General features: G+C 45.4%; 1 protein-coding gene across 2 annotated transcripts; it reads left to right on the top strand.

Annotated features, from left to right (window-relative positions):
* Nucleotides 1-43,015: 43,015 nt before the first annotated feature.
* l3mbtl4 (L3MBTL histone methyl-lysine binding protein 4) lies at nt 43,016-118,403 on the top strand. Of its 2 annotated transcripts, none has more exons than XM_084326500.1 (18): nt 43,016-43,045; nt 46,495-46,673; nt 46,786-46,853; nt 48,457-48,561; nt 53,491-53,626; nt 62,612-62,703; nt 71,555-71,709; nt 74,366-74,442; nt 74,967-75,052; nt 75,555-75,665; nt 90,655-90,769; nt 92,004-92,103; nt 99,498-99,710; nt 110,526-110,684; nt 111,389-111,462; nt 113,260-113,417; nt 117,241-117,303; nt 118,115-118,403. In XM_084326500.1, exons 2-18 carry the CDS (start codon nt 46,643-46,645, stop codon nt 118,271-118,273), a joined length of 1,902 nt encoding a protein of 633 aa, XP_084182626.1. In that variant the 5' UTR covers nt 43,016-43,045; nt 46,495-46,642; the 3' UTR covers nt 118,274-118,403. The 2 variants fall into 2 exon arrangements, with proteins under 2 accessions (XP_084182626.1, XP_084182627.1); XM_084326501.1 differs by lacking the exon at nt 43,016-43,045 and adding an exon at nt 43,065-43,153.
* Nucleotides 118,404-144,179: the final 25,776 nt, after the last annotated feature.

Raw genomic sequence — 144,179 nt, 5'->3', positions numbered from 1 at the left:
CAACTCAAGGTGCAATGCTTAGCCTCTCCTTATAAAGAACTGGTGTACGAGAATGCACTTCCAGTTTAAGAATGACTACTTCATTCAGTGGAGAACATTTGCCTTTTACGAAGACAAGTTTCACACATCTGGAGGAGGATTCTTGTGAATGAAAGATAGTTAAGTACACGAGGTCCATTGACATGTCATCGCTTTGTATCGACTATTTGAATAAACCCAGCAGAAAATACCAAGGTTTCGAATAATTCCATCATCCATCTGTACATATGAAGGAGAAACTGTAAAAATCTGTAGATATTCTGGTTAACATATAGGCCCCAATCATTATTGGTGTGTAGATTAGTAGAAAATAGTTCCTACATGAAACTGCTCACAAAGTCTGGTTTATCCTGAGTGAGTCATGATTTCCAGAATGAGACATTGCTTTCGAGTTTTCCTAAACCGTGATGCCACAAACCAAGTGCCCTTCAGCTCCCTTGGATCGAGTGACGAGCTCTACAGACATCTTGAAAACTAAGCAAATCACAGCAAAACTATCTGGATGGATAGATACTCTGTAAGAAGAAACATTTGGGGTAAACCTCCCCTTTAAGGCATGTCGTTTGTGTGTGCTAGCAGGGTAGCGAGTTTGTAGTTGATCAGAAGGACTTATCCAAAAGAGCATCTGCTGTAATGGTGAAGAACACTGGATGTTGCACCACGTTCTAGTGAATTAATTATGAAACAGTATTTTACTGGACACATCAGGAACTCCCCCTCAAGGACCCCAGACCCCACTGGTCTAGTCCCGCTTTATGAGGCTCAAGTGTCCTGCCTAAAGTGCTGCACCAGAGCCCAGGAACAAATCTAGATGGTCAGCATAATTTCTACTAAATGATCCAGATACATAAATGAGGTACCACACCAATGAGTACCATTACAAAAATATTTTATTTTCAAATACAGTCGATACAAGATTGTAGAGTGGAGACTTCTTCAAAGTTGAAGTTTCTGAAAAAGAGTAAAACTGGGTTTTAAATACTGCCATTTTAGAGCTAGACTTATTAGAAGTGATTCAGGTAAAACTACAGACAGATCAGAAGTGATGTTTAAGGGAAAAAATAAATTTACATTTTATTTTTCTATTAATCCATCCTGGATTAATAGGGCCAGCCTGGTTCCAACGCTCCTCATTCAGACCTGTGGAGTCAGAAGGAATAGTCAGACCCAGTTTCTCCTCGACAGTACGTCATAATGAAAGATTAGATTCAGTGTTTGACAGGAATCCCGTCTGCCCCACATTGAACATTTGACAAACTACACATTTAGAGCCAATATACAAACATTACAGGAACAGCCAACTATGGTTCCTAGGGTTGCTGCTGTAACTAATCACCTGGAGCTGCTGGTTGGTCTGGTAGCAGTGCTGCAGGCTGCTTGTAGCTTGGCTGCTTCTGGTAGCTTAGCCGTTGTGCAGGTTGCTGCTGTTGGTAACTAGGCTGCTGCTTGTAGCTCGGCTGCTGTGCAGGTTGTTGCTGTTGGTAGCTAGGCTGCTTGTGAGAGCTAAGCTGCTGTGCAGGTTGCTGCTGTTGGTAGCTAGGCTGCTTGTGAGAGCTAAGCTGCTGTGCAGGTTGCTGCTGTTGGTAGCTAGGCTGCTGTGCAGGTTGCTGCCGTTGGTAGCTAGGCTGCTTGTTGTAGCTAGGCTGTGCAGGTTGCTGCTGTTGGTAGCTAGGCTGCTGTGCAGGTTGCTGCCGTTGGTAGCTAGGCTGCTGTGCAGGTTGCTGCTGTTGGGAGCTAGGTTGCTTGTTGTAGCTAGGCCGCTGTGCAGGTTGTTGCCGTTGGTTGCTAGGCTGCTTTTGAGAGCTAAGCTGCTGTGCAGGTTGCTGCTGTTGGTAGCTAGGCTGCTTGTGGGAGCTAAGCTGCTGTGCAGGTTGCTGCTGTTGGTAGCTAGGCTGTGAAGGTTGCTGCTGTTGGGAGCTAGGCTGCTTGTTGTAGCTAGGCTGCTGTGCAGGTTGTTGCCGTTGGTAGCTAGGCTGCTTGTTGTAGCTAGGCTGCTTGTGGGAGCTAAGTTGCTGCGCAGGTTGCTGCTGGTGGGAGCTAGGCTGCTTGTTGTAGCTAGGCTGCTGTGCAGGTTGTTGCTGTTGGTTGCTAGGCTGCTTTTGGGAGCTAAGCTGCCGTGCAGGTTGCTGCTGTTGGGAGCTAAACTGCTGTGCAGGTTGCTGCTGTTGAGAGCTAGGCTGCTCTGCAGGTTGCTGCTGTTGGTCGCTAAGCTGCTTGTTGTAGCTAGGCTGTGCAGGTTGCTGCCGTTGGTAGCTAGGCTGCTTGTGGGAGCTAAGTTGCTGTGCAGGTTGCTGCTGTTGGGAGCTAGGCTGTTGTTGCTGTTGGTAGCTAGGCTGCTTGTTGTAGCTAAGCTGCTGTGCAGGTTGCTGCTGTTGGGAGCTAGGCTGCCGTTGGTAGCTAGGCTGTGCAGGTTGCTGCTGTTGGGAGCTAGGCTGCTTGTGGTAGCTAAGCTGCTGTGCAGGTTGCTGCTGTTGGGAGCTAGGCTGCTGTTGGTAGCTAGGCTGTGCAGGTTGCTGCTGTTGGGAGCTAGGATGTGCAGGTTGCTGCTGTTGGGAGCTAGGCTGCTTGTTGTAGCTAGGCTGCTGTGCAGGTTGCTGCTGTTGGGAGCTAGGATGTGCAGGTTGCTGCTGTTGGGAGCTAGGCTGCTTGTTGTAGCTAGGCTGCTGTGCAGGTTGTTGCTGTTGGTAGCTAGGCTGCTTATGGGAGCTAGGCTGCTGTACAGGTTGTTTCTGGTGGGAGCTAAGCTGCTGTGCAGATAGCTGCTGTTGGGAGCTAGGCAGCCTGTTGTAGCTAGGCTGCTGTGCAGGTTGCTGCTGTTGGGAGCTAGGCTGCTGTTGGTAGCTAGGCTGTGCAGGTTGCTGCTGTTGGGAGCTAGGCTGCTTGTTGTAGCTAGGCTGCTGTGCAGTCTGCTGCTGTTGGTAGCTAGGCTGTGCAGGTTGCTGCTGTTGGGAGCTAGGCTGCTGTTGGTAGCTAGGATGTGCAGGTTGCTGCTGTTGGGAGCTAGGCTGCTTGTTGTAGCTAGGCTGCTGTGCAGGTTGTTGCCGTTGGTAGCTAGGCTGCTTGTTGTAGCTAGGCTGCTGTGCAGGTTGTTGCTGTTGGTAGCTAGGCTGCTTTTGGGAGCTAGGCTGCTGTGCAGGTTGCTGCTGTTGGGAGCTAGGCTGCTTGTTGTAGCTAGGCTGCTGCCGTTGGTAGCTAGGCTGCTTGTGGGAGCTAGGCTGTGCAGATTGCTGCTGTTGGTCGCTAGGCTGCTTGTGGTCGCTAAGCTGCTGTGCAGGTTGCTGCTGTTGGGAGCTAGGTTGCCGTTGGTAGCTAGGCTGTGCAGGTTGCTGCTGTTGGGAGCTAGGCTGCTTGTTGTAGCTAGGCTGCTGTGCAGGTTGCTGCTGTTGGGAGCTAGGCTGCTGTTGGGAGCTAGGCTGTGCAGGTTGCTGCTGTTGGGAGCTAGGCTGCTTGTTGTAGCTAGGCTGCTGTGCAGGTTGCTGCCGTTGAGAGCTAGGCTGCCGTTGGTAGCTAGGCTGCTTGTGGGAGCTAGGCTGTGCAGGTTGCTGCTGTTGGTCGCTAGGCTGCTTGTGGTAGCTAAGCTGCTGTGCAGGTTGCTGCTGTTGGGAGCTAGGCTGCTGTTGGTAGCTAGGCTGTGCAGGTTGCTGCTGTTGGGAGCTAGGCTGCTTGTTGTAGCTAGGCTGCTGTGCAGGTTGCTGCTGTTGGGAGCTAGGCTGCTTGTTGTATCTAGGTTTCTGCTGTCGAGAGCTAGGCTGCTTTTGGTAGCTAAGCTGTTGTGCAGGTTGCTGCTGTTGGTCGCTAGGCTGCTTGTGGTAGCTAAGCTGCTGTGCAGGTTGCTGCTGTTGGGAGCTAGGCTGCTGTTGGTAGCTAGGCTGTGCAGGTTGCTGCCGTTGGTCGCTAGGCTGCTTGTGGTAGCTAAGCTGCTGTGCAGGTTGCTGCTGTTGGGAGCTAGGCTGCTGTTGGTAGCTAGGCTGTGCAGGTTGCTGCTGTTGGGAGCTAGGCTGCTTGTTGTAGCTAGGCTGCTGTGCAGGTTGCTGCTGTTGGGAGCTAGGATGTGCAGGTTGCTGCTGTTGGGAGCTAGGCTGCTGTGCAGGTTGTTGTCGTTGGTAGCTAGGCTGCTTGTTGTAGCTAGCCTGCTGTGCAGGTTGTTGCTGTTGGTAGCTAGGCTGCTTTTGGGAGCTAGGCTGCTGTACAGGTTGTTGCTGGTGGGAGCTAAGCTGTTGTGCAGATTGCTGGTGTTGGGAGCTAGGCTGCTTGTTGTAGCTAGGCTGCTGCTGTTGAGAGCTAGGCTGCTGTTGGTAGCTAGGCTGCTGTTGGTAGCTAGGCTGTGCAGGTTGCTGCTGTTGGTCGCTAGGCTGCTTGTGGGAGCTAAGCTGCTTGTTGTAGCTAGGCTGTGCAGGTTGCTGCTGTTGGTCGCTCGGCTGCTTCTGGTAGCTAAGCTGCTGTGCAGGTTGCTGCTGTTGGGAGCTAGGCTGCTTGTTGTAGCTAGGCTGCTGTGCAGGTTGCTGCTGTTGGGAGCTAGGCTGCTGTTGGGAGCTAGGCTGTGCAGGTTGCTGCTGTTGGTAGCTAGGCTGCTTGTTGTAGCTAGGTTTCTGCTGTCGAGAGCTAGGCTGCTTTTGGTAGCTAAGCTGCTGTGCAGGTTGCCGCTGTTGGGAGCTAGGCTGCTTGTTGTAGCTAGGCTGTGCAGGTTGCTGCTGTTGGGAGCTAGGCTGCTTTCTGTAGCTAAGGTGCTGTGCAGGTTGCTGCTTTTGGGAGCTAGGCTGCTTGTTGTAGCTAGGCTGTGCAGGTTGCTGACGTTGGGAGCTAGGCTGTGCAGGTTGACGCTGTTGGGAGCTAGGCTGCTTGTTGTAGCTAGGCTGTGCAGGTTGCTGCTGTTGGGAGCCAACCTGTTGGGAGCTATGCTGCTGCGCAGGTTGCTGCCGTTGGTAGCTATGTTGTGTTTTATAGCTAGACTGCTTGCGGGAGCTAAGCTGCTGTGCAGGTTGATGCTGTTGGGAGCTAGGCTGCTTGTTGTAGCTAGGTTGTGCAGGTTGCTGCCGTTGGTAGCTAGGTTGTGTTTTATAGCTAGGCTGCTTTCTGTAGCTAAGCTGCTGTGCAGGTTGCTGCTTTTGGGAGCTAGGCTGTGCAGGTTGCTGCTGTTGGGAGCTAGGCTGCTGTGCAGGTTGCTGCTTTTGGTAGCTAGGCTGCTTGTTGTAGCTAGGCTGCTGGTCACTAGGCTGCTGTTGGGAGCTAGGCTGCTGCTGGTATCCATGTCGAGGCCTCTGGTAACTAGGTGGACTGTTGCTACTTTCTTGACTAGCAAATGAACCCGACTGGGAAGAATATCCAGTGCTAGTTAGAGTGTCACTGTAGTCATGTGAGCCAAGACCAGAACTAACAAGCGATTTACTGGGATCATAACTGTTGAGGGAACCTGAGCTTGGACCATAACTACCAACAAGCGATTCATCACGAACATTAGAGCTACTGTAGGCAGGCTGGTAGCTCAATTCTGGCCCTGTAGCATCTCCAAGAATTTTAGCCTTGGTTACAGATGCAGACCTGTAAGCTGTTGATAGAAACAATATCACATCAAGTTAATTCACAAGCCTGACAATCAGGTAGTTCTTGAAAGGGGTTAACTCACCGCTTGCATGATGTCTTCCAGTCAGCGAAGACAACAGCACCACTCTAAACAAAAAGAAGTTTATTTAGATTAAACATAACTTATATCAGAATCACAACATTCCAACACAATGGATCAAAACTTTACCTTAGAACAAGTCCTACAGCTTTAGCCATAGTATGCATCTATTCCAAAAGCTACAGAAATCCTGGCCCCTTTGTCAACTTTCAGCAAACCCACACTGAGCTGTCTTATCTCACAGGTTCAGGTGCTGTGCAGATTTGACAGCCAATCATCTTTCTCTTTGTCTAATTAGTTGATTGGAAACAGGTGGATGTCGTGGTAAAGGTGTATGTGTTAATTGACTCTGGTGTTGGATTGATATCAATTGTTTTTTAACTCAGTCCATTTACATCATTGACAGGCATTTTCAATTTATTTTAATGTATTAATGTGAGTCAGGAGGCTACATGATTTCTTCAGGGCTCAATGAAGAGCAGCATACAGACACCCTGTACTGGATTGATAGCTAACGAGAGTTACAAGCAGCTGGGATGATTAGGTTCAGAGGAGGTCCATGAAGACCCTAGAGTAAACAACACTATCTACTACAACACTATACTAGTCAAACTATCCCCAAGACAGTATAGGGTTGTCACGATACCACATTTTTTGTTTTGATACTATACCAATATGAATTTAGATACTTTTCGATACTTTTCCTCAAAATCAGGGAAACACTCTCAGATGTCATTATTGTTCTTTATTTTAAAACACAACAATGAACAATGACAAGAATAAATAAATTAAATAAAATTAAAGCAATGGCATTCAAAATGCTGGATAACTTTTTTTGCACTCAAAACAGTTGCTGTACAAGGTTTCTGAACCCAGCTTTCTCAACTGTATATATATTGGAACTTGGTCCACACAGATGAACTCTGAGACTGCCCTGTTGAGCCTTTTATCATCTTTGGACTAATTTGTGTACTTAATATGCTGCTCAACAAAAGCTGGGAGGTTAGGTTGCTTCTGAGTGGGGGGAGTCACTCTGTGAGCCAAATGCAACAGACTTCTGTAGTTAAAAATAATTCAATGGCTGGGGTAGAAAAAGTATGGTTGTATTATTATTATACATTTGTCATAGCAGAGGGCCTAATTAGTTTGAGATACCATAACCTAGAAAACATTTTGATGAGTGAGACTGATTATATATAGCCTATCATAATCTAGAACTAGGTTATGTCATATTGTAGGCTGTTTAACAAAAATAAAATAGATTTCCGTTGTCTTTATACAGTATGTATGAACCATTAAATGGGCAATTGTCAAATGTCTCTGCATAAATCACGTTTGTGACTAAGCTATAGAGATGCACATGTGCATCAATTCATTTCTGTTGTGGTTAGGCAACAGGGGATGCTGTGTTTACTAGCTTTCAGCACGGCAGTTTAGGCTATGTATAGCTTATTATTGGGCTTTTCAATTGATTTTCTATTTTTGCGAATAGCATTGTGGACATTTTCTAATGCTCGTATAAGGAACTGTATAGTCACAAGAGCTAGCATAGCTCATCCAACGAATGTTGGCATCAATGGCATGACTACAGTACTGATAGGAGCTACTGTAGCATTAACGTAACGTTAGTTATCATACCATACCATCGGCAATTGCAGTGAGGATCTTTATTAACGTTAGCTAGCTAGCACATTTTGCATAGAATAAACTCGGCTAACGTTAGCTTATAGGGCTAGCAAACTATAATTCTAGTTAAAGCTAGCTAGCTAACGTTAATCAATAAAGATCCTCACTACGATTGCTGATGGTTATGATTGATAACTAACGTTACGTTAATGCTAGCTCTCGTAACGACAGTTCCTTATACGAGCATTAGAAAATGTCTACAATGCTATTCGCAAGAATAGAAATCTCAATCTCTCTCCATCAGAGCTCTCTCTTCCGGTAAACTAGCGCAACGTCATCACTGACAGCAGCGCTGTGCTCCAATAGGAAGGCATTTGCATGCATAAATGAATAAATTAAAGGGGGAAAAAATACAGTTTTTTTCCAAACGCAGTATAGTATAATTTCGAACACTCTAGTACCGCGGTACTATACTAATACCGGTATACCGTGCAACCCTAAGACAGTAGCTGATTTAATATATTGAAATTCTTTATTTGGAATTACCCCTTGAGATTAACCATCTCGTTTTCAAGGGTGTCCACAGCTTACGAAATACATAAATTACATATCTGTAATAAACATAACAAAACAAAAAGAAACAAACAAAAACCAAACACAAAACAAGATAAAATTAATAATAAACAGGTTCAAACAACATCAAACAAGAGACAAATAAGACAAATAAGACAATAAGACAAACAAACAACAAAACATAGAGCACATATTCAAGTGATTGCTTCAAAGATCTGTTATACTATTATTGGTGGTAACATGAACAAGTAATCTCAAGGTGAGAGGACAGCGCAGTTTTAAACAGTTGGGAGGATGTTATAGATCGAATATGAACTGGAAGATTATTCCAGTCAGATGGACCTTTGAACATGAATGATTTTTTTGCCAACTGAGGTGGTTACATTTGTTGGAACTTAAAAAAATAGCTGTGCACAGTGTCTCAGTTGATGTCTAGAGGTGAAAGGGTCCATATACTGTTTGAGATATTGCGGATAATTGAAGTGAATACATTTTAAAATGAACTGTAACCAGTGCTGCTGTCATCTTACTGTGGGAGATGGCAAATTAAGGTTTTCATACATGGTGCAGTGGTGTGTCAAATATGGGCAGCCAAGAGCAAATCTGCATAGACGGTTGAATAATGTGTTTAGTGGAAGAAGATTGGTTTTAGATGCAGTTTGGTAATTAATGTACACAAACATCAAACACAATTGAATAGAAAAACACACTCACACACAGGGGTGTAGCTCCAGATTCTGGGCCCCATGAAAGAATGTATTTGTAGGCCCCCAGTGAATGCGCGCGAAAATTTGTTGGCCATTTTTTTATTGATGAAAACGCATAATATGGTTTTTACCTATACATTCGGATCAGCAGTTCAGCACCTGCACTGTTGGTGGGTGAGCCTAGTAAAGGATGTCGCATTGCGTTCATCTTCAATGAATGGACCAATGCAATAGTCTACCAAAGCCCCCCCTCTCTCTCTATATATCTCACACACACACACACACACACACACACACACACACACACACACACTTCAGAAACAAACATAGTATCAATGAGAGCATCAATAATACACCTGAGTGATGTCTAAAAAAAATAAAAAAATAAAAATTTGGGGCCCCCTTCCAGTGCTGGGCCCTTGGAATAATCCTAAACTACCCCCCCCCCCCCAGCTACGCCCCTGCTCACACACACATATATATTATTTGTTTCATCTTTCTACTATTACCCTGCCCATACCTGGCTGTACCTCCCCTCCCCCATGCTGTTATGGTGGCCAAATGTCCCCAAGGGGATCAATAAAGGAATATCTCATCTTATTCCTGTAGAATTTTTTTTACTAGGGAAATGTTACTAATCTACTGTAGAAACAGTGGACCTCATGATCGATTACGGGAAAGTTACAAACTAATTTCTTCATAATTAGATTTACGAACTTCTCGGGCCGATTTTGGCATGATCGAACAGTTTCTTTTCCGAGATTTGTTCATAGCTATGAACAGGATTTACGAACAGGCAGTCGTAAGTCAGACAGACTGGTATGTGCCTATTCTTAACAGCTTCATTTGGTAGAAATCATTGGTGACTGCGTTCACTTCAATTCTACAGACATCCTCAGATTGCTCAAGGGCACTTCAGTGGTTGGTGTTAAGGGTATGGGAGAGAGTTATTAAGTCACTTCCCCAGCCCAGACCTTTCCTGCCAGTTCGGGGGATCAAACCGGCGACCTTCCGGTCACAAACTTGCTTCTCTAACCTTTAGGCCACCGCTGCCCCTGACCACTGACCATAAAGGGTTTGGAATCCCCAACATAGTTTCACAAAATAGGGGCCCCAAACAACATTTAGTATAGGGCCCCCAAATAGCTAGACACGGCCCTGGTGCTACCTGTTGAATATTCCCCCCATAGGGGTCAGCACAACTCAAGGTGCAATGCTTAGCCTCTCCTTATAAAGAACTGGTGTACGAGAATGCACTTCCAGTTTAAGAATGACTACTTCATTCAGTGGAGAACATTTGCCTTTTACGAAGACAAGTTTCACACATCTGGAGGAGGATTCTTGTGAATGAAAGATAGTTAAGTACACGAGGTCCATTGACATGTCATCGCTTTGTATCGACTATTTGAATAAACCCAGCAGAAAATACCAAGGTTTCGAATAATTCCATCATCCATCTGTACATATGAAGGAGAAACTGTAAAAATCTGTAGATATTCTGGTTAACATATAGGCCCCAATCATTATTGGTGTGTAGATTAGTAGAAAATAGTTCCTACATGAAACTGCTCACAAAGTCTGGTTTATCCTGAGTGAGTCATGATTTCCAGAATGAGACATTGCTTTCGAGTTTTCCTAAACCGTGATGCCACAAACCAAGTGCCCTTCAGCTCCCTTGGATCGAGTGACGAGCTCTACAGACATCTTGAAAACTAAGCAAATCACAGCAAAACTATCTGGATGGATAGATACTCTGTAAGAAGAAACATTTGGGGTAAACCTCCCCTTTAAGGCATGTCGTTTGTGTGTGCTAGCAGGGTAGCGAGTTTGTAGTTGATCAGAAGGACTTATCCAAAAGAGCATCTGCTGTAATGGTGAAGAACACTGGATGTTGCACCACGTTCTAGTGAATTAATTATGAAACAGTATTTTACTGGACACATCAGGAACTCCCCCTCAAGGACCCCAGACCCCACTGGTCTAGTCCCGCTTTATGAGGCTCAAGTGTCCTGCCTAAAGTGCTGCACCAGAGCCCAGGAACAAATCTAGATGGTCAGCATAATTTCTACTAAATGATCCAGATACATAAATGAGGTACCACACCAATGAGTACCATTACAAAAATATTTTATTTTCAAATACAGTCGATACAAGATTGTAGAGTGGAGACTTCTTCAAAGTTGAAGTTTCTGAAAAAGAGTAAAACTGGGTTTTAAATACTGCCATTTTAGAGCTAGACTTATTAGAAGTGATTCAGGTAAAACTACAGACAGATCAGAAGTGATGTTTAAGGGAAAAAATAAATTTACATTTTATTTTTCTATTAATCCATCCTGGATTAATAGGGCCAGCCTGGTTCCAACGCTCCTCATTCAGACCTGTGGAGTCAGAAGGAATAGTCAGACCCAGTTTCTCCTCGACAGTACGTCATAATGAAAGATTAGATTCAGTGTTTGACAGGAATCCCGTCTGCCCCACATTGAACATTTGACAAACTACACATTTAGAGCCAATATACAAACATTACAGGAACAGCCAACTATGGTTCCTAGGGTTGCTGCTGTAACTAATCACCTGGAGCTGCTGGTTGGTCTGGTAGCAGTGCTGCAGGCTGCTTGTAGCTTGGCTGCTTCTGGTAGCTTAGCCGTTGTGCAGGTTGCTGCTGTTGGTAACTAGGCTGCTGCTTGTAGCTCGGCTGCTGTGCAGGTTGTTGCTGTTGGTAGCTAGGCTGCTTGTGAGAGCTAAGCTGCTGTGCAGGTTGCTGCTGTTGGTAGCTAGGCTGCTTGTGAGAGCTAAGCTGCTGTGCAGGTTGCTGCTGTTGGTAGCTAGGCTGCTGTGCAGGTTGCTGCCGTTGGTAGCTAGGCTGCTTGTTGTAGCTAGGCTGTGCAGGTTGCTGCTGTTGGTAGCTAGGCTGCTGTGCAGGTTGCTGCCGTTGGTAGCTAGGCTGCTGTGCAGGTTGCTGCTGTTGGGAGCTAGGTTGCTTGTTGTAGCTAGGCCGCTGTGCAGGTTGTTGCCGTTGGTTGCTAGGCTGCTTTTGAGAGCTAAGCTGCTGTGCAGGTTGCTGCTGTTGGTAGCTAGGCTGCTTGTGGGAGCTAAGCTGCTGTGCAGGTTGCTGCTGTTGGTAGCTAGGCTGTGAAGGTTGCTGCTGTTGGGAGCTAGGCTGCTTGTTGTAGCTAGGCTGCTGTGCAGGTTGTTGCCGTTGGTAGCTAGGCTGCTTGTTGTAGCTAGGCTGCTTGTGGGAGCTAAGTTGCTGCGCAGGTTGCTGCTGGTGGGAGCTAGGCTGCTTGTTGTAGCTAGGCTGCTGTGCAGGTTGTTGCTGTTGGTTGCTAGGCTGCTTTTGGGAGCTAAGCTGCCGTGCAGGTTGCTGCTGTTGGGAGCTAAACTGCTGTGCAGGTTGCTGCTGTTGAGAGCTAGGCTGCTCTGCAGGTTGCTGCTGTTGGTCGCTAAGCTGCTTGTTGTAGCTAGGCTGTGCAGGTTGCTGCCGTTGGTAGCTAGGCTGCTTGTGGGAGCTAAGTTGCTGTGCAGGTTGCTGCTGTTGGGAGCTAGGCTGTTGTTGCTGTTGGTAGCTAGGCTGCTTGTTGTAGCTAAGCTGCTGTGCAGGTTGCTGCTGTTGGGAGCTAGGCTGCCGTTGGTAGCTAGGCTGTGCAGGTTGCTGCTGTTGGGAGCTAGGCTGCTTGTGGTAGCTAAGCTGCTGTGCAGGTTGCTGCTGTTGGGAGCTAGGCTGCTGTTGGTAGCTAGGCTGTGCAGGTTGCTGCTGTTGGGAGCTAGGATGTGCAGGTTGCTGCTGTTGGGAGCTAGGCTGCTTGTTGTAGCTAGGCTGCTGTGCAGGTTGCTGCTGTTGGGAGCTAGGATGTGCAGGTTGCTGCTGTTGGGAGCTAGGCTGCTTGTTGTAGCTAGGCTGCTGTGCAGGTTGTTGCTGTTGGTAGCTAGGCTGCTTATGGGAGCTAGGCTGCTGTACAGGTTGTTTCTGGTGGGAGCTAAGCTGCTGTGCAGATAGCTGCTGTTGGGAGCTAGGCAGCCTGTTGTAGCTAGGCTGCTGTGCAGGTTGCTGCTGTTGGGAGCTAGGCTGCTTGTGGTAGCTAAGCTGCTGTGCAGGTTGCTGCTGTTGGGAGCTAGGCTGCTGTTGGTAGCTAGGCTGTGCAGGTTGCTGCTGTTGGGAGCTAGGCTGCTTGTTGTAGCTAGGCTGCTGTGCAGTCTGCTGCTGTTGGTAGCTAGGCTGTGCAGGTTGCTGCTGTTGGGAGCTAGGCTGCTGTTGGTAGCTAGGATGTGCAGGTTGCTGCTGTTGGGAGCTAGGCTGCTTGTTGTAGCTAGGCTGCTGTGCAGGTTGTTGCCGTTGGTAGCTAGGCTGCTTGTTGTAGCTAGGCTGCTGTGCAGGTTGTTGCTGTTGGTAGCTAGGCTGCTTTTGGGAGCTAGGCTGCTGTGCAGGTTGCTGCTGTTGGGAGCTAGGCTGCTTGTTGTAGCTAGGCTGCTGCCGTTGGTAGCTAGGCTGTGCAGATTGCTGCTGTTGGTCGCTAGGCTGCTTGTGGTCGCTAAGCTGCTGTGCAGGTTGCTGCTGTTGGGAGCTAGGTTGCTGTTGGTAGCTAGGCTGTGCAGGTTGCTGCTGTTGGGAGCTAGGCTGCTTGTTGTAGCTAGGCTGCTGTGCAGGTTGCTGCTGTTGGGAGCTAGGCTGCTGTTGGGAGCTAGGCTGTGCAGGTTGCTGCTGTTGGGAGCTAGGCTGCTTGTTGTAGCTAGGCTGCTGTGCAGGTTGCTGCTGTTGGGAGCTAGGCTGCTGTTGGTAGCTAGGCTGTGCAGGTTGCTGCTGTTGGGAGCTAGGCTGCTTGTTGTAGCTAGGCTGCTGTGCAGTCTGCTGCTGTTGGTAGCTAGGCTGTGCAGGTTGCTGCTGTTGGGAGCTAGGCTGCTGTTGGTAGCTAGGATGTGCAGGTTGCTGCTGTTGGGAGCTAGGCTGCTTGTTGTAGCTAGGCTGCTGTGCAGGTTGTTGCCGTTGGTAGCTAGGCTGCTTGTTGTAGCTAGGCTGCTGTGCAGGTTGTTGCTGTTGGTAGCTAGGCTGCTTTTGGGAGCTAGGCTGCTGTGCAGGTTGCTGCTGTTGGGAGCTAGGCTGCTTGTTGTAGCTAGGCTGCTGCCGTTGGTAGCTAGGCTGCTTGTGGGAGCTAGGCTGTGCAGATTGCTGCTGTTGGTCGCTAGGCTGCTTGTGGTCGCTAAGCTGCTGTGCAGGTTGCTGCTGTTGGGAGCTAGGTTGCTGTTGGTAGCTAGGCTGTGCAGGTTGCTGCTGTTGGGAGCTAGGCTGCTTGTTGTAGCTAGGCTGCTGTGCAGGTTGCTGCTGTTGGGAGCTAGGCTGCTGTTGGGAGCTAGGCTGTGCAGGTTGCTGCTGTTGGGAGCTAGGCTGCTTGTTGTAGCTAGGCTGCTGTGCAGGTTGCTGCCGTTGAGAGCTAGGCTGCCGTTGGTAGCTAGGCTGCTTGTGGGAGCTAGGCTGTGCAGGTTGCTGCTGTTGGTCGCTAGGCTGCTTGTGGTAGCTAAGCTGCTGTGCAGGTTGCTGCTGTTGGGAGCTAGGCTGCTGTTGGTAGCTAGGCTGTGCAGGTTGCTGCTGTTGGGAGCTAGGCTGCTTGTTGTAGTTAGGCTGCTGTGCAGGTTGCTGCTGTTGGGAGCTAGGCTGCTTGTTGTATCTAGGTTTCTGCTGTCGAGAGCTAGGCTGCTTTTGGTAGCTAAGCTGTTGTGCAGGTTGCTGCTGTTGGTCGCTAGGCTGCTTGTGGTAGCTAAGCTGCTGTGCAGGTTGCTGCTGTTGGGAGCTAGGCTGCTGTTGGTAGCTAGGCTGTGCAGGTTGCTGCCGTTGGTCGCTAGGCTGCTTGTGGTAGCTAAGCTGCTGTGCAGGTTGCTGCTGTTGGGAGCTAGGCTGCTGTTGGTAGCTAGGCTGTGCAGGTTGCTGCTGTTGGGAGCTAGGCTGCTTGTTGTAGCTAGGCTGCTGTGCAGGTTGCTGCTGTTGGGAGCTAGGATGTGCAGGTTGCTGCTGTTGGGAGCTAGGCTGCTGTGCAGGTTGTTGTCGTTGGTAGCTAGGCTGCTTGTTGTAGCTAGCCTGCTGTGCAGGTTGTTGCTGTTGGTAGCTAGGCTGCTTTTGGGAGCTAGGCTGCTGTACAGGTTGTTGCTGGTGGGAGCTAAGCTGTTGTGCAGATTGCTGGTGTTGGGAGCTAGGCTGCTTGTTGTAGCTAGGCTGCTGCTGTTGAGAGCTAGGCTGCTGTTGGTAGCTAGGCTGCTGTTGGTAGCTAGGCTGTGCAGGTTGCTGCTGTTGGTCGCTAGGCTGCTTGTGGGAGCTAAGCTGCTTGTTGTAGCTAGGCTGTGCAGGTTGCTGCTGTTGGTCGCTCGGCTGCTTCTGGTAGCTAAGCTGCTGTGCAGGTTGCTGCTGTTGGGAGCTAGGCTGCTTGTTGTAGCTAGGCTGCTGTGCAGGTTGCTGCTGTTGGGAGCTAGGCTGCTGTTGGGAGCTAGGCTGTGCAGGTTGCTGCTGTTGGTAGCTAGGCTGCTTGTTGTAGCTAGGTTTCTGCTGTCGAGAGCTAGGCTGCTTTTGGTAGCTAAGCTGCTGTGCAGGTTGCCGCTGTTGGGAGCTAGGCTGCTTGTTGTAGCTAGGCTGTGCAGGTTGCTGCTGTTGGGAGCTAGGCTGCTTTCTGTAGCTAAGGTGCTGTGCAGGTTGCTGCTTTTGGGAGCTAGGCTGCTTGTTGTAGCTAGGCTGTGCAGGTTGCTGACGTTGGGAGCTAGGCTGTGCAGGTTGACGCTGTTGGGAGCTAGGCTGCTTGTTGTAGCTAGGCTGTGCAGGTTGCTGCTGTTGGGAGCCAACCTGTTGGGAGCTATGCTGCTGCGCAGGTTGCTGCCGTTGGTAGCTATGTTGTGTTTTATAGCTAGACTGCTTGCGGGAGCTAAGCTGCTGTGCAGGTTGATGCTGTTGGGAGCTAGGCTGCTTGTTGTAGCTAGGTTGTGCAGGTTGCTGCCGTTGGTAGCTAGGTTGTGTTTTATAGCTAGGCTGCTTTCTGTAGCTAAGCTGCTGTGCAGGTTGCTGCTTTTGGGAGCTAGGCTGTGCAGGTTGCTGCTGTTGGGAGCTAGGCTGCTGTGCAGGTTGCTGCTTTTGGTAGCTAGGCTGCTTGTTGTAGCTAGGCTGCTGGTCACTAGGCTGCTGTTGGGAGCTAGGCTGCTGCTGGTATCCATGTCGAGGCCTCTGGTAACTAGGTGGACTGTTGCTACTTTCTTGACTAGCAAATGAACCCGACTGGGAAGAATATCCAGTGCTAGTTAGAGTGTCACTGTAGTCATGTGAGCCAAGACCAGAACTAACAAGCGATTTACTGGGATCATAACTGTTGAGGGAACCTGAGCTTGGACCATAACTACCAACAAGCGATTCATCACGAACATTAGAGCTACTGTAGGCAGGCTGGTAGCTCAATTCTGGCCCTGTAGCATCTCCAAGAATTTTAGCCTTGGTTACAGATGCAGACCTGTAAGCTGTTGATAGAAACAATATCACATCAAGTTAATTCACAAGCCTGACAATCAGGTAGTTCTTGAATGTGTAATAATCAGGTTGTTCTTGAAAGGGGTTAACTCACCGCTTGCATGATGTCTTCCAGTCAGCGAAGACAACAGCACCACTCTAAACAAAAAGAAGTTTATTTAGATTAAACATAACTTATATCAGAATCACAACATTCCAACACAATGGATCAAAACTTTACCTTAGAACAAGTCCTACAGCTTTAGCCATAGTATGCATCTATTCCAAAAGCTACAGAAATCCTGGCCCCTTTGTCCACTTTCAGCAAACCCACACTGAGCTGTCTTATCTCACAGGTTCAGGTGCTGTGCAGATTTGACAGCCAATCATCTTTCTCTTTGTCTAATTAGTTGATTGGAAACAGGTGGATGTCGTGGTAAAGGTGTATGTGTTAATTGACTCTGGTGTTGGATTGATATCAATTGTTTTTTAACTCAGTCCATTTACATCATTGACAGGCATTTTCAATTTATTTTAATGTATTAATGTGAGTCAGGAGGCTACATGATTTCTTCAGGGTTCAATGAAGAGCAGCATACAGACACCCTGTACTGGATTGATAGCTAACGAGAGTTACAAGCAGCTGGGATGATTAGGTTCAGAGGAGGTCCATGAAGACCCTAGAGTAAACAACACTATCTACTACAACACTATACTAGTCAAACTATCCCCAAGACAGTATAGGGTTGTCACGATACCACATTTTTTGTTTTGATACTATACCAATATGAATTTAGATACTTTTCGATACTTTTCCTCAAAATCAGGGAAACACTCTCAGATGTCATTATTGTTCTTTATTTTAAAACACAACAATGAACAATGACAAGAATAAATAAATTAAATAAAAATTAAAGCAATGGCATTCAAAATGCTGGATAACTTTTTTTGCACTCAAAACAGTTGCTGTACAAGGTTTCTGAACCCAGCTTTCTCAACTGTATATATATTGGAACTTGGTCCACACAGATGAACTCTGAGACTGCCCTGTTGAGCCTTTTATCATCTTTGGACTAATTTGTGTACTTAATATGCTGCTCAACAAAAGCTGGGAGGTTAGGTTGCTTCTGAGTGGGGGGAGTCACTCTGTGAGCCAAATGCAACAGACTTCTGTAGTTAAAAATAATTCAATGGCTGGGGTAGAAAAAGTATGGTTGTATTATTATTATACATTTGTCATAGCAGAGGGCCTAATTAGTTTGAGATACCATAACCTAGAAAACATTTTGATGAGTGAGACTGATTATATATAGCCTATCATAATCTAGAACTAGGTTATGTCATATTGTAGGCTGTTTAACAAAAATAAAATAGATTTCCGTTGTCTTTATACAGTATGTATGAACCATTAAATGGGCAATTGTCAAATGTCTCTGCATAAATCACGTTTGTGACTAAGCTATAGAGATGCACATGTGCATCAATTCATTTCTGTTGTGGTTAGGCAACAGGGGATGCTGTGTTTACTAGCTTTCAGCACGGCAGTTTAGGCTATGTATAGCTTATTATTGGGCTTTTCAATTTATTTTCTATTCTTGCGAATAGCATTGTGGACATTTTCTAATGCTCGTATAAGGAACTGTATAGTCACGAGAGCTAGCATAGCTCATCCAACGAATGTTGGCATCAATGGCATGACTACAGTACTGATAGGAGCTACTGTAGCATTAACGTAACGTTAGTTATCATACCATACCATCGGCAATTGCAGTGAGGATCTTTATTAACGTTAGCTAGCTAGCACATTTTGCATAGAATAAACTCGGCTAACGTTAGCTTATAGGGCTAGCAAACTATAATTCTAGTTAAAGCTAGCTAGCTAACGTTAATCAATAAAGATCCTCACTACGATTGCTGATGGTTATGATTGATAACTAACGTTACGTTAATGCTAGCTCTCGTAACTACAGTTCCTTATACGAGCATTAGAAAATGTCTACAATGCTATTCGCAAGAATAGAAATCTCAATCTCTCTCCATCAGAGCTCTCTCTTCCGGTAAACTAGCGCAACGTCATCACTGACAGCAGCGCTGTGCTCCAATAGGAAGGCATTTGCATGCATAAATGAATAAATTAAAGGGGGAAAAAATACAGTTTTTTTCCAAACGCAGTATAGTATAATTTCGAACACTCTAGTACCGCGGTACTATACTAATACCGGTATACCGTGCAACCCTAAGACAGTAGCTGATTTAATATATTGAAATTCTTTATTTGGAATTACCCCTTGAGATTAACCATCTCGTTTTCAAGGGTGTCCACAGCTTACGAAATACATAAATTACATATCTGTAATAAACATAACAAAACAAAAAGAAACAAACAAAAACCAAACACAAAACAAGATAAAATTAATAATAAACAGGTTCAAACAACATCAAACAAGAGACAAATAAGACAAATAAGACAATAAGACAAACAAACAACAAAACATAGAGCACATATTCAAGTGATTGCTTCAAAGATCTGTTATACTATTATTGGTGGTAACATGAACAAGTAATCTCAAGGTGAGAGGACAGCGCAGTTTTAAACAGTTGGGAGGATGTTATAGATCGAATATGAACTGGAAGATTATTCCAGTCAGATGGACCTTTGAACATGAATGATTTTTTTGCCAACTGAGGTGGTTACATTTGTTGGAACTTTAAAAAATAGCTGTGCACAGTGTCTCAGTTGATGTCTAGAGGTGAAAGGGTCCATATACTGTTTGAGATATTGCGGATAATTGAAGTGAATACATTTTAAAATGAACTGTAACCAGTGCTGCTGTCATCTTACTGTGGGAGATGGCAAATTAAGGTTTTCATACATGGTGCAGTGGTGTGTCAAATATGGGCAGCCAAGAGCAAATCTGCATAGACGGTTGAATAATGTGTTTAGTGGAAGAAGATTGGTTTTAGATGCAGTTTGGTAATTAATGTACACAAACATCAAACACAATTGAATAGAAAAACACACTCACACACAGGGGTGTAGCTCCAGATTCTGGGCCCCATGAAAGAATGTATTTGTAGGCCCCCAGTGAATGCGCGCGAAAATTTGTTGGCCATTTTTTTATTGATGAAAACGCATAATATGGTTTTTACCTATACATTCGGATCACTAGTTCAGCACCTGCACTGTTGGTGGGTGAGCCTAGTAAAGGATGTCGCATTGCGTTCATCTTCAATGAATGGACCAATGCAATAGTCTACCAAAGCCCCCCCTCTCTCTCTATATATCTCACACACACACACACACACACACACACACACACACACACACACACACACACACACACACACACACTTCAGAAACAAACATAGTATCAATGAGAGCATCAATAATACACCTGAGTGATGTCTAAAAAAAAAAAAAAAAAAAAAAAATTTGGGGCCCCCTTCCAGTGCTGGGCCCTTGGAATAATCCTAAACTACCCCCCCCCCCCAGCTACGCCCCTGCTCACACACACATATATATTATTTGTTTCATCTTTCTACTATTACCCTGCCCATACCTGGCTGTACCTCCCCTCCCCCATGCTGTTATGGTGGCCAAATGTCCCCAAGGGGATCAATAAAGGAATATCTCATCTTATTCCTGTAGAATTTTTTTTACTAGGGAAATGTTACTAATCTACTGTAGAAACAGTGGACCTCATGATCGATTACGGGAAAGTTACAAACTAATTTCTTCATAATTAGATTTACGAACTTCTCGGGCCGATTTTGGCATGATCGAACAGTTTCTTTTCCGAGATTTGTTCGTAGCTATGAACAGGATTTACGAACAGGCAGTCGTAAGTCAGACAGACTGGTATGTGCCTATTCTTAACAGCTTCATTTGGTAGAAATCATTGGTGACTGCGTTCACTTCAATTCTACAGACATCCTCAGATTGCTCAAGGGCACTTCAGTGGTTGGTGTTAAGGGTATGGGAGAGAGTTATTAAGTCACTTCCCCAGCCCAGACCTTTCCTGCCAGTTCGGGGGATCAAACCGGCGACCTTCCGGTCACAAACTTGCTTCTCTAACCTTTAGGCCACCGCTGCCCCTGACCACTGACCATAAAGGGTTTGGAATCCCCAACATAGTTTCACAAAATAGGGGCCCCAAACAACATTTAGTATAGGGCCCCCAAATAGCTAGACACGGCCCTGGTGCTACCTGTTGAATATTCCCCCCATAGGGGTCAGCACAACTCAAGGTGCAATGCTTAGCCTCTCCTTATAAAGAACTGGTGTACGAGAATGCACTTCCAGTTTAAGAATGACTACTTCATTCAGTGGAGAACATTTGCCTTTTACGAAGACAAGTTTCACACATCTGGAGGAGGATTCTTGTGAATGAAAGATAGTTAAGTACACGAGGTCCATTGACATGTCATCGCTTTGTATCGACTATTTGAATAAACCCAGCAGAAAATACCAAGGTTTCGAATAATTCCATCATCCATCTGTACGTATGAAGGAGAAACTGTAAAAATCTGTAGATATTCTGGTTAACATATAGGCCCCAATCATTATTGGTGTGTAGATTAGTAGAAAATAGTTCCTACATGAAACTGCTCACAAAGTCTGGTTTATCCTGAGTGAGTCATGATTTCCAGAATGAGACATTGCTTTAGAGTTTTCCTAAACCGTGATGCCACAAACCAAGTGCCCTTCAGCTCCCTTGGATCGAGTGACGAGCTCTACAGACATCTTGAAAACTAAGCAAATCACAGCAAAACTATCTGGATGGATAGATACTCTGTAAGAAGAAACATTTGGGGTAAACCTCCCCTTTAAGGCATGTCGTTTGTGTGTGCTAGCAGGGTAGCGAGTTTGTAGTTGATCAGAAGGACTTATCCAAAAGAGCATCTGCTGTAATGGTGAAGAACACTGGATGTTGCACCACGTTCTAGTGAATTAATTATGAAACAGTATTTTACTGGACACATCAGGAACTCCCCCTCAAGGACCCCAGACCCCACTGGTCTAGTCCCGCTTTATGAGGCTCAAGTGTCCTGCCTAAAGTGCTGCACCAGAGCCCAGGAACAAATCTAGATGGTCAGCATAATTTCTACTAAATGATCCAGATACATAAATGAGGTACCACACCAATGAGTACCATTACAAAAATATTTTATTTTCAAATACAGTCGATACAAGATTGTAGAGTGGAGACTTCTTCAAAGTTGAAGTTTCTGAAAAAGAGTAAAACTGGGTTTTAAATACTGCCATTTTAGAGCTAGACTTATTAGAAGTGATTCAGGTAAAACTACAGACAGATCAGAAGTGATGTTTAAGGGAAAAAATTAATTTACATTTTATTTTTCTATTAATCCATCCTGGATTAATAGAGCCAGCCTGGTTCCAACGCTCCTCATTCAGACCTGTGGAGTCAGAAGGAATAGTCAGACCCAGTTTCTCCTCGACAGTACGTCATAATGAAAGATTAGATTCAGTGTTTGACAGGAATCCCGTCTGCCCCACATTGAACATTTGACAAACTACACATTTAGAGCCAATATACAAACATTACAGGAACAGCCAACTATGGTTCCTAGGGTTGCTGCTGTAACTAATCACCTGGAGCTGCTGGTTGGTCTGGTAGCAGTGCTGCAGATGGCTTGTAGCTTGGCTGCTTCTGGTAGCTTAGCCGTTGTGCAGGTTGCTGCTGTTGGTAACTAGGCTGCTGCTTGTAGCTCGGCTGCTGTGCAGGTTGTTGCTGTTGGTAGCTAGGCTGCTTGTGAGAGCTAAGCTGCTGTGCAGGTTGCTGCTGTTGGTAGCTAGGCTGCTTGTGAGAGCTAAGCTGCTGTGCAGGTTGCTGCTGTTGGTAGCTAGGCTGCTGTGCAGGTTGCTGCCGTTGGTAGCTAGGCTGCTTGTTGTAGCTAGGCTGTGCAGGTTGCTGCTGTTGGTAGCTAGGCTGCTGTGCAGGTTGCTGCCGTTGGTAGCTAGGCTGCTGTGCAGGTTGCTGCTGTTGGGAGCTAGGTTGCTTGTTGTAGCTAGGCCACTGTGCAGGTTGTTGCCGTTGGTTGCTAGGCTGCTTTTGAGAGCTAAGCTGCTGTGCAGGTTGCTGCTGTTGGTAGCTAGGCTGCTTGTGGGAGCTAAGCTGCTGTGCAGGTTGCTGCTGTTGGTAGCTAGGCTGTGAAGGTTGCTGCTGTTGGGAGCTAGGCTGCTTGTTGTAGCTAGGCTGCTGTGCAGGTTGTTGCCGTTGGTAGCTAGGCTGCTTGTTGTAGCTAGGCTGCTTGTGGGAGCTAAGTTGCTGCGCAGGTTGCTGCTGGTGGGAGCTAGGCTGCTTGTTGTAGCTAGGCTGCTGTGCAGGTTGTTGCTGTTGGTTGCTAGGCTGCTTTTGGGAGCTAAGCTGCCGTGCAGGTTGCTGCTGTTGGGAGCTAAACTGCTGTGCAGGTTGCTGCTGTTGAGAGCTAGGCTGCTCTGCAGGTTGCTGCTGTTGAGAGCTAGGCTGCTCTGCAGGTTGCTGCTGTTGGTCGCTAAGCTGCTTGTTGTAGCTAGGCTGTGCAGGTTGCTGCCGTTGGTAGCTAGGCTGCTTGTGGGAGCTAAGTTGCTGTGCAGGTTGCTGCTGTTGGGAGCTAGGCTGTTGTTGCTGTTGGTAGCTAGGCTGCTTGTTGTAGCTAAGCTGCTGTGCAGGTTGCTGCTGTTGGGAGCTAGGCTGCCGTTGGTAGCTAGGCTGTGCAGGTTGCTGCTGTTGGGAGCTAGGCTGCTTGTGGTAGCTAAGCTGCTGTGCAGGTTGCTGCTGTTGGGAGCTAGGCTGCTGTTGGTAGCTAGGCTGTGCAGGTTGCTGCTGTTGGGAGCTAGGATGTGCAGGTTGCTGCTGTTGGGAGCTAGGCTGCTTGTTGTAGCTAGGCTGCTGTGCAGGTTGCTGCTGTTGGGAGCTAGGATGTGCAGGTTGCTGCTGTTGGGAGCTAGGCTGCTTGTTGTAGCTAGGCTGCTGTGCAGGTTGTTGCTGTTGGTAGCTAGGCTGCTTATGGGAGCTAGGCTGCTGTACAGGTTGTTTCTGGTGGGAGCTAAGCTGCTGTGCAGATAGCTGCTGTTGAGAGCTAGGCAGCCTGTTGTAGCTAGGCTGCTGTGCAGGTTGCTGCTGTTGGGAGCTAGGCTGCTGTTGGTAGCTAGGCTGTGCAGGTTGCTGCTGTTGGGAGCTAGGCTGCTTGTTGTAGCTAGGCTGCTGTGCAGTCTGCTGCTGTTGGTAGCTAGGCTGTGCAGGTTGCTGCTGTTGGGAGCTAGGCTGCTGTTGGTAGCTAGGATGTGCAGGTTGCTGCTGTTGGGAGCTAGGCTGCTTGTTGTAGCTAGGCTGCTGTGCAGGTTGTTGCCGTTGGTAGCTAGGCTGCTTGTTGTAGCTAGGCTGCTGTGCAGGTTGTTGCTGTTGGTAGCTAGGCTGCTTTTGGGAGCTAGGCTGCTGTGCAGGTTGCTGCTGTTGGGAGCTAGGCTGCTTGTTGTAGCTAGGCTGCTGCCGTTGGTAGCTAGGCTGCTTGTGGGAGCTAGGCTGTGCAGATTGCTGCTGTTGGTCGCTAGGCTGCTTGTGGTCGCTAAGCTGCTGTGCAGGTTGCTGCTGTTGGGAGCTAGGTTGCTGTTGGTAGCTAGGCTGCTTGTTGTAGCTAGGCTGCTGTGCAGGTTGCTGCTGTTGGGAGCTAGGCTGCTGTTGGGAGCTAGGCTGTGCAGGTTGCTGCTGTTGGGAGCTAGGCTGCTTGTTGTAGCTAGGCTGCTGTGCAGGTTGCTGCCGTTGAGAGCTAGGCTGCCGTTGGTAGCTAGGCTGCTTGTGGGAGCTAGGCTGTGCAGGTTGCTGCTGTTGGTCGCTAGGCTGCTTGTGGTAGCTAAGCTGCTGTGCAGGTTGCTGCTGTTGGGAGCTAGGCTGCCGTTGGTAGCTAGGCTGTGCAGGTTGCTGCTGTTGGGAGCTAGGCTGCTTGTTGTAGCTAGGCTGCTGTGCAGGTTGCTGCTGTTGGGAGCTAGGCTGCTTGTTGTATCTAGGTTTCTGCTGTCGAGAGCTAGGCTGCTTTTTGTAGCTAAGCTGTTGTGCAGGTTGCTGCTGTTGGTCGCTAGGCTGCTTGTGGTAGCTAAGCTGCTGTGCAGGTTGCTGCTGTTGGGAGCTAGGCTGCTGTTGGTAGCTAGGCTGTGCAGGTTGCTGCCGTTGGTCGCTAGGCTGCTTGTGGTAGCTAAGCTGCTGTGCAGGTTGCTGCTGTTGGGAGCTAGGCTGCTGTTGGTAGCTAGGCTGTGCAGGTTGCTGCTGTTGGGAGCTAGGCTGCTTGTTGTAGCTAGGCTGCTGTGCAGGTTGCTGCTGTTGGGAGCTAGGATGTGCAGGTTGCTGCTGTTGGGAGCTAGGCTGCTGTGCAGGTTGTTGTCGTTGGTAGCTAGGCTGCTTGTTGTAGCTAGCCTGCTGTGCAGGTTGTTGCTGTTGGTAGCTAGGCTGCTTTTGGGAGCTAGGCTGCTGTACAGGTTGTTGCTGGTGGGAGCTGAGCTGTTGTGCAGATTGCTGGTGTTGGGAGCTAGGCTGCTTGTTGTAGCTAGGCTGCTGCTGTTGAGAGCTAGGCTGCTGTTGGTAGCTAGGCTGCTGTTGGTAGCTAGGCTGTGCAGGTTGCTGCTGTTGGTCGCTAGGCTGCTTGTGGGAGCTAAGCTGCTTGTTGTAGCTAGGCTGTGCAGGTTGCTGCTGTTGGTCGCTCGGCTGCTTCTGGTAGCTAAGCTGCTGTGCAGGTTGCTGCTGTTGGGAGCTAGGCTGCTTGTTGTAGCTAGGCTGCTGTGCAGGTTGCTGCTGTTGGGAGCTAGGCTGCTGTTGGGAGCTAGGCTGTGCAGGTTGCTGCTGTTGGTAGCTAGGCTGCTTGTTGTAGCTAGGTTTCTGCTGTCGAGAGCTAGGCTGCTTTTGGTAGCTAAGCTGCTGTGCAGGTTGCCGCTGTTGGGAGCTAGGCTGCTTGTTGTAGCTAGGCTGTGCAGGTTGCTGCTGTTGGGAGCTAGGCTGCTTTCTGTAGCTAAGGTGCTGTGCAGGTTGCTGCTTTTGGGAGCTAGGCTGCTTGTTGTAGCTAGGCTGTGCAGGTTGCTGACGTTGGGAGCTAGGCTGTGCAGGTTGACGCTGTTGGGAGCTAGGCTGCTTGTTGTAGCTAGGCTGTGCAGGTTGCTGCTGTTGGGAGCCAACCTGTTGGGAGCTATGCTGCTGCGCAGGTTGCTGCCGTTGGTAGCTATGTTGTGTTTTATAGCTAGACTGCTTGCGGGAGCTAAGCTGCTGTGCAGGTTGATGCTGTTGGGAGCTAGGCTGCTTGTTGTAGCTAGGTTGTGCAGGTTGCTGCCGTTGGTAGCTAGGTTGTGTTTTATAGCTAGGCTGCTTTCTGTAGCTAAGCTGCTGTGCAGGTTGCTGCTTTTGGGAGCTAGGCTGTGCAGGTTGCTGCTGTTGGGAGCTAGGCTGCTGTGCAGGTTGCTGCTTTTGGTAGCTAGGCTGCTTGTTGTAGCTAGGCTGCTGGTCACTAGGCTGCTGGTGGGAGCTAGGCTGCTGCTGGTATCCATGTCGAGGCCTCTGGTAACTAGGTGGACTGTTGCTACTTTCTTGACTAGCAAATGAACCCGACTGGGAAGAATATCCAGTGCTAGTTAGAGTGTCACTGTAGTCATGTGAGCCAAGACCAGAACTAACAAGCGATTTACTGGGATCATAACTGTTGAGGGAACCTGAGCTTGGACCATAACTACCAACAAGCGATTCATCACGAACATTAGAGCTACTGTAGGCAGGCTGGTAGCTCAATTCTGGCCCTGTAGCATCTCCAAGAATTTTAGCCTTGGTTACAGATGCAGACCTGTAAGCTGTTGATAGAAACAATATCACATCAAGTTAATTCACAAGCCTGACAATCAAGTAGTTCTTGAATGGGTAATAATCAGGTTGTTCTTGAAAGGGGTTAACTCACCGCTTGCATGATGTCTTCCAGTCAGCGAAGACAACAGCACCACTCTAAACAAAAAGAAGTTTATTTAGATTAAACATAACTTATATCAGAATCACAACATTCCAACACAATGGATCAAAACTTTACCTTAGAACAAGTCCTACAGCTTTAGCCATAGTATGCATCTATTCCAAAAGCTACAGAAATCCTGGCCCCTTTGTCCACTTTCAGCAAACCCACACTGAGCTGTCTTATCTCACAGGTTCAGGTGCTGTGCAGATTTGACAGCCAATCATCTTTCTCTTTGTCTAATTAGTTGATTGGAAACAGGTGGATGTCGTGGTAAAGGTGTATGTCTTAATTGACTCTGGTGTTGGATTGATATCAATTGTTTTTTAACTCAGTCCATTTACATCATTGACAGGCATTTTCAATTTATTTTAATGTATTAATGTGAGTCAGGAGGCTACATGATTTCTTCAGGGCTCAATGAAGAGCAGCATACAGACACCCTGTACTGGATTGATAGCTAACGAGAGTTACAAGCAGCTGGGATGATTAGGTTCAGAGGAGGTCCATGAAGACCCTAGAGTAAACAACACTATCTACTACAACACTATACTAGTCAAACTATCCCCAAGACAGTATAGGGTTGTCACGATACCACATTTTTTGTTTTGATACTATACCAATATGAATTTCGATACTTTTCGATACTTTTCCTCAAAATCAGGGAAACACTCTCAGATGTCATTATTGTTCTTTATTTTAAAACACAACAATGAACAATGACAAGAATAAATAAATTAAATTAAATTAAAGCAATGGCATTCAAAATGCTGGATAACTTTTTTTGCACTCAAAACAGTTGCTGTACAAGGTTTCTGAACCCAGCTTTCTCAACTGTATATATATTGGAACTTGGTCCACACAGATGAACTCTGAGACTGCCCTGTTGAGCCTTTTATCATCTTTGGACTAATTTGTGTACTTAATATGCTGCTCAACAAAAGCTGGGAGGTTAGGTTGCTTCTGAGTGGGGGGAGTCACTCTGTGAGCCAAATGCAACAGACTTCTGTAGTTAAAAATAATTCAAGGGCTGGGGTAGAAAAAGTATGGTTGTATTATTATTATTGTTCTGAAGGATCAGATTAAACCGAATATATATATTTATTTATATATATATATTTAATTGTATTTGTATATCCCCTGATATCCCTTGTATATTCCTTGTACAATATGCATTGAATATCCCTTCTAGTCTACTGAACATCCCATAATAGTCTCCATTCTACCATTGGACGAGACCTTGGTGCCAGGTCACCATACCCCTCAGACCAGGTTCAATCGTACCGCTCAACATGTATGGACAAGTCCTAGTTCCGCGTAGGAATATGTCTACCGCACCACTAATGGTACTATTTGTTCATAGTGCGTATATATACTGCGCTATTAAAGTAGAATTTTCTTTTAGTCCAGTTCCTTACCCTCCAACAGAGTGACAGACGCAAAAGCCTCCCCGCGAACCACGTGTGGGCAGTAAGGCCAATTCGGCCCAGTATCGGCATTGAGACATCGTGTATATTAATATTTGAATAGTCATATTTGGCACTATATCGTCGAGTTGGACGTATTCTATTAAGCTAATAATAGTCTATTCATATGTAGTGCCTCGTGCGGTAAGAGTTCTATAGTAATCAGCACCCCCATCGTTTCGGGCATCAGCTGGACGCTTATCCAGGGTGGTTGACCCCACGTGAAGCTGCACCCGAGGAGCTCCAGGCCAAAGAGCGAGTGGACCTGTATATTGGATTATTCTACCGACGACGGCTAGCCTTCCCCGGCTTGGATTATGCTTTGAGTACTTTGATTATTCTATGGATAAAGGCCAACACTGCGGTGTGTTGGAAATACCCCCCCCCGGAGAGGACGACAGGTGAGAAGACGCTCTACACGACGAGGTCGCCTCACGTCTCTCCATCGTGGACCGGAGGACGCCGGCCACAGAGAGTCCAACTGCTTTCATCTGTGGATCGAGGATCGCTGGGCACCGGGTCGCACGACTGTGGGCTCTCCCAGGATACCCTCGGCCAGACGGGATACAGCCAGACTCTACCCCCCCCCTCCAGCTGTCCTACAAGCAGTCGGAACCTTCCCCTAGTGTATCCAGCTATATAATCATTCAAGTATCATTGCTATTGTTCCCTAAATATTCCAGGTTGTATATTTGCTTCCTGCGCAATCAGAGATTGGACATTCGATATTGATCTACCTACGAATACTCATTTGCCATAAAAGTGCATACTATTTCAAATCATAAATGTAATTAAGTGATCGTTGTACATACCTTTTGCTATGTATTATTATTAAACGCAGACTTTCGACTTGGTACATTTGTGTTGGATCCGTTTCATCAGGTGGGAGTGTTTATCATAATTATTTATACCTAGTACTGGGTGGCCAGAGTCTAAAGTACAAGAGGTAGTGGTAGTAAGTATCATATCTAACAATACAGTCAGGGAATTGTACCCCTCAGTTACAATTGGTCCTTCGAGCCGGATGGTAATCAGTGTAATATTAATATAGTGTTATTAATATTAAAACGGCCTATGATGAACACTCCACGAAACGATCCTCCTAACCAACAACGCCCGCGGCGCAAACGACAGCTCCCTCAGTACCTAGAGGCTTACGCTGTCAGTCAACAACCTAGTCTTCTACCAACAGTAAACGCGGTAAAACTAGAAAGTAAAATTATGTCTAACCCTAACGACCAGGCTACCCCGACCATAGAGGCCCCTATGGGTTCTAACGTAACTGACCCAGCTCACGGTGGGGACCAGGGGGAACCAGACATGACTTTACACCCCGCCAATACCGAAGAAGTAGTCCCCGACGAGTCCCGGGAGGAAGACAACACTACCGAGAGAGAACTCGGCACGGAAGAAGATGAGGAGAGCACCGTGGAGATAGAGCTCCAAGACTCCGCACGGAGTACCCCAAGGGACGGCTCCCCTATACAACCGTCTTCTCCCAGCGAGGCAGAGAGGACACTACAGCAGGCATTCCTCGTCAGCCTGAAAGCCTCTACTGAACGCGATAGACTCCAGGGTGAACGCGATCGATTGCAGATACAGCAACGGAGCGAAGAAGAGCACATACGCCTGGAAATAAGACGCATTCAGATGGAAGAGAATATGGCAAGAGACCGGGCCGACGCCCAGCGCGCCGCCACCGGTGCCCAGAGAGAATCGGATCTCACCAAGCGCGAAGCCGAGCGCGACAGAGCACAAGCGCAACTAATAGAACAGCTGATCAGAAGGACAACACCCCCTCCCTCCACCAGAGGCTCCAGGAACTCGTCTAGACATCACTCCAGGGCGGCATCCCCTAGCCGAGTAAGCGACCCTGAACTTGACCAACAGACGAGGTTTATACCCCCCGCAGACCCCCTTCCCCAACCGGTCCAAGCGAGACCCAGCCACCGGGAAGGAGCAGCATACACTGCGGAGAGGCTAAATCAGAGACTACAAGCCCTGGATGACCTAACGGAAGATGAAGAGGAGGAGGAGGAGAACCACGCCCGACGACAGCACAGTACTCTACCGGACCAGGAGGTCCAGTACAGCCCAGGCTATACCCCCGCGGAGCTGCGCTACAGACCCCCGACGCTATTCACGGGTGAGCACGACGCACGACCCGCACCGAGGAACAGCACCTGGACCAGCGGGCCATGGTACACAGCCGGTACCAGCCCACGCCAAGGAGCAGGAGGAGACTCGCCTAGGAGGCCTCTCCCCCAACGCTCGCCGATGTATCAACAATCCGCGTCATACATTGGCACACCTATGGTACCAGACTTCACCCAGGAGAACCGGGCCCAGTATACGGAGCTCCGCATGTGTCTGGAGACAATGTTGGTGGATGTCATTGATGAACGCCATAAATACGCGATACTACTGAAGCATTTAAAGGTACCCCGCGCGCACAACATAGCGCTCGCCTACGCCACTTCCACGACCCCATACACCGCAGCGCTGGTAGCGTTGGACCAGAGATATGGACGTATATGGGATTACGTGATCCAGGAGATCAGGCACATCGACCGCCTACCCCCAGCAACAGACAATCGAGCACTGGACGACCTGTCCATCAGAGTGCAGTCCCTGGTAGGGATGCTGGGAGCGCAGAGGGAAAAGGGTAGGCATGAACTATACGCCAACTCAAATGTAGAGAGGATCTTGGAGAAGCTACCGCCCGCCCGACAGGAGCGCTTTAGGCGGCAGAGAGACCACGAGACCCTAATGGCCCCGAACCGAACCTCCTCGATCTAGCCGACTTCCTGGCGAGAGAAGTCAGCAGCTTACGGCTAGATACATTCGGACGGAGCACCCCTGGCTCCAGAGAAGGAACCAGGAGACTAAATGATGGAAGAAGATCGGTGACTGTCATGCACCAATCGGAGTCAGTGCCAAGCAGTAGGAGCCACAGTACCCCCTCAAGAAAGGAGAAGTGGAAGATAGTGTGCCCCTACTGTGAGAAAGAACACTGGCTGTCACAATGTGACTCATTCCCCAAGATGAATGCGGAGGAAGCGAGTCAATGGATAAAGTCCAACAGACGCTGTTTTCGCTGTGCGCGATCACACATGGCAGCCGAATGCCGCTTAAAGAAAAAGTGCAGTCGGTGCGATGGAGCCCATCTGGACATACTCCACGACAGTAACAGACGGCGGCCTCCACCCGCACCATCAAGCAGCAAAGCAAGCGTCATGTACATCGACCCCGCCAGCAGCAGCGGAGCCAGAGTGCTCTTAAAGGTAGTCCGTGTGACATTGAGCTACCAGAATAAAGTCATGGACACTTACGCCGTCCTTGATGACGGGTCAGAGAAGACCCTTCTGCTCGCGTCCGCTGCGGCCCAGCTAGGGCTGCGGGGGAGCGAAAACCAAATGACAATTCGGACAATAAGAAGAGATTTGAAAACGATAAAGGGCGAGAATGTCTCATTCTCTATCGCAGCAAGCGGCCAGCCCGAGCGACGGTACAGGATTACAGACGCTTTCACCAGCCAAGAAATAGGACTCTCGCGGTACACATACCCCGTAGCCAAGCTGATGGAGAAATATGTACATCTACGCAAGCTACCGATCCCACTCATAGACGGTGCTACCCCGACACTGTTGATAGGCTCCGACCATGCAGACCTCATTGTCCCGATAGACCGGGTTCATACCGGACCCAGAGGCTGTCCTGCAGCAGTCGAGACCCGCCTAGGATGGACTCTCCAAGGCCCACTCGCCAAATCTCTCAACCGAACCACAGCCACTAGCTGTCTCCACTCCCGAGTCACAGAGGGAGACACCGCACTCCTGCAGCATGTAGAGAGGCTATGGACCTTAGAACAAATGCCCTTTAAGAACGAAAAGAAAGACATTCGCTCTAAAGACGACATCTACGCCATTAACCTCCTCGAGACGGGAACAAAGAGAGTCCCAGTCAGCGGCGTGTTGAGATACGCCACGCCACTCCTGCGGCGGGAAGGGATGCCTACCTTTCACGCAAAGAAAGACGCCACAGAGCGGTACCTACTAAACACAGAGCGGCGCTTAGCCAAGGACCCCGCCCAAGAAAGTGTATACCGCGCTGAGATTGAGAAGCTCATCACAGCGGGACACGTCACAAAGATTGACATTAAAGAGGCTGACCAGACGACTGAATCGTGGTACGTGCCCCACCACAAGGTTCATCACAACGGCAAAGACCGCATCGTGTTTAACTGCAGCTACCAGATCGGATCCCAAAATCTGAATAAAGAACTATTGCCCGGTCCTACACTCGGCCCCTCCCTACTAGGCGTACTACTCCGCTTCCGCCAGGACAAGGTGGCTATCAGCGGGGATATCAAAGGGATGTTCCTGCAGGTGAGATTAGTAGAGGAGGACAAGCCCCTGTTACGGTTCCTATGGAGAGAGAGGCCAGGAGATGAGCACCCAGCCATCTACCAATGGGAAGTCCTCCCTTTCGGAACTACATGCAGCCCATGCTGTGCTACATTTGCACTACAGAGACATGTCGCAGAGGACCCAGCAGCGGACGAAGAGGTCCGACACAGTGTGAAGAACAGCTTCTACGTAGATAACTGTCTACAAAGCGTTTCGACCCAGGAAGAAGCCGAGGCTCTCCTACTTAAACTCCGCGCCTCTCTGATCAAAGGCGGCTTTGATCTCAGGCAGTGGGCCAGCAGCGATCCGCACGTACTGCGCAGCCTCTCCTCCGAGGACAAGGCAGCGAGCAGCGAGACCTGGATGGCCACAATCCCAGGAGAAGCCCAAGAGATGACACTAGGACTAGTGTGGCGCTTCAAAACAGATTCGCTCCACTATAGACACAAACCCCTGACCACGGAGCAGGGAAGGTCGACGGCAATACCGACCACCAGACGGAGTGTGTACAGAACACTCGCCCGACAATATGACCCGTTAGGATGTATACTACCGTACACCACCAGGGCAAAGATGATTGTACGAGCATTGTGGGACAAGGACCAGGGCTGGGACGACCCCATTCCCGCACACCTTGCATCCACCTGGAGAGAGTGGGAGATGGAACTCCACTCACTCCCAGGCGTTAATATACGCCGAAGCTAATTCCCACCCACGGTGAGGCCAGAGACATGTAAAATGGATCTACACGTCTTCAGTGACGCCTCCGAGGTCGCCTACGGATCAGTAGCCTACTTGCGGGCCCAAGAAGAGGGGGGAGAGATCTACACAGCATTCATCCTCGCCCGCTCGAGAATAGCCCCACGCAAGCAACAGTCTATCCCACGTCTAGAGCTCTGCGCAGCCCTCGCAGGAGCGCATCTAGCCACGCTCATCCAACGTGAGCTCACCATTCCGGTGCATAGAACAATCCTGTGGTCAGATTCCACGACAGTACTCGCCTGGATCAAATCGGATTCATGCAAATACAAAGTCTTCGTGGGAGTCAGAGTCACTGAGATTCAAGAGTTAACCGGAGAGTTAACCGGAGAAGCAAACTGGCGCTATGTTGATACAAAACACAACCCAGCTGACGTCATCACCCGGGGAATGTCCCTAGATGACTTAACCCGTCATAACATCTACAGTGACGGACCAGCATTCCTCAAGCTCCCGGAAGGAGATTGGCCCACGCCCACCCCGAAGGAAGCAAGTGACCAGGAGGCTGAGAATAAGAAACCCATGTTCTGTGGATTGAGCACTGTTGTCTCCGCAGACCCCAACATAGACGATTGCATTACCATAGAGAGTGCGCAGCAACGGACATTCCTGCGGCACCACCCAGAGATTAAGTCCCCCGCTGATATGTCAGCAGCTGACTACGAGGAAGCAGAACTGCTTCTACTGCAACGAGCCCAGAGAGACTCGTTCCCCGATGAACTAGACTGTCTACAGGGAGGAAAGCCCGTCCCATCAGACAGCAGATTGATTCATCTGGCCCCCGAGAGTGACACACATACCCTCATCAGAGTGGGTGGTCGCCTGCGGAGAGCCCCCAATTTACCGGATGACATTAAGTACCCGATCGTATTGAACAGCCGACACAAGGTCACAGAGCTGATTATAAAGAAATACGACGAGGATGTACACCACGCAGGAGCAGAGAGAGTCTTCGCGGAAATCAGACGTCGTTACTGGATACTTCAAGGAAGAGAGGCGGTGCGACGCTTCCAGCGAACCTGTCTAGACTGCCGAAAGTGGCGCGCGCAGCCCAGCATACCACGGATGGCTGACCTACCTCCATGTCGCCTCCGACTCGGCGACAAGCCATTCCACTCAACAGGCATGGACTGTTTTGGCCCGCTGCACATAAAGAAAGGAAGAGGCACCGAGAAGCGGTGGGGTATTGTATTCAAATGCATGACCACCAGAGCGATACATATCGAGCTCCTTCCGACCATGAGCGCAGACTCATTCCTTATGGCCTTCCGAAGATTCACATCACGGAAAGGAAAACCGTCTACATTATTGCCCGATCACGGGACAAACTTCAAAGGCAGAGAAAGAGAGCTGAGGGAGAGCTTCCAAGCTATGGGCCCAGAACTTAAGACCCACCTCGCTCCAGCCCAGATTGACTTCCAATTCAACCCCCCAAACGCACCCCACTTCGGTGGAACTTGGGAACGAGAAGTACGTTCTATAAAGACAGCCCTGTACGCAGTACTTGGGGCCCAGACTGTGGCGGAAGAAGTCCTAATGACAGTCCTCACGGAGATTGAGGGAGTATTGAACTCAAAGCCCCTCGGTTACGTCTCCAGTGATGTAGCAGATGTCGACCCAGTCACCCCCAACACCCTCCTGATGGGGCGGCTAGATCCCGCGTTACCCCAGACAATGTACCGGCCTGAAGAAGCGAACGGCCGACGAATGTGGAGGTACAGCCAAGTATTAGCCGACAAGTTTTGGAGCAGTTTCCTACTGCACTACCTACCGTCTCTACAGACCCGCCAGAAGTGGGTAAAAGAGAGAGACAATTTGACGGAAGGAACAGTCGTCATGATTATTGACCAGTCACTACCCAGAGCTATGTGGCCGGCTGGCCGCGTAAGCAAAGTGATCACCGGTGCCGATGGCAAGGTCCGAGCAGCTGAAGTACTCGTCCAGGGGCGCATTTACACCCGTCCTGTGGCGAGGCTCATAGAACTGCCCCGACTCCCAGACACAATCGATGATGACCATGACCCTATGACTTTGTGAGTTGACTGACCCTTACAGCGAACCCTTGAGTGGTAGACAGTGCGGTTAATCTGTCTCTGCTTAACTAATTGGGTTGGGACCAATTAGGGGGCGGCTGTTCTGAAGGATCAGATTAAACCGAATATATATATTTATTTATATATATATATTTAATTGTATTTGTATATCCCCTGATATCCCTTGTATATTCCTTGTACAATATGCATTGAATATCCCTTCTAGTCTACTGAACATCCCATAATAGTCTCCATTCTACCATTGGACGAGACCTTGGTGCCAGGTCGCCATACCCCTCAGACCAGGTTCAATCGTACCGCTCAACATGTATGGACAAGTCCTAGTTCCGCGTAGGAATATGTCTACCGCACCACTAATGGTACGGTAGACAAAGGAGATGATTGTGGACTTCAGGAGGTCGGGGGTCAAGGACTACAGCCCCCTCAGCATCGACGGGGCACCGGTTGAGAGAGTCAACAGCTTCAAGTACCTCGGAGCCTACATATCCGAGGACTTGACATGGACCACACACATTAACAGTGTGGTGAAGAAGGCACGACAACGCCTCTACTTCCTCAGGCGCCTAAGGAAGTTCCAAGTCAGCCAGAAGATCCTTAAGAACTTCTACTCATGTACAATAGAGAGCATCTTGACCGGCAACATCACCTCCTGGTTTGGGAATAGCACTGCAAAAGACCAAAGCAGACTACAAAGAGTGACACGTTCAGCCGAACGCACAATTGGAGGGGGGCTCCCCACCCTCCAGAACATTTACTACAAGCGTTGCAAGGGGAAGGCTAAGAGAATTATTAAGGACTCGAGCCACCCGAACAACTGCCTCTTTGAACTGCTGCCGTCAGGCAAGCGATACAGGAGTCTCAAGGCGAGCACAGAAAGACTCAGAAGTAGCTTCTATCCCCAGGCCATCAGGCTGCTAAACGAACAATGAATGAACACTACACAACAACAACCACCAAACACACATAGCACACACATCCACACGCACACACTCACTTTAAACAAACACACTGTAGCACCCACTACACACACTTTATAGCACACACCCACTTTAAACAAACACACTGTAGCACCCACTCCCCACACTTTATATTTATGGATGAAGGATTGCACTACAACTCGTACACCTTACTGTAAATTGTACCTAAAATTGTACCTCATCCCATTTCTGCTTTGCACTAGATAGTACTGTACATTAGTACACTGCATAGTATTGTGTATTGTATATTATATGGTAACTCAGAACATTGTACATATGTCTATACCGAACACTGTGACCTCATTTTCTTCTTCTAAATTCATGCTATATTATGTTATTATGTTATTTGATACTATCTTGTCTAGCACAGTCTCTGGAGCGTAACAGTAAGAAGCATTTTGTATGAAAGTATTCTGTACTTCTGTATGACAACTATTAAAGAACTTGAACTTGAACTTGAACTTGAACTATTTGTTCATAGTGCGTATATATACTGCGCTATTAAAGTAGAATTTTCTTTTAGTCCAGTTCCTTACCCTCCAACAGAGTGACAGACGCAAAAGCCTCCCCGCGAACCACGTGTGGGCAGTAAGGCCAATTCAGCCCAGTATCGGCATTGAGACATCGTGTATATTAATATTTGAATAGTCATATTTGGCACTATATCGTCGAGTTGGACGTATTCTATTAAGCTAATAATAGTCTATTCATATGTAGTGCCTCGTGCGGTAAGAGTTCTATAGTAATCAGCACCCCCATCGTTTCGGGCATCAGCTGGACGCTTATCCAGGGTGGTTGACCCCACGTGAAGCTGCACCCGAGGAGCTCCAGGCCAAAGAGCGAGTGGACCTGTATATTGGATTATTCTACCGACGACGGCTAGCCTTCCCCGGCTTGGATTATGCTTTGAGTACTTTGATTATTCTATGGATAAAGGCCAACACTGCGATGTGTTGGAAATACCCCCCCCGGAGAGGACGACAGGTGAGAAGACGCTCTACACGACGAGGTCGCCTCACGTCTCTCCATCGTGGACCGGAGGACGCCGGCCACAGAGAGTCCAACTGCTTTCATCTGTGGATCGAGGATCGCTGGGCACCGGGTCGCACGACTGTGGGCTCTCCCAGGATACCCTCGGCCAGACGGGATACAGCCAGACTCTACCCCCCCCCCTCCAGCTGTCCTACAAGCAGTCGGAACCTTCCCCTAGTGTATCCAGCTATATAATCATTCAAGTATCATTGCTATTGTTCCCTAAATATTCCAGGTTGTATATTTGCTTCCTGCGCAATCAGAGATTGGACATTCGATATTGATCTACCTACGAATACTCATTTGCCATAAAAGTGCATACTATTTCAAATCATAAATGTAATTAAGTGATCGTTGTACATACCTTTTGCTATGTATTATTATTAAACGCAGACTTTCGACTTGGTACATTTGTGTTGGATCCGTTTCATCAGGTGGGAGTGTTTATCATAATTATTTATACCTAGTACTGGGTGGCCAGAGTCTAAAGTACAAGAGGTAGTGGTAGTAAGTATCATATCTAACAATACAGTCAGGGAATTGTACCCCTCAGTTACAATTATTATTATTATTATTATACATTTGTCATAGCAGAGGGCCTAATTAGTTTGAGATACCATAACCTAGAAAACATTTTGATGAGTGAGACTGATTATATATAGCCTATCATAATCTAGAACTAGGTTATGTCATATTGTAGGCTGTTTAACAAAAATAAAATAGATTTCCGTTGTCTTTATACAGTATGTATGAACCATTAAATGGGCAATTGTCAAATGTCTCTGCATAAATCACGTTTGTGACTAAGCTATAGAGATGCACATGTGCATCAATTCATTTCTGTTGTGGTTAGGCAACAGGGGATGCTGTGTTTACTAGCTTTCAGCACGGCAGTTTAGACTATGTATAGCTTATTATTGGGCTTTTCAATTTATTTTCTATTCTTGCGAATAGCATTGTGGACATTTTCTAATGCTCGTATAAGGAACTGTATAGTCACGAGAGCTAGCATAGCTCATCCAACGAATGTTGGCATCAATGGCATGACTACAGTACTGATAGGAGCTACTGTAGCATTAACGTAACGTTAGTTATCATACCATACCATCGGCAATTGCAGTGAGGATCTTTATTAACGTTAGCTAGCTAGCACATTTTGCATAGAATAAACTCGGCCAACGTTAGCTTATAGGGCTAGCAAACTACAATTCTAGTTAAAGCTAGCTAGCTAACGTTAATCAATAAAGATCCTCACTACGATTGCTGATGGTTATGATTGATAACTAACGTTACGTTAATGCTAGCTCTCGTAACTACAGTTCCTTATACGAGCATTAGAAAATGTCTACAATGCTATTCGCAAGAATAGAAATCTCAATCTCTCTCCATCAGAGCTCTCTCTTCCGGTAAACTAGCGCAACGTCATCACTGACAGCAGCGCTGTGCTCCAATAGGAAGGCATTTGCATGCATAAATGAATAAATTAAAGGGGGAAAAAATACAGTTTTTTTCCAAACGCAGTATAGTATAATTTCGAACACTCTAGTACCGCGGTACTATACTAATACCGGTATACCTTGCAACCCTAAGACAGTAGCTGATTTAATATATTGAAATTCTTTATTTGGAATTACCCCTTGAGATTAACCATCTCGTTTTCAAGGGTGTCCACAGCTTACGAAATACATAAATTACATATCTGTAATAAACATAACAAAACAAAAAGAAACAAACAAAAACCAAACACAAAACAAGATAAAATTAATAATAAACAGGTTCAAACAACATCAAACAAGAGACAAATAAGACAAATAAGACAATAAGACAAACAAACAACAAAACATAGAGCACATATTCAAGTGATTGCTTCAAAGATCTGTTATACTATTATTGGTGGTAACATGAACAAGTAATCTCAAGGTGAGAGGACAGCGCAGTTTTAAACAGTTGGGAGGATGTTATAGATCGAATATGAACTGGAAGATTATTCCAGTCAGATGGACCTTTGAACATGAATGATTTTTTTGCCAACTGAGGTGGTTACATTTGTTGGAACTTTAAAAAATAGCTGTGCACACAGTGTCTCAGTTGATGTCTAGAGGTGAAAGGGTCCATATACTGTTTGAGATATTGCGGATAATTGAAGTGAATACATTTTAAAATGAACTGTAACCAGTGCTGCTGTCATCTTACTGTGGGAGATGGCAAATTAAGGTTTTCATACATGGTGCAGTGGTGTGTCAAATATGGGCAGCCAAGAGCAAATCTGCATAGACAGTTGAATAATGTGTTTAGTGGAAGAAGATTGGTTTTAGATGCAGTTTGGTAATTAATGTACACAAACATCAAACACAATTGAATAGAAAAACACACTCACACACAGGGGTGTAGCTCCAGATTCTGGGCCCCATGAAAGAATGTATTTGTAGGCCCCCAGTGAATGCGCGCGAAAATTTGTTGGCCATTTTTTTATTGATGAAAACGCATAATATGGTTTTTACCTATACATTCGGATCAGCAGTTCAGCACCTGCACTGTTGGTGGGTGAGCCTAGTAAAGGATGTCGCATTGCGTTCATCTTCAATGAATGGACCAATGCAATAGTCTACCAAAGCCCCCCCTCTCTCTCTATATATCTCACACACACACACACACACACACACACACACACACACACACACACACACACACACACACACACACACACACACACACACACACACACACTTCAGAAACAAACATAGTATCAATGAGAGCATCAATAATACACCTGAGTGATGTCTAAAAAAAAAATTAAAAAAAAAAATTTGGGGCCCCCTTCCAGTGCTGGGCCCTTGGAATAATCCTAAACTACCCCCCCCCCCCAGCTACGCCCTCACACACACACACATATATATTATTTGTTTCATCTTTCTACTATTACCCTGCCCATACCTGGCTGTACCTCCCCTCCCCCATGCTGTTATGGTGGCCAAATGTCCCCAAGGGGATCAATAAAGGAATATCTCATCTTATTCCTGTAGAATTTTTTTTACTAGGGAAATGTTACTAATCTACTGTAGAAACAGTGGACCTCATGATCGATTACGGGAAAGTTACAAACTAATTTCTTCATAATTAGATTTACGAACTTCTCGGGCCGATTTTGGCATGATCGAACAGTTTCTTTTCCGAGATTTGTTCGTAGCTATGAACAGGATTTACGAACAGGCAGTCGTAAGTCAGACAGACTGGTATGTGCCTATTCTTAACAGCTTCATTTGGTAGAAATCATTGGTGACTGCGTTCACTTCAATTCTACAGACATCCTCAGATTGCTCAAGGGCACTTCAGTGGTTGGTGTTAAGGGTATGGGAGAGAGTTATTAATTCACTTCCCCAGCCCAGACCTTTCCTGCCAGTTCGGGGGATCAAACCGGCGACCTTCCGGTCACAAACTTGCTTCTCTAACCTTTAGGCCACCGCTGCCCCTGACCACTGACCATAAAGGGTTTGGAATCCCCAACATAGTTTCACAAAATAGGGGCCCCAAACAACATTTAGTATAGGGCCCCCAAATAGCTAGACACGGCCCTGGTGCTACCTGTTGAATATTCCCCCCATAGGGGTCAGCACAACTCAAGGTGCAATGCTTAGCCTCTCCTTATAAAGAACTGGTGTACGAGAATGCACTTCCAGTTTAAGAATGACTACTTCATTCAGTGGAGAACATTTGCCTTTTACGAAGACAAGTTTCACACATCTGGAGGAGGATTCTTGTGAATGAAAGATAGTTAAGTACACAAGGTCCATTGACATGTCATCGCTTTGTATCGACTATTTGAATAAACCCAGCAGAAAATACCAAGGTTTCGAATAATTCCATCATCCATCTGTACGTATGAAGGAGAAACTGTAAAAATCTGTAGATATTCTGGTTAACATATAGGCCCCAATCATTATTGGTGTGTAGATTAGTAGAAAATAGTTCCTACATGAAACTGCTCACAAAGTCTGGTTTATCCTGAGTGAGTCATGATTTTTTTTCATGAGACATTGCTTTCGAGTTTTCCTAAACCGTGATGCCACAAACCAAGTGCCCTTCAGCTCCCTTGGATCGAGTGACGAGCTCTACAGACATCTTGAAAACTAAGCAAATCACAGCAAAACTATCTGGATGGATAGATACTCGGTAAGAAGAAACATTTGGGGTAAACCTCCCCTTTAAGGCATGTCGTTTGTGTGTGCTAGCAAGGTAGCGAGTTTGTAGTTGATCAGAAGGACTTATCCAAAAGAGCATCTGATGTAATGGTGAAGAACACTGGATGTTGCACCACGTTCTAGTGAATTAATTATGAAACAGTATTTTACTGGACACATCAGGAACTCCCCCTCAAGGACCCCAGACCCCACTGGTCTAGTCCCGCTTTATGAGGCTCAAGTGTCCTGCCTAAAGTGCTGCACCAGAGCCCAGGAACAAATCTAGATGGTCAGCATCATTTCTACTAAATGATCCAGATACATAAATGAGGTACCACACCAATGAGTACCATTACAAAAATATTTTATTTTCAAATACAGTCGATACAAGATTGTAGAGTGGAGACGTCTTCAAAGTTGAAGTTTCTGAAAAAGAGTAAAACTGGGTTTTAAATACTGCCATTTTAGAGCTAGACTTATTAGAAGTGATTCAGGTAAAACTACAGACAGATCAGAAGTGATGTTCTAATGCTCTAATGATCTTTAAATGACTAATACTCTAATGATCTTTATATGACTATAGTGCTCTAATGTGTCTAGTGCTCTTACTGCTGAACTGACCTGTTCTCTCATCGAACACATGTTGTACTGTTGACCTTGTGTTAACATACAGGACTAATAAAGAAACTTGAACTAATGGAGGAATAGTACTGTATTAATACGGTTGATGACGCTATCGTACGGCACAGCGTGTTTGAAAGAAAAAAAAAAAAAAAAAATCGAACCCTAACTAACCTTACTGTCATGCACTTGTCCTAATAAACTAACCTACACTGTAGCACTCAACACGTTGATGAACATTGTTACTCAGCTGATAGAGTTGTACCCATAGATATCTATAGATATATATCTATGGTTGTACCCCCCCCCCCCACACACACACACACGCACACGCACACACGCACACACACACACACACGCGGACGACTCAGCCCTGCTGGTCTCTGACAAGAACAAGTTACAGGTTGAAAAAGCCCTCAGCTCGGAACTAGGCAAAATCTGCATATGGCTCGCCGACAACAAACTATCATTACACATGGGCAAAACAGAGTCCATTCTCTTCGGTTCAAATAACAAACTCAGCAAGACCGACGGCTTCTCGGTTACAGTGGGTGACAATATTATCACAAGGAAAGATGAAATTACCTACCTGGGTTCCATCCTAGAGGCTAATCTTTCCTGTGACAAAATGGCATCCAATGTAATAAAAAAAGTCAACCAACGAACGCGATTCTTGTACCGGATCTCCTCTCTGGTAAACAAGAATACCCTGAAGACTCTAGCAGGAGCACTCATTCAAGGGTACTACGACTATGCTTGCACCTCATGGTAAAAACACCTTACCTCACTAAAAAACAAATTACAAACATCTCAAAACAAGCTAGTCAGACTACTACTTGACCTGACTCCTAGAACCCACCTCACCCCTGCCCACTTTGACAACCTAGGATGGCTTAGAGTAGACGACAGAGTACAGCAACTTGCAATGGGCCTGGTCTACAAGATACACTACGCGACCAAGGTACCCATGTACATGTCAAAATACTTCCCAAAGGTCAGTGAATACCACGATCACAACACCAGAGGGAGCTCCACAAATCATGTAAAACCCAGATTCGGCTCAAACAAGGGACTAAACACGTTTCGCAATTATGCCACATCAATGTGGAACGCCCTGCCTAAAGCTGTAAAGGAATGTGAATCACTACCCACCTTCAAAAACACTCTAAAAAAACACCTACGTGAGACTGCAATTCGAAACTGGCCCCTACAAATGTCCTAACCTAGTTGTACAGTAAATGACCAAGTAAGGCTTTGTCAATATTCCAATGTACAGTGTAAAATGTGTGGGGGACCCTGATGTAAACAAGACGAAAGTCTTTCTCTGGTCTGCATCCCCTTAACAATTGTATGTATTGAGCTGTACTGTACTGTACCCATTCTGCAATCTGTTAATAAACTTTTCAATCAATCAATCAAAAAGCACACACACACACACACACACACTAAACATTAGTTCCGGGCATGCGCAGTCAGCTCCAGAGAGCACTAGTTCCGTGTTGTTTGTTGGTTTTGTCAGAGCAGCGCGAGGGATGGTAAGTTCGCTCCGGTTCCCGTTCTGTCGGTCTGTCGGTCTGTCGGTCTGTCGGTCTGTCGGTCTGTCGGTCTGTGGAACCAACCGGAACAAAGTCTGATGAACTGAAGTGTGTTTTAAAACGAGATGTTTGTTTGTGATTCCGCCCTGATGACGTGCGTGTTGAGTTGCGTGTTGCTTAGTGTTGTGTGCGTGTGTGTGTGTGTGTGTGTGCGTGCGTGTGTGTGTAATGTTTGTGTTGTTATTATGTGGCAGTGTTGTGTGTATGTGTAATGTTTGTGTGGCAGTGGTGTGTGTGTGTGTGTTTCAGTTTCAGTTTAAACTTTATTTGAACAACATAAATGTAAACGTGTGAGACAGTGTTAGCCTGTTGTCCCAGGGCCTGGTGTTAAAAAGCCACTAAAAAAGAAAGCATAACATATATGGCATAATACAGTTAATTAAGAACAGGTTAAAAACACATCATGCAAAATATATACAGCAGACATGTACAGACAATGTACATTGTAATGTTTGTGTTATTGTGTGGCAGTGGTGTGTGTGTGTGTGTGTGTGTGTGTGATGATATTTGTGTTATTGTGTGGCAGTGGTGTGTGTGTAATGTTTGTTATTATTGTGTGACAGTGGTGTGTGTTACTGTGTTTGTAATGTTTGTGTTGTTATTGTGTGGCAGTGGTGTGTGTGTAATGTTTTTGTTGTTGTTGTGTGACAGTAGTGTGTGTGTAATGTTTGTGGTGATATTGTGTGCGTGTAGTGTTTGTGTTGTTATTGTGTTAGTTTTATCTCTGTTGTAAGTAACAGGTTAAAAAAAGCCAGTGTGATTTAGTTCAGTCTCTGTTTAATAGGTGGCCAGACAGTGTGGTTTAGTTATATCTGTTGTAATAATAGGTAGCCACTAGCCAGACAGTGTGATTTAGTTATATTGTAATAGGTAGCCAGGCAGTGTGGTGGAGAAGATGCTTTTTGTATAGATGTTCTAAAAAAATATTGAACATCTGTAATTTGTGAATCCTATGTAGCCTACATGTGTTTTGATCTGCAAATTAAAATAATGTATTTAAATGTATGTCTGTGTGGTGGTCTGCAGGGTGTTGTGATGTGTGTGTGTGGTATGTAGGTGTTGTGTTTCAAGTTGTTGGATAAAAGTGTCAGCTAAATTACTAAGGGTGTGTTCACATCTGAAGTCCAGGGATAGTCCGGACTTTCCGTCGATAGTCCGGACTTTCTGGTGGACCAAATGTGAAAATGATACATTGTTTGCTTTTGGTCTGCGTTCACACTACCCTGTTTGGTGCGGATCTAATTTGTAAACAAAGGACATGCTGTCGCCAAGTCGTTCATCTATTGGACTAGCACTCAAACGTAAACAGTTGCCGCCAGCGTATTGACACACCTCGCCCACACGCCGACTGTTTAGATTTCATTTGTCTAGCTGTCTAACTCTCATGCCTGGTTGCTATGCTTGTTGCTATCACAAGTGACGTATTAACATTTGCGGGTTTAGCGCGCGAGGGAAAGAGCCGTCATCTCGTCGTTACCCCACGTTGATCCTCGACTCATTGCTGTCTTTTTTTTTTTTATTTTTAGCCGCTGTGAGATACAGACAAGGCTGCTAATGTGAGGATGAAGTTATTAGGTGGAGTTGCGCCTGCGCGCTCTTTGGGGAAGAGTTGGGTCGCGACTCGCGCGACTGCTCATTCATCTAGAGAGACAGAGAGGAAGAGAGAGACTGTCCGCGCGCGGCGCCAGTCTAGAGAGACAGAGAGAGAGAGAGAGAGAGAGGCAGAGAGAGAGAGAGAGAGAGGAAGAGAGAGACTGTCCGCGCGCCTGTCATTCATTTGAGTTGGGTTGCAACGTGCGCGCAAGCTGTCACTTGGCGCTGTCAAGTTGGGTCGCACGACCGCCGCCACTAGGCACCTGTCACTCATTTGCTCTAGATTAGATACTATATAAAGTTCGTTTTGCGTTCACACCAACAGCAAACGAACCATGGTCCACTTTGAAACGAACCGAGTCCCAACTTTCGGTTGTAGGGATGCCCCGATCACTTTTTTTGCCACCGATACCGATCACCGATCGTCGTGAGCCATATCGGCCGATACCGATCGTTTTTGATTAAAAAGAAATTAAAAATTATTTTATATAATTTTTTATTTTTTATTTTTTATAAAATATATATATTATATAATTAGACTTGTACTTGTATTATCTGCGAGACATCGCCACCACGCAACAAGCTCCACTGTCTGTGTGTACTCTAGTAGCTTCCAGCTACGGCCAGGATTATCCGGAGCTGCACCTGGACCTATACTCGAGTAGCCTCGAGCAGAGCTACGGCCAGGATTCTCCGGCGCTGCACCTGGACCCTATTGGCATAACGTTACTTAACTGTGCTCAGCAAGCCCTCAGCTCGAATACGCATCGAATCAGTGTTATAAGACATTGATATCAGGAGCTATCTGTAGCTACTGCTAGCCGGATATATAACGTTAATACAACGCCTCAGTGAATTATTTAGTTCAATGGGACATTTCGTTTTGAACGGTGAACTAACTTGCGCTAACGTGAGCTAACAGGTAGCATACACGTCTTTACTAGACTTTGTGGAGCGTTTGTTGATGTCAGGAGCTATCGGTAGCTGGCCGACTAGATGTTATAAGACATTGATAAGACATTGATATCAGGAGCTATCTGTAGCTACTGCTAGCCGGCTAGATGACGTTAAGACAACTATTTAGTTCAATCGGACATTTAGTTTTGAACGGTGAACTAACGTCAGCTAACGCAAGCTAACGGAGATATCAACATGGACCACTAGACTTCTGGGGCATTTGTTGATATCCGGAGCTATCAGTAGCTAGCCGGCTAAATACCGTTAGACAATGCCTACTAAAAGTGAATAGTTGACTGGGTAATTTGGTTTAAACAGTAACGATAGCTAGGTAGCTAACGTTAGCTCAGGTCAAATGCACTATCTAGACTCAGCAGAGGAGGTCCGCCTCCTCTGTGTTTACAAACTCTACACGGGTACGGGCGGGGCTAGGGAGGAGGAGCAGTTTGCAGGTCCTGTGCGTCTGAGACAAGCGAGTGAGATATCCACTTGATCAGTTTCCGCGATCGGCGAATATGACTAATTATCGGAATTCCCCGATCGCATATTTATACTGATTATCGGCCAATAACGATCGGTGGCCGATCGATCGGGGCATCCCTATTCGGTTGTTTGGTCCTCATTATAGTTTGGTTTGCGTTCATACCTGTACAAACCAAACGGACTATCGATCTAAAGGGACCATGGTCCACTTAAAGGGACCATGGTCCACTTAAAGTGGACCAAACAGGGTAGGTGTGAACGCGCCCTAAATGTAAATTGGCCAACCTATCCTGAATACTGTCTCTCTCTTCCGCCCACCTCTCTCTCTCTCTCTCTCTCTCTCTCTCTCTCTGTAGTGTGGCTGGTGGGAGCGTCATCATGTGTCCATATAAATGTGATGTCATCACTTCCATTAATTTGAGATAAAACAAAAGAAACAAGTGACTGACTGACTGACTGACTGATCAGGCTGTTTCAGGAGAAAGCCAAAGAGGACCAGTCAACATGAAGAATAAAGTTACCAGCGGCACACAAGGTACAACACACAAAGACACATCAAAACCCAGTCTCTGTGACATTAATCAGTAGTGTGTGTGTATCGATCTATTTATATGTTTGTCTTTTTGTCTATTGTGTGTGTGTGTTAGTGAAGTCTTGGTCTCAGTATCTGGAGGAAGAGAACACAGTAGCTGCTCCTGTACACCTTTTTACCAAGGTAACACACGCACGCACGCACACACACGCACACCAGAAACAATGTTTCACTGTTTGAAACCTTGAACAATGTGTTTTTGAAGTTTGGTGAGAGTTGGAGTGAAACCGTTTTTGTGTTTGGTGTTGGTTACAAAAAAGAAAATGTAATGAAGTGGCAAATGTTTAATTTTGTTGTGGGTCAGGCCAAAGTGGCATTGGTAAGAGCTAGGGATGCTCCGATATTGATATCGGATATCGGCCCCGATATCACTCAAATAGCTGGAATCGGGTATCGGTAAAAAATTAAAATAATAATCGGATTAAAAAAAAAAATATATATATATATATATTGTATATAATATAATAAGAAATAAAATAAGAAATAACAATTCAGGCGGCTGGGTGGCGTAGCAGAGATTGCACCAATGCAAGAGACTCCGGTCTCGAATCCCGGTGTCAGCATTGCCTGCGGCTTGGGCCAGTCGTCATACTATCTCATTTGGCAGAGGTAGCGGGTGGAAGTGGACGTTGTGGACAGCGACTCCTACAGGTTGGTTGGGTGACGCCTGCACAGCAGAGACAGGAAGTATTGGGGGCAGCGTGAGCCTCCCACGCGTTACTCCTCGCCACTGAGAGTCTGCGCTGTCTGGTGAAAAGATGCTACAGGCTGCCTCCTCGTGTACCGGAGGGGACACATGATGCAAGGCTTCTATCCTCACTACAACCGACCAGTGGGGGGCATAGTCTAGCAACGTTCAAGACAAGGGAGGGGAGAATTGGCAATACGAAATTGGGATGGGAGAAAAAAATAGAAAAATAAGGAGAAAAAGTGGATTAAAAAAAAGAAATAACAATTCAGTACATTTATATCTGTGTTAATTTGTTACATTTAGTTTCACTAAGTTAGGAAAGTAATGTTTTAAGTCAAGCCTGATGTTGCCTTGCACAAAAGAATGATCCCGGTCTCTTCCACACAGTGAGGCATACAGTTTAATAATTGAACAATGGGTATTTTGCATTAACATTTACATTTAGTCATTTAGCTGACGCTTTTATCCAAAGCAACCTACTAGTTCTGTACGACAAGTCATCAGGAAGGGCACAACTCTATCAGCTGAGTAACAATGTTCATCGAAGTGTTGAGTGCTACAGTGTAGGTTAGTGTATTAGGACAAGTGCATGACAGTAAGGTTGGTTAGGGTTCGATTTTTTTAATTAATTTTATATATTATTTTTAGATAATGGTATCGGATCGGTACTCGGTATCGGCCGATACCTAAAGCCAGGTATCGGTATCGGGACTGAAAAAGTCGGATCGGTGCATCCCTAGTAAGAGCCAGGGTCAGAGTGGATTTTAGATTGTATTCACTCATGAATAATATTGATACATTTTTCTTTCGGTGGAGCTTCAGTGAAGTTATTTGTTGTGTTGTAGAGGGGCAGCTGTGTTTTAGGACTGATATTATGTGAGATCTCTCATTTTACATTTACATGTGTTTTTGAGTATGATGAAAACACGTGTATGATGTGAGATATAATATGTATTTATTTAATTTAATTGACACACAACTTGTAGTGAGATTATGTAAATAAATGTTTTTCTAAACATCTCTCTCTCCCTCCAGACCCAGTCTTTCCCCAGCAGTGGGAATGGTTTCAAGGTGGGGATGAGGCTGGAGGGAATCGATCCTCTTCATCCTTCAATGTTCTGTGTCCTGTCTGTGGCTGAGGTAAGATAGAGAGACAGAGAGACAGACTGATAGATAGATAGATAGATAGATAGATAGATAGATAGATAGATACTATTCACAGAGGTGTGAGAGTCTTTGATTAAGGATAGAGTTTACTGACGGAAGGACATGTTGCAACATAGAGAGAACTATAGTTTACCGTAATGGACCCTATAGCCCAGATCTCTGTAGAAAGACTAACAAAAGTATTTATGCAGGAGACTAGGAGAGTAGACAAAACAAGGGGAGCATTTATGTAAATAATATGATATGATGTGTACAGAGATATCTGGATAATGATGTATAGTGTGTGTGTAGGTATGTGAAGGCTATGTGTATGCGATTGTGTATGTGTGTGTGTGTGTGATAGTAAGATAGACGGAGAGATAGTGTGTTTGTGCATGTGTGTGTGAGAAAGAGGGAATGTTGGGTCAATTTCCCTATCACTAAGGTAGAGAGATTATAATGAAAGTTATATAGTCGTACCTGCTCTTCGCCATCGAGATATACCTCATCTCCAGTACCTACTGTACTTCATCAACGAATAAAACAAATGCACCCAGCACCTGACCAGGCCCCGCCCTAGTGACGTACTATAAAGCACTAGGCGTGGTCACCACTCACCCTTCCTCTATTTCGTTTCCATCATGGCGGATGCTTGCACCCTGTGAACTAGTGTAATGAAAAGTTTAGAGAAATTGCAATGTTGAGTATGCGCCGGAGATTTGCCAACCCCTGGAATCTTCGGCATGTTCCGACGGTGCTCGTATGGGTTCTGCGACTCTGCAGCTGGATGCATTTCCGCGTCGAGTCTGTACTGGGGTCCCCTCGTCTTGTTGACAGCAGACCGAGGGACGGCGTGTGATGTGTAGCTATCGAGCTACCTCACACACAGGTAGGATCTGCGCCACTAGGCATTAACGCTGGTGTTAGTAATGCTGCTTGTTGTTTTGTTAGACAACCGAGTTGTGTATCGGCGCCAGGGGCAAGATGTCTGGGTGAGCTGTTAAAGCCTGTACCGCCACGGTATGGAATTGGCAGCGTTTAGTAACTGTGTTCGACTTGCTGTTTTTTCTGTCAAAAATGGTGTCTGGTGGTGGGGCCATGAGGGCCAGCCGACGTCGAAATATCGCGCAAGGTTGTTGACGTTATTAGCTTTGACCTAGCCGCAAGCTATAACCGCAGGGAGGTTCCCTCCTCAGGGCTCCCCTCTCCGCAGAGGATCTTGGTCTTCCGCTGGAGTGCGGGCGGTATTTGTCCTAGGCCCCACACCGCCTCACGCCGTGCAGCCAGAGGTGAGGGCACGGCCTCGTCAGCGGCTATGGCGAGGCCCTCGACAGGCGGCCATGTTTCCCCCGCCAGAGGTATCCTGGGCGTTGAGTCAACCGTGTCCACAAGGCCGACAGCCTTGGCGGCCGAGGGATCGGCCATGTTGGATGAGCTCGGCTTGGAATATACAAGCCCCTTTGGCTGCGGGCCGCGAGCCTTCGTTGAAGCGCATGCGGCCCCACGTTTCGCTTCTCATGGGGACAGGGGCTGACACCCAGTTGATGGCTGAGCCTGGGTCTGTCCGTGAGAATGTTGTGCTGTCAAGCGGCTCCCACACCATAAGCTGTGTTTGGTTGAGCCTGGTGTTACGTCTGTCAACTACAAGTGTTGTCAGCAGGGGGGCTCGAGACCTTTTTGAGGCACACAGTGCGGGCTTCCCCGACCTCGCCTTCCCCAGGCCGGGTATCATGTTGGTGCCTCCCACTCCTGAAAGATTGGCAGTGGTCTCGCAGGCGCGCGTGATTTGGGTGGTAGTTATAACACTGCAGGGCTACGGTGTGTAGGAACCCATGGGGGCCTCACACCTTGCATGTCCGGCTGCAGGACAACTCCTCAGCATGTTCTGGAGGGGTGTTCAGTGGGGGAGCTTTTGTCACCTAGACTGATGTCAGCTTCCCCCGTATCAAACCGGCCCTTTCTGTTGGGGTTCCCCCTTGGGTGCGATTGCCTCGTGGGTAGTGTCGGGGTCAGATGTTCCGAATCCACGGAACGCTCTGCTCGCACGGGTCCAGGGTTGGCTACGCACAGCGGGTGGGACCGGGCCGCCTGTCTACAGTTCCTAGCGGACCTGCGCCAAATGGCGGCGGGTGCGTTGGGAGTATCATCACATATGGCTACAGCAGTACCATATGTCGAGGTGGATGGAGAGAACGCTGAGGCGGGGACTTGTGTTTACACAACCCCACCCGTTTTCGGGTTTGGTACAGACCCTATTGTCAGGGTCACCAGCAGTGACAGTTCTGGTCAACGAGATCCAATCTGTGGACGAAGCAAGCCATCGTCGTGGCGTTTTCCTCCCGGTATTCTCTGGTGCCCGAGAAATCGGGAGGGGGGGTGTCAGACCCATGCTGGACCTGTCCCATGGGAAGGTTCAGCATTTTTTGGATCGTCTCCTACTTGTTGAACACTGTCAGGTGGGGGCCTGGTTCTCCTCCATAGACTTGTAGGATGCGTATTCGCATCCACAATCTTCCATCCTAGGGCTTACCTACGCTTCCTTTGCAGGGTTTAGCGTATGAGTACCAGAGGCTGCCGTTCGGCTTTTCTCTGGCTCCCCGCATCTTCACCAAGTGCGTGGAGGCCGCACTGGGGCCTCTGCGTCGTCAGGGGGCAGCTGGCAAACCATGCTGCCCGGTCTGCGCTACGTTCAATGTGTTGGTATTGAAAGCGGTCCTTCTGGTCCTCAAACGGTGTTAATCAGGACGGACAATACGACGTCAGTGTCGTATATCGACAGACAGGGAGGAGTACGCTCCCCCCGTCTGCACCAGGCTATGGGCGGCTGGCTATGGGCGTCCTCCATCTGCGCGGCCTGAGGGCTCCTCACATCCCCGGCAGGGTGAATGTGGGTACAGGTGTACTGTCGGAGGGGCGGTCCTCATCCTGACGGGTGGGGATTACGTCCGGACATAGCCAGGCAGGTCTGGGACCGATGCCGTGCCGCCTGGGATTATTTCCCCATACATCTGTTAGGTCAGTTGTTGGGACGGGTACGCCACTGTCGCGCTTACGCGGGCAGATGGCGTATGTTCCAAGAGTGGTGTAAGGCGGGGGCAGGGACCGGTGTCCTGCCCCCTGGATACTGTCCTTGTTACCTCCAGTCTCTCCTTGATAGACTGTCGGCTTCGACGGTGAGGGTATATGCAGCAGCTATATCCTCTTATCATGAGGGATTTGAGGTGATGTTTTGTTCAGCCACCCTCTTGTGAAGCGTTTCCTGCTTGGCGCCCAACGCGTTAAGCCGGTAAAACGCTCTTTGGCTCCGAGTTGGGATCTTCAATTGGTCCTCGGTCGGTTGTCCTTGGCCCCGTTTGAGCCTCTTGAGCAAGCGCCGTTGGAACAGCTGTCGTTCAAGACCTCTTTCTTGCTGGCCGTCACCTCCACTGAACGCGTGGGTGTGCTTTGTGCTCTCTCGGTACGACCAGAGTGCCTGTCTTTCGTTCCGATTGCGGTGCCACTCTGCGGCCTAATCCTGCCTTCGTGCCTAAAAATATCCGGAGTTCTTCTGCTCCAGGGATATTGTGTTTCAGGCGTTTCATCCGCCTCCTCACGCTAGTGAGTTAGATGCGGGCCTTCACCTGTCATGTCCGGTCCGTGCTTTGGGAATTTACCTCAGCCGTACTCAGGACCTCAGGGTCACCGATCAGCTTTTTGTCTGTCACGGTGGTTCTCGTGCCGGTAAGGCACTATTGAAACAGCGCCTGTCCCATTGGTTGTGCGAGGGCATTGCCCTCTGCTACACGTTGGCCGGGCTGGATCCCCCTGGGGGCGTCAGGGCGCACTCCACTCGTGGGGTGGCTGCCTCTGCCGCTCTGCTGGGTGGGGCCTCGGTGGAGGACATCTGTGCTGCAGCTTCATGGTCCTCCCCGGGCCCCTTTTGTAAGGTTTTACCTCATGGACATGACCGGGGGTTCTGTCTCCCAGGCGGTTCTGGGGTCTGTGGCCTTTCCTGCTTCCCGTCCTTTGGTAGGGTAGCAGGAGTGTGTGGGTATGGGCCACAGTGTGTTGGGTCACACGTGGTTCCGCCTGTGCTGTGTGTTCAAGGGGTTCTAGTTCTCTCTTGCTCGCACTCGGGTGGAGTTGACTGCGCCCCCCCTTCATTAGGAAGGATGGGGTGACGGGACTCCCCAACCCCTTGATGTGGGCTTACGGGTCCTCAGGGGGTACATCTGTCGGGCCTCGCGTCCGCTCTACCCCATATCTCGATAGGCTTAAGAGCGGGACGCGATGGCCAAGTACGATAATATAACGACAGGTTATGTATATAACCTAGTTATATGAGTACTGGCTAAGCGTCCCGCTCTTAAGCGGCCCTGAGTTCCCTTGGGAAATCTTTTCCTGGAAACAGGTTTTTTGCGAGGAAGAGTGTTTGGTGACCATGCCGAGTATCTTATAGAGCACGCCTCTATAGGGGCGGGGCCCGGCAGGTGATGGGCTTATTTTTGTTTTCGTTGATGGAGTACAATAGGTACATGAGATGAGGTATATCTCGATAGGCTTAAGAGCGGGACGCTTAGCCAGTACTCATATAACTAGGTTATATACATAACCTGTCGTTAACAGTAGCTACAGTAAGGTAGAGGGACTATAATGGAAGTTAACAGTAGCTACAGTAAGGTAGAGGGACTATAATGGAAGTTAACAGTAGCTACAGTAAGGTAGAGGGACTATAATGGAAGTTAACAGTAGCTACAGTAAGGTAGAGGGACTATAGTGGAAGTTAACAGTTGCTATGGTAGAGTGACTATAATGAAAGTTAACAGTAGCTAAGGATAGTGCAGTATGTGTGTGCATGTGTTTGTGTGTGTTGAGGCACCTTCCCTCCAACAGGATGTCTTTGTCTCAGAATCTCAAAATTAAAAGGTTTATTCTTTCTGGCAGGTAATTGGCTACCGTTTCCGTCTCCATATTGACGGCTACTCTGAGGGTTATGACTTCTGGGTAAATGCTGACTCGGCAGATATCAGACCGGCGGGCTGGTGTACAGAACACAACCACAAACTACATCCTCCCAAAGGTACAGAACACAACCACAAACTACATCCTCCCAAAGGTACAAAACACAACCACAAACTACATCCTCCCAAAGGTACAAAACACAACCACAAACTACATCCTCCCAAAGGTACAGAACACAACCACAAACTACATCCTCCCAAAGGTACAGAACACAACCACAAACTACATCCTCCCAAAGGTACAGAACACAACCACAAACTACATCCTCCCAAAGGTACAGAACACAACCACAAACTACATCCTCCCAAAGGTACAAAACACAACCACAAACTACATCCTCCCAGAGGTACAAACTACATCCTCCCAAAGGTACAAAACACAACCACAAACTACATCCTCCCAGAGGTACAAACTACATCCTCCCAAAGGTACAAACTACATCCTCGCAGAGGTACAAACTACATCCTCCTAAAGGTACAAACTACATCCTTCCAAAGGTACAAACTACATCCTCCCAGAGGTACAGAACACAACCACAAACTACATCCTCCCAGAGGTACAGAACACAACCACAAACTACATCCTCCCAGAGGTACAGAACACAACCACAAACTACATCCTCCCAGAGGTACAGAACACAACCACAAACTACATCCTCCCAGAGGTACAGAACACAACCACAAACTACATCCTCCCAGAGGTACAGAACACAACCACAAACTACATCCTCCCAGAGGTACAGAACACAACCACAAACTACATCCTCCCAAAGGTACAGAACACAACCACAAACTACATCCTCCCAAAGGTGTGTGTGTGTGTGTGTGTGTGTGTGTGTGTGTGTGTGTGTGTGTGTGTGTGTGTGTGTGTGTGTGTGTGTGTGTGTGTGTGTGTGTGTGTGTGTGTGTGTGTGTGTGTGTGTGTGTGTGTGTGTGTGTGTGTGTGTGTGTGTGTGTGTGTGTGTGTGTGTGTGTGTGTGTGTTGTGTGTGTCCATTTGCAAAATGGGAAGGGCCATCAACATTATAAAGTCAGTCAGGTATTCCTTTCAGTTCCATAAGAGCTCAACTGACAACCAGGTTAGTCCATCAAACAGAATGAGACACTAACATACAGTCACTTCAAGTCTCCTACACACTGAGACACAATAACATACAGTCACTTCAAGTCTCCAGACTGAGACACAATAACATACAGTCACTTCAAGTCTCCTACACACTGAGACACAATAACATACAGTCACTTCAAGTCTCCTCTACACTGAGACACAATAACATACAGTCACTTAAGTCTCCTCTACACTGGGTAGCGCAGCGGACTAAGTGCCTGCCTACCACCGCAGAGACACTGGTATAGAATCCAGCTGTCAGCGGTACCTCCGGCTTGGTCGGTCGTCCATACAAACCAATTGGCAGTGTTAGCGGGTGGGAAGCCGGCGGGGTGTGTATCCTGGTCGTTGTAAACAGCGACTCCTACAGGTCGGTCGGGGCGCCTGCTCAGCGAGGGAGGGAACTGGGGGAAGTAGTGTGAGCCTCCCACACGTTACGCTCCCCCAGTGAGAGTCCTCGCTGTCAGGTGAAAAGAAGCGGCTGGCTGACTCTGCATGTATCGGAGGGGACATGTGATAGTATCTAGAAACCCTCCCTAGACCGGCAAGTGGGGGGCAAATGCGCGCAACGACCAGGAAGGGGAGGGGGGAATTGGCATAACGACTAAATTGGGATGGGAGAAAAATACAGAAAAAAGAAATTTCTCCTCTACACTGAGACACAATAACGTACGGTTATGTATATGACCATAGTTATATGAGTATAGTGACGCTCAGCGTCATAGTGCAATACTCTTCATATCCAGCCACAGCATCTAGACCTCACCAGGCGGTCACTAGTGACACCGCCCCCCACATCGCCAGGATATTCGGACAGGGCCCATCCAAGAGCAGGCTCATCCCCCCTATAGCACGCCGCCTAGCTCACTGATCCTGGTATACTCAGGCAGTCACCCATCCAAGCACAACCCAGGCCTGAACCTATACCGCTTCCAAAATCGAACGAGATCGGGCGTGTTCAGGTTGGCATGGCTGTAAGCTCGAAGCACTCAAGAGGCTACACCCACAGCGGGAGCAGGCAGCGCACCGGGGAGACGACCCCCAGAAGAGGTCGATCCCTCAATCCAGGCAACAGGCACTTGACCTGAGCCTGGAGCACTGTGGACTAGACGGGTGCCAAAAAGGGGTCTGCTGAAACGGCACCCCAGCGGAAGGGGCGTATGCTGGTATTGTCGTGCACCATGTCACAGCCTCCACAAAAAAAAAAAAAACCCAAGGGGTCGAGGCAGAGAAGGCTGACACAATTGGCAGACGTCATGAAACGTGCGGGGGCACAATCAACCGGCCTAACCCGAGAGTTGACTCCGCTACCAACACACCAGGGAACCAACCACCCCCTTGGTTCAAACATGAGGTGGTTGTTCCTATAACCCCTCAAGAAAAAACTCAAACACAACTGCGGGTATACACTGGCTATTCCGCAGTACAAGTGTTTCAGTTTTCCCAGGCCTACGGGTCGACGAAACAATTTCGGACCGGGCCCGGCGGACCGAGACGTACACAGGGATGCCAGAGGAGTTCCATAAGAATCACCTCAATAGCCCCCTCCCAGCCATGCTTAAGCAGGAGAAGAGAGGGGCGAAAAGAATGGAGAAGGACCAGGCCCCCTTAGCGCATCGCAAGGTACAACACAACATGGACCAAGCAACAGTGAGGGGTAATACGTAGTAACACAACCACGAACATTTCCATAACGTCAAACCCTGCAACACCCGGGCTGACCCGGCATTCCCCCCCCCCCCGAAAAAAGCACAAGTCCCTCAGGGTACCAGAACAGCAGATCTGCGTCCCCGGCACGACCAGAATCAGTCCCGTGCCCTAATCACGCCGACATCCCCAACCCTAGGAGGGGGGTAGGTACGCGTGTCGATCCAAAACATTATAGAGGGCGCCACCCAGACGGTCCCTTTCGTACCGCGCTCGGTGGCCCACCGCAAGGGCGTGAGACCCCTCTACCTATTCCGTTAACATCCCCCAGATATGAACGAGAATTCGTCGAGACAACACTGGCGCTCGGAAGAGACAAACTCCATCCCAGTTGCCCCATAAAAACGCTGTTTTAATGATGAGCAACCAAGGCGCGCAAGCCCATGCGTGATTCCTATCAGAAGCACCCAGGGCCAGCACTATGTACACGTCGAGACCCAAAACACATCAATGGATAGTCTAAAAAGACATCAGATACTGTTCCTCCAAGCCGCCTGGGAGAACGACAAGAAGCCGCTTTTTTATTTTTATTTTCTTACAGAAAAGAAAAAATACGGACATGGGTCCCATGCGACGTGGCTGAGGGAAAAAACAACCCCCGTCAACCATACTTCATAAGAGGGGACGGGGAGCGACGTACCCTATGACGGGGGGAAACCCATGACTCAACAGACCTTTAAGGCGAGGAGTCAGGGAATCCCTAAACAATACCCTGTCAACCTACTCCATAAAGGAGGGGACGGGAACCCCCAGAGAGACTTCCCACGTGAGCAACAACATTGAGCCACGTGACCAAAAGGCTCAAGCTACATGTAACTGAGGGGTACAATTCCCTGACTGTATTGATAAGTATGGTATCATTAAACCACTACCGCTTGATGTACTTTAACTTCTGGCCATCCAGTACACGATATCTAAGTATGATGAACACTTTCCCACATATGAAATCAGGTCCACACAAATATAACAGTCGAAGGTTTAATATAGCAAAAGGTATATACAACATTCACTTAATTATATTTATGATTTGAATGCACTTGTAAGGCAAATGAGTATTCGTAGGCAAATCAACACTGAATGTCCAATCTCTGGTTACGCAGGAAGCAAGTATACAACCTGATTCTTTAGGGAAACTATAGCGATGGTACTTAAGGATTATAGCGGGATACTAAAGGGGTCCTGCTGGTTGTAAGTCAGTAAGGGGGGGGGGGGGGGGGGGTTTGGAGAGCCGTCAGCTGCATCCCATCTGGCCAACGATTCCTGGGGAGAATTCAGGTACAGAAAACAGTGCCCGCAGGATCTTGATCCACAGATGAATACACTTGGGCCCTCTTGTAGACGGTAGCTGTAGGTCCACAACGAAGGAGAAGCGAGGCGGCCTCGGTCTGGGTTGAGCGCCGTCTCACCTGGGCTCCTCTCGGGGGTAATTCCAACACTCACTGGCGTTGGCTGTTATCCGCTCCACAAATCAAAGCACCCAAAGCAAATAGATATTCCATGCCGTATAGGCTCAGCAGACGTCCGGGTAGGTAATCCAATGTGCAGGTCCACTCGTCCTCGCCCAGAACTCCTCGGATGAAAGCACCACGCATGGTCTGCCCAGCCTGGTTAAGACTCTAGATAACGCGAGGAACGATGGGGGTGCTGCTCACTTTAGAACTTTAACCGAACGATGCACCATACATAATAGACTATTATTACTTAATAGAAATACGTCCCACTCGACGGTACAGTGCCAAACTATGACAATTCAGCTATGAATTTACACGAGGTCTCAATGCCTATTCTGGGGCCAAAATAGGCCATACTGCACCACACGTGGGTCGTGGGTGAGGCTTCACGTCTGTTACTAGGTTGGAGGGTAAAGGACTAATGGACTAAAAGAAAGTTCTACTTTACTTGCGCCCTATTTATATGCACGGTGAACAAATAGTACCATTCGTATTTCGGTAGCCGTATTCCTACGCGGAACCGGGGCTAGTTGGGACATGTTCGTCGGCACTATTGAACTTGACTCAAGGGGCCTGTCTGCTGGCGCCAGGTTCTTGTCCAATGAGAGAATGAACTATTATGGGCTGTAGTAGACTAAAGGGATATTCAGTGTATATATACAAAGAATATACAAGGGATATCAAACGATATACAAATACTATTAAATATATATCCATAAATAAATATATATATTCGGTTTAATCTGATCCTTCACAACACTACATATATATCGAGCGTAGCAGAACTCAAGTTCCTACGCCCCGCAACACCAACTTGACAATAACAGAGAACCACACATGGGGCCTGTAAAGAACTTGCGGAAGTCAGCGACCAATAGAAACGTGCCCAGTGACGTATTCTATGGCGGGGGGAATCCCATGACTCAACCGACCTTAATAGGTGAGGAGTCAGGGAATTCCCTACCGCCCCCCCCCCCCTCCGTGCCGCACTGACCAATCAGCGCGGTAGAACCGAATAAAAGAGGGCCAAACCCCCTGACCAATCAGAAAAGTGGGAAGGAGGGGTTTATCAGATTACCCCCTCACGAACCCAGACCCCGTATACGATAATAATAAACAGCCATGATGATACCTTATGTAGCCAGCATGCTAATGAAACAGCGTATATCCTAACAGGATAAGCTAACCCAACGCACGCTAGCCACAGACGACAAGACGTCTGCGAACAGGGTTTATAACATGGCCAAAGTTTATGTGTGAACACGACACCCGTGTTTTATGTTTCAAGAAACAGAAGATCGAGAGAGAGAGAGAGAGAGAGGTCTATAAGACCGTGGCACAACTACACACGAGTACTTCTGTAGGCCAACACTACAGTGTTGTGGCTCAATGCCACTGTTTCAACGTAACAGAACACACAATTAAACCTACCTTTATAGGAAGAAACATAATTCTTCAGGACGAGGAAGAAAAAAGCCTTTCGACAGAGTGTTAGCTACAGGCCTTGCTAAGCACACATACATATGTAGCGACCAGCTAAAGACTAAAAGTCTAGCTCTCCTATCAACCCCACACTAGGCGAAGGATCTACACATCATATCCCCAACATATGTATTGAATAAACACAGTTTGTAACAAAAAATACAGTCCCTCCTAGGAGGGACTTTTTATTGTTTTACAAAAACATAGTTGGGCCGGGGAAGGGAGCAGGGGTAAACAGGAGGGGAAAGTCACATCAGCTGCGCTTGTTGCTTGCCACCCCGGGGAGCTTTCGCCCCAGAGGGACGGTACTGGGGTGCCTGGTCTTGACGATCCCTACCGTCACCTCCGGGCGTGGGTTGGCTGGCTGCAGTGGTCGAGGCACCCTCTCTCCTCCTGGCCCTCTTGGCCGAAGGACCAGCAGTGGCGGTGGCAACGGTCGCGGGTCCCCGACGACGTGGCCTCCGTCGAACTCCACCGGCGACATCAGGTGAGGGGAAATGGGGCTGGAGCACCGCACGCTCCTCCTCCAAACCCCAGAAGAAAACATTATAACTTATAAATTGTGAAAGAGAAAAAAACAAGAGATAATGTTAACGCAGCTCCAACTTTCTTCAAAAATGATTCAGCAAACTTAAAGTGGTGTAAACAGGCACTCAATGTGGTGAAAATTGAAGAAGGACCTGATGGTATGGCCACACCCCTGCTTATGTAGGTAGCGGATGGGGGTGTGGCCAGACGGATGATGGTAGGTAAAGGTACATGTGAGAATTTATTTCAGTTCAATACTGGATATGAAGAGTATTGCACTATGACGCTGAGCAGAGCTATACGATATATAACATACAGTCACTTCTAGTCTCCTCCTTACGAGACACTGTTAACACATTCTCTGCCACCACTTTGATCATCCTAAACCATTCTCTGCCAGTACTGTAAGTCTATGGAGATGTTCACCTTCTTTGCAGGGCTATAACTTTTTAAATTGTATTGCTAAATTGACATTACTATGGCCCATTCAACATCGATTAGCTATCGTTCAGGATGTAGGAACGTTTTACTTTTTCATTCACACATTCATACGAAAATACAGTCTAGAGTATAAATATGTTTTTATCGTTTTCTGCAGTATTTCCTAGAACGTGAGATATAGACATAAATGCATATATTAGATTATCAAATGCCATTTGATACCGATCAACGTTATATTAAATATTTCAACTGTACATGGTCCTAAGCGTTATGACTGATCATCCGCGGGTGAACGGAGGGGGGGGGGGTGTCGTTTATAATTCCGTGACCGACGTTAAATGATTTATGTAGTATGGGTGATATATAGATCAGAGCAGTTTGTATAGAAAATGATAAAGAAAAACGCTGAAACTCACGGCAGCTTCCTCGTAGCGTTGAGCGATGAGAGTGGAGCAAACAGATCCCAGTTATGTGATGTGGATCGATGCGATCCAGTTCCGGTTTGTATAATACTAATATATGCCCAAATCATGTGGATTATTGAGTTATGGCAAAGATTCATATCCACGGTGTGTGTCTTGAGTCCAGGGACGATAAACGAGTGGCCGGACGGAATAGGGAGACGCACCGGTATCACAAGAGATCCACTTCCGGTTGCAACTCGCCGATCAGCCACCAGGTGGCAGTATTGAAGCGTTGCAGAGTTGTGATGGCTCCCGCAGCATATGACAAGGCTCCGTGAGTGAAATATGAATACCATGACGAAAATATGAAATATGAACTTGAAACACGTCGTACGCCGTTATTGGCAGAATTCGCATGAACTTGAAACCCGTCATACGACGTGAATGGCGCAGGATGTGTTAAAGGGGCATTTTGATGTTTTTTAACCTTAACACTTTCAGTGCCAGCCATAACGTTGATTATTGTCCTTGAGTGCCATCATCCACTTCAATGATAGCATTAAAAACGCATAATCTATGTTTTAAATTATGGCTATGTGTCTAATCTGCCCGTCGCTTATCAATGACTTGTTTGCAGTCAACATTGTCGAAACGGATTGTTTTTTAATCGGTTCATATCCTTTTTATAGCATTTCGAAAAACTAGTTTTCTCGAAAACTTCAGGAAAATAGAAAGATTCCCTCATAAACGGCATTTATTGGAATATTCTCGAATACACTAGACACGTTGTCATTTGTCGGCCTATTTATGAATCGTTTTCAAATAAACGCTAGATTATCGATAGTATATGTGTACTTATGCACGCTATAGAAGCGAGCTGAGAAATCGATTCTCTTATTTCCTCAACAGTACACACACACACACATACACATACGGGACACGCTGTTATCTCAGTGAATACAGCTCTGATTATCCTAAAACTGGTAACATAGACTCCTTACCTTAGATCAGATGTTCTCCAAAAAGATTATTCCAATTCCTGATCGCCATTCCAAATATCGATCGCGTTTATTGATTTGATTATTGGCTGCTGTAAATATATATTCCAGGCTGCTTTCCATCTCGCGATCACTTCCATGTTCATCAGATCCCTCGCCAGCATAGTGAAGCGAGGAGGCTCCCCCTCCACAGATCCACCAGTATAATCGAATGGCTTGCAGTTACACAGGGATAGACGATAGGGGGCCGTATTTTCCCATCGGAGCTCCTAGAGGGGCTGCTGTACCAACGGGAGACTCGGTTGATGAAATATGAATTCAGATCACTAATAAAAAAGCGACAATTCGCGTCGTCGGCACTCAATGGGGGGCATGAAAAGACGACATAACACGTCGCTGGCACTCAAAAGTGTTAAAGGAACACGCCAACATTTTGGGAAATTAGCTCAACGTCTTCTCCAGAGAGAGACAAGAAGATAGATACCAGTTTCCTCTCTGTGCGTTGAGTAGAAAGCTATCTGGCTGCACGTTAGCCTAGCTTAGCACAATGAATGGAAGCAGACATGACCGGTTAGCCTTCGGGAGAGGTGTTAGTTGGACAATGCCTAGGCTAACCGCTCATGTCCATTCATTGTGCTAAGCTAGGCTAACATGCAGCCAGATAGCTTTCTACTGAACGCACAGAGAACTGGTATCTATCTATCTGTGTTCCCAAAATGTTGGCGTGTTCCTTTAACCTTTTTGTTTTGCGAGGAGGACATGTGGACATAAAACTTACCAACGTGTTCTGTGTCTTAAAGCTCAGCTGCATCGACATTACCATATTTCCCATTTCCTCACCCCCCTCTCTGTCTCTGTCTGTCTGTCTGTCTCTCTGTCTGTCTGTCTGTCTGTCTCTCTGTCTCTCTCTCTCTATGTCTGTCTAGGCTACATTGAGACAAAGTTTGACTGGGAGAAGTATCTAGAGTCCACGTCTTCCCAGGCAGCACCAAAGGACCTTTTCAAACCCCAGACCTGGGTAAGTCTGCTAAACCTGTGAACCAACCCTGTTTAAATAACATGTCAACGGGTTTAGTTTTAATCTGTTAGAATCTCAGGGGTTCTCAAACTTTTTTATACCACAACCCCATTTTATTTAGGATTTGTTTTTGGCGACCCCACACTTAACTCATTGGGCGCCAATAACGAGTATACTGCCAAGCGTTGAGTGCCAATAATGAGTAAACTCGTTTTTGGATCCTTTGATCTTTTTCATTTGATCCCTGTAACTGAGGGGTACAATTCCCTGACTGTATTAATCAAGTATGGTATCATTAAACCACTACCGTCTTATGTACATTATACTGGCCATACCGTACACGAGTATATGATGAGAACACTTCCCCACAATGAATCGGTTCTACACAAAGTTGTCTTTAAGTATTTATTGCAGCAAAAGGTACATAATATACTTCTCTAATTACTTTGGATGCTCTTGTAAGGCAAAGGAATGTGCGTAGGCAAATCAATAATGAATGTCCATTCTCATATCACGCATGAGATAATAATACAACTTGAATATTAGGAATTATATCTAGGGGATACTGGTAGGGGGTTCCACCGGTTGTAAGCCAGCAGGGGGAGGCAATGCTCTAATGCAAAGTCTGGGTCAGCGGGGACTCAATAGGCTCCTGGAGGCGGTATATTACTCCCTGCTCAGCAGACGAAAGGCAGCGACTGTAATCCCAGTATGCGTGCAGCACAGGTGGAAGCCGATCAGCCTCTCCAATAGAGACGGGCTCGAATGATGCTCCTCACGGGCAGGTCCCACAGCAGTGGGTGTAGACGATTCTTCTCCGCTCTAACAGCCTGGTCCAAAGCAATAATAATAATCCAGTCGGAAAGGGGTTTGCATTCACCGGTGTAGATCCTCCGGTGCGCGGTGGTTCACATTAACTAAGTTGAACTGGACGTTATTCAACCAAGCGCTGATACTTTACTATCCTATTTGCACGCGGCTATAAGTGCTCTATTTAGACACACAATTGCTCACTTCACTTGGTCTTTGACTCGTGATGAAGGCTTACTAGTAAGGAGCGAACGATACGTTGAACAAACGTATTAGGATAAAACAAGACTCTATTTTGGGGCAATACGGGCCCACTTCACCGCACGTTGCATAGTGGGTGAGGCTTCACTTGTTACTAAGACTGAACTGAACGGACTGCGGACTGAACTACTTCTGTATTCACCTGCGCCATATTTATATGTTGGGGGAACAAACTAGTACCAGCCTTATTCCTGTCTCGTAGTCCTGGGCAGAACCGGGCATGTTGAGACAAGCCTTGACGGTAGCTTTGAACTCGACTCTGGGGGTAAGACACTGGCGCTGGTGGCACGCCATCCAATAAGAGAACGAAATATTATGGTCTGTACCAGGCTAAAGGGATATTCCGTGTATATGTACAAAGAATACACAAGGGATATCAAACGATATACAAATATTATGCAATATATATCAATCAATAAATACATATATTCGGTTTAATCTGACCCTTTGTAACAGCCGCCTCCTAATTAGTCCCACCTAATTAGCTAAGCAGAGACAGATTAACCGCACTGTCCACTACTCAATGTCCGTTGTGAGGGTAGGCAGTTCACAAAGTCAGTGGTCATGGTCGTCATTAAGCGAGTCGGGGAGCCTTGGCGACTCTATCAGCCTCGCCACGGGTCGGTTGTATGTCCGCCCTTGGCCGAGCACTTCTGCCACTCTGACCTTTCCGTCGGCACCAGTGGTCACTTTGCTTACGCGGCCGGCCGGCCACGCAGCTCGGGGTAGTGACTGGTCTATGGTCATGACGACTGGACGGGATGAAGGGGGGCTTAGGAGGAAGCGGGCCTGAGACTGCTTTGATCTGTGCTTGGCTGTGCCTCCTCCTCCTCCGTCTGTTTCTCTTGTTTGCTCTGTACCCCGTCTGAGGAGGGGCCGGTCTCGGCCGCCCCGTCAAGGAGTCGCTTGGGGTGCTGGGTTCGAGGTCAGCTACGTCTGAAGCGCAGCTGAGGGGGGTGGAGTTCCGAACTCCCTCTGGTGCCCACGGTTCTCTCACGGGCCTCTCGCTTAATGTCAATAGCCTCTGCTGTACGAGGGAGTGGCCGGTGTCGCTCGCCTTTGTGTGTAGGCAGCGTGTAGACGTGGGTTGACTGTCAAGTCCGTAGAGGGGGCCCTGGAGTGTCCATCCCAGTCGGGTCTGAACCGCGACTGGGCATCCTTTGGGTCCGATGTGGGCCGCCTCAATTGGGAGAATGAGGTCCGCGTGGTCAGAGCCGATGAGCAGGGTCGGTGTGGCGCCGTCGATAAGCGGTATAGGTAGTTGACGTAGGTGCACATACTTGGCCATCAGCTGTGGGATGGGGTAGGTGTACTGAGACAAGCCTATGTCGTGGCTGGTGAAGACGTTGGTTATACTATACTGCTTCTCGGGCTGGTCCACCGCTGCTATCTTGAAGGAGACCTTTTCACCTTTTATGGTCTTCTGGTCCCTTCTGATGGTGCGTATGGTCATGGTATCTTTGACACCCCGCAGGCCCAACTGGGCTGCTGCGGAAGCGAGGAGGAGAGTCTTTTCAGACCCATCGTCCAGGACGGCGTAAGTGTCCAGGACCTTGTCCTCGTAGCTCAGGAGCACTCTGACCACTTTGAGGAGCACTCGGGGGGGTCCCGCTATGCTGGTCAATGTGGAGCACTCCTGTTGGTGGTGACATAGAATCTATATGGTGCGAGTCGCACCGTGACTCCCAGTGTCTGCTGTAGCAGTCGGGACACCAGGGAGCGGTCTGGTGGAACTTTGGTGCTGGTGCCACCGCCTCGGCATGGTACATTACCGCGACGGGCCCACTCTGTTGTCCTGGCTGACGCCTGTTGATGTCATGCAGGACCTCCAAGTGGGTGCCACCGCACCTGCTGCACTTCTTCTTCAAGCGGCACTCAGCTGCTAGGTGGCTGCGGAAGCAGCGGCGGTGGTCCTTGATCCACTGACTCACCTCGTCCGTGGTCAGCTTCCCGAAGGTGTCGCATTGGTACAGCCGATGTTCTCCCTCACAGTACTGGCACTCAATCTTCCACTGGTCCTCTTTCGTCGAGGGGGTGTGGTGGTTCTTGTGCTGCGGTACTGATTCGGCTTGGTGCATAACGGTCACCAACCGGCGGTTATCCGTTGATCCCCGAGGTCCGAGTCTTGGGCTTGGTCCACTCCATACGAACGTGTCGAGTCGTAGGCTACTGACCTCCCTGGCGAGGAACTCAGATAGGTCTAGGAGGGATGCCTCTGGACCGTTGGGGTCGCGGTAGTCTCTCTGCCGCCGAAAACGCTCTTGTCGGGCGGGAGGGAGCTTCTCTAGTATCCTCTCTACATTAGAGTTAGCGTACAGTTCATAGATCCCCTTTTCCTTTTGGGACCCCAGCATCCCTACCAGGGACTGTACCTTGATAGAGAGGTCATCTAATGCTCTGTTGTCTCTGGCTGGGGGGAGACGGTCAATGTCTCTTATCTCCTGTATCACATAGTCCCATATGCGTCCATAACGTTGGTCGAGGGCTACTAGAGCCGCGGTGTATGGGGTAGTAGAGCTGGAATATGCCAGCGCTATATTATGCGCTCTGGGCACCTTCAGGTGCTTGAGTAGGATAGAATACTTGTACGGTTCATCTGGTACGTCGGACAGCATAGTCTCTAAGCACATTCGTAGCTCTGTGTACTGTGCTCTGTTCTCGTGTGTGAAGTCCGGGAACGTCGGTGTGCCAAGGTACGATGCCATGGATGACTGGCACATCGGCGAGCGTTGGGGGAGAGGCCTCCTAGGCGAGTCTCCTCTTGCGTGTCGTCTTGGGCTGGTGCTTGGTGGGTACCGAAGGTCGGGTACCCAGGTGCTGTTCCTCGGGGCTGGCGGTGCGTCAAACTCACCCGTGAGTTGAGTCGGGGGTTTGTAGCGCAGGGCCTCGGGGCTGACTTCTGGGCTGTACTGGACCTCCTGGTCCAGAGTACGTTGCTGCTGGTCGGGGCTGTACTGGGCCTCCTGGTCCAGAGTACGTTGCTGCTGGTCGGCTTGACATTCCTCCTCCTCCTCCTCCTCTTCCTCTGCTAGGTCCTGGAGTCTTCGGTTCAGTCTCTCGGCGTGGTCCGGTTCTTCCCGGTTGCTGGGTCTCGTATGGACCGGCCGGGGAGGGGGTTCGGAGACGTGGACAGGATCCTCCTGTTGGCGGGGTCCCGGGTCGCTTGGTCGGGTAGGGGAATGCGTCCTAGACCCTTGTCGTGACGATCTCCGGGAGCTCCGTGCGGAGAGAGGGGGTGTCGCCATGGCAACCAGTTTGTCCATCAGCTCCGCCTGCAGCCGGTCGCGCTCTGCCTTGCGCTGGGCATGGGCTGCGTCGCGCGCTGCTTCGCGCTGGGCATTGGCGGCGTCGCGCTGCGCATTGGCGCTGGCCTGGGCAGCGTCGCGCTGTGCGTTGGCGGCGTCGCGCTGGGCATTGGCGCTGGCATGGGCGGCGTGGAGCTGTGCATTTGCGACGTCGCGCTGTGCATTGGCGGCGGCGTGCTGTGCATCGGCGCGGCTTCTTTCAATGTTCTCTTCCGTCTGAAGGCGTCTGGTCTCCAGTCTTATGCGGTCGTCTTCACTCCTTTGTTGCGCCTGGAAGCGCTCTCGCTCGGTTGCAGAATGTTCGCGTTCACGGAGGGCTTGCGCTTGGAGTTGCGCGTGAAGGCGCTCTCGTTCGTCTGCAGCTTGTTCGCGCTCGCTCGTCTGTTGCGCTTGGAGTCGATCGCGTTCACCCTGAAGTCGATCGCGTTCGGTAGAGGCTGCCAGGGTGGCGATGAGTGCCTGTGCCAGCATCTTGTCCGCCTCGCTGGGGGAAGACGCCGGTCGAGGCGATCGGCTCCCGGCAGTACTCGTTGGAGATCCGTTCTCCTGTCGCGTACCGAGGAGATCCATCTCCTGGGTGCGCGTCTCTTCTTGTGGTGGGTCGGGTTCCGTCCCGGGAGGGCTTTCTTTATCCTGGAGCTCTCCGGGGACTGTCCCGTTGGCGTTGTCTGGGGGTAAAGTCATGTCATGTCCCTCCTGGTCCCCCCCGTGAGCTTGGTCAGTTACGTTAGAACCCACTAGGGTCTCTACTGGCGGGGTAGCCTGGTCGGTAGGGTTGGACATAATTTTACTATCCGCTTTAGTTACTTTATCCGTATTTAACTTCCTTTTAAAGCTAGGTATTGGACTGACAACGTAGTCCTCTAGGTGAAGAGGTGGCTGCCATCTGCGCTCTGGGCGATCTAGCTTAGGAGAACCGTTTGTGGAGTGTTCATCATCGGCCATGTTAATATTAATATTATATTAATATTACGCTAATTCTTATCCGGGGCTCGAAGGACCAATTGTAACTGAGGGGTACAATTCCCTGACTGTATTAATCAAGTATGGTATCATTAAACCACTACCGTCTTATGTACATTATACTGGCCATACCGTACACGAGTATATGATGAGAACACTTCCCCACAATGAATCGGTTCTACACAAAGTTGTCTTTAAGTATTTATTGCAGCAAAAGGTACATAATATACTTCTCTAATTACTTTGGATGCTCTTGTAAGGCAAAGGAATGTGCGTAGGCAAATCAATAATGAATGTCCATTCTCATATTACGCATGAGATAATAATACAACTTGAATATTAGGAATTATATCTAGGGGATACTGGTAGGGGGTTCCACCGGTTGTAAGCCAGCAGGGGGAGGCAATGCTCTAATGCAAAGTCTGGGTCAGCGGGGACTCAATAGGCTCCTGGAGGCGGTATATTACTCCCTGCTCAGCAGACGAAAGGCAGCGACTGTAATCCCAGTATGCGTGCAGCACAGGTGGAAGCCGGTCAGCCTCTCCAATAGAGAGGGGCTCGAATGATGCTCCTCACGGGCAGGTCCCACAGCAGTGGGTGTAGACGATTCTTCTCCGCTCTAACAGCCTGGTCCAAAGCAATAATAATAATCCAGTCGGAAAGGGGGTCTGCATTCACCGGTGTAGATCCTCCGGTGCGCGGTGGTTCACATTAACTAAGTTGAACTGGACGTTATTCAACCAAGCGCTGATACTTTACTATCCTATTCGCACGCGGCTATAAGTGCTCTATTTAGACACACAATTGCTCACTTCACTTGGTCTTTGACTCGTGATGAAGGCTTACTAGTAAGGAGCGAACGATACGTTGAACAAACGTATTAGGATAAAACAAGACTCTATTTTGGGGCAATACGGGCCCACTTCACCGCACGTTGCATAGTGGGTGAGGCTTCACTTGTTACTAAGACTGAACTGAACGGACTGCGGACTGAACTACTTCTGTATTCACCTGCGCCATATTTATATGTTGGGGGAACAAACTAGTACCAGCCTTATTCCTGTCTCGTAGTCCTGGGCAGAACCGGGCATGTTGAGACAAGCCTTGACGGTAGCTTTGAACTCGACTCTGGGGGTAAGACACTGGCGCTGGTGGCACGCCATCCAATAAGAGAACGAAATATTATGGTCTGTACCAGGCTAAAGGGATATTCCGTGTATATGTACAAAGAATACACAAGGGATATCAAACGATATACAAATATTATGCAATATATATCAATCAATAAATACATATATTCGGTTTAATCTGACCCTTTGTAACAATCCCTGTTCTAAACATCCAGCCGGAGCTCCCTGGCACAATGTTGGAATTGCAATGACGATCGAAATCCGCCAGGTGGCAGTATCGCCTACCTTATGAACATGGGCCAACTGTTATTAGTGCCAGCCCCCACAGCCCCCAACAACTAGGACTAGGTACTTGTTGTGAGCAGCAGCAAGCAGGACACGTTCAACAATCGCGATTGCCTAGAGCGAACTATTGGATATTATGAAAAAGACAAAATGGATTATATGGATGATGATTATGGACCATATGGTGCGTTTGTTGGACTAAGCACTACTGGTAAAACAACTATAATCAACTATAATTGTTAATAATAATAATAATAATAATAATAATAATAATAACTTCATTTTATATAGCGCCTTTCAAAAGACCCAAGGTCGCTTTACATAGGGGGGAATTATAACAAAGTAACGAACATAGTGGACAGACACAACATATACATATATAAAGTGAGAAATTAGGGGTTAAAGGCCAAGTTGAAGAGGTGGGTTTTGAGCAGTTTTTTGAATGAGTCCAGAGTTGGGGCGGTGCGGAGTTCTGCGGGGAGGGAGTTCCAGAGGTTGGGAGCTGCCACACTGAAAGCTCTGTCCCCGAAGGTCCGCAGTCTGGTTCGGGGGATGGAGAGCTGACCAGTGTCCGTGGATCGCAGGGACCGTGACTGAGTGTAGGGGTGGAGGAGGTCAGTGAGGTACTGAGGTGCCAGAGTGTGAAGGGATTTGTAGGTGAGCAGGAGGGTTTTGTAGGTGATGCAGGATTTGATGGGGAGCCAGTGGAGGTGGATGAGGGTGGGGGTGATGTGCTGCCAAGGTTTGGTGTGGGTTAGAACCCTGGCAGCTAAATTTTTAACATACTGGGGCCTGTCCAGGGTTTTACTTGGGCCCCCGGACAGGACCCCGTTGCAGTAGTCCAGGCGGGAGGTGACAAAGGCATGGGTGAGGGTCTCAGCTGTGGAGTCGGAAAGTGATGGTCGGAGTCTGGAGATATTTCTGAGATGGAAGAAGGCGGATTTGGTGACGGAACTGACATGGGCTTGGTAGGAGAGGGTGGAGTCCAGGATAACGCCCAGGTTGCGGACCTTAGGGGAAGAGCAGATGGAGCAGCCGTCTATGTTGAGGGTGAGATCCCCAACCTTCCGGAGCAGGGCCTTGGGTGCCACAACCATGAGCTCAGTTTTATTGTTGTTGAGTTTGAGAAGGTTAGATGACATCCAGGTTTTTATTTCATGAAGGCAGTTGATAAGGGAGTGTGGGGGGAGCTGGGTGGATGGTTTGGTGGAGAGGTAGAGTTGTGTGTCGTCGGCGTAGGAGTGGAAGCTGAGGCCATGGCGGCGGATGATCTGACCGAGGGGGAGCATGTAGATGGTGAAGAGAATTGGGCCAAGTACAGAGCCTTGGGGGACACCTTGGTTGACTGTTGAACTTGATCATGCATATTTATTAGAAAATGTAATTACAAGGCAATCAGGTGGCGTAGCGGAGATTGCGTTCGTCACCAACGCCGGAGACGCTGGATTCGCCTGTTCGAATCCAGCTCACGGCGTTGTCACCAGCTTGGCTGGCCGTTCACACTAATACAATTGGCAGTATTAGAGAGTGGGAAAGCTGGAGGGGTGGGTCCGGGTCGTTGTAAACAGCGACTCCTACAGTTTGGTCGGGGCGCCTGCTCAGCGCGGATAGGATCTAAGGGGGGTAGTGTGATCCTTCCACACGTTACACCCTCTCAGTGAGAGTCCGCGCTGCCAGGTGAAAAGAAGCGGTTGATTGGCTAGACGTGTGTCGGAGGAAGCACGTGATAGCCTCCACTCTCCCAGACCGACTGTGGGGGGTAAGTGCGCAGCGACCAGGAAGGGGATTGGGAATTGGCATAACGACTAACATTGGGATGGGAGAAAATCGGAGGAAAAAGGAGGGGGAAAAAGATCAATAATAAAAAATAAAAAAAGCACTGTTATCAATACACATTTATAAAACGAGGCATATTTAGCCAAAATATGTTGCCAGAACATATGTTTTCAAATCATTTTTTTTTATAATTTTTTTTTACTTGCGAATGCGCTGTCACCTACCCACGACCCCACTTTGGGTCGCAGCCCGTAGTTTGAGAACCGCTGTTAAATGATATTTCTCTCTCTCTCTCTCTCTCTCTCTCTCTCTCTTCTCTAGCTCTCTGGCGCCCCCTGCAGTGTGGAGGTGGGTATGAAGCTTGAGGCAGTGGACAGGAAGAATCCATGTCTGGTATGTGTGGCGTCAGTCGCTGATGTCATCGATGACCACTTCCTTGTTCACTTTGACAACTGGGACGACGCCTACGACTACTGGTACACACACACAGAGTGAAGCCAGAGAGGATACTTCATATCTACAGTACACACACACAGAGTGAAGCCAGAGAGGATACTTCATATCTACAGTACACACACAGAGTGAAGCCAGAGAGGATACTTCATATCTACAGTACACACACACAGAGTGAAGCCAGAGAGGATACTTCATATCTACAGTACACACACAGAGTGAAGCCAGAGAGGATACTTCATATCTACAGTACACACACACAGAGTGAAACCAGAGAGGATACTTCATATCTACAGTACACACACAGAGTGAAGCCAGAGAGGATACTTCATATCTACAGTACACACACACAGAGTGAAACCAGAGAGGATACTTCATATCTACAGTACACACACACAGAGTGAAGCCAGAGAGGATACTTCATATCTACAGTACACACACAGAGTGAAGCCAGAGAGGATACTTCATATCTACAGTACACACACAGAGTACAGCCAGAGAGGATACTTCATATCTACAGTACACACACCGAGTGAAGCCAGAGAGGACACTTCATATCTACAGTACACACACAGAGTGAAGCCAGAGAGGATACTTCATATCTACTGGTACACACACAGAGTGAAGCCAGAGAGGATACTTCATATCTACAGTACACACACAGAGTGAAGCCAGAGAGGATACTTCATATCTACAGTACACACACAGAGTGAAGCCAGAGAGGATACTTCATATCTACAGTACACACACAGAGTGAAGCCAGAGAGGACACTTCATATCTACAGTACACACACAGAGTGAAGCCAGAGAGGATACTTCATATCTACAGTACACACACAGAGTGAAGCCATAGAGGACACTTCATATCTACAGTACACACACAGAGTGAAGCCAGAGAGGACACTTCATATCTACAGTACACACACAGAGTGAAGCCAGAGAGGACACTTCATATCTACTGGTACACACACACAGGGTGAAGCCAGAGAGGATACTTCATATCTACAGTACATAGTACAAACAGTTAGAGGGAGTAGTTCCTATCTATTCAGTACAAAGAGATTCAAGTTAGAGGGAGTAGTTCCTATCTATTCAGTACAAAGAGATTCAAGTTAGAGGGAGTAGTTCCTATCTATTCAGTACAAAGAGATTCAAGTTAGAGGGAGTAGTTCCTATCTATTCAGTACAAAGAGATTCAAGTTAGAGGGAGTAGTTCCTATCTATTCAGTACAAAGAGATTCAAGTTAGAGGGAGTAGTTCCTATCTATTCAGTACAAAGAGATTCAAGTTAGAGGGAGTAGTTCCTATGGTAAATGGATGGGGTTAAGTGTCTTGGAGCAGTTAGGGGTTAAGTGTCTTGGAGCAGTTGGGGGTTAAGTGTCTTGGAGCAGTTGGGGGTTAAGTGTCTTGCTCAAGGACACTTCGACACTCTGCTGGGAAAGTGAAAGTTGCAATAAATATAAAACTCTAGTAAAGTAAAGATACTCCCAAAAAACGACCTAAGTACTGTAACAAAATAAACGTTGTTTCTTTACCTCGCTGTCTGTAGGTAGTTTCTATTGGTAACATAGTGTTAGACAGACACATTGTGGCAGTGTCTGTTAATGCTGTAGGAGTTTTGCCAAAACGTTTCCCAGTTGGCAGGCAGGTCTTTCACAGTCTGATCGCCAGATACTATCAACACAACCTGATCACCAGATACTATCAACACAACCTGATCACCAGATACTATCAACACAACCTGATCACCAGATACTATCAACACAACCTGATCACCAGATACTATCAACACAACCTGATCACCAGCTACTATCAACACAACCTGATCACCAGCTACTATCAACACAACCTGATCACCAGCTACTATCAACACAACCTGATCACCAGCTACTATCAACACAACCTGATCACCAGATACTATCAACACAACCTGATCACCAGATACTATCAACACAACCTGATCACCAGATACTATCAACACAACCTGATCACCAGATACTCTCATCACAGATGCTGCAGATCTTTTTAACGGGTTCCTTACAAAATGTTGATCCAGAAAAATGTTTCACACATACTGCAAGTGCAGAGATAAAAAGATCCTTCTGTATTTGCTTAACAAGGGTCACTGTCCGTCTCTCTAGGGAATATAAGACAGGCCATGCTGTCTAACTCTCTGGGAAATGTAAGACAGGCCATGCTGTCTAATTCTCTGAGGAATGTAAGACAGGCCATGCTGTCTAACTCTCTGTGGAATGTGAGACAGGCCATGCTGTCTAACTCTGAGGAATGTAAGACAGGACATGCTGTCTGTCTCTCTGAGGAATGTAAGACAGAAGCCTCGCTGGTCTCTGGAGTGAAACAGGAAGTGAAGTCTCCCCACTTTTCACTACAGGGAGTGAGATCTCTTTCATAGGAGAGACTAGTAGTGAGAGACCAGTGGAATGTCTACACATATATGTGTCTCAGAGGGATGTGGTGATATGAGTGTCCAGCAGGTGGAGCTGTAGTCACACCAGTACCATGACACACATTTCTTCAGTTCAGTTCTGTCATTTCATTATCCCAGATGGGAATAAAACAATTTAGTTCATCAAAGAATGTTGAATTAACAATCTGGAATATGTTGTGTGTATATATATATATATATATATATATATATATATATGTGTGTGTGTGTAGGTGTGACAGCAGCAGTCCTTACGTTCATCCAGTAGGATGGTGTCAGGAACAAGGACGACCACTGACTGCACCACAAGGTTAGTACAAACTAGGGCTGACCCCGATTAATAGTCGACTAATCGATCGAAAGGAGCCGTAGTGGACTGCCAACCTCTTAGTCGAATGCAAAAAAAATATATAAAGAATTATTTATAATATATATCTTTTTCCAAAAGAAAAGAGGCCTAGAAGCGTGGCTAACGCTAATGGCACGCATACCAGAGGCTAACTGCCTACGAAAACAGGCACAGAGGCACTGAAAGAGGATTTCACCCATCTAATGAACACACTAGACTAGACACATATCAAGATGTATCCATCACTGGACCAATTGCATGCTTTCGCAGAGAACAAGAAGCCTTCCGTAGACTCCTTCAGACATTAAGCACCCCCCACAGCCCAAATGGAATGATACAAAAAATAATAATTATAATAATTATACTTTTTTCCCCCCATATATTTTTTAAGTTATCAATGCTCGAGTAAGGAATGTGCTTACAATTTGCAACCCTAACATATATATGTGTATGTGTGTGTGTGTAATATGTGTGCATGCATGCAGGACACCCTAACCCAGAGAGTTTCCAGTGGGAGGAATATCTGGAAGACGAGAACTGTCCTGCTGCTCCAAGATCGGCTTTTATTGTGGTACTAAATCTACCTTACAGCAGAGATATTCACGCTGTCCGGCTACCTATTACAGCAGAGATAGAACTAAATCACATTGTCTGGCTACCTATTAAAACAGAGATGGAACTAAATCACACTGTCTGGCTACCTATTAAAACAGAGATGGAACTAAATCACACTGTCTGGCTACCTATTAAAACAGAGATGGAACTAAATCACACTGTCTGGCTACCTATTAAAACAGAGATGGAACTAAATCACACTGTCTGGCTAACCCTAATGTTATTATTTGAAAATCTAATCCTACTACTGATTGGGCTGGATGGCCCAATTTACAGATATCGCCTCCAATCACAAAACTGGATGTAATGACTCAGGTGTGTCTCTCTCTCTCTCTCTCTCTCTCTCTCTCTCTCTCTCTCTCTCTCTCTCTCTCTCTCTCTCTCTCTCTCTCTCTCTCTCTCTCTCTCTCTCTCTCTCTCTCTCTCTCTCTCTCTCTCTCTCTCTCTCCACAAATCAGAGAGCTCCTCATGGTTTCCATGTGAACCAAAGACTGGAAGTGGTGGACAGAAGAAACCCCATGTTGATCAGAGTTGCTACAATAACAGACTCTGAGGATTATTTAGTCAAGGTAAGTGATTATAACAGATTATAGACGGCAGCCTCTGAATGGAGCTATGATGCTGTCCATGGTGCTGAATTAGGTTTGGCCACAGTGCTCTCCATGGTTCTGAATTAGGTTTGGCCACAGTGCTCTCCATGGTGCTGAATTAGGTTTGGCCACAGTGCTCTCCATGGTGCTGAATTAGGTTTGGCTACAGTGCTCTCCATGGTGCTGAAATACACTTGGCTACTATGGTGTCCATGGGCACTGAACTTGGTTTGGCTATGATGCTCCCCAACCCTAACCATAACCATAATCATAACCATAACCCTAACCCATTTGTGCTTAAGCCTGAGCGGTCCGGTACCGATAGGAAATTAATATCATGTCATAAATAGATCAATACAGTCAGTTTATTTTAGAGTAAAGACCCTAACCCTATCAAAACAGCAGTCAAAGTGTATATTTTATATGTTATATACTTGTAGATTTTAAGTGTTATTAGCGAAATATGAGTTTTATAAATATCTTGGCGCATCCCGGCGGAAACCGGATGAATTAGACCCGAGGAAATGACAATGTGTCATGACAACATTGTAGTCCTAAGAGAGAGGAGACCCAGGGCTTTCGATGGGCAGTGAGATTTCATAAAACTACACTAACCAGCTCACACCAGCCTCTGCCAAAGCTGTTGAAAATATTATTGGCAAAAAATTCTGACGTTATTTTTGTGATTATATTTCACGGGTCGAACAAACCTGAACGTTATTGCCATAAAATAGAACTTAGTTTGTTTCTTTACCTTTCTGTGAATGTCTAGGGAAAAAAACGTGTACTGTACTTACAGTAGATTTCATTCACAGTCTTTGCTATCCTGTTACGGGCGCTTGGTGGTACTAAATCCAGATTGAACTCCATTGGAAAGAGGAGATTTGATCCATAGATGTATGACTTGACCATTATAAGGTCATTTATAGGCCTGATATTCTATATTATATATTCATATTTGTGTAAATGTGTCCGGATGGCAAAATTGTTGGTACATGGGATCTCAAGAGGGTGCTGAAGGAATTCTTCGCATCTGGTCAATGTTAGCATAGTGTTATTCACTGTCAAAGATGGACAAGAAAAAAAATGAAGAATAATTTATATTCTCCTTTGGTTCATTACAATTTACTCAAGAATAGTAACAGACACAATATTTCTGACACTTGGAATACATTCCCTGAAGTCCATAGATGTCCCTAGATACCATGCACATGGACCTGGTAGAGGTGGAGTAATCTTCCATTTACTTAGGTATGTACTTAACAAATATGGCTAGGGCTTAACAGGTTAAGAGGTTAATAAATAAAATTAATTGTTGTGGTTATTATATTACCTACAAGCTACATTAACACGTTCAGTGCCGGCCGTGTTTTCCTTTTTACCCCCTTGAATGCCATCATCCACTTCAATGTTAGCGTTAAAAACGCATAATCAATGTTTTAAATTATGGCTATGTGTCTAATCTGCCCGTCGCTTATCAATGACTTGTTTGCAGTCAACATTGTCAAAACGGATTGTTTTTTAATCGGTTCATATCCTTTTTATAGCATTTCGAAAAGCTATCGTTTTCTCAAAAAATTCCGGAAAATAGAAAAGATTCCCTCATAAACGGCATTTATTGGAATATTCTCGAATACACTAGACACGTTGTCATTTGTCTGCCTATTTATGAATCGTTTTCAAATAAACGCTAGATTATCGATAGTATGTGTACTTATGCACGCTATAGAAGCGAGCTGAGAAATCGATTACCTCATTTCCTCAACATCACACACACACACATACACATACGGGACACGCTGTTATCTCAGTGAATACAGCTCTGATTATCCTAAAATTGGTAACATAGACTCCTTACCTTAGATCAGATGTTCTCCAAAAAGATTATTCCAATTCCTGATCGCCATTCCAAATATCGATCGCATTTATTGATTGATTATTGGCTGCTGTAAATATATATTCCAGGCTGCTTTCCAACTTGCGATCACTTCCATGTTCATCAGATCCCTCGCCAGCATAATGGAGCCAGTTTGCTCCCCCCACACAGATCCACCAGTATAATCGAATGGCCTGCAGTTACACAGGGATAGACGATAGGGGGCGGTATTTTCCCATCTGAGCTCCTAGAGGGTCTGCTGTACCAACGGGAGACTCGGTTGATGAAATATGAATTCAGATCGCTAATAAAAAAATCAAACGACAATTCGCGTCATCTGCACTCAACGGGGGGCATGAAAAGACGACATTACACGTCGCTGGCACTCAAAGTGTTAAGGCCTATAACCCCACATAATTAATCAGGCCTATGTAACATAACGTTTTAAAGCCTACAAATAATATCTACACATACATAGGGTACCTACGTTCCTATACACCATATCCTGCTACGTCCGTTGTTCTAGAACTGCACTTTGTGGTTTGACATAGTGGTGATTTGACAAGGTGGTGATTTGACAGTGGTCTTGGTGATTGGACACAGTGCATTTGAGACTCCAGTTTCAGACGCTCTGCTACTAACCACTTCCCACTGCAATGGTCTCTGCAACATTTTAAAACCACAAAACTCTTCACAAAACTGTGATCTGAACTGGCCTTAACAGATTGGGTGCCAGCTATTAGACTGGGCCCGCTGTAGTTAGGCCAGCTTTCCATTACAACGTTTCACTGTGCGTCACGTTGTTTGTAGAGCTAAATCTATATTTTATATTATAGCTATGTATCCAATATCATTGTCAATTGACAGTAAGAACCTTCCATTCAAGATGCATAAAAGATTTTTTTTTTCATCAATACGTTCCAGTTTTATACCGTGGTGAATATGAGTGTTATATCGGAATGATCTGGGATAATTCCTGCAAGGCTATTTATAAGGCGCTAAGCTAATAACGTTAAATCCATTGGCGTTTCGTCCCTACACACGACACAGTTAAAAATCCAAATGCGACTTCCGGTATGAGAGCAGACGGGTAACACACGCGCGATAGAGCTCCTGGTCAAATGAGTGAAAAAACAGATAGAAAAAGACCCGAAAAGTAATTAAAAAGGAAAATGCTCACGAGAAGTAAGGAAGAGACAACGATTGTGAAGGAAATAGAAATGGAGAACATACGAGAAGGAGAGAATTTGAAGAAACAGAATCCCCGAAGCGAAGCCGAGAAAAGCCAGGCGAAAGAAGGGGGAGGTACCGCTGAGGCAGACACGGGAATGCCAGGATGGGCCGTGATCATGCAGGCCGGGATACTGGAGAACATAACAGCGGCGATAAAACTGAACACGGACACGATAAGGAATGATATTGGGAAGCTACGGGAGGAATTGAAGAAGGAACAGGAGGACTTCAGAGGTGAAATGAATACAGAAATCAAAAGGGTGGAGGAGAAGATGGCGGAACAGGACAGAAACGTGACCGAGTTACAGACTAGGACGTCACACGCGGAGGAATGGAACACGGAGATGCACGAGGTATTAACATGTGTGATTCAGAAACAAGAACAGATGGAGACAAAGATGTCGGACATGGAGGGGAGGTCACGGAGAAATAACATCAGAATATGGGGACTGAAAGAAGGAGTCGAAGGGGAATCGGTGACCCTATATGTGGAAAAGCTTATCAAAGAACAAATGAAGGAAACGGGACTGGAAAAAATGGAGATACAGAGGGCCCACAGGGCGTTGGCTCCGAGACCACAACCGGACAGACCTCCGAGGGCGGTGATTATTAACTTTCTGAGATTCGAGGTTAAGGAATTGGTACTCAGAACCGCGTGGACCAAGAAGATTGAAATCGAAGGGAAAAGACTATCATTTGATCACGACTACTCGACAGCGGTAGCGATAACACGCAGGTCCTACGCGGGACTGAAGAAAACCCTGAAAGAAAACGGAATGAGATTCCAGTCACCCATGACCTCGCTAAGATTCACTGGGAGGAAGGGGCGGCGATGTACGCGACGGCACGAGAAGCGGAGCGAGAGATGAGACGGCGAGGGATGAGGATGTCGGAGGACGGAGAAGGAAGGAGGCGGGAGGAACAGACGCAGAGCCTGCAGCAGAGATTGGAAGGAGCCCGCAGGTGGATCAGAGTGGGAGACCGAAACAGGAGGGAGGAGAGAGGAGGAGGCGGAGGTGAAACGTGACGGAGCGAGGACGGAGACGGATGAGGAGGCCAGACGGAGAGGAGGCGGGAGGAGGCGAACGGATGAGTACACGCACAAGAGATTGAAAAAACTATTCAAATAGAGACAAAGTATAGAAACTGAAATAACATATGCATAAGCACACATTCCCAGGTAGAGGCAGGATATAGAAATGAACGTAACGTATACATGGACACATAATACACAAGCTGATGGAGGAAATAAATGGAAATATAACTAGGTTTGAAAGGCGAGACACAGAACATACTGAAACAGATACATAGACACATGCTGTGAATAACACAGTTGGGAGGGATTAAGGGGATAAATGGACATCACATAGAAAATAGAGGAGAGGAAAAGAAAATAATAAGGGGTACACGGGAGACACTGCACACGGATATGGGAGGAAGGAGGGACAATGAAACATATGAGTCACATTGAGAGGGACCAAGAAAAGAGGGTCTTTGATCAAAAGGAAGGACAGAGCGCTTTTGACCAGGAGCTCGAAAGCAAAAAAAAAAAAACAGTAAGAAAGCTGGACAAATATGACGAGCGATTGGGGGCAAGGGTTTCAAACCCCCAAGCCGTCAGGAGGGGGCCCCTCGTTAGGAGGGCAATTACCCCTCACCCACCAGCAGGGGACAGGGGGGGACACAGGGACCCCCCGAATGCCTTGGGAGCACTTTATGTAAAGTTTATGTTTTTTATTTATGTTAAGCACTATATGTATTCGGTGAAGAGAGCGGAGGCTCCAACCGGAGGGGGGAATGAGTGTGACATGGGGGGGACTGACAGACGAAAGAAGAAGAAAGATGACAAGGGTTAAAGGTATAAAAATAATGTCGTTAAACGTTAATGGAATGAATAATGCGATAAAAAGGGGCAAAGTGATGTTGAAATGTAAAAAAAGTGAGATGGAAGTGATTTTTCTGCAGGAGACACATTTGGTAGCACAGGGTCATGAGAAACTGAAGAGATTTGGATATGAAAATGCATACTATAGTTCCTTTGAACAAAACCCGAGGAGAGGAGTAATCACGTTAATCAAAAACACAGTCAAATTTGAATTGATCAAGGAAGTAAGAGACAAGGAGGGAAGGTTTGTTCTGGTGAAGGGGAAAATGGAGGGCCAAATGGTTACGTTAGTAAATGTTTATGCACCCCCAGAGAGTGAGAGGGATTTATATGAGACCATTTTTGACATGATAGTGTTGGAACTAGAAGGGATATTGATATGTACGGGAGATTTTAACGTAGTACTGAATCACGACCTAGACACCACGAGTACTAGAAAAGGACGGGCGCCCATCAGTAGATATATGAATATTCAGATGACGGAAATGGGAATTACAGACGTTTGGAGGGAGATGCACGCCATGGACAGGGAATACACACATTACTCACACCCACACGTGACATATGCGAGAATAGACTACTTTTTGATGACGACGGGGGACAGTTACAGGGCACGGGAGAGCAGTATAGGAGTAGCGGACATATCGGATCACAGTGCCATATATCTGACAGTAGATCTAGAAGGGAGACGGAGGAACACGATTTGGAGACTAAATGTAGGAATATTAAATAACAAAGGGGTGGTGAGTCAGATCAAGGAGGAGATAGCCAGATATAAGGAAGAAAATGACAACGGGGCGGTAGACCCGAACATTCTATGGGACACACTGAAGGTAGTGATAAGGGGGAAATTGATGGAAAAAACAGCAATGCTGAAGAAGGCCAGAACGGAGACATATCACAATCTGATAGGGAAGCTGAAGAAGCTAGAGGGGAGACACCAGATATCAAAAGAACAGGAAACGCTCGGAGAAATCAAAGAAGTAAAGGCCAGGATAAATAGGGAATTATTGACGGAAATAGAAAAGAAAGCGAGGTTCATGAAACAAACGTACTATGAAGGGGGACCAAAAGCGACCAGACTGTTGGCTAGGAGAATTAGAACGCAACAGAAGTTGAACACGATACACACAATAAGGGATACAAAGACTAATGAAATATTGAGGGACCCAGCTGAAATAGAGAGGACATTTAGAGAATACTATGAGAAATTATACACACAGCCAAAAGCAGCGGGAGAAGAGGAAATAGAAACATATCTGGAGAAGCTAGAGTTACCATCGATAGGGAAAGAACAGAATGAAGAATTAAATAAAATAATTACGGAACAAGAACTGGAAGATGCAATTAGTAGATCTAAAAACAACAAGTCTCCGGGGAGCGACGGATTCCCATCGGAATTCTACAAGACATTTAGAACTGAATTAGCACCCATGTTAGGGGCGGCGTTCAGACACACGATGGAAGAGGGGAAAATGCCCCCCTCGTGGAAGGAAGCCATAATCACCACGATACCGAAGGAAGGGAAGGATAGGGAATTATGTAGTAGTTTCAGACCTGTGTCCATACTCAACGTAGATTACAAGATGTATACATCGATAATATCAAAAAGATTTGAGACGTTTATGCCAGACATTATAGATGAAGATCAAACTGGATTTATTAAAGGGAGACAGACACAGGACAACGTGAGAAAGACATTACACATAGTAGAGGAGATACAAAAACAAGGGGGTAGCGCGGTACTGATTAGCCTAGATGCAGAAAAAGCGTTCGACAGTGTGAGCTGGACATTTTTATATAAAACATTGATGAGGTTCGGACTGAACGAGAGGGCGATGAAGATGATCAAGGCACTATATCAAGAACCGACAGCGAGGGTTAAGGTGAATGGCAGCTTGACGGATAGAATCAGATTAGAGAGGGCTACCAGACAGGGATGTTGTCTCTCACCGACGCTCTTCGCCGTTTTCATAGAACCACTGGCACAACTGATCAGACAGACCGAGGACATCAAGGGAGTAAGGATAAAGGGAACGGAATATAAACTAGGCCTATTTGCAGACGACGTGATAGTATACATGAGGCAACCAGAAAAGAGCTTCCCGGCACTGATGGATCTACTGAAGGAATATGGCCACTACTCAGGATACAAACTAAACGTGACAAAGACACAGACCTTAGCATGGAACTATTCTCCAACGACGGAAATTAGAGAACAGTACGGGATAAGATGGGACATGGACAAGATTAAATACTTAGGGGTGAACATCACGAGAGGGGTGGAGAAACTGTTTGAGGCGAATTATACACAGATAAATCAGAACATAAAGAGAGGCCTAGAGAGATGGACAGTAATGCCCTTGGACTTCAATTCAAGAATAGAGGTCATTAAAATGAACATACTATCAAGGTTACTGTACCTATTCCAGTCACTACCGATACAAATACCACAGAATCAATTCAGGGAGTGGGACAGACTGATATCGAGGTTCATATGGGCGGGGAGAAGACCACGGGTCAGATATAAAACACTACAACTACCAAAGGAAGAGGGAGGGATGGCAGTACCCAGCCTACAAGATTATTACTATGCAGCACAACTGAGAGCAGTGACGTGCTGGTGTAACGACAGATATGAGGCAAGATGGAAAGACATTGAAAAAGAAGGGGAGGGATACAAGGTACAAGCTCTGGTGGGGGATAGGGAACTATTTAAAGAAAAAGAGGGACTATTGGATCCAATCACCAAATGCACCTTGACCATATGGAACAGAGTAGTAAAAACACACAAATTGGAGAAGCAGTCAGGGGTCCTGAGATGGGTAGCACATGACAAGAGATTCAAACCAGGGAGGTTAGACCATGGATTCAGAAGGTGGGAGAGGGGGGGGGCAACAGCAATATGCAAAATGATAGAGAAGGGAGAAATGCAGACACTACAAAAATTAAAGGAGAAATTTGGACTAGAAAACAGGGACCACTTCAGATATCTACAGGTTAGAGACTACTACAACAAAGAAATAAGGGGGGCCAAAGACGAGGAACAGAATGGAATAATAAAGATGATAGTATGGGCATACGAAGGGGGGCAAGGAAGAGTAATATCAGCAATATACCGGGCTATAATGACCAGCAAGGGACACACGACCGATTATATAAGGGAGAAATGGGAGAGAGAACTAGAGATAGGAATAACCGGGAAGGAATGGGGGAACATATGTGAGGTACAACATTCAACAACAGGATCGAGAATATGGAAAGAATTTGGATGGAAAAACATAATCAGATTCTTTATAACCCCAGAGCTGAAGGGAAAATATGCACCAACACAAAAAGCATGCTGGAGGATGTGTGGGAAGGAGGGGGCAAATCACACGCACATATTCTGGGGATGTCAGAAGCTGAAGGGCTATTGGGAGGAGATAGGGGAAGCAATGATCAGAATATTAGGATACGGGCTACCACAAACAGGACTGGTGCTTTACTTAGGAGACCTGACACACGAGGGAATACAAGGGGGGGACAAATATTTAATAAAGATAATGTTGATAGCGGCCAGAAAAGCAATAACGAGACTGTGGTACAAGGAAGACCCACCGACAATAGCAAAATGGGTAGGAATAGTGGAAGAAATACAGGATATGGAAAGGATAACACACATGCTGAGGTTACAGGAAGAGAAATTTGGGGAAAGATGGGGAAAGTGGGAGGATTATAAAAGGAACGAGAACGACATCACAGAGGAAGAACCAAATGCAACACAAGAGAGCGAAGGGTAAAGGAGGAAAGATGTTCAAGCAGGGTCTATGAACCCATGTCACACACCTGTACTTTAGTTAATATTTTCTATTTTGTTTTTGGGATATTACAAGTGCTGAATGCTTTTATACCTTATTATTTATGTCTGTTTAACGGTGTGATATTAAATATTCAGGGATGAGGTGGTTTGTGTATGGGTGAACCAAAAGGCAAAGTGAAAGTTAATAAACAAGAGGGAAAAAAAAAAAAAGGACGAAGGAGAAGGGAAGAAAGAAGCTCAAGGAGGGTCTCTGGACCCAGATCACACATACAAACCTTAGTCAGCATTTATCGTCCTTGAGTAGGAATTACCTGTTTATGCCTGTTTAAGGGAGATACACAATCAACCTTTATATCAAATACCTAGAAAACAACAGTAGGGGAACCAGACAACTAACCATGTGATACCCATGTAAATATTTATGTGCACTGTTTTTTCTTTTTCTTTTTATTGTGATGCTAGTTTCTTCATTTTTTATTATTTATTTTTTTGTAAGTGCTGTCTGTCTAAATAACTGTTAATAAAAAATTTAAGTTTAAAAAAAAAAAAAAATCCAAATGCATATGATCGGTATTATGTTCCATCATGAATGCATGAAATGGGGGGGGGGGGGGTAAGTCGTTTCTGATTAATTGATTGCCAATAACGGCATTCGTTATTACCACAACATAGGCTGATCTGGGGGATGGCTATTAAATCCTTGCACGATCAAGCTGAAATTTACGTCAAATTGCTCTTACCTTTGGCCGGTTGGATTCCAAAAAGAATTTTCCAATTATTTGATCGGCATCTGGTAGATCATATGTCCATTGGCCCATGCCATAATCCTTTACTGCAGTGGTCACCAACCTTTTTAAGCCCAAGATCACTTTTATTTTTTTTTGTGAAGGCAATATCTACCTATTGAAGCGTTGAGAGAAAAAGTCAGCCAAGATTGTACTTTAAACTAAATTACTTTTATTTGCCTGTATTCTAATTACATGCAATGCTTTGGTCCAACATTAAAACGTCAAAGTAGAACTGTAATATGTACTTTCTCAGTCAGTGCTAAGTGCAGTCATCTTATGCAGCATCACTTTTCACATCAAAACAAAAGTAGAACTGTAATGTGGACTTTCTCATATTATTAACATTGACAAACATATTTACAATTAGCATTTTATAAAGTAGAACTGTAATGTGTACTTTCTCAGTCAGTGCTAAGTGCAGTCATCTTATGCAGCATCACTTTTCACATCAAAATAAAAGTAGAACTGTAATGTGGACCTTCTCCTATTAACATTGCCAAACATATTTACAATTAGCATTTTATAAAGTAGAACTGTAATATGTACTTTCTCAGTCAGTGCTAAGTGCAGTCCTCTTATGCAGCATCACTTTTCACATCAAAACAAAAGTAGAACTGTAATGTGGACTCTCATATTATTAACATTAGAAAATGCTAATTGTAAATATGTTTGTTCAAGTTTCTCAAGTTTCAAGTTTCTTTAATAGTTGTCATACAGAAGTACAGAATACTTTTATACAAAATGCTTCTTACTGTTACGCTCCAGAGACTGTGCTAGACAAGATAGTATGAAATAAAATAGTATAGCATGTAAAATAGAAGTAAAAAAAAAATTACAGTGTTCAGTATAGACATATGTACAATGTTCGATGTAGAATAGAAGTAACTGAGTTACCATACAATATACAATATACTATGCAATGTACTAATACAATACTATATAGTGCAGAGCAGAAATGGGATGAGGTACAATTTAGGTACAATTTACAGTAAGGTGTACGAGTTGTAGTGCAAATCCTTTACCAATAAATATAAAGTGTAAAGTGTGTTTAGGTGATCTAAAGTGTGGAGAGTGGGTGCTGCAGTGTGTTGTTTGTTTAAGTGAGTGTGTGCGTGTGGGTGTGTGTGCTGTGTGCATTTGATGGTTGTTGCATAGTGTTTATTGTTCGTTGAGCAGCCTGATGGCCTGGGGATAGAAGCTTCTTCTGAGTCTTTCTGTGCTCTCCTTAAGACTCCGGTATCGCTTGCCTGACCGCAGCAGTTCAAAGAGGCAGTTGTTCGGGTGGCTGGAGTCCTTGATGATTCTCTTAGCCTTACCCCTGCACCGCTTGTTGTAAATGTTCTGGAGGGTGGGAAGCCCCCCTCCAATTGTGCGTTCGGCTGAACGTGTCACTCTTTGTAGTCTGCTACGGTCTTGTGCAGTGCTATTCCCAAACCAGGAGGTGATGTTGCCAGTCAGGATGCTCTCTATTGTACATGAGTAGACGTTCTTAAGGATCTTCTGACTGACTTGGAACTTCCTTAGGCGCCTGAGGAAGTAGAGGCGTTGTCGTGCTTTCTTCACAACACTGTCAATGTGTGTGGTCCATGTCAAGTCCTCGGATATGTGGGCTCCGAGGTACTTGAAACTGTTCACTCTCTCAACCGGTGCCCCGTCGATGCTGAGGGGGCTGTAGTCCTTGACCCCCGACCTCCTGAAGTCCACAATCATCTCTTTTGTTTTGCTGACGTTCAGGGAGAGGCAGTTCTCCTGACACCACTGTGACAGATTCTCTACCTCTTCCAGGTAGGCCCTCTCGTCGTTGGCAGAGATAAGGCCCACCACTACTGTGTCATCAGCAAATTTGATGATTGTGTTGTTCCGCTGTGCCACGCAGTCATGTGTGTACAGGGAGTAGAGGAGGGGGCTCAGAACACAGCCCTGGGGGGCCCCTATGTTGAGCGTGATGGATGAGGAGGTGCAGTTGCCTGCTCTTACCACCTGGGGTCTGCCCGTCAGGAAGTCCAAGACCCACTGGCAGAGGTCATAGTTCAAGCCCAGGTCCCTGAGCTTGGCTATGAGTTTGGAGGGGACTATGGTATTGAATGCTGAGCTGTAGTCGATGAACCGCATTCTCACATAGTTCCCCTGTCCCAGCATTGTCAAAGTAGAACTGTAATATGTACTTTCTCAGTCAGTGCTAAGTGCAGTAATCTTATGCAGCATCACTTTTCACATCAAAACAAAAGTAGAACTGTAATGTGGACTCTCAGGGAAAGATCGAAATTTTTATTTTTTCAGGGAAAGATCTACAGGGAAGGTCTCAAAGATCGACCAGTCGATCGCGATCGACGGGTTGGTGACCACTGCTTTACTGCATAATGAATTTGGCATCCCAAGAAGTATTCCATGCGATCGAGTGAAGCCCTCGCTTCAGACTAACAGAAAAGTCTGCCCGGAGCGTAAACAGTGTGACACCAGTAGGGCTGCACGATTTTGGGAAATAATCTAATTGCGATTTTTCTAACAGATATTGCGATTGCGATTAAATTTGCGATTATAATTATAAAAAAATTTAAGCAGCCCCACAGAGTTTTTTTTTTTTTTTTAACTTTGACCAGTCACCTGGTTCTTTTAGCGTTTATCGCTTTTTCTTCGCATTCATACTTGGTCAAGTTCGACCGACAGAAGCAGGCTGAAAGGGTTCAGATGGGGGGGAAAGACACTCTGGGAAAGGCACGGCTGCCGTCCGGGATTCGAACGCGCTCAGCCCCAGATCCGCGCGAGCGCGGTTGTCCACGGCGCTGAAATAGCACTCGCGGTACGTGGTGAGCTACTGGAGCTCCCCTGCCCCACAGAGGTTTATTGTAAAATGCGGCTTGCATCTGGCCTACATGGTGGGTCTTTTCGGGACACCGAGCCTGAAAATGTTTATTTTTACCTGGGAATCGATACCGGTACCCAACGGTACCTTTTTTTCTGTACTTTACTCTCCCTCTTTGAAGTCTAAACTTCACAACACACAATCTAAAACCCCTTGCCTCCCTCTCCCAAACCGATCTTGTATCTCAATGGGACTTCCTGGTTAAATAAATTAAAAAAATTAAATTTGCGATATTTTTTTTTTATTTGCGATTTGCATCATTCCAAATCGCAATTTCAATTTAAAATTGATTAATCGTTCAGCCCTAGACACCAGGGCCCTCATTCATCAATGTGTGCGTAGAACATGTTCTATTTCCACACGTAAGCACAGAATGTAGAACCAGTGTACGCACAGGGAAGTCGGGATTCATCAACCGTGCGTACACAGGTCCTATCCTCCTCCGTGTTGATGAATACCACTTTGTTCTACCGTCAATGCTCGTGCATGATTATCCATATATGGTCATGAAAGTGAGGAAACACCCCCCATGGGATGTGAAATAATGGACTGACCCGAGCGGAACTCTGAGAAACTTCACGGAGATTGTTCAATGTTCACTGCTGTCGAACCAAGAAGACACTATCGCGTATTATGGGATAAATAAAAGGCGGACTTGTAAACGGTGATGTCAGATATCAACGGCTCCCTAAGACCATTGCTGCAATTCTGCCTGGACAGCTCAAAATACTAATAAAGACCGTTCGTTGACCACTGTTTGGCGTTGGTTGTGTGTCATTATAACCGTGCTGTAATATGAATGCCTTTATTAGTTGTGTTCGATTGGCTATATGATTTTTAGAGTCTACACAATATCACGATGGACCATGCCATAGCCTATGTTCTATTAGGACATGATCTGTGACGACAAATGTTCTAGAATGTTTGATTAAGATATCATACTCTGACAGCATGCCTATGATCAACAAAAACGCGAACTTGAATCCCATCATATACATAGTCTGTCCACTATCTGGTGTCATTGCAATGCGTTTTCTATTCTTTCTTATGCAGTAAAAAGGGGGAAGAACACTATATCGTGGGTGTTCATATGACTCTGCTTACAGCTTCGAAACTCCACTTGTTTCGTTTAACGTAAAGCCTTTTAAATATAATCAAAACGTTCCCGTGTTTCTGTGGTCTGTGCGCAAAATAATAACGAGTTGAGCTTTATGATTTATGATGAATTGAAAATGGGGGACCCTGATGTAAACAAGACGAAAGTCTTTCTCTGGTCTGCATCCCCTTAACAATTGTATGTACTGAGCTGTACTGTGCTGTACCCATTCTGCAATCTGTTAATAAACTTTTCAATCAATCAATCAAGCTACGCGGAGCGCAGTCAGTCAGTAGCCTACACCCCGTATATTCCGATAAGTCGATAACGCTATATAAACCATGCTGCATTCATTCTGAGAGAAAGATCTATTATTCCAAATGCTATTTATAGGGTTTTGACCATAATTACACTACTGTTGCTATTTTACAATGAACTATAATGAACTACGGTTTATACAGAACATGCCAGTGTTATTATGCACAGAAGCTCATTTCCTTGTTGTAATAATATATTCTACCACTGGGCGTCAGCTAAGTGTGGTCCGAGCTGTGCGTAGACATAAGCACAAAGTCAAGTTCAAGTTGAAATTGATGAATCCCACTCTTTGCTTAGAAATGATCGTACGCACAGGGTAAGCACAAATCTGTGCGTAAGACACGTTGATGAATGAGGGCCCTGGTCTGCAACAGGGGTTACTGCATTCTCGAGACAGCGCCACTACCAGGATCTGGCCGGTACTGCACTTTCGGAGTCCCAATATGCCTTTTCCAACCAAAATACAGCTCTGTGACAGTGAATAGGATATTAATATCGAAAGAAAAACTAACCAAAAACGTAATATTACGTGGCTGGCACCCACCCGTTGTCGGGCAAACACGTAATATTATGTGGATGCGCCCCGAATGAGTTACATTTTTCTCCTTCATCTCTCTCTCTCTCTCTCTCTCTCTCTCTCTCTCTCTCTCTCTCTCTCTCTCACTTTATCTCTCTCGCTGTCTCTCTGTCTGTTTCCCTCTCTTGTGTATGTGTCTCTCACGCTATCCCTCTCTCTCTCTCCCTCTCTCTCTCTCTCCCGCCTTCATCTCTCTATCCCTCTCACTTTATCTCTCGCTGTCTCTGTCTGTTTCCCTCTCTTGTGTATGTGTCTCTCACGCAATCCCTCTCTCTCTCCCTCCCTCCCTCCTTCATCTCTCTTTCTTTCTCTCTATCCCTCTCACTTTATCTCTCGCTGTCTCTGTCTGTTTCCCTCTCTTGTGTATGTGTCTCTCACGCAATCCCCCTCTCTCTCTCCCTCCCTCCTTCATCTCTCTCTTTCTTTCTCTATCCCTCTCACTTTATCTCTCGCTGTCTCTGTCTGTTTCCCTCTATGTGTATGTGTCTCTCACGCTACCCCCCCCCCCCCCTCTCTCCCTCTCTCTCTAGATCCACTATGATGGTTGGTCTGAGAGGTTTGATGTGTGGTGTGATAGTGACCTGCCAGACCTCCACCCAGTGGACTGGTGTCAGCGGACCAGCCACCCACTGGAGCTCCCGCTGGGTAGGCTGTGTGTGTCTAATAATAGTAGCAGTATAATAATAATAATAATAGTAACAGTAGTAGTAGTAGTAATACTGATCATAATAATAATAGTAAGTAACAGTAGTAGTAGTAATACTGATGACAATAATAATACTAATAGTAGCAGTAACAGTAGTAGCAGTAGTAATACTGATAATAATAATAATAATAATAATAATAATAATAATAATAATAATAATAATAATAATAATAATAATAATAATAATAATAATAATAATAATAATAAAATAATAATAATAATAATAATAATAATAATAATAATAATAATAATAATAATAATAATAATAGTAGCAGTGACAGTAGTAGTAGTAATAATACTGATAATAATAATAATAATAATAGTAGCAGTAACTAGGGGTGTAACGGTACACAAAAACCACGGTACGGTACGTACCTCTGTTTTGAAGTCAAGGTTCGGTACGGGTTTTCGGTACAGTGGGGGAAAGTTTGGCTTTCCATGTTCCACTCAGGGGTGATGTAGTGTGTGCAGTAACTAATTGTACTTGTAGGGCTGTCAACGAATATTCTATATTGAAATTAATAATCGACTTGGGAAAAAAAAATAGATTGTGAAAAAAACAGACCCCATGTTAGTGGTTAACATACCGTTGTATTCGTTCGGTACACTACACAGCCGTTCGGTACGGTACACACTGAGACTCGTTCGGTTCGGTACAGATATGTGTACCTTTACACCCCTAGTTAGTAACAGTAGTAGTACTAATAATAATAATAATAATAATAATAATAATAATAATAATAATAATAATGTAACAGTAGTAGTAATACTGATAATAAAAATAATAGTAGTAACAGTAGTAGTAGTAGCAATACTGATGACGAGGATGATGATCATAATAATAATAATAACAACAACAATAATAATAGTAGAAGTAACAGTAGTAGTAGTAGTAGTAGTAGTAGTAGTAGTAGTAGTAGTAGTAGTAGTAGTAGTAGTAGTAGTAGTAGTAATACCAATGATGATGATGATAATAATAATAATAATAATAATAATAATAATAATAATAATAATAATAATAATAATAATAATAATAATAGTAATAGTAGCAGTAACAGTATAATAATAATACCCAATTCTTGAAATACATCTTCTGATGCACCTGAACCCATCCATCATCAGTGATGTAACCTCGGGTCTTCCTAATAATATCTCATATATTTCTCTCTCCAGCCCCCTCCCCCCTCCCTTCTGTGTCTCAGGGGGTGTGTCCTACGCCAGGCTGCAGAGGGGTCGGCCACATCAGAGGAGCCAAGTACACCGGACACCACAGGTACTGCAGCACTACTACAATATATACACCACAGGTACTGCAGTACTACTACAATATATACACCACAGGTACTGCAGCACTACTACAATATATACACCACAGGTACTACAGTACTACAATATATACACCACAGGTACTGCAGTACTACTACAATATATACACCACAGGTACTGTAGTACTACTACAATATATACACCACAGGTACTGCAGCACTACAATATATACACCACAGGTACTGCAGTACTACAATATATACACCACAGGTACTGCAGTACTACTACAATATATACACCACAGGTACTGTAGTACTACTACAATATATACACCACAGGTACTGCAGCACTACAATATATACACCACAGGTACTGCAGTACTACTACAATATATACACCACAGGTACTGCAGCACTACAATATATACACCACAGGTACTGCAGTACTACAATATATACACCACAGGTACTGCAGTACTACTACAATATATACACCACAGGTACTGCAGCACTACTACAATATATACACCACAGGTACTGCAGCACTACAATATATACACCACAGGTACTGCAGTACTACTACAATATATACACCACAGGTACTGCAGCACTACTACAATATATACACCACAGGTACTGCAGTACTACAATATATACACCACAGGTACTGCAGTACTACTACAATATATACACCACAGGTACTGCAGCACTACTACAATATATACACCACAGGTACTGCAGTACTACAATATATACACCACAGGTACAGCAGTACTACAATATATACACCACAGGTACTGCAGTACTACTACAATATATACACCACAGGTACTGCAGTACTACAATATATACACCACAGGTACTGCAGTACTACAATATATACACCACAGGTACTGCAGTACTACAATATATACACCACAGGTACTGCAGTACTACTACAATATATACACCACAGGTACTGCAGTACTACAATATATACACTACAGGTACTGCAGCACTACTACAATATATACACCACAGGTACTGCAGTACTACAATATATACACCACAGGTACTGCAGTACTACAATATATACACCACAGGTACTGCAGTACTACTACAATATATACACCACAGGTACTGTAGTACTACTACAATATATACACCACAGGTACTGCAGCACTACAATATATACACCACAGATACTGCAGCACTACAATATATACACCACAGGTACTGCAGCACTACTACAATATATACACCACAGGTACTGCAGTACTACAATATATACACCACAGGTACTGCAGCACTACTACAATATATACACCACAGGTACTGCAGTACTACAATATATACACCACAGGTACTGCAGCACTACTACAATATATACACCACAGGTACTGCAGTACTACTACAATATATACACCACAGGTACTGCAGCACTACTACAATATATACACCACAGGTACTGCAGCACTACTACAATATATACACCACAGGTACTGCAGCACTACAATATATACACCACAGGTACTGCAGCACTACAATATATACACCACAGGTACTGCAGTACTACTACAATATATACACCACAGGTACTGCAGTACTACAATATATACACCACAGGTACTGCAGCACTACAATATATACACCACAGGTACTGCAGTACTACTACAATATATACACCACAGGTACTGCAGTACTACAATATATACACCACAGGTACTGCAGTACTACAATATATACACCACAGGTACTGCAGCACTACAATATATACACCACAGGTACTGCAGCACTACAATATATACACCACAGGTACTGCAGTACTACAATATATACACCACAGGTACTGCAGTACTACAATATATACACCACAAGTACTGCAGCACTACAATATATACACCACAGGTACTGCAGTACTACAATATATACACCACAGGTACTGCAGTACTACAATATATACACTACAGGTACTGCAGCACTACTACAATATATACACCACAGGTACTGCAGTACTACAATATATACACCACAGGTACTGCAGTACTACTACAATATATACACCACAGGTACTGCAGCACTACAATATATACACCACAGGTACTGCAGTACTACAATATATACACCACAGGTACTGCAGTACTACAATATATACACCACAGGTACTGCAGTACTACAATATATACACCACAGGTACTGCAGTATTACAATATATGCACCACAGGTACTGCAGTATTACAATATATACACCACAGCAGTGGAGGCTGCTGACCAGGTGAAGCACAAATTATTATATTATATTATATATTAAATAATATTTTTAAAACATCCCCCACTGTGTGTCAGTGGTCAGTGGACACAGATGAAAACATATTAACATTAGGTGACAGCGGACCTGACCAGATGAAAACATATTAGGTGACAGCGCACCTGACCAGATGAAATCATATTAGGTGACAGCGCACCTGACCAGATGAAATCATATTAGGTGACAGCGCACCTGACCAGATCAAAACATATTAGTTGACAGCGCACCTGATCAGATCAAAACATTTTAGGTGACAGCGCACCTGACCAGATCAAAACATATTAGGTGAAGGTGACAAGGAAGCCACAGACTCATACCCCCCCCGACACTCAAACTAACCGCCTCGGACAGTCCTTCATACCAGTGGCCATCAGGCTCCACAACAGTGGGCAGCGACTGCTGCCAGACATCGACCTAGAACTAATAGGAACCCAAGTAGGACAATAACACTACCTTATGCATACTGCACCTTATGTGGATACTGTGATACTGTGAATAATGAATAATGTATATTTCAGTTAGTTAGATAGTAAATTATATTGACCTATTTGTTTACACTGCTTGTGTTGTTTTCACTACCTGTACCCCCCCCCCCCTTCCCCCATGCTGCTATGATGCCTGAATTTCCCCAAGGGGATCAATAAAGGAATATCTTATCTTATCTTAAAAGGAAAGATGAAATTACCTACCTGGGTTCCATCCTATAGAGGCAAATCTTTCCTGTGACAAAATGGGATCCAATGTAATAAAACTAAGTCAACCAACGAACTAGATTCCTGTACCGGATCTCCTCTCTGGTAAACAAGAATACCTTGAAGACTCTAACAGGAGCACTCATTCAAGGGTACTACGACTATGCTTGCACCTCATGGTACCAAAGCACCTCAAAGGCACTAAAAACAAGATTACAAACATCACAAAACAAACTGGTCAGACTACTGCTTGACCTTACTCCTAAAACCCACCTCACCCCTGTCCACTTTGACAACCTAGGATGGCTTAGAGTAGACGACAGAGTACAGCAACTTGCAATGGGCCTGGTCTACAAGATACACTACACCACTAAGATACCCATGTGCATGTCGAAATACTTCCCAAAGGTCAGTGAATACCACGACCACAACACCAGAGGGAGTTCCACAAATCATGTTCAACCCAGATAAAATAATTTAAAAAGTTAAAAAAAAAGAAAAAAAAAATATTTTAATAAAAGAAAATAGTCATAACTTAGAAATGAGATTGCATAGGTCTATGAATCGATATCACGATTCTGTTTCGATTAATTGCCCAGCCGTACAGAGTGTACAGTAAGTTAGCTTGGTGATTATCATTGTGATGTAGGCTAAGCTGGCTAGCTACTGTTAGCATACAAGCACTGTAGCCTACTTACTTTTTCATCCACAACGTTTTTTCTGATCCAGATGCATAAGTCCACTTCTTCATGTTGCTCAGTTGCTGGTTTATACTTCGGTCCTAATGTTGGCGCAAAGTTTAATTTAGCCTGACTTGACTTGTTATAGCTGTACATCTTACTAACTACTAAACAACAACTTTCTCATAGTCTCAACTTTCACATAGTCAAAACGGGTCCAGCTGCATGTCCGGAGGATAGGTTTAGCTCGGGCCAATCTCAAGTTTCTCAAGTTTCTTTATTAGTTGTCATACAGAAGTACAGAATACTTTTATACAAAATGCTTCTTTATGTTACATTTTGTATAAAAGTATTCTGTACTTCTGTATGACAACTAATAAAGAAACTTGAGAAACTTGAGATTGGCCCGAGCTAAACCTATCCTCCGGACATGCAGCTGGACCCGTTTTGACTTTGCAATGCAGCAATCTCTGATTGGATTTGCAAGGCTGCCAATCATATTCAACCTCCGTGTATTGGATGTCAAGGGCTGTCAATCAATCAACCCTCCATTCAATGGCAAGAGTTTAACTGCACAGACCGTGCTTAGATGAAGTTAATAGCCTATTTTGATTCGCTGTTATTTATTATTTATTTAACAATGGGTCACACCTGTGAAGTTTTCTTCACGAATAATTACTGCAGGCAATACTGCAGTGCAGGCCTGCTCAGAGCTGTCAATTTTGGCCATTTTTGAAAGAAAAAAAATTCACTGGCATTTTTTTTACAGAGGAAAACATTTACAATAAAAAAAAATAATAATAATAATTTAAAAAAAAATATATATATATATATATTTGTTTTATATATATATATATATATATATATATATATATATATATATATAGGTATATGTAAATTAATAATAATTATGAATTATGAGTGAATTTGTGTTTCACGTGTTGTCATAGAGAAACCTCCACTGCACCACAGGTACTGCAGCACTACAATATATACACCACAGGTACTGCAGTACTACAATATATACACCACAGGTACTGCAGTACTACAATATATACACCATAGGTACTGTAGTACTACAATATATATATATATATATATATATACCACAAGTACTGCAGTACTACTACAATATATACACCACAGGTACTGCAGTACTACAATATATACACCACAGGTACTGCAGTACTACAATATATACACCACAGGTACTGCAGTACTACTACAATATATACACCACAGGTACTGCAGTACTACAATATATACACCACAGGTACTGCAGTACTACAATATATACACCACAGGTAAATCAAATCAAATCAAATTTATTTATAAGGCCCGACAACACACGTTAATGTCCCCATGGGCCGTACAGGTCTTCTTTAAACAAGTCAAGAAGAAAACATAACAATAAGTCAAGAACAGAACAAGAACACCATAAGGTCCAAAAAATTTAAGATAAATGCAAATAAATGAAAGAATGCAAGCACTCCCAGACATACCCCACGCGAAGGTAAGGAAAAACTCACTAAAACCTAACAATGGGGACAAATGCTCCACAGGCAGTGTGGAGGAGAGAAACCTTAGAAGGGCCATTCAAGGGGGGATCTCCCTTAGATGTCGGTGATAGTAGTGTTGCAGACTAACAGTTGGTAAGCATGCACTCAAGTGTGTAGTGAAACACAGATGAGTGCATGCAATAGCAACTGAACATTTTGAAAGATTAAAGATAGAGCTAATAGCGATAGCAACTGAACATTATGAAAGTTTGAAGATAGAGCTGATAGCGGATCTATTTGAGGCACAGGGGCGGCGCAAAGAGGGTCACGTCCCTAGTACTACAATATATACACCATAGGTACTGTAGTACTACAATATATATATATACCACAAGTACTGCAGTAGCCTACTACTACTATAATATACTATTATATACACCACAGGTACTGGTATTTTTTTGTAATATTTATTTTTTGTTGTAATATTTTTCTTTTTTTTATGAAACTACTGTATATTTGTGTTACAAATTGTGCTCACCGATATGAACATAGGCCTCTTTACTTACTTAAAAAAAGGAAACATCAAGAAATAGCACTATCTCTCTCCCAGTATGTTCTGCAGGGCTGCAGCTAGATACTAGTTCTCCCAGTATGGTATACCGGCTGGGCTGCAGCTGGATACTGTAGGATAATAATAGTATTGAAATAGGAATAGAGTCAAATGACTTGCTCACTCAGAGGGTCCAGATAATAAGGTTTATTAACCAGATCAAATCAAATCATTACAACAATAGAGAATATGGCTGGAGATCTTACCTAAACAGACCAGCTCCGTCAGTCAGGTAAAAAGATCTCTCTCCCCAGTTGGGGGAGCAGTTAAGTACCAGGTGAACAATGGGGGTGGGGGGGGGGGGGGGGGAGGGGAGGAAGGGGAGGAAGGGGAGGAAGGGGAGGGGAGGAAGGGGGCGTAGTTTATACATAGGTTAAGAGATATTGGCAATATATTCCACAATACTATTGTCTCAACCAGAGCTCTCAAGCAGTCTCAACCAATGAAATTTTGATTGACAGTCGATTCTGCCAATTACGTCACACACCGCTTGCACCCGCCTCTGCTGTTACCACCAATCGGCAAGCGCGTATAAATTTTTTACTTCCGCTTTTGTCCGCCATTGATTTTGATGAGAGGTATTCTACAACAACAACAACGGCGGCGCGGCCGACGTTTAGCTTTTAGCTCCGCAGGATGACTTAAACGAGGCATAATGATTTTACTGAAACGAATGTTATAATAAAACAAAGCCTTTCTATACATGTGTCTGATTGAAAACTTTATTAACAGATTGCAGAATGGGTAAAACTCAGGGCTCTATGAGCAACGGAAGGAACTGAGCTAGTATGAACGCCTAATGCTTGCTACGTTCGGGTAAATAATATGCTGATGTTATTGAACGTGTAACACTAACTATATAACGTTAATGCCACAAAACGAATGCCTTGTTAATCATAAGTAGTAACTTTGATGCAGTAGCTTGTGTGTGTGTGGGGGGGACTGGGGACGGCGTTGTGCAGGTCGCGAGTGAACTTTTTTTTGTCTTTTGACGCTACACAAATTGATGGATATTTATCGGCTACTGCCATCGGCACATTCGAGCTTATCGGCCGATAGGCCGATTGCAGTCAACAAGGCACTTATCGGCCGATACCGATACCCGACCGATACATCGGTGCACCCCTAAAATTAACATTAGATTAAATCAGGCAAATGTATTTTCTAACCTTTCTGACCTTGCTCGTCATGGAGTAGTCGAGATACGAGATAAAACTCAAGAAAATGCCAGCCTTTTTTGTTCTCTCATCTGACGCATGACTTTACTGACATTTCTATGCATCCAAATGAAGAGACATGGCAGTCCTACAGGTAGTTTTGATGGCAGTCTTACAGATGGTGTGCCTAGGTGGAGCGAGCTGCGCCAATGGAGCTCATAACATTAAAAAAAAAAAAAATCTCGAATAATAGTATTAATATCTGTGTAATAAAAATATCTGTGTCCATCTCATTATCTGTGCTTAAGTTTTCTGCTGCAAAATGTGATTTTTTTTAAATATTTTTTGAGATTGTAGAAACGTTTTCTCACTCCGTCTCTATCTCTTTCCCCCTCCCTCTCTTTCAATCCCTCTCTCTCTCTCTCTCTCTCTCTCTCTCTCTCTCTCTCTCTCTCTCTCGCTCTCTCTCTCTCTCAGTGCGTTTGGCTGTCCCTACTCAGACATCAACATGAAGAAGGAGGTGGTGTTACCAGACCGTCTGGGTGGAGAACGAGTCATCACCTTCGTTCCCGTCACTTTCATCCAGAAGACCACCACCATGCCCAGCCCAGCCCATGTAGACCATCACCACATCCACCAGGGGCCCAGCCCCGCCCATGTAGACCATCACCACATCCACCAGGGGCCCAGGTAACCAGGACGTGATGTTAGATGGTGGAGTAAGCTCCTCAGCAGGAAGCCAGTTTAGCTTTTAAACTACAACACAAATCTCATTGTGGAGAAGAGGTTTGTTATTTAGGAATAAGATAGATATAAAAATGTTGTTGTCAAGGTGACAGCAGTGACCTCCAACGACTGTCCTATAGGAACGCTTCATCATGACTAGGATTAGAACCAACAATGAATGGGATTTTTTCCACCGCATTTCAATGGTGTTCCAGCCAGTGCTAAAGTTGACAGTTTGGGAATCTGACAGAATCAATTAGTTTACTCTTTAATCTGACACTGTGTTTAGAACAGGAATTGTTGTGAAGGATCAGATTAAACCGAATATATATATTTATTTATGGATATATATTTAATAGTATTTGTATATCGTTTGATATCCCTTGTATATTCCTTGTACATATACACTGAATATCCCTTTAGTCTACTAACAGCCCATAATAGTTTCATTCTCTCATTGGACAAGAACCTGGCGCCAGCAGCCAAGCCCCTTGGTTCAAGTTCAATCGTGCCGACGAACATGTCGTTACTAGCCCCGGTTCCGCGTAGGAATACGTCTGCCGAAATACGAATGGTACTATTTGTTCACAGTGCATATATATATGGCGCAAGTAAAGTAGAACTTCCCTTAGCCCTTAGTTCTTTACCCTCCAACCTAGTGGCAAGACGTTAAGCCTCACCCACGATACACGTGTGGTGCAGTATGGTCAACTTGGCCTCAGAATGGCATTGAGACATCGTGTGGATTAATAGTTGAATTGTCATAGTTTGGCACTATACCGTCGAGTGGGACGTATTTCTATTAAGTTAATAATAGTCTATTATGTATGGTGCATCGTTCGGTTAGAGTTATAAAGTGAGCAGTACCCCCATCGTTTTCCTCGCGTTATCTAGAGTCTTAACCAGGCTGGGCAGACCACGTGTGGTGCTTTCATCCGAGGAGTTCTGGGCTAGGACGAGTGGACCTGCACATTGGATTACCTTACCCGGACGACGGCGAGCCCTACACGGCTTGGATTATCTACTTGCTTTGGGTGCTTTGATTATGCCATGGATAACAGCCAACACTGGTAAGTGTTGGAACTACCCCCGAGAGGAGTCCAGGTGAGACGGCGCTCTAACCCGAGTGAGGTCGCCTCACGTCTCTTCGTTGTGGACCGGCAGCTACCGTCTACAAGAGGGCCCAACTGTATTCATCTGTGGACCAAGGTTCTGTGGGCACCGTGTTCAGCACTCTGAATTCTCCCAAGAAATCGTTGGCCAGATGGGATATCGCCAGCGGCTCTCCTAACCCCCCCCCCCCCCTACTGACTTACAACCAGCGGGACCCCCTTTAGTGTATCCAGCTATAATCATTAAGTACCATCGCTATAGTTCCCTAAAGAACCAGGTTGTATACTTGCTTCCTGCGTAACCAGAGATTGGACATTCAATGTTGATTTGCCTACGAATACTCATTTGCCTTACAAGTGCATTCAAATCATAAATGTCATTAAGTGAACGTTGTATATACCCTTTGCTATATATTAAATATTCGACTTATACATTTGTGTGGACTTGGTTTCATGGTGGGAAAGTGTTCATCATATCTATATCATGTACTGTGTGGCCAGTAGTTAAAGTACATAAAGCGGTAGTGGTTTAATGATACCATACTTATCAATACAGTCAGGGAATTGTACCCCTCAGTTACAATTGGTCCTTCGAGCCGGAGGGTAACTAGTGTAATATTAATATAGTGTTATTAATATTGAAATGGCCTATGATGAACACTCCACGAAACGGTCCTCCTAACGTAGAACGCCCGCGGCGCAGACGACAGCCACCTCCGTACTTAGAGGATTACGCTGTCAGTCAACTACCTAGCCTTCTACAAACGGTAAACGCGGTAAAAGTAGAAAGTAAAATTATGTCTGACCTTAACGACCAGGTTACCCCGACCACAGAGGCCCTAGTGGGTTCTAATGTAACTGACCAAGCTCACGGTGGGGACCAGGAGGGAGCTGACATGCCTTTACCCCCCGCCAATACCGAAGAAGTAGTCCCCGACCAGCCCCGGGAGGAAGACAACCCTACAGAGAGAGAACTCTGCACGGAACAAGATGAGGAGAGCGCCAAGGAAATAGAGCTCCAGGACTCCCCGACGAGTACAGCCAGGAGCGGCTCACCTCTACAACCGTCTTCTCCCAGCGAAGCGGAGAGGATGCTATCACAGGCGTTCCTCGTCAGCCTGACAGCCTCTACCGAACGCGATCGACTCCAGGGTGAACGCGATCGACTTCAGGGCGAACGCGATCGACTCCAGACACAGCAACGGAGCGAAGAAGAGCGCATACGCCTGGAGATGAGACGCCTTCAGACGGAAGAGAATATGGCAAGAGACCGAGCAGACACCCAGCGTGCCGCTGCCGGTGCCCAAAGAGAAGCAGAGCGCGACATCGCTTTCATCAAGCGCGAAGCCGAGCGCGACAGACTACAAGCGCAGCTAATGGAGCAGCTGATCACCAAGGCAACACCCTCTCCCTCCGCCAGGGGTTCAAGGAACTCGTCGAGACAACAGTCAAGGGCAGCATCCCCTAACCGAGCAAGCAACCCTGAACTTGACCAACAGACCAAGCCTATACCCCCCGCAGACCCCCTTCCCAGACCCAAGCGAGACCCAGCTACAAGGAAGGAGCAGCATACACTGCGGAGAAGCTAAATAAACGACTACAGGATCTAGAGGACCTGATAGAAGAAGAAGAGGGAGAGGAGGAGAACCAAGCCCGACGACAGCACAGTACTCCACCGGACCAGGAGGTCCAGTACAGCCCAGGCTATACCCCCGCGGCGCTGCGCTACAGACCCCCGACTCTATTCACGGGTGAGCATGACGCACGACCAGCCCCGAGGAATAGCACCTGGACCAGCGGGCCATGGTACCCTGCCGGTACCAGCCCACAGAGAGGCGCAAGAGGAGACTCGCCTAGGAGGCCTCTCCCCCAACGCTCGCCGATGTATCAGCCATCCACGGCGTCATACATTGCCACACCGACCATTCCAGACTTCACCCATGAGAATCGGGCACAGTACACGGAGCTCCGAATGTGCTTAGAGACAATGATGGTGGATGTCGTTGATGAACGCCACAAGTATGCAATATTACTGAAGCACCTGAAAGTACCCCGAGCGCACAATATAGCGCTAGCCTATGCCACCTCTACGACCCCATACACCGCGGCTCTAGCAGCGCTGGACCAGAGATATGGACGTATATGGGATTACGTAATCCAAGAGATAAGGCATATTGACCGCCTACCCCCAGCAACAGACAATCGCTCATTAGACGACCTGTCTATAAGAGTGCAGTCCCTGGTAGGGATGCTGGGAGCGCAACAAGAAAAGGGTATGCACGAGCTATACGCCAACTCTAACGTCGAGAGGATTTTAGAGAAGCTGCCACCCGCCAGACAAGAGCGCTTTAGGCGGCAGAGAGACCACCGTGATCCTAACGGTCCCGAACCATCCCTCCTCGATCTAGCCGACTTCCTGGCGAGAGAAGTCAGCAGCTTACGACTGGATACGTTCGTGCGGAGCACACCAAGCTCCAGAGAGGGACCCAGGAGAATAAACGATGGAAGAAGATCGGTGACTGTCATGCACCAATCAGAATCAGTACCGAGCAGTAAGAACCACAGTACCCCCTCGAGGAAAGAGAAGTGGAAGATGGTGTGCCCGTACTGCGAGAAGGAACACTGGCTGTCACAATGTGACCTGTTCACCAAGATGAATGCAGAAGAAGTGAGTCAATGGATAAAGTCCAACAGGCGCTGTTACCGATGTGCGCGCAGTCACATGGCAGCCGAGTGCCGCCTAAAGAAGAGGTGCAGTCGGTGTGACGGAGCCCACCTAGATGTCCTACACGACAGTAACAGAAGAAAGCCTGCACCTGCACCATCAAGCAGCACCAAGGCAAGTGTCATGTACATTGACCCCGCCAGCAGCAGCGGCGCCCAAGTGCTCTTAAAGGTAGTCCGTGTAACATTGAGCTACCAAGATAAAGTCATGGACACTTACGCCGTCCTTGATGACGGGTCAGAGAAGACCCTTCTGCTCGCGTCCGCTGCGGCCCAGCTGGGACTGCGGGGGAGCGAGAACCAAATGACGATTCGGACAATAAGAAGAGATTTAAAGACGATAAAGGGCGAGAATGTCTCCTTCACTATCGCAGCAAGCGGGCAGCCAGAGCGACGGTATAGGATTACAAATGCTTTCACCAGCCAAGAAATAGGACTATCACAGTACACCTACCCCATCGCCAAGCTGATGGATAAATATGTGCACCTGCGTCAACTACCTATCCCGCTCATAGACGGCGCCACCCCGACCCTGCTGATAGGCTCCGACCATGCAGACCTCATAGTCCCGATAGACCGGGTCCATACAGGACCCAGAGGCTGTCCTGCAGCAGTCGAGACGCGCCTAGGATGGACACTACAAGGCCCCCTCGCTAAATCTCTCAACCGAACAGCAGCCACTAGCTGCCTCCACTCCAGAGTGACAGAAGAAGACACCACTCTCCTGCAGCATGTCGAGAGGCTATGGACACTAGAGACAATGCCCTTTAAGAACGAAAAGAAAGACATTCGTTCTAAAGAAGACATTTACGCCATAAACCTCCTCGAGCAAGGGACAAAGAGAGTCACAGTCGGCGGAGTGATGAGATACGCAACTCCACTCCTGAGGCGAGAGGGAATGCCCACCTTTCACGCCACGAAAGAAGCTACGGAGCGGTATCTATTGAACACAGAGCGGCGCCTAGCCAAGGACCCCGCTCAAGAGAGTGTGTACCGCGCTGAGATTGAGAAGCTAATCACAGCGAGACACGTAATGAAGATTGACATTAAAGAGGCCGATCAGACGACCGAATCATGGTACGTGCCGCACCACAAGGTCCACCACAACGGCAAGGATCGCATTGTGTTTAACTGCAGCTACCAGATCGGATCCCAGAATCTGAATAAAGAGCTCTTGCCCGGCCCCACACTCGGCCCCTCTCTACTAGGCGTGCTACTACGCTTCCGCCAGGACAAGGTGGCTATCAGCGGGGATATCAAAGGGATGTTCCTGCAGGTGAGACTAGTGGAGGAGGATAAGCCCCTACTGCGGTTCCTATGGAGAGAGAGGATCGGAGATGAGCACCCAGCCATCTACCAATGGGAAGTCCTCCCCTTCGGAACCACATGCAGCCCGTGCTGTGCTACATTTGCACTACAGAAACACGTCGCAGAGGACCCAGCAGCAGATGAAGAGGTCCGACACAGTGTGAAGAACAGTTTCTACGTGGACAACTGTTTACAAAGCGTTTCGACCCAAGAAGAAGCCGAGGCTCTCCTACTCAAGCTACGCGCCTCCCTGATCAAAGGCGGCTTTGATCTCAGGCAGTGGGCCAGCAGCGACCCGCACGTATTGCGCAGCCTCTCCCCCGCGGACAAGGCTGCCAGCAGCGAGACCTGGATGGCGACAATCCCAGGAGAAGCCCAAGAAATGACACTAGGACTAGTCTGGCGCTTCAAAACAGACTCGCTCCACTATAGACACAAACCCCTGACCACGGAGCAGGGAAGGTCGACGGCGATACCGACCACCAGACGGAGTGTGTACAGAACACTCGCCAGACAATATGACCCGTTGGGATGTATTCTACCTTACACCACCAGGGCAAAGATGATTGTACGAGCACTATGGGACAAGGACCAGGGCTGGGACGACCCAATACCCGCACCCCTTGCCTCCACATGGAGAGAGTGGGAGACGGAACTCCGCTCACTCCCAGGCGTCAATATACGCCGCAGCTACTTCCCACCCACAGTGAGGCCAGAGACATGCAAGATGGATCTACACGTCTTCAGCGACGCCTCCGAAGTAGCCTATGGATCAGTGGCCTACTTGCGTGCCCAAGAGAAGGGAGGAGAGATACACACCGCCTTCATCCTGGCTCGCTCAAGAATAGCCCCACGAAAGCAACAATCTATCGCGCGTCTAGAGCTCTGCGCAGCCCTAGCAGGAGCGCATCTAGCCACGTTAATCCAACGTGAACTCACCATTCCGGTGCACAGAACAATCTTGTGGTCAGATTCCACGACAGTACTCACATGGATCAAGTCTGATTCATGCAGATACAAGGTCTTCGTGGGAGTCAGAGTCACCGAGATTCAAGAGTTAACAGAAGCAGCGAGCTGGCGGTATGTGGACACCAAACACAACCCAGCTGACGTCATCACCCGGGGAATGTCCCTAGATGACCTCACCCGTCACAACATCTACAGTGACGGACCAGAGTTCCTCAAGCTCCCGGAAGGAGAGTGGCCTACGCCCACCCCACGGGAGGCGAGTAAAGAGGAGGCTGAGAACAAGAAACCTATGTTCTGTGGACTGAGCACAGTCGCCTCCACAGACCCCAACATAGATGACTGCCTCACCCTACAGAGTGCGCAACTAAAGACATTTCTGTGGCACCACCCAGAGATTCAGCCCACTGCCGACATTTCAGCAGCTGACTACGAAGAAGCAGGACTTCTTCTACTACAACGAGCCCAGAGAGACTCGTTCCCCGATGAGCTAGACTGTCTACAGGGAGGAAAGCCAGTCCCATCAGACAGCAGACTGCTCCACCTGGCACCCGAGCGTGACGCCCATAATCTCATCAGAGTGGGTGGTCGTCTGCGGAGAGCCCCCGACCTACCGGATGACGTTAAGTACCCGATAGTCTTGAACAGCCGACACAAGGTCACAGAGCTGATCATAAAGAAATACGACGAGGATGTACACCACGCAGGAGCAGAGAGAGTCTTCGCGGAGATCAGACGTCGCTATTGGATACTTCAAGGGAGAGAAGCAGTGCGACGCTTCCAGCGAACCTGTCTAGACTGCCGAAAGTGCCGCGCGCAGCCCAGCATACCCCGGATGGCTGACCTACCTCCCTGTCGCCTCCGACTCGGCGACAAGCCATTCCACTCCACAGGCATGGACTGTTTTGGCCCGTTGTATATAAAGAAAGGAAGAGGAACCGAGAAGCGGTGGGGTATTGTATTCAAATGCATGACCACCAGAGCGATACATATCGAACTCCTTCCAACCATGAGCACAGACTCATTCCTTATGGCCTTCCGAAGATTCACATCACGGAAAGGAAAACTGTCTACATTGTTGTCTGATCACGGGACAAACTTCAAAGGCGGAGAAAGAGAGCTGAGAGAGAGCTTCCAAGCTATGGGCCCAGAACTTAAGACCCACCTCGCTCCATCCCAGATTGACTTCCAGTTTAATCCCCCGAACGCACCCCACTTCGGTGGAACCTGGGAACGAGAAGTACGTTCTATAAAGACAGCCCTGTACGCCGTGCTTGGGGCCCAGACTGTAGCGGAAGAAGTCCTAATGACAGTCCTCACGGAGATCGAGGGAGTATTGAACTCCAAGCCCCTCGGCTACGTCTCCAGTGATATAGCAGATGTCGACCCAGTCACCCCCAACACACTCTTGATTGGGCGGCTGGACCCCGCGCTACCCCAGACAATGTACAGGCCTGAAGAAGCGAACGGCCGAAGAATGTGGAGGTACAGTCAAGTACTAGCTGACAAGTTTTGGAACAGCTTTCTACTCCACTACCTACCGTCTCTACAGACCCGCCAGAAGTGGGTAAAAGAGAGAGACAATTTGACAGAAGGAACAGTCGTCATGATTATCGACCAGTCACTACCCAGAGCTATGTGGCCGGCTGGCCGCGTAAGCAAAGTGATCACCGGTGCCGATGGCAAGGTCCGAGCAGCTGAGGTGCTCGTCCAAGGGCGAACTTACACACGACCCGTGGCGAGGCTAATAGAACTGCCCAGACTCCCAGACACTATCGATGACGACCATGACCCCATGACTTTGTGAGTTGACTGACCCTTACAGCGGACCTTGAGTGGTAGACAGTGCGGTCAATCTGTCTCTGCTTAGCTAATTAGGTGGGACTAATTAGGGGGCGGCTGTTGTGAAGGATCAGATTAAACCGAATATATATATTTATTTATGGATATATATTTAATAGTATTTGTATATCGTTTGATATCCCTTGTATATTCCTTGTACATATACACTGAATATCCCTTTAGTCTACTAACAGCCCATAATAGTTTCATTCTCTCATTGGACAAGAACCTGGCGCCAGCAGCCAAGCCCCTTGGTTCAAGTTCAATCGTGCCGACGAACATGTCGTTACTAGCCCCGGTTCCGCGTAGGAATACGTCTGCCGAAATACGAATGGTACTATTTGTTCACAGCGCATATATATATGGCGCAAGTAAAGTAGAACTTCCCTTAGCCCTTAGTTCTTTACCCTCCAACCTAGTGGCAAGACGTTAAGCCTCACCCACGATACACGTGTGGTGCAGTATGGTCAACTTGGCCTCAGAATGGCATTGAGACATCGTGTGGATTAATAGTTGAATTGTCATAGTTTGGCACTATACCGTCGAGTGGGACGTATTTCTATTAAGTTAATAATAGTCTATTATGTATGGTGCATCGTTCGGTTAGAGTTATAAAGTGAGCAGTACCCCCATCGTTTTCCTCGCGTTATCTAGAGTCTTAACCAGGCTGGGCAGACCACGTGTGGTGCTTTCATCCGAGGAGTTCTGGGCTAGGACGAGTGGACCTGCACATTGGATTACCTTACCCGGACGACGGCGAGCCCTACACGGCTTGGATTATCTACTTGCTTTGGGTGCTTTGATTATGCCATGGATAACAGCCAACACTGGTAAGTGTTGGAACTACCCCCGAGAGGAGTCCAGGTGAGACGGCGCTCTAACCCGAGTGAGGTCGCCTCACGTCTCTTCGTTGTGGACCGGCAGCTACCGTCTACAAGAGGGCCCAACTGTATTCATCTGTGGACCAAGGTTCTGTGGGCACCGTGTTCAGCACTCTGAATTCTCCCAAGAAATCGTTGGCCAGATGGGATATCGCCAGCGGCTCTCCTAACCCCCCCCCCCCCCCTACTGACTTACAACCAGCGGGACCCCCTTTAGTGTATCCAGCTATAATCATTAAGTACCGTCGCTATAGTTCCCTAAAGAACCAGGTTGTATACTTGCTTCCTGCGTAACCAGAGATTGGACATTCAATGTTGATTTGCCTACGAATACTCATTTGCCTTACAAGTGCATTCAAATCATAAATGTCATTAAGTGAACGTTGTATATACCCTTTGCTATATATTAAATATTCGACTTATACATTTGTGTGGACTTGGTTTCATGGTGGGAAAGTGTTCATCATATCTATATCATGTACTGTGTGGCCAGTAGTTAAAGTACATAAAGCGGTAGTGGTTTAATGATACCATACTTATCAATACAGTCAGGGAATTGTACCCCTCAGTTACAGGAATTGTCCTACCAAACACCAGTGTTTAGAACAGGGGTCGAGCGGAGATTGCGTTCGTCACCAGCCCCGGAGCTGTGAGCTTGGTTCGCCTGTTCGAATCCAGCTCACAGCTCCGGGGTTGTCACCAGCTTGGCTGGCCGTCAGCACTGATACAATTGGCTGTATCAGAGGGTGGGAGAAGCTGGCGGGGTGGGTCCGGGTCGTTGTAAACAGCGACTCCTACAGTTCGGTCGGGGCGCCTGCTAAGCGCGGATTGGACGTGAGGGGGATAGTGTGGTCCTCCCACACGCTACGCCCTCTCAATGAGAATCCGCGCTGCCAGGTGAAAAGAAGCGGTGATTGGCTGGACGTGTGTCGGAGGAAGCACGTGGTAGCCTCCACTCTCCCAAATGATCTGACTGTGGGGGGTAAAGCGCAGCGACCAGGAAGGGACTGGGAATTGGCATACGACTAACATTGGGATGGGAGAAAAATCGGAGGAAAAATGGAGGGGGGAAAAGACAAAAAAAAAAAAAAAAAAAAAAACAGGGATGTCCTACCAGACACCAGTGTTTAGAACAGGGATGTTTGAACAGGGAACACGTGCATGTGTGTGTGTCCCGATTACGGTTCATGAGTCCCTCCATTTATTTTTTGAATTATCTTTTTCCCCCTTCTTTTTCCGCTTTTCTCCCATCCCAATGTTAGTCGTTATGCCAATTCCCAATCCCCTTCCTGGTCGTTGCGCACTCTACTCCCTACCGTCGGTCCGGGAGGGCGGAGACTATCACATGCTTCCTCCGACACATGTGTACCCAGCCCACCGCTTCTTTTCACCTGGCAGCGCGGACTCTCACTGGGAGAGTGTAACGTGTGGAAGGTCACACTACCCCTCTCTTAGATCCTTCCCTTGCTGTGCAGGCGCCCCGACCGAACTGTAGGAGTCGCTGTTTACAACGACCAGGACCCACCCTCGCCGGGTTTCCCACCCGCTAACACTGCCAATTCTGTTAGTATGGACGGCCGGCCAACCCGGAAGCACCACAGCTGGATTCGATCCCACTGTCTCTGTGGTGGTAGACAGACGCTTAGTCCACTGCACTACCCGGCCGCCCGAGTCCCTCATTTATAACGCTATGATGAACCTTTCCCTGTTTACCGTTCACACATGGTAATTATTCTGGCCTTGAAAGTGTTTTTTTAAATTAGTGTGATGAGACTATGATTCCAGATGTCAAGGGAGTAACCTACACTCAGAATCAAATTGAAGAGTTTCTCTATATGTCTCTCTCTCTCTCTCTCTCTCTCTCTCTCTCTCTCTCTCTCTCTCTCTCTATCTCTCTCTCTCTCTCTCTCTCTCTCTCTCTCTCTCTCTCTCTCTCTCTCCCCCAGGTTGTTGCTGGCTGGCTATGGGGTGGGTGTGTCTCGGCCACGGGGCAGACCTCCAGGGGGAAGGGGAGGTCAGGTGAAGAGAGAGCCCAAAGATGAGCCCTCTACTGGTGGAAACAGACTGACGCTGCACCTGGTCAAGAGACCCAGGCTGGCTGATAGGTAAAACACACACAACACACAACACACAACACCCACACACACACAACTTGTCCCCTCTCCTCTCCTCTCTTCTTGTGTCTGTAATCATTAAAAATGAGGCACAACCCAGGGAGGCTAGGTGGCGCAGTGGGCAAGGCGCTGGGTTCGAGCCCAGCTCTCGGCGTTGCTACCAGCTTGGCTGGTCGTTCATACTAATACAATTGGCAGTATTAGGGGGTGGGAAGCTGGTGGGTGGGGATCGGACGTTGTGGACAGCGACTCCTACAGGTCGGTTGGTGCGCCTGCGCAGTAGAATCAGGAAGCGACGAGGGCGACGTGTCCCTCCCACGCAGACCCTCGCCGCTGAGAGATCACGCTGTGCAGGTGAAAAGATGTGACGGCTGCCTCCTCGAGTACCGGAGGGGACACGTGATGCAAGGCTTCGTCCACATTGCAGCCGGCCTGTGGGAGGCGTGGCCTAACAGCGTTCGAGACAGGGGAGGGTAGAATTGGACAATACGAAATTGGGGAAGGGAGAAAAAATTGAAAAATGGGGAGAAAAAGTAGATCAAAAAATAAATAATGAGGCGCAACCCTCACTCTGTTCAAAATGTATTCTTCATTGTATTAAAGTTGCTTTGTGTAATATTGAATCATTTGGAATGATGACCATGTACACTAGTACCATCTGTTTGTCTGTCTTTCTATCTATCTTTCTCTCCTAGACTGTCTCAGTCAACCACATTCCACCATGTCAAACAGGAAGAGGAGGAGCTAGATATTAGCTCTGTCATCCCAGGTATGTGTGTGTCGACTACACATCATACTGTGTTTGAACCCTGGGAATTGAAGCACACTATCTCTGGAGTCCCAGGAAAATGGACTTAGCTACCAGTCAGAATTCATGTAGCCTATATTGATATAAAACAGCACATTTTATGCTGAAGTGGCACCAGCGGCAGCGGCACTGAATCCCCCCCCCCCCCCATCCCTGGAGCAAGCATCATCATCGAACACGAAGAGTTACAGTGCGTGTGTATAACAGTGTGCGTGTATTGGTGTGTGTGCATGTGTGTTACACTGCAGTATGTGTGTATTACAGTGTGTGTGTGATTGTGTTACAGTGTGTGTGTGTATAACAGTGTGTGTGTTACAGTGTGTTTGTGTGTTACAGTGTGTGTGTGTGTGTGTGTGATTGTGTTACAGTGTGTGTGTGTATTACTGTGTGTGTGTGTGTGTATAAGTGCGTTGCAATAATCCAGCCTGGAGGCGTGGACGAGCTGTTCTGCGTTGGACAGAGTGAGCGTGGTTTGAATTTTGGCGATGTTCCTAAGGTGGTAAAAGGAGTTTTGTACAGTAGTTTGGTGTGTGTGTGTGTGTGTGTGTGTGTGTGTGTGTGTATAACAGTGTGTGTGCGTGGATGTGTGTGTTGCAGTCATGTATGTTTTATTCAGGAGATGAATCTTTAAAACACAAACATCAGTGTGTGTGTGACATGTGTATTACAGTGTGTGTGTGTGTGTTTCAAGTTTCAAGTTTCTTTAATAGTTGTCATACAGAAGTACAGAATACTTTTGTACAAAATGCTTCTTACTGTTGCGCTCCAGAGACTGTGCATGACAAGATAAGTATGAAATAAAAACATAGTAAAAATTAGAAGAAAAAAAAGTGTATGTGTTGCAGTGTATGTGTGAGTGTGCATTACAATGTCCATGTATTACAGTGTGTTGCAGTCATGTAAGAAATCAGACACTCTCATAAAGTGTTTGAGTTTCAGTCAATAGCAACACACACACACACACACACACACACACACACACGCACACACACACAACTGCAGTGTCTCTCTTCTCTCTCTCTCTCTATCTCTCTTTCTCTCTGTCATGTTGCCATAGTAACAGAGGAGGCAGATGAAACAGCTGCTTCCATAGTAACACATCACCATGGCAACTAAGATACTGGTTGTGTCCTCCTGGGTGTGTGTGTGTGTTTTTTTCCATTCTTGGCTCCTCATCACCCAAGCCCTTCAGTTATAGTGTAACGTGTATGTGTCTATGTGTGTAGTGTGGTATGTGTATGCGTGTAGTGTGTACATGCGTATGTCTAGTGTGTGTGTGTGTAGTGTGTAGTTTTGTGTGTTGTGTGTAGTGTATATGTGTGTATTTGCATGTTGTTGGTATCTAGGGACATCTATGGATCTCAGGGAATGTATTCCCAGCAATTTTTTTTAATCGCCTGACAGCACTAATATATATATATATATTTCTAGTGCTTTTCTAGAACTCAAAGTGGCTTTACACTGAGGTCACGAGACAGAAGACGAATAAAACGTTCTTATGGAATGAATGAGATAAAAATGTTATTATTATTATTTTTTGTAATACATTTTGAGTAAATTTTCATAACGCGATCATTTGCTGTGTAATTAATTAATCTAATTAACGCGATAAACTGACAGCCCTAATATATATATATATATATATATATATATATATATATATATATATATATATATATATATATATCTTTAGAAATCGTAATTTATTATTATTATTGATTGATTGATTGATTGATTGATTGATTGATTGGTTGACAGCACCAGACCACCAGGCTCTGCACCAGTCAGTCTTCCTGTCGGCCATATCGGCTCAGCCGGGACGAGACCTGCCGCTCTGCTGGGACCAGCACTGTAAACTACTGCCTGGGGTTGCGACCCTGACCGCTGCTAACGTCAAGACCTGGACCACCGAACAGGTGGGAGAGAGGCATAGATGAAAAGAGGGAGGGAGAGAGGGATGGATGGATGAGGGGATGGGTTCATATTAGACATTCACATTTACTGGGGCACGTGCCGGCACATTTGCCCTCATCTGCCCGCCTCAGGCTGTGTTAAAGCCGATTAACCAACGCATTGTTGGAAAGCTAGAATTGCCGCTGTTTGATTGACACCCTACTCAATCTATTACGTGCTTGCAATCTCGGGTTAGAAGACCAAACAACCAACAGGCGTCAGTTTCGGACAAGTGACCACGTCCGGATTGTTATCAACTTTGGACCTGTACTAGATAAGACTTCAGGCTATGGAACCGTTGTGTTTTCCAGCTCCTACCTTTCAGCTGGCAATCTTTTGCAGGCATCTGTTTGCAAATAAACAAAGACGTAAGTAAACAAAACGTTTATTTCAGTGTGTTCAAACCTCTAACTCTTTATTACATTAGCTTCATTAGCATTAGGTTCCCAATAGCAGGTGGCCATTTTAATTTGGCCGGGCAAAGTTCTATTAACCTCTTAAGCCCTAGCCATATTTTTTGAAAATTCGCCTAAAAATACACACCTAAGTAAATGGAAGATGTATCCACTTCTACAAGGCAATTTGCATGTTCTTGGTATCTAGGGACATCTGTGGATCGACTCAGGGAATGTATTCCCAGTGTCAGAAATATTGTGTTACTATGCTTGAGTAAATTGTAATCAACCAAAGGAGAATATCAATATCAATAATTTCTTTAAAAAAGAGGCACCTTTGATGGTGAATAACACCATGCTAAAATTTACCAGACATGAAGAATTGCCACTGAGCTCATTCAGCACCTTTTTGATCACATGTACTATAAAAAGCTAAGCAAATGAATAAAGGGCAGATGATTTACAGGAGGTTTTGTAGATACAGTACTGAATTCTGCCATCCGGACACATGCTATTTGAAATATGATTATAGAATATAGAATATCAGGCCTATAAATTACCTTATTATGGCCAAGTCACACATCTATGGATCAGGCCAAATCTCCCCTTTCCAATGGCAGAGTTCAATCTGGATTTAGTACCACCAGGCGCCCCTGACAGGGCAGCAAAAACCGTGAATGAAATTTACTGTAAGTACACTTACTTTTTTATAATGTAAATTGCTACGCCATTTTTCATCAGATTGCAACAAATTCTTTTGCTAGACGTTCACAGAAAGGTAGAGAAACTAAGTGCATTCCGGAAATAAAGAATAAGAAGAAAAAAGGTTCACGGTAGAAGTCAGATGATTGACACTCAGGGGCTGGCATGAGCTGGGAGGTGTCGTTTTCTTTTTTTATTCGAAAGCCCATCGAAAGCCCTGGGTCTCTTCTCTCAAAAGTCTAAACTCATCCAGATTGAACTCTGCCATTGGAAAGATGAGATCTGGCCCAACCCATAGATGTATGACTTGGTATTTAATATTGGCATATAATTAACCTCTTAACACTTTCAGCGCCAGCCATTACCCTTATCCCTGTAGCTAATGCGCCAGCTTTCCATAGCCTATTTTCACTGTGCGTCACTATGTTTGGAGAGCTATATCTATATTCTATATTATAGCTATGGAGACAATACTATGGTCATTTGACACACTTTCTCCCGTCGAACATGCAAAAAATAGATAATTTTTTCATGTATATGTATCCCGTGGTGAATGGGTAAAATGTGAGTAACAAAGTATAGTTTAGGAGTGATCTGGGCTAATTCCTGAAAAGCTGAGTTATAGGGCACTATGTGAATTTTGCTAAAGTCGTTGGCGTTTCTCGCCTGGACGCTACTATTTCCAAATCAAATGTATATAATAGGTATTATGTTTCATCATAAATGCATCAAGGGGGGGGGGGGGGTCGTTTTTTTATGCTCTGATCATCATCAACGGCATTCGTTTTGAACACCACACACGCTGATCAGCTGGATCGATATGAAATCATTGTAGGATCAAGGTGGAATTGAAGTCAGATAGTCCTTACCTTTGATCGGGGGTATTCCAAAAAGAATATTCCAATTGTCTGATCGCGATTTCCAGTATTAGTGTCCCCGACATAATCCGGTACACCACATGCATCGAGTGGCCATGGACGTGTTCCGGGACCAAATTCTCCGCCCGGAGGACATTAGATACCACAAATTCTTCTACTCAAGAGAGACATCGAGAGGTTTTGTTTCAGAATTTTATCATCAATTACTAACGTCTTCGTATGAAACCCTCCAACTTGACTCTGTCTGGAGGAGGGATATACCAGACCTGGAAAATGACTTTGATTGGCAAGGAGCCTGGGCAAATGTCCGACTTACATCAAGGAACCCGGATCATCAACAAATCAATCTTAACTATATTCACAGGACATACTTGACTCCTATAAGACTGTGCCGAATGGGGCTCAAACAAGATTCCAAATGCACCCAATGTACAAATGGGGACGAAGGGACATTTATGCACATGTATTGGGACTGCTCACCAGTTAAGGCATTCTGGAAAGATGTGACCCAACAAATATCAAAACTCGTATCTTGGAATATACCTGTACACCCCTCGGTATTGCTGTTGAATGATGTTTTTGAGTTTGCAGTGAATCCACAGCTAAAGAGATTGGTTTTATCGGGTATCACAGTAGCCAAAAAGCTGATCGCATCACGCTGGTTTCAACCGGAAAAAATGTGCCGTAAAGTTTGGTTTCTTACATATCTCGATGTAATTTACCATGAAATATCTACAGCAAGAATTCTGGGTCTCAATGAATCCAAAATGTCAATGTGGTTAGAAGTGGTGGAGAGAATAAAAGCTAGCTTATAATGGTAGTGTCTGGTTAGGTGCGAGGGATAGTGGAGGTACTTCTCAAGGTGGGGTCCGGGAGGGGGGGTTTCGAGCTGAGCATATGTATGTAGGGTTTTTTTTTAGATAACAGGTATTATGGGTATATCTTATATAAAACAACTAACCAAAATGTGATCTCATTGGATGTGCCCTGACAATTAATGCTTGTATATCTTATCGTGTGTTGTCATGTTTGTTTATATGTTTGTTTTAAAAAAGAATAAAAAAAAAAAAAAAAAAATAAAATACAAGATGTGACACAGGGTCTGGAACAGGGTTTCAAAGGGTGGGTGATACTGCCACCTAGCAGGATCTGGCCGGTACTGCACTTTTGGCGTATGGCTTTCAGCTGTAACATATAGGTCAGTGAGTGTAATATTGATATTAAAAAGGAAAAATTATCCCAACAGTTGGCGAGCAAACACGTGTGATTGGCGCAGAATGAGTTAAGGATCGGGCAAAAATGGGGCTTTTCTTCTTCTTTTTTTACGATTGCATACCAAAAGTAATTTGCGATCTGTTATACTTTATACTTATAGCACATGCATGAGTTTGGTCTCTTTTGAAATATAACATTCTGAGGGTTCTTGGAAAATTTACATTAGGCATAAAATCAGCACACAATTGACAGAATAAAAAACAATGCATACATTGCAGACATAAGAATAGGCATAAAATAAGTACATTAGTACAATGTTGCTCGAAGGCATGTGAACCCCCCCGGAACAGCCAGTCCCCCAAACACCCCACACATCAATCCCTACCACATCCCCATCCAAAACAGCCTGCACGCCACTCACACAAATGTCCGGGTTTATTCCACTTTTTATTATTTTTAATTTTTTTGCCTATAATCTTTTCAGGAGCTTCAAGCTTCTCACATTGACAACCTGAACCTACTGTATCTCTGTATCTCTCTCTCTCTCTCTCTCTCTCTCTCTCTCTCTCTCTCTCTCTCTCTCTCTCTCTCTCTAGGTGTCAGAGTTTATTCATTCTCTGCCAGGTTGTGAGGAGCAGGCCAGCCAGTTTAAAGAGGAGGTGAGTAACGGAGGAAGGAATACCTTAAGGGGATGCCATTACATTGAAAGAATACCATTAACTTAAAGGCATACCATTAAACAGTAACTAATCACATGGAAATGTTGCTGCCCCCTAGTTGTTGATATTTTCATCTTGATGGACACTCTGCCCCCCTCAATATGTGATGTCAGAGTACGTACTATCAACATCTGCCTTTGAAAAAAAATGTACTCTGACATCACAGATTAGGATGGGGCAGTGTGCAGCAGGGTGACACTATCAACCACTAGGGTGCAGTAAAATGACCATGTGTTTAGTTACTGTTTAAATATCAACCACTAGGGTGCAGTAAAATGACCATGTGTTTAGGTACTGTTTAAATATCAACCACTAGGGCGCAGTAAAATGGTCATCTGTTTAGTTACTGTTTAAATATCAACCACTAGGGGACAGCAAAATGACCATGTGTTTAGTTACTCTTTAAATATCAACCACTAGGGGGCAGCACAATTACCATGTGTTTAGTTACTCTTTAAATATCAACCACTGGGGGGTGGCATGAAAATAATACCATTAACTTAAAGGCATAGTTCAGATTTTTTGACCCCTAGCCATATTTCCTGCTTACCAATGATTATGTTGATTGGTCCTTTCTCAGCACAATCCATATTCCTCATACTAGCTCTGGATAGTTAGCTAAAAACCAATGCAAAGTCACTGAAATGTTCTCCACGGTACACAGACAGGAGCTTACATTATACTATATTTCATTACATCACATGTTGTTTACCCACCAGAGTTGCATTGACCGTCTCTTTCTGTATGTCAGCAAATCGATGGGCGGTCCTTTCTCCTGCTCACCCAACGAGATATCGTCAGGATCATGTCAATCAAGCTCGGCCCCGCCCTCAAGATCTACAACTCCATTCTGATGTTCAAGCACGCTAAGGAGAAAGGCCAACCACACGCCAAAGACACAAACACTTGACATGGTTTGGCCAATCACCAGGCTGAATTGAATGATTGATCCATTCCAGACCACCCCCCCTCCCCAATAGACCTGTCTCAAACCCTGCCCCTTTTCTTGATCCTCCAATCACAGCTGTCGCTTACCTCTGACTTCCTCGTACAAACTTTGTTTGTACGAGGAAGTCAGAGGTAAGCGACAGCTGTGATTGGAGGATCAAGAAAAGAGGGCAGGGTTTTGAGACAGGTCCATTGAAAGCCCTGCCTCCTATGTCAATTTCTTCCTCATCCTCTCCCTCTTCTCCTCTTCTCTCCTCCTCTCCTATCCTTTCATCTCCCCTCTTCCTTTCCTCTGTTCCTCTCCTCTCTCATTCTCTTCTCTCCTATCTCCCCCTCTCTTCTCTGCTCTCTTCTCTCTCCTCTCCACTACCCCCCCCCCATCTCCTCTCATCTCCTATCTTCTCCTCTACCGTCTCCTCTTTTCTCCTCTCTTCCTCTCCTCTCCCCCTCTCTCTATCTATCTTTCTCTGTCTCTGTCTCTCTCTATCTCTCTCTCTCTCTCTCTCTCTCTCTCTCTGCAGCAGCAGGTTTTCCAGACATTCTAGAAACATGAACATTAAGGATATCACCAAAACACCACATATTCTACCAGCCTCTCTCGTGTGTGTGTGTGTGTGTGTGCGTGTACATGCATGTGTGTTTGTGAGAGAGAATGAGAGAATAAGTGAGTGAACTTTCAACTGCCTTTAACCTTTAGAACACAAGCTAACTCTAACATGTAATCACACACACGCACACACACACTAGTTTTGTAAAGCAGCATATTGTTATTGCAGTGTGCCCTTCCCAGATGGGTGATCTAGTGACAGCCCTCTGCTCCATCCAGTCCCACAGCAGGTAGTGCTAGATCTCATCTCCAGAGATGTGGGTGTGAAACGGCCTCATATATCTTCAACACATAACCACTGCTGCTCCCATGTCACTATGGTAACCACTGTGTTCTAGAATACTGCTCCCATGTCACTATGGTAACCACTGTGTTCTAGAATACTGCTCCCATGTCACTATGGTAACCACTGTGTTCTAGAATACTGGTCTCGTGTCACTATGGTAACCACTGTGTTCTAGAATACTGGTCTCATGTAACTATGGTAACCACTGTGTTCTAGAATACTGCTCCCATGTCACTATGGTAACCACTGTGCTCTAGAATACTGGTCTCATGTAACTATGGTAACCACTATGTTCTAGAACAGTGGTTCTCAACTGGTCTAGCCTCGGGACCCAACATTTTCCGTAGTCATTAAGTCGCGACCCAAATTTTTTTTTCTTTCATGCACTGTTAAAAACATGAAATAAACACAAAAAAGTGCAACACAAGTGCAACTAGGGCTAAAAACCCAATGAAATAAAATAATAATAAATAATATATGCTTCTTAGCAGATTTCTTAGCTCAACATAACAGACATAAGTTTGGGGGAACTAATGGGATAACTGGGGTTGCAACAAAAGTGCAACTAGGGCTAAAAACCCAATGAAATAAAATAATAATAATAATAAATAATTATGCTTCTTAGCAGACTTCTTAGCTTAACACTTTGAATGCCCAACCCGAGTTTTCTCATTTCCCATAACGAGAATATTGGTTTCTTTTTTATTAGTGATCTGAATTCATATTTCATCAACTGAGTCTACCGTTGGTAATTCAGCCACCCCAGGCGCTCAGATGTGGAAAAAAGCGCCCCCTATCGTCTCCCAGATGGTAATTCACCCTTTTGGATTGGACTCAATGAAAAAGCATGAGAAAAAAAACCAGGACTCCACATTTTACTTCTCGCGCATGTAACCAGAGTCGATCAGCTTCAGGCTGGACTCTCAGAGCAGCAGGGATTATGTGTTTTACAGTACGTAGCAGTGGATCAATAAAAGGATAGATTTTTGGAATGGCGATCAGGAATTGGAATAATCCATTTGGATACCATCTGATCTCAGGTAAGGAATCTATTTTACCAGTATTAGGATAATCAGACCTTTTTTCACGGATATATAAGCGTTTCCCCTATAATGTGATATGACTGTTTGACTGTAAGAGTGATCAGCAACTGAGAGAATCGATTTTCAGCGCACGGCACCAGCGTGCACACGTACACATATACTATCGATAATCTAGCGTTTATTTGAAAACGATTCATAAATAGGCCGCAAAATGACAACGTTCTAGAATATTACAGTAAAGGGCGATTATCATGGGATCTCTTCTTTTTTCCGTGAAAACAAGTGCTTTTCAAAATGCTATCAAACGGAAATGAACCGATAAAAAAACAATCCGCTTCGCCAATGTTGATCAAGTTCAAGTTCAAGTTCTTTAATAGTTGTCATACAGAAGTACAGAATACTTTCATACAAAATGCTTCTTACTGTTACGCTCCAGAGACTGTGCTAGACAAGATAGTATCAAATAACATAATAACATAATATAGCATGAATTTAGAAGAAGAAAATGAGGTCACAGTGTTCGGTATAGACATATGTACAATGTTCTGAGTTACCATATAATATACAATACACAATACTATGCAGTGTACTAATGTACAGTACTATCTAGTGCAAAGCAGAAATGGGATGAGGTACAATTTTAGGTACAATTTACAGTAAGGAAATGACTGGAAATGGGTCATTGATAATGCGACGGGCAGATTAGACACATAGCCATAATTTAAAACATAGATTAGGCGATATTAACGTTAACATTGGAGTGGTGCTGGGCATTCAAGCACTAAATGAGCGCCCCCTGCTGGGCATTCAAAGTGTTAACATAACAGACCTACAGTAAGTTTGGGGGAACTAATGGGATAACTGGGGTTGCAACAAAAGTACAACTAGGGCTAAAAACACAATGAAATAAAATAATAATAATAATAAATAATATATCCTTCTTAGCAGACTTCTTAACTTAAACATCCCAGGGAACTAATGGGATAACTGGGGTTGTTTGCTCCTGACAAGAGTCTCAAAGTCTGGGGTGATGGTAGACCAAGCAACTCTGAGGTCATGCTCAATGTCCAATCTGTTCCTCTGCTTTGTCTTCAGCTGGACCAGAGCTGAGAAGCCACTTTCACAAAGATAGCTAGTGCAAAAAAAAAGTATATATATATAAAAAAAAATTGCTTTTGCTTTTTTTACACACACATCCGCGACCCACTCAAAATGGCCCCGCGACCCAAAACACTGAACCACTGTTCTAGAATACTGGTCCCATGCCACTATGGTAACCACTGTGCTCTAGAATACTGGTCTCATGTAACTATGGTAACCACTGTGTTCTAGAATACTGGTCCCATGCCACTATGGTAACCACTGTGCTCTAGAATACTGGTCTCATGTAACTATGGTAACCACTGTGCTCTAGAATACTGGTCTCATGTAACTATGGTAACCACTGTGTTCTAGAATACTGGTCTCATGTCACTATGGTAACCACTGTGTTCTAGAATACTGGTCTCATGTCACTATGGTAACCACTGTGTTCTAGAATACTGGTCTCATGTCACTATGGTAACCACTGTGTTCTAGAATACTGGTCTCATGTAACTATGGTAACCACTGTGTTCTAGAATACTGGTCTCATGTCACTATGGTAACCACTGTGTTCTAGAATACTGGTCCCATGCCACTATGGTAACCACTGTGCTCTAGAATACTGGTCTCATGTCACTATGGTAACCACTGTGCTCTAGAATACTGGTCTCATGTAACTATGGTAACCACTGTGTTCTAGAATACTGGTCTCATGTAACTATGATAACCACTGTTCTAGAATACTGGTCTCATGTAACTATGGTAACCACTGTGTTCTAGAATACTGGTCTTATGTAACTATGGTAACCACTGTGTTCTAGAATACTGGTCTCATGTAACTATGGTAACCACTGTGTTCTAGAATACTGGTCTCATGTAACTATGGTAACCACTGTGTTCTAGAATACTGGTCTCATGTAACTATGGTAACCACTGTGTTCTAGAATACTGGTCCCATGTAACTATGGTAACAACTGTGCTCTAGAATACTGCTCCTATGTCACTATGGTAACCACTGTGTTCTAGAATACTGGTCCCATGTAACTATGGTAACAACTGTGCTCTAGAATACTGCTCCCATGTCACTATGGTAACCACTGTGTTCTAGAATACTGGTCTCATGTAACTATGGTAACCACTGTGCTCTAGAATACTGGTTTCATGTAACTATGGTAACCACTGTGTTCTAGAATACTGGTCTCATGTAACTATGGTAACCACTGTGTTCTAGAATACTGGTCTCATGTAACTATGGTAACCACTGTGTTCTAGAATACTGGTCTCATGTAACTATGGTAACCACTGTGTTCTAGAATACTGGTCTCATGTAACTATGGTAACCACTGTGTTCTAGAATACTGGTCTCATGTAAGTTAACTATGGTAACCACTGTGTTCTAGAATACTGGTCTCATGTAACTATGGTAACCACTGTGTTCTAGAATACTGGTCCCATGTCACTATGGTAACCACTGTGTTCTAGAATACTGGTCTCATGTAACTATGGTAACCACTGTGCTCTAGAATACTGGTCCCATGTAACTATGGTAACCACTGTGTTCTAGAATACTGGTCCCATGTAACTATGGTAACCACTGTGTTCTAGAATACTGGTCCCATGTAACTATGGTAACAGCTTTGTTCTAATCTAGAGTGTTGGTCCCATGTAACTATGGTAACAGCTATGTTCTAGAATACTGGTCTCATGTAACTATGGTAACCACTGTGTTCTAGAATACTGGTCCCATGTAACTATGGTAACCACTGTGCTCTAGAATACTGGTCCCATGTAACTATGGTAACCGATTTTGTTCTATAGAGTTGGTCCCATGTAACTATGGTAACCAGCTTTAAAGGCTCACCACAGCAGCACAGAAAGTCACCTCTGGTATTTCCTGTCCACCATTTTTTATCTGAAACTTAAGATAATGAGTTATTTAACATTAATGCCATCATGAAACTATCTGGCCTTGCAGTCAAACTTCCTTTGATATATATTGAAGTAAAGCTTGTGATTCGGAATATAAGTTATAATCCCTTCCTAAATGTGTTATTATTTTGCTGTATATTAGCTTGTTCATACCACTGTGTTGAAACATGGATATCAGTTAATATATTCTATAATTATCTTTTGAAATACCAAAAGGTTTATTGTGTGTGTGTAAAGTGCCCGAAAGAGATTCATTTGAATTCAGAGTTGTATTTTATTTTATGCTGATATGTATATTGTATTTTATTTGGTGATGATATGTTAAAGATATATAGATTATATTGAAGGGGCTTGGAAACTATGGGATAATTACAAATGAATGTAAAAATGCAGTCATATTACCTAAAACCTTTACAAACAAAAAAAACAGTTTGAAAAGGTACAGATTCTACCTGAGGCTACTTCAGAAAATAAATGTTTATTTATGAAGCGGTTTTATCAAATGTGCCACAATTCATGGACTTGCAATTATACATTTATTTCCAGTTCAGAGGAGCTGTGCGGATATATCATCATCAACCTTTATTTATTCTCGAGATTACAATTGAGGTCACCCTCATTTTCAATGTCGTCGAGATTTTTATATAATGGGACTGGTATCGATGCCTTTTTAACTCCTTGATGATCAGCAAATTTTCCAGATATCAAAATAAATTGTACATTTTCAAATGAAAACGGTGGCTGTTCTGTGGCCTCGCTGGCATTCAGCTGGTGTCTAGACTGTTTTGTAGATGTGTCTTCTTCTCCTGTAGGAACGAGGGAGCTAGAACAATACAATGTGGCCCCCGTGTGGTCTCCCACTGATACTACTATCAAATTGAATGGAAAACCACCACAGATTTACATGGATACATGAGGAACTTATTGATGAAATAATTAGCCTATTAATTATTGTTCAATACTTCATGTGATCTGAGGTTCAGCTTCTTCTGGATGCTACTATATATATTGTAACCAACTTTCAGTATGTGATCTGTTGGGGAGCATGTCTATGTTCCCCGGGTCCTATGTTCCCCGGGTTCTATGTTCCCCGCTTTGATTGATTGATAGATTGAAAATTTTAGACCACCAGCCCTGATTCCAAACTCTAACCTTAACCAGTTCGAACGAGGGCCTAAGCTTAACCGTTCGAAACAAGGTGGACATTAATAATTAATAAAATAATAAAAATGTATAAAATTTTCAATCTATTAATCAATCAAAGCGGGGAACATAGAACCCGGGGAACATAGGGATGATCCCATCTGTTAGTATGTAAATACTGTATGTGAAAGAGATCTGTATGAACCAGGGGCGGAGCTAGGGGGTGGCTACTTGGGCTCAAGCCCCGAATGTTTTCTGAAAAGCCCCGAATCTATTTAAAAAAAAAAAAAAAAAAAAAATTGACAATTCATCATTGTTACATGAAAATATGTTTGCACCAGATTTAGCAGAAGCTAATTTCCATCTGTGGTCTATCCAGCTGCTAACTGTATTTGAGTGAGTTAAGTCTTGGTGTCATGGTAGACTCAGACCTAAGCTTTAAATCACAATCAACAAGTTGACAAAAACTTAATTCTTCCACCTTAGAAACATAGCTAAAGTACGGCCATTTATAAATCAAAAGGACGCTGAAAACCAGATCCATGCCTTTATTTCAAGCCAACTCGACTACTGTAATGCACTCCTTACCGGCCTCCCGAAGAAATACGATGATAACTATTTTATTGCAATGCACTATTGCATTATTTTATTCTATTTTACTAACTTTTATTGCACTGCACTATTTTACTTTGTATCAGTGAATCATAGACGCCTGGCCATAAGAGCATTCGGAGCATCTCTGCTCTCCCACTATTGAACTTGGGGGAGCAAAGGTATGCTCTTGCTCCACCACTTTTTGATCATATGAAAAATATGATATATCCCCCCCCCCCCCCCAATATATAAATCTAACCATAACTACTGAGTTAACTGAGTTTTATAGTGAAAAGAGCAGCTTTATTGGTCAAGATTGAAGGCTCTATATTGCAGGAAATTGCACGTACAGGTTAAGTAAGGGATAATGTATGGCTACGAGGTCATTGTCGCAAAATAATTGACCGACACAGAGTTTAAAATACAGAGGCGCCGCGCCGAGGTGTTTTAAACGTAGTGAAGGTCAATTATTTTGCGACAATGACCGAGTAGGCTATACATTATCCCGCTTATTACATGGCTAACTTACTAACAATATACCTAATTCATTTGACAAATCGCAGTTCTGTGGCTCTGTCAGCCCAAATAAAGTGATTATTATTATCGCGGGCAGCAGCCTCTGTTCTGGCTCCGCTGACACTCCGCTGTCAGTGCAGCGCTATACATTATCCCGCTTATTACATGGCTAACTTACTAACAATATACCTAATTCATTTGACAAATCGCAGTTGTTCTGTGGCTCTGTCAGCCCAAATAAAGTGATTATTATTATCACGGGCAGCAGCCTCTGTTCTGGCTCCGCTGACACTCCGCTGTCAGTGCAGCGCGGCAGGTGTGTCTGATTTGCTGCACTGATGTGGGCTTGATTGCCAACAGCTGCGCACTGCGGTCATTATTGAAAAAACAGCGGTCATTATGACCGCTGTCGGGGGGCTATTGACCAATCACAAGCAAGCATTTCGGCGAATGTGAAAACGCCATGTAATAATTAAATTTAAAAAAAATCTGCCGTGGATGACCCCCTCCAAACCACCCCTTGCCTGCAAAAAAAATAATAATAATAAAAAATAAAAAATAAAAGGCGGGCACCGATCTCCTATAATCCTAAATCCGCCCCTGGTATGAACACTAAAACATTTGAAGTATGGAGTGGACGGTTGCTACACACGTCCTAACTATTTACAAGCCAGTTCAGCTCCAAACCCCCCACCCCATCGTTTTCTTTGTCTCACATGCGATGCCTAGCCTCACAGTGCCAACTGCAGATGTGTTTTTGTGCTTTTACTGGTTGTCAAGCCCTGGCTGACCACAGAGCTAACATTAACGTTGTTGCTCTGGTAACTATGTTATTCAAGCCCTGGCTCACTATGGTGCTAACGTTAACGTTGTTATCCTGGTAACTACGTTATTCAAGCCCTGGCTGACCAGGGAGCTACGTTATTCCTAGGCCTACGACAGTCATTCATACATCAGTCATTCAAAATTAGGGATGGGTACCGAATCAGGTACTTTTAAGGGTACCGACCGAATTGCATCGGTACTACCGGGTACCGATTCACGTGAAATCCGCCGGTGCCACATTTCGGTACTGTAAAAAACGTCCGATGACGTCAACGCTTTGTTTACCGCGAAACGAAACCTATGAAGTGTGCCGCACGTTCACACGCACAATACACGCTTACCTAGGATTTGACTTGATTCAACAACAAAGCAGTCGGGCAATGGCAAGCTGAAAACGGTCGCAAGTGTTGTTACACTTTACAAAGCTAGATGCAGACACCGCTCGCTGCAATATTATATACAGTATATATTAACATTGTTCTAAATAAATAATAATGATAATAAGTAATTTGAAGTTTGAATTATTATTATTTTTTTTACTGAGGTTGGTAGATTATATTTTTAGAGACTAAAGTACAGAAAAAAGGTACCGTTGGGTACCGGTATCGATTCACAGGTGAAATGTGAAAGGTACCCAACCCTATTCAAAATATGAAAACATTTACAAATTGTTTATGAACGACGCTATTTCAGTAAACTAATAATAGAGACTTTCATTCCTCATTTTCAAATGTGTGCTTGTTTTACAGGGAATGTATAACGATTTCATCCTCCTTGCTCTTTTACAGTCAGTCAATGGACCCTTCAGTGGCACTGATGATGGAGCTAACATTAAGCTAGTGCTCCTAACGTAAAATGGAAGACAATGAAGTAGCTAGTTAGCTATTTTAACATTCTGTCTAATTATTATTCACTGATTTCCAACCGTAGAAGACTAGCAACAATAAGGCTGGCTAGCATAACGTTAGCTTCTAGCTAACAGCTTGAGGCTGATGAACAGTAGAGAGTCTCAGCCAATCACAGAGTGATTATCGGAGGTCATGGCTGTTCGTCATGCTAGGGGGAGGAGTTTGGAGCTAAACTCACTTGGGAATAGTTAGGACCAGAGCCATATAATAATATTTTAGAAGGTTCTGGTTAGGACGCTTGCTACACGATTGTTTCAATCCCACAGTTCCTTGCGCCAGGTCATTTTCAGTTCCAGGTCAGCAAAGGTTTAAACTCCCTAGCCATATTTTCAGAAAATTTGCCTAAAAGTACATACCCAAATAAATTGAAGATTGCTCCACTTCTACAAGGTCCATTTGCATGTTCTTGGTATCTAGGGACATCTATGGACCTCAGGGATGGTCAATAACACCATTGACCAAAAGTGAGAAATTGCCCTGAGCTCATCCAGCACCTTCTTGAGATCAAGTGTACTAAAGATCTGAGCAAATAAACAAAGGCCAGATGATTTACAGGGGTTACTGTAGATACAGTACAGAATTCTGCCATCTGAGGCGGACATTGCGCTCGTCACCAACGCAAGAGACACCGGGTTCGAATCCGGCTGTCGGCGTTGCCTCTGGCTTGGGCCGGCCATCATACTAACTCAATTGGCAGAGTTAGCGGGTGGGAAGTCGAAGGGTGGTAGTCTGGTCGTTGTGAACAGCGACTCCTACAGGTCGGTTGGGGCGCCTGCACAGCAAAGTCAGGAAAATGGCGGGGGCAGTGTGAGCCTCCTACACGTTACTCCTCGCCAAATGAGAGTCCGCGCTGGTAGGTGAAAAGATGTGACCGGCTGCCTCCACATGTATCGGAGGGGACATGTGATGCAAGGCTTCTATCCTCCCTACAACCGGCCAGTGGGGGGCATATGCGAGCAACGATCAGGACAGGGGAGGGAGAATTGGCACGAGAGGTAAATTGGGATGAGGAGAAAAAGTAGATACAAAAATTTAATTCTGCCATCCGGACACATGTAATTTGAAATATGAATATAGAATATCAGGCATATAAATGACCTTATTATGGCCAAGTCATACATCTATGGATCGGCCCAAATCTCTGATTTTGTACAAATCTGGATTTAGTACCACCAGGCGCCCGTTCAGCAAAGGCCGTGAATGAAATCTACTGTAAGTACAGTTACATTTGTAAAATGTCCATAGCCATTTTCTACCGGATTGTGGCACGTTTTTTTTCTAGACGTTCACAGAAAGGTAAAGATACAATATACGTTGTATTTTATGGCAATAACGTTCAGGTCTGTTCGACCTGTGAGATATAATCGCGATTTTCGCGTTGATATTATTTTTTCACGTCAAGCGGCTGCAGCTTTGACTGAGGCTGGTGTGAGCTGGGTAGATCTCGATGTCCATTGAAAGCCCCGGGTCTCCTCTTTCTTAGGACTATGACGGTTTCATGACGGCGTCATGTCCTTGCGTCTAAATCATCCGGTTTCCGATGCAATGAGCAGAGATTTCTATAAGCTCATATTTCGCTAATAACACTTACATTTACATTTAGTCATTTAGCTGACGCTTTTATCCAAAGCGACTTACAAGTTCTGTACGACAAGTCATCAGGAAGGGCACAACTATCAGCTGAGTAACAATGTTCATAAAGTGTTGAGTGCTACAGTGTAGGTTAGTTTATTAGGACAAGTGCAAGGTTAGTTAGGGTTAGTGACTGCTGTTTTGACAGCGTTAGGGTCTTTACTCTTGGCTACATTTGAAGAGTAAACACAACATCACTTATTACTGACTGTATTTATCTATTTGTGATGTGAAATAATTCTCGGGCTTAAGAGGTTAATATATAAATATACTTATATTGTTACAACCAATACAGGTAAATGTTTTAAGCACATTATGCATCGGGCAAAAAGGTGGCTAGTTTTGCACAACATGCCTGACGATTGCATACCCAAGTAATTAGCTATTTATTATACTTTATACTTATAGCACATGCATGAGTATAGTCTCTTTTGAAAGGAAACATTCTGATCTTTCTTCCACAACAAAGAAGAATCACTCTAATGCAATAGAGATAAAGAGGTTTGAACCACTGAAGTAAAAGTTTTGTGTACTCGCATTTCTATTTACTTGTTGCCATATGCCTGTCTTTAAGTTCCAGCTGAGAGGTAGGAGCTGGAACACATAGCCTCAAGTCTTATGTAGTACAGGTCCAAAGTGTATAACAATCCCATGGAAAATGTGTGTTTCACAAAGGTTTTTGTAATGTGTGTACCGGCGTTAATTTGGCATGATTATCCAAAATGGCCGTCTGCTTCCATTGATTCTGAGGCTCTAGTCAAAACAAAGGACTTCTCTGGCCTCTTCTACCCCTTTCTCGTTGCGATCAGCCCCCGCATGGGATAGCGTTGGCTCCAGAATTAAATTAGCTACAAAATGGTAAATTATTTTCGCCATCAGCAGTGACTGATCCATTCAGGACCCAACCAAACCGGACGTGGTCACTTGTCCGAATGGCTTGTCAAATGACGCTCGTCGGATGTTTCGTCTTGTAACTCAAGACTGGAAGCATGTAATAGCTTGAGTGGGGTGACGATCGAAAGGGGGAAAATTTAACTTTCCAACAAAGTATTGGTTGAAAACGCAGCCCGGAGCTGGCAGATGACAGCAAAGTGCTAGATAGATAGATAAATAGATAGATACTTTATTCATCCCCTTGGGGAAATTCAGGTATCTGGTAGCTCGGTGTAGTTGACAGACAATAAAAAGCGATAAAAAGGACAACCAATACAACAAACAAACAATGAAAGTCAGCGCTGACGTTAAAAAGTTCCAATAAATAAATAAATAAATAGTGAGCACTATTGCACAATGTTAAGTAAAAAAGATTGCAATATGAAATTGTCCAATGGAGGAGGGCAGCCTGCAGCCCAGGTCATCAGAGAGAGGGGGGGGGGGGGTCATATGGTGTTGAACAGTCTGATGGCTGAGGGGACAAAGGACCCCCTGTACCGCTCAGTCCGCGAGTGCAACGATATGAGCCGTCCACTGCGACTGCTCCTCTGTCCTGCCAGGGTGTGGTGGAGAGGGTGGCTGTCATGATGTACACGATGGCCTGCAGCTTACGTCTCCACCACAACCCCCAGTGAGTCCACACTCCTGCCAAGGACCGAACCAGCCTTCTTTACCAGCATGTCCAGCCGCTTGGTGTTCTTGGCTGACATGTTGCCTCCCCAGCAGACTGCAGCATAGAAAATAAGGCTTGCCACCACTGATTGATAGAACATGTGTACAGCATGTCACTGCACACATGGAAGGACCTGAGCCTCCTTAGGAAAAGCAACCGGCTCTGTGTCTTCCTGTAGAGGACATCCGTATTCAGAGACCAGTCCAGTTTGTTATCCATGGTGCACACCCAGGTACTTATAGGACTCCACCATCCCGATGTCTTTCCCGCCGATGTTGACTGGATGAAGGGGGGGCGGCTTACATCTCCAAAAGTCCACAACCATCTCCTTGGTCTTGGAGGTGTTCAGAAGGAGGTCATTCTTCTCACTCCAGTCACTGAAGGCTCCCGCCAGCCAGGTCCCTGTACTCCCTCTCCTGCCCACTCCTCACACACGCCACAAAGGTTAACTCTTTACTATCACACTACAGACGGTTAACCGTCTGTAGTGTGATAGTAAAGGGTTAACCTGCTGTAGTGTGGTAGTGAAAGGGTTAACCTTCTGTAGTGTGGTAGTGAAAGGGTTAACCCTCTGTCACGTGACAGTGAAAGGGTTAACCTTCTGTGTTGTCGCAGTGAAAGGGTTAAGTGGTTAACTTAATCTTTGAGAGAATGTGTGTACTATATAGTTATCTTTACTCATTTCTATGATAACTATACTATAGTACCCATATGCCTCTGCAAACTTCGACCAATCACAAGAGCACAACTACTTAAAATTTTTTGTCATTCCGGCTCATTCTCGTTTGTTTTTGTAGCATTTGCCGCCATTTTTTTTTCATCGTAGCTATGAATAAAACAGTCAAAAGAGTATATAAGTCCAATAGTGTATTCTGTCTGTTGTTTTGACTAATTGGCTTCATAACATCATCCTCTCTTTTCCACAGCATTTGCTCCAGACTGATATTCAAATGCCGAGGCTTATGGGTACTTTAGTAGTTAAATAAGTTTTGTAACAGTCTTGTACCCATGACTTCTTTCTAGTTTTTGTTAAATGTAAAAACATAGATTTAATTTAATTCTGCTCCTGTCAAATCCAAAGTTCCAAGTTCCTTTTATTGCCACACGGCCAGGCCGGTGGAATTCATACACGGTGGTAGCCACGACAATACACCACATAAAGACACAACGGAACAGTACAGTACAGAAATACACCACCTAAAGAAAATACACGACGGAACAGTACAGTACGAAGAAAATACAAACATCAGGTGCAACGTAACAAAAAAACAGAGAACATAACGAGCATGGGGTGAAGATTAGGAGCCGAGTTGAGCAGCTGTATGCCCTTGGGGAAGAAACTGTGGTTGAACCTCACAGTTCGACTGCCCAGTGACCTGAACCTCCTACCAGAGGGCAGGCGTTGGAATAGGTGGTGAGCTGGGTGCAGAGGGTCACTGATGATTTTGTTTGCGCGTGTGATGGTATGGTGTTTGTGTATGGAGTCCAGTGTGGGGTGTTTGCAGTTGATAATTTTTTATGCCCTTTTTATGACCCTATCCAGTCTATGTAGTGTGTGTTTGGGTGTGTTGCCGTACCATACAGTGATGGATAAAGACAGAATGTTTTGGATTATGGCTATGTGGAATTGGACCATTAAATTCTTCCTAACCTTGTCAGACCAATTGAATAAGTGGAACCATATAAAACTGCTACCTTGAAAAACTCCTAGGATAAAAGACCATATAAAGATATTTGTCTGGAACCAGGCGGGTCTTAAACGTGACTCTGATATGATTGGCTGTTGGTTGTGTGGGTGGGGCATACTGAAGTGTTCCCTCGTCAACATGATCCATTCTGCGGACTGGAGGAACTATGACAAGAGGTACAGAGTCTAAACAACCACAATTATGTCCCTTTACATAAACCAGGTTTCTAGAAGGGTTAGATTACATTACATTACATTAGTGTATTGTCGTTATACAGCACATGTACAGTGTTGCCGAAAACCGTGTCACAATCTGGTAAAAATTATATACAGTATATACAGCATTATCTATCTATAAGGGTTGTGGGGAAACACAGTAAAGTCATTGTTGAATAAGTTTCATTATTGTTTCATATTCTCATTAAATCACAAGAGGAAAGCAGATGTGGTCATTCTTACTGTATTCTAGAAACACTTCAGTTCAGATCCTAAACAGAGTAGTATACTAGCTAAACATAGTAAGGGGCAAGGTGAGCCATCTCCTGCATCATGGGAAATGTACACAATTTCTGTCATTTCACCACAAATGTAGGAAGAACCTGTCCTTTTACTCAGGCTTTGATGGAGGGAATCAGAAAAGGGATGAACATTGTTATAAAAAAGCTAATTCAGCAAGGTTTGAAAACATAATGATAGCATACATGTTCATGAAGTACAAAGGTATAACAACATGTGAACTAATTAACAAAAGGTTCTTTTGTTTGTTTGAATTTCCTTTAAAATGGTGGCTGTGGGGTAAAATTTGACAAAAGCCCCAGGGTATGTTGAGTTGAGCCAGTGGTTCAACCTGGTATACAGAGAGACCAAGATACAGATAGATCAGGATACAGAGAGACCAAGAGGATCTGAAAATATGAGTTAAACAATCCAGGATATAGAGAGACCAAGAGGATATAAAAATATGAGTTAAACAATCCAGGATACAGAGAGACCAAGAGGATTTTAAAATATGAGTTCAATAACCCAGGATACAGAGAGACCAAGAGGATATTAAAATATGAGTTCAAGAACCCAGGATATAGAGAGACCAAGAGGATTTTAAAATATGAGTTAAACAATCCAGGATACAGAGAGACCAAGAGGATATTAAAATATGAGTTCAAGAACCCAGGATATAGAGAGACCAAGAGGATTTTTAAATATGAGTTCAAGAACCCAGGATACAGAGAGACCAAGAGGATATTAAAATATGAGTTCAAGAACCCAGGATACAGAGAGACCAAGAGGATATTAAAATATGAGTTCAAGAACCCAGGATACAGAGAGACCAAGGGGATATTAAAATATGAGTTCAAGAACCCAGGATACAGAGAGATGAAGAGGATATTAAAATATGAGTTTAAGAACCCAGGATACAGAGAGACCAAGAGGATTTTTAAATATGAGTTCAAGAACCCAGTATACAGAGAGACCAAGAGGATATTAAAATATGAGTTCAAGAACCCAGGATACAGAGAGACCAAGAGGATATTAAAATATGAGTTCAAGAACCCAGGATATAGAGAGACCAAGAGGATTTTAAAATATGAGTTAAACAATCCAGGATACAGAGAGACCAAGAGGATATTAAAATATGAGTTCAAGAACCCAGGATATAGAGAGACCAAGAGGATTTTAAAATATGAGTTAAACAATCCAGGATACAGAGAGACCAAGATGATTTTAAAATATGAGTTCAAGAACCCAGGATACAGAGAGACCAAGAGGATATTAAAATATGAGTTTAAGAACCCAGGATACAGAGAGACCAAGAGGATTTTTAAATATGAGTTCAAGAACCCAGGATACAGAGAGACCAAGAGGATATTAAAATATGAGTTCAAGAACCCAGGATACAGAGAGACCAAGAGGATATTAAAATATGAGTTCAAGAACCCAGGATACAGAGAGACCAAGAGGATATTAAAATATGAGTTCAAGAACCCAGGATACAGAGAGACCAAGAGGATTTTAAAATATGAGTTAAACAATCCAGGATACAGAGAGACCAAGATGATTTTAAAATATGAGTTCAAGAACCCAGGATACAGAGAGACCAAGAGGATATTAAAATATGAGTTTAAGAACCCAGGATACAGAGAGACCAAGAGGATTTTTAAATATGAGTTCAAGAACCCAGGATACAGAGAGACCAAGAGGATATTAAAATATGAGTTCAAGAACCCAGGATACAGAGAGACCAAGAGGATATTAAAATATGAGTTCAAGAACCCAGGATACAGAGAGACCAAGAGGATATTAAAATATGAGTTCAAGAACCCAGGATACAGAGAGATGAAGAGGATCTGAACATTTGAGTTGAAGAAGAAGCTTGCAGGTCGTGTTACACAGCCGGTTCTGTTGAACAGCTGGTCACAACAACAGTAGGAACATAACAGTATACTAGCTAGGACAGGAAGTAGGGACATAACCGTACTAACTAGGACATGAAGTAAGAACAGAGCAGTATATGAAGTAGGAATAGAGGATTATACTAGCTAGGACAGGAAGTAGGAACAGAACAGTATACTAGCTAAGACAGGGAAGTAGGAACAGAATAGTATAGCTAGGACAGGAAGTAGGGACAGAGCAGTATACTAGTCAAAGTCAGCTTTATTGTCAACTCTCGTAATGTGCAAGACATACAGAGAAATGAAATTGCGTTCCCCCCTTCCCAGTGTGGCCAAGTTCATAGTGATAGTGAAGTTTGCGGACGACACAGTGGTGGTGGGGCTGATCTCGGACAACGACGAGAAGGCCTACCGGGAGGAGGTTGAGGTACTGGAACGCTGGTGCCAGGACAACAGCCTGCTCCTGAACATTGGTAAAACCAAGGAGCTGATCGTGGATTTTAGGAGAAGACAGCAGGGGACACACACACCACTGAGGATAAACGGGGCTACCGTGGACAGGGTGAGTAGCTTCAAGTACCTGGGGGTCCACATCTCAGAGGATCTGACATGGACAACACACATAGACTCAGTCGTAAAAAAGGCGAAGCAGTGCCTCTACCACCTGAGACTGTTAAGGAAGTTCAGAGTATCGGGGAAGATACTCCAGTCCTTCTACTCCGGAGCTGTAGAGAGCATCTTGACTGGAAACATCACTGCCTGGTATGGAAACAGCACGGCACAGGACAAGAAGGCCCTACAGAGAGTGGTACGCTCAGCCGAGCGTACTACGGGTATTGCACTACCACCCCTGCAGGTCCAAGAGGTGCAAATCCAGAGCCTGCAGAATAATGAAAGACCCTCACCACCCCAACAACAGCCTGTTCAAGCTGTTGCGGTCAGGCAAACGCCTGCGAACACCAGCAACTAGGACAGAGAGACTTCGGCTCAGCTTCTTCCCCCAGGCCATCAGAGCCTTGAACACTGAACTCTCCACACACAAGCACACATGAGCACACACACAACACACACAATGTACACACTCATGCTGCACACGGTCGCACTTATGGTCACTTTACAAAAGGAAAGGTCACTTTAAGAATAGTATAGTATAACTTGAGATTGTATAATATAGCATTGTATAGCAGTGTACATAAAGACCCAGTGCCTCATCCATAGCTAACAGTGTATTGCACTATCACAGGACCTAGCATGTCTTACCATGCTCTGTAAAAACTCATGTACATATACCGATATGCCCTACTTTGATTACTTGTATTATTGCACAATGTCGTTCTATTGCAAGGGTAGGCAACCCTAGGCACGCATGCCTGCATAGGCACGCGGGGGCATTTTCATTGGCACAGGGGGCAGCATTAAACTTTATTTTTTATTTAATTTTTTTTTTCCGCTTTGAAATATTATAGTAAGTAAGTATTTATAAAGCACCTTTCATACATGTCATGTAGCTCAAAGTGCTGTACACAAACATAGGCATATATAACGATAGTGAAATATTTTGCACTGTTGTCGCATTTATCTTGTTGAAATCCTCCCACAGGTTCTTTTTTGTAAGTCGAGTATATCAAGGAGGCTTTTCTCTGTAGCTCAGATGTTTTGTTTGAAGGCTTGCCAAACAAAGAGACAATCAAATCAAGGATAAAAGATATCCCCATGTCAGCTTGACGTGTCGAGCGACGCATCAACGAAATGTCAGAAAATATCAGAGAACAGCAAACAGCTGGATTAAAAGATGCTCCGGTGTGCAGCTTAAAGTGACCAACTACAGCCCCCAGATAACGGAGCTCAGTAAAGCAAAACTGTTTGTCTGCATTGCACCCCCGCCCCAACTCAGATTTAGGGTTGATACAACCATCATAATAATATTGTTAATAATAACAATAACAATAATGATGTAATAATGTAAAAATTATCATTAAAAATACCTGATTATGAGAAAAAAGATTTACGATGCATGGAATATTCTTGATATGGCACACTAGTTACAACTATATTTCAAACAGGCACTTCATGTCAAAAAGGTTGCTGACCCCTGTTCTATTGGATTCTTATTCGTTGCGGGCAAGACCCCCCGCATTTCACTGTATACTTGTATGCCGTGACAAATAAAACTCTTGACTTGACTTGACTTGACGGTGTATATAAAAACAAGATTGAATATAAACATAAAGTAACATGGGCGGCTACGTGGCGTAGTGGGCAAGGCGCTCGCCACGAAATGCTGGAGACGCTTGGCTCGTCAGTTCGAGCCCAGCGCTTCACATTTGCTTTCAGTTTAGCTGGTCGTCCGTACTAATACACATTGGCCGTATTAGGGGGTGGGAAACTGATGGGTGGGGATCGGGCGTTGTGGACAGCGACTCCTACAGGTCGGTTGGTGCGCCTGCGCAGTAGAATCAGGAAGTGTCGGGGGCAGCATGAGCCTCCCACGCGTTACTCCTCGCCACTGAGAGATCGAGCTGCGCAGGTGAAAAGATGCGACTGCTGTTACCTCAAGTACCGGAGGGGACTTGTGCTATGTATGACTTAGTCCACATTGCAGCCGGCTTGTGGGAGGCAAGAAACAGCGTCCGTGACTGGGGAGGGTTGAATTGGATGATACGAAAATTGGGATGGGAGAAAATATAGAAAAATGGGAGAAAAAGTGGATAAAAAAAAAACATAAAGTAACATATAGTACAATCAACCCAACCCTCTCCGATGTACAGTTTCTTCCCCCTCAAATGTATATACTCTCTTTTAGAAACTCTGTCTCTTAAACAGTACTGTATATTTATCTTGTCATAAATGTCTGGATGTAACAGTACTGTTTATCTGTATGTCCTGTATGTCATAAATGTTACGATGAATTGAAAATGGGGGACCCTGATGTAAACAAGACGAAAGTCTTTCTCTGGTCTGCATCCCCTTAACAATTGTGTGTATTGAGCCGTACTGTATTGTACCCATTCTGCAATCTGTTAATAAAGTTTTCAATCAATCAATCAATACACTATAAACATAAAGTAACATATGGACAGTATACAATGTAGACAGTAGCTTAAAAAAAAGTGAATGTAATATACAGGTAAATGAGAACTTAGTGCAAAACTTTTAGCAGCAGTGGTACATAGTAAGTATGAATAATAAATAATAGCAGTAAAATACAATAATACAATAATGGTAGTAAAGTGGCAGTGAGATTATGGATATGGCAGTAAACTAATATGATGTAAACTAGTTAGAACAGGAAGTAGGAACAGCTGTATAGCTAGGACAGGAAGTAGGAACGGAGCTGTACAGCTAGGACAGGAAGTAGGAACGGAGCTGTATAGACCACCGCAACACTTCCGGGATTCTGAAATCGGGGAGGAGATTGCGGGGGGGTCAAATGAATGAATGTGGATGAGAGCCTTGACATTAAGTGATTGCAGATACGGCTGTGGGGGTGCTAGAGACATGATCCAATAGACTTGTATGCGCCTGAGTCTCCTGAACACGGCGCGAGACATTCCTAATCGATCAGAACTAAATTGGCAGCGAAAAAGACCGTTTTTAAGCATCAATTTCCCCATGCACATGCGCAGATTGGCCACGGAGTGTGACGCAACGCACATCCACCTGGAATGTTCCATTAGAGGGGCATTAGAGGGGGTGTTGTGTTGTGAGAATGATAAGATATAGATGACTGAAAATCAACATTACTAGTCTATACCAGCACCTGCTAGACTAGAATAGGCTGTCATTAGCCTACTATGTAGCCTAAGCTACTGATTATAAATGCACAACACTGTGCAATATTACACTTACTGTAGACTTCTGTATATTTGTACTGTATTCCTTTTACTGTATATTTAATTCTATCTTATCATTCTCACAACACAACACCCCCTCTAATGCCCCTCTAATGGAACATTCCAGGTGGATGTGCGTTGCGTCACACTCCGTGGCCAATCTGCGCATGTGCATGGGGAAATCGATGCTTAAAAACTGTCTTTTTCGCTGCCAATTTAGTTCTGATCGATTAGGAATGTCTCACGCCATGTTCAGGAGACTCAGGCGCATACAAGTCTATTCGATCATGTCTCTAGCACCCCCACAGCTGTATCTGCAATCATGTCAAGGCTCTCATCCACATTCATTCATTTGACCCCCCCGCAATCTCCTCCCCGATTTCAATGTAACGCGGAAGTGTAGTGGTCTATACTAGTTAGGACAGGAAGTAGGAACAGAGCAGTATACTAGCTAGGACAGGAAGTAGGAACAGAGCAGTAAACTAGCTAGGACAGGAAGTAGGAACAGAGCAGTATACTAGCTAGGACAGGAAGTAGGAACAGAGCAGTATACTAGCTAGGACAGGAAGTAGGAACAGAGCAGTATACTAGCTAGGACAGGAAGTAGGAACAGAGCAGTATACTAGCTAGGACAGGAAGTAGGAACAGAGCAGTATACTAGCTAGGACAGGAAGTAGGAACAGAGCAGTAAACTAGCTAGGACAGGAAGTAGTTTGGTGTGTGTACAGTATGTATGTATGATGAGAAGAGAGAGAGGAGGAAAACAAACAGAGCAGCAGATATGAGTTCATATTCCGATGAGTAATTTACCCCTCCCCCTCTATCTCCCCCCCCCACCAACTCTAAACCGTTAAGAAACCAATTATTCAAATCCTGCAGCAGTATCTCCTCTCTGCTTATTGGCTGGCTGGGTCGTATCTTAGCAACAACACCACCCCACAACCCCTCTCTAGGAACAACAGCAACATAGGGGTTTTCCAGAGACAAACAGACAACCTCAAGGATGAGAGGAGGCTAAGAGGAAGCTCTCTATGTCTCTCCCCCCTCTCTCTCCTTCCCCCTCTCTCTCTCTCTCCCTGTCTCTCTTACCCCCGTCGCTCTCTCTCCATCCCTCCCCCCCTCTCTCTGTCTCTCTCTCCCTGTCTCTCTTACCCCCGTCTCCCTCCCCCCCTCTCTCTCCCTCCCCCCCCCCCCCTCTCTCTCCCTGTCTCTCTTACCCCCCTCTCTCTCTCTCTCCCCCGTAGCGTTGCAGGTTCACACACGGTGTCCAGCAGGGAGGAGGAGGAGATGATCCGTTGTGAAAGGCGGGAAGAAGAGAGGAGAGGCGCAGTCAAACATGGAATTAAAGGAACTGATCGTCTAAGGAGGCTGTGGAAAGATGAGACAGCAGACGTCTCCTACGGTAAGACACATCAGGATACTGATCATGACAAATGTGTTGATGAATGTGTTGCTGAAAGTGTTGATGATACTGCTGCTGTAAGGTGACTCTAGGAGAGGATTATGAGTTAATGTTACCTGAACATGAGTCAGTTTCATCACAGTCAGACTCATCACAGCCAGTCTCTCATTACAGTCAAACTAATCACAGTCAGTATCATCACAGTCAGTCTAATAACATGTAGTCTCATCACAGTCAGACTCATCACAGCCAGTCTCATCACAGTCAGACTCATCACAGTCAGACTCATCACAGCCAGTATCATCACAGTCAAACTAATCACAGTCAGACTCATCACAGCCAGTCTCATCACAGTCAGACTCATCACAGTCAGTCTCATCACAGCCAGTCTCATCACAGTCAGTCTCATCACAGTCAGTCTCATCACAGTCAGTCTCATCACAGCCAGTCTCATCACAGTCAGACTCATCACAGTCAGTCTCATCACAGCCAGTCTCATCACAGCCAGACTCATCACAGCCAGTCTCATCACAGCCAGTCTAATAACATTTATTCTCATCACAGTCAGACTCATCACAGCCAGTCTCATCACAGTCAGACTCATCACAGTCAGACTCATCACAGCCAGTCTAATAACATTTATTCTCATCACAATCAGACTCATCACAGCCAGTCTCATCACAGTCAAACTAATCACAGTCAGTATCAGCACAGTCTAATAACAGTTATTCTTATCTCAGCCAGTCTCATCACAGTCAAACTAATCACAGTCAGTATCAGCACAGTCAGTCTCATCACAGTCAAACTCATCCTTCAGTTTCATCACAGTGAGTCTAATAACAGTAATTCTCATCACAGTCAACCTCATCACAGTCAGACTCATCACAGTCAGTCTCATCGAGTTCAGTTTCACAATAGTCAGTTTCATAACAGCCAGTTTCATAACTGTCAGTCTCACAACAGTTAGACTTATCACAGTCAGACTCATTATTGTATGTTTCACAACAGTCAGTTTCAAAACAGTAAGACTCCAGATTCTGTTTTATTGTTGCATCTTGTCATATTCACATACAAAAAGAGCAAAATTATTGGGTCTTGCCCCCTCGACCTACAGCATGTCAATAAAATACACAATAGAATACATACGGGGGAAAAAACATAATAAAAACCAGCATAATAGTGATTTAAGAAAAAGTGACAGTGCTGAGAGTGGTGATGTAAAAAATGCAACAGTAGAATAAAATGTGCGTACAGTACTTAAAAATACTTAAAATACTAAATACATAAAAACACAGGGTAATAACTGTTTTTAAAAAATGTCATCCCTCTTCTTCCCAAAAAAAACCATGGGACAAAGGAAGAGAACTAATGAACACTTTATATTCCAAACGAAGAGTTTGATGAACATTCTCATTCTTCACAATAAATTAAGAAGAGTGAAGAAAAAAAAGAACATTAAAACTGTTGCATAAATTTCAATGTTGTTCAATGCTATAAAATGATTGTAAAAAAACAACGTTATTCCAGTGGCCATTGCCCCCATGAAAAAAAAAAAAAAAAAACATAATTGTTAGATATTGTTCATGAGTCTGATGGCTTTATGGTAGAATGAGTCCTTGAGCCTGCTGGACCTGGCTCTGAGGCTGCGGTAAAGCCTCCCGGAAGGCAGCAGTTGAAACAATGGGATGGCTGGGGTCTTTTATAATCCTCCTGGCTTTGCTGATGCACCAGTTGTTGTAAATGTCCTGTATACAGGGGAGCTCACTGCTGCAGATTTTCTGAGCTGTCTTAACAACTCTCTGTATTGCTCTGGGGCTGTGAGCAGTGCAGTTCCCGTACCACTGCACCAGGCTGTGATGCAGCCAGTAAGGACACTCTCGGTGGTGCCCCTGTAAAATGCACGCAGGATGCTAGGCCCCATGCCAAACTTTTTTAGTCTTCTCAGGTGGATCTGCATGGGTGTCCCATTTCAGGTCCTCCGTAATGTTGACTCAGAGGAACCTGAACTGGCCCACTCTCTCCACAGCAGCACCTCCAATTGTGATGGGGCCAACTCCGTCTTCCTCCCCCTCCTGAAGTCCACCACCAGCTCTTTTGTTTTGGCGATGTTGAACGAGAGGTTGTTAACCTCGCTCCACTGTGCCAGGTTGTCGACATCAAAGTCAAAGTCATCACAGTCAGTCTCATCACAATCAGACTCATCACAGTCAGACTCATCACAGTCAGACTCATCACAGTCACTCATCACAGTCAGACTCATCACAATATGACTCATCACAGTCAGTCTCATCACAATATGACTCATCACAGTCAGTCTCATCACAATATGACTCATCACAGTCAGACTAATCACAGTCAGTCTCATCACAGTCACTCATCACAGTCAGACTCATCACAATATGACTCATCACAGTCAGTCTCATCACAGTCAGACTCATCACAGTCACTCATCACAGTCAGACGCATCACAGTCAGTCTCATCACAGTCAGACTCATCACAGTCAGACTCATAACAGTCAGACTCATCACAATATGACTCATCACAGTCAGACTCATCACAGTCAGTCTCATCACAGTCAGTCTCATAACAGTCAGTCTCATCACAGTCAGACTCATCACAGTCAGTCTCATCGAGTTCAGTTTCACAATAGTCAGTTTCATAACAGACTTATCACAGTCAGACTCATTGTAGGAGCCATTATAATGGTGGCATATTATTTATTATTTGTAATATTATTATTGGACACCTGGTGATGGGTTTTAGATTAGACATCACTGGTATTTAGGGGGTCACAGGTGCAGTAATTAGTGAGGACACAGGTAGTTAGGAGCACACCGTTCTTACCAGCAGCTCAGCAGCTCAGCAACTCAACAGACAGAAATACAGAAGAACAGGGAATCACCACAGAACCCACACTGGCATTATAAATGGAATGGGCCTCATTCATGAAGCGATATAAGAACAGATTTTGTTCTTAACTAGCATTTCCTCTTATTTTGTTCTTACCTGGGATTCAGCAATGTTTTCTTATTGTTGCTTTTCTCTCAGGCAAGACCAAATTCTAAGAGTGGTCGAGAGCACTCTTACCCAGATAAGAAACTCTTACCCAGATGAGAAACATTTTAAAAAGCCTACCATTCATAATAATAATAATACATCAGATTTTCCTAATACTCAAAGACACTTTACAAAACAAACAATATAATACAATACAGTTTTAGTAGATAAAATAAAAAAAATATATATAAAATGGTGAGAGATGTTGACAGAATCTGGCTATGGGGCGACAATAATGTGGTCAAGAGGCATGGTTTCTATCTTTAGCCTTTGGCATGGTTTATTCATTCACATGTTAAACAGCAGTTCTAGAGTTCTCCTCTCACTGAGAGGCTGGTGGAAAATACTCGCCACCTGGTGGTATCATGAGTGGCTCCGCCTAGAGCGCCCTCTAATGGAAACAGTTATATATGCAGTTAGACAGTTACTAGCAATCCTACATAGAACCTCTAACTTTAACACTCCCACTTAGGGTTGTTTTAGCACACTGGATAACTTCTCCGAAAACATTTTACAAAGAAAATAATACAATCCAAAACATCAAAAGAGTATGGCAGTCAATATTTACACGTTAAACATGACCTCTGCAAATCTCTTCAATTTCAATTTGGAACAGGTTTCCTCATAGTGTCTGCTACCATGTCATCCGTTGGACAGTAAATCAGTGTCATTCTTTCTTCTCTGATGACTGATCTGATGAGATGATATTTTATATCGACATGTTTACATCTATGTCGGCAAACTGGGTTCCTAGCAATCACAATGGTTCCCTGGTTGCCCTCATAAACAACAGTTTTCATATGTATATAGGTGTCCATCACTTCGAGCAGTTGTTCTAGATAAACACATTCCTGCATTGTCATAGCTAGAAACATACACTCGGCTTCACAGGTTGATAGTATCACTGTGGGCTTTAAGTCCTAAACCCTCGCTGCCCTTTCTGAAACACAGCTGTTCGTCTGCTGTACCTTTGGGATAACGAAAAACATGTTTTTGACATAGTTCAATGCTTCTCTGTGGGGTCAGCAAAATGCTGTGACAATTTTTACTCACTACAAAACATAAGTCAGGGCGAGTACAGGTTGTCAAACAACTGAGGCTACCCACAGCTTCTCTATACATCTCTTACATCAGTCAAAACATCTCAGGATCTTTTCCACATAATTAAATCATTTAGAACATGGTAAGTCATTCACCTCTGTATTTAAACATAGGATCCATTTCTGTATTTAAACATGGAATCCACTCAGGTATTTAAACCTGGGCCCTCATTCATCAACGTGGACGTAGAATATGTTCTATTTTCACACGTAAGCACAGAATGTA

The sequence above is a fragment of the Notolepis coatsorum genome (genome assembly GCF_963971535.1).
Source record: "Notolepis coatsorum genome assembly, chromosome: 12".
In the NCBI taxonomy this organism is placed as follows: domain Eukaryota; kingdom Metazoa; phylum Chordata; class Actinopteri; order Aulopiformes; family Paralepididae; genus Notolepis; species Notolepis coatsorum.
Note: the sequence above shows the minus strand (reverse complement) of the source record. Positions and strands in the feature narration are given on the sequence as shown.

What these genes read in the sequence shown, in the direction of transcription:
- l3mbtl4 (XM_084326500.1), top strand. Translation starts at nt 46,643, where the DNA reads ATGAAGAATAAAGTTACCAGCGGCACACAAG. An exon ending in AGTTACCAGCGGCACACAAG is followed by an intron (nt 46,674 to 46,785) that starts GTACAACACACA and finishes TGTGTGTGTTAG; the next exon opens with TGAAGTCTTGGTCTCAGTAT. An exon ending in CTGAGGATTATTTAGTCAAG is followed by an intron (nt 75,666 to 90,654) that starts GTAAGTGATTAT and finishes CTCTCTCTCTAG; the next exon opens with ATCCACTATGATGGTTGGTC.